Source organism: Ascaphus truei, chromosome 2 (genome assembly GCF_040206685.1).
Source record: "Ascaphus truei isolate aAscTru1 chromosome 2, aAscTru1.hap1, whole genome shotgun sequence".
In the NCBI taxonomy this organism is placed as follows: Eukaryota; Metazoa; Chordata; class Amphibia; order Anura; family Ascaphidae; genus Ascaphus; species Ascaphus truei.
Window position 1 is genome coordinate 93,273,937 of NC_134484.1, and position 132,372 is coordinate 93,406,308.

Genomic DNA, 132,372 nt, shown 5'->3' on the forward strand with positions numbered 1-132,372 from the left:
ACACACACACACACACACACACACACTGTGCCTGTGTGATATGTTACAATGTTGCGTTCCCTGCCTCTGGGCATGTAATCAGTGAGTTGCTACTGCAGCCTCTGAGATCTCTCATAGAATGGGCTATTCTAGACTGTCACGAGACTATTCCCTTTACCCAGATTCCCCTTCTCTTCCTTTTCATTCCAGACTTGGCTGAGTGAGTACCTTCCTGTCACACTCCCATGGCAAGGCCATCTCTTTCTACCTGCCCTTAACTACAAACTCACAACTACACACCATCCACAAGAGCCTGTATTTACTGCTGCTTTTCCAATAAAGTGAAGGAAATATTATAGGACTTGGAGTGATTTGGAAAGGGGGCTGAGTTAATGCTATCTGGGGCTATTCACACATCACACGTTACACTGGCTTCAGAATAGTAGAAAGAGGACCGTGTGCTTTGGGGACACACACAGAGGAGCTGCTCCTCACAGCCTTTATGCTAAAGAAACAAGCAAGCAGCTTACACAGCAAATAAACAGCAGTCGCTCACCACCACAGTACAAGCATACTGCTCCACATTACTACACAGAGCCACCAGCCTCTATATAGCAAACAACTACAGCTTTATGCAAAGACAAGCAAGCAGCTTTACATTGCTAATAAAGAGCACAGACTTTCTTCAGCAAAAGCCTTACAAACAAGCAAGCAGATTTACACTGCACACAGAGCCTGGAGCTTTATACAAGGCAGAAGCACAGCAGTCAGACAAGTGCATTATACACAGAACTTTGTTTGCCCTTGCTGTTTTTGAGTCCACCCTCTGCACAGCCTGACAGTGAGGAGCTACCATCCCACCTACCCCTGCGCACCTTCCACGGCTAGCGCAACCAAGGGCCACGCCACCGGACACCGCCAGGACACGGGTCAGAGCCACCGGACACCTGTAAGTACAGCTACCCTACGCTTATCGCTGCAGGACACCTACCGGCACTATCTGAGACAGTCATCCATCTTTGATGCAGGTAACAGACCGCACGCCACACGCACTGGCTAAAGGCCTACACACACTTGTAGCATAGCAGAACTCAGATCCCCACCAGACACCACGCAGGAGATTGACCACTCAGACACAGAGACCGCCGCACAAATGCAACAGGCGCAGGCAGACGCAAGGCCTAAACGGACAGTCACTCTTACACAAAAGGCCTGTGAAAAATATGAGGCTGACATTGAAGCACACTGCGCCAAGTTAGAAAAGGCCTGGAAAAAATCGCACTAGAGTTACGCAATGTTGCTAGCATTGGCGATAATGCACAACAGCTCGGGCAGGCAATTATTCAAATAAAGTCTAACCACTCGTGTTACCAAGGGCTGTCAGAGACATACATCACCTACTTGACCAGAGCCAACACCGACGAAAGCCTGCAAGAAAGAGACTTACAAAATAACATTGACCTTACATGTGACAGCCGCATGTGGCCGCTAACGCAGACGCGCAAAGCGTGAGAAAAGAGATCCTCCTGGAGACCGCATCGCAGCGCTCCAACACATCCAGGCATTCATCAAGGTCAGAAAGATCAGCGCAATCTCACGTGTCTAGTGCAAGCGCAAACGCCACCAAGGCGCGAGTCACCGCAGAGGCTGCACGTGCCAGGGCCGCATACGCTCAGAAAGAGGCAGCCATGAAACTAGAAAGGGCCCGCATAGAAGAGGAGGAGCAGACAGCTGCTGCTGCAGCCACTGCTACCGCTGCATGGAAAAAGACAGCGGTGGACGTTAACCTAGAGGCCCTAAATCAAGAGAGGGAAGCTGCTGCCGCCATTGCACAAACTGAAGTCTTAAAAGCAGCCGCGCAACAGGATGGCGGGGAGCAACCGTACAGACGGATAGCCTCAGAGGATCCAGCCCAACGCACTGAAGACTACGTAAGGAGCCTCTTCAGCGTAAATACCAGCGCACCATCTCAACACGACGGGAGTGACACCACAGACACCGAAGACTTGCTAGGTCCACGTGGAGAAGATGCTGTTCCTTCAAGGGCACACACTGCCTGGGATAGCTACAGCCGCAACAGTGATCCATACGCCAGCGCGCACACGGATGCACTACAACAGGCTCGCAATCCAAGTACACCCACATGGGAAAACATGGCCCCTCACACTGACCAGCAGTCATCACGCGTCCACGCCAAGGAGAGGCAACTGCAAGGACCCTCCCGGTAACTACCTCAGAACGCGACCAACACGCCGATGCCTCAGGCCTGACAGACATGGGCAAGTACATGATCCGGCGTGACATGGTGCAAACAGGACTTACCAACTTTGACGACCGTCCTGAGAACTACCGAATGTGGAAGTTCACATTCAAGGACGCAATCAAGAGCCTGGGCTTCTCAGAAAGGGAAGAGCTAAGCCTGCTATCCAAATGGCTGGGGAAAGAATCCATGGAACACGCGAAGAGACTCGGGACGGCAAACGCGAACCACCCCCAAGTAGGTCTTGACCTAGTATGGGAAAGGCTAGAAGAGTGCTACGGTAGCCCCAAAGCAGTCGATGATGCACTCTTCAAGAGAGTCGACAGCTTTCCAGGATCACAGCTAAAGACTACTCGAAGTTACGAGAGCTCGGGGACCTGCTGCAAGAGCTGGAGTTTGCAAGAAAAGACCATTCCTTAACAGGTCTCAATGTCCTAGAGTCAGCTCGCGGAGTGAGACCCATCTTGGAGAAGCTACCCTACAACCTCCAAGAAAGATGGATTTCACAAGGCTCCAAATACAAAAGGGAGAAACAAGTCACCTTCCCTCCCTTCTCATTCTTCTTGAGCTTCATCCGTGAAGCGGCGAGGACAAGAAAAGATCCCAGTTTCATCTTGGGTGCGCAGACCACACACAGTGCAAGCGACCTGAGGAATGAGAGACCAGTGGCGAGATACGGTAACACTCGAACACCCATCTCGGTCCACAGGACGGACGTGTCCCCCACGACCCAATCAATTCCCGACCAGTCGGTAGCTGGAGACGAGAAACCAAGGGACCCAAACAGGGAATGTCCCATACACAAGAAGCCACACCCACTTAACAGGTGCTTTGGGTTCAGGATGAAGTCCCTAGAGGAACGCAAGAAGTTGCTCTGAGAATTTGGAGTTTGCTTCAGGTGATGCGATTCCACAACTCACCTAGCCAGAGACTGTAAAGAAGACATCAAATGTGTAGTGTGCAAAAGTGACAAGCACGTAACATCTCTACATCCAGAGGCACTGACACTCCACCAACTCAACAACCCATCCTCCATAGCGGAGCATGGCGGGGAGGAAGGAGAAGGAGAGCCAACATCTGTCACGTCCCAGTGCACCGAGGTTTGCGGAAAAGGAAGTGACAAAATATCCTGCTCCAAAATATGACTTGTCGCAGTGCACCCCCAGGGACAACCTGAGAGGGCTATACAGATATATGCAATCCTCGACGATCAAAGTAACAGATCATTGGCGAAGACGGAATTCTTCAACTTATTCATCGCACAAGACAATGCCTCATCCTACACCCTCAGAACCTGTGCAGGGTCAACTGAGACAACAGGGAGAAGAGCAAGCGGCTACGTTATACGTTCAGTGGACAACAGAGTGAAGATAGCTCTCCCCACACTCATCGAGTGCAACTACATGGCTGCAAACAGGGATGAGATTCCCACACCAGACGTGGCACGTCATCACCCACACCTCAGAGGAGTAGCCAACTACATCCCACCGATAGAACAAGGTGCCAAGATCTTGCTGCTGCTTGCTAGGGACATCCTGAGGGTGCACAAAGTCCGTTAACAGCTCAACAGTCCCCACAACGCCCCATTCGCCCAAAGACTTGACCTAGGATGGGTGATAGTGGGCAACGTGTGCACTGACAAAGGGCACGGACAAGACTATGTTGACGCCCGCAGAACAGCGATAACAGAATATGGACACACATCCCTCAACGAAACATGTCTTGGCCATCTCCAAGTGACAGGAGGGCCGAGTGAGGAGAAGGGACAAGGTCATACCCCTGAGATCAACAAAAACATCTTCACATCAGGGGGACGTGACAATGGCCTAGGATGCTTAGTAGTCCAGAAAGGATGACAAGGCGACTGCACTGAAGGAAGATAGTAACCTCCTGAAGGTGACCGACAAAGGAATTGTCCAAAGGAAAGGAAACAATCGGTCGGTCCTGCTGCGAGCAATGTCACTGCTAAGACGTACAGCCATCCCTCTCCGCAGAATACCAAGTGGCAAAGCAGCCAACCGCCACAGCTGGCAAAGCCGCAAAAGATTGCGCCCTGCAGGTGAAACTATAGGGGCAAAAAGACTGTCCTCTCGCACGCCTAAAAAGAGACAGTCACAGAGACATTTCACAAAAGGATTTACAAGGACAAAAGAGACTGTTCTTCGTCATGTCCAGGGAGAACAACCTCTGAGGGCAGTTAACAAAGAGACACAAAGGCGTTTCACTAAAATACGTGGAGACGTTCTCGTGCAAGAGGAATGCACCGATGACACAGCGTTCCAGACAACAAGAGATGACCACGCAAGTGACCTTAGGAACTTGGATCCGGGGACCGACACGCCTCCCATACAGCGGAGTCTGGGAATAAGTGGGAATCTCAAAACAGACGCATTCACATTCCAGGTGTCCATCGAAGGAAAACCCTACACCCGACGCGAGGCCCTGTTCACGGTCAATAGTCTTCACGACCCGCTGGGATTCGTGGCTTCAGTCACCATACAAGGGAAGTCTCTTCTTAGAGAAATGTCCTTCGAGAAGCAGGACTGGGACGGAATGAGTGGGAAACGTGGAAGGATTCTTTGAAGATCATAAAGCAGCTTCAGATCCCACGCCCCTACTCACCTACATCTCTCACCTCTGTACACAGGAAAGAGCTTTGTGTATTCTCAGATGCCTCTACAAAGGCCATAGCAGCGGTGGCCTACTTAAAAACCATGGATGCGTATGGAGGCGACCATGTCAGGTTCATCCTCGGCAAGACTAAAGTGGCGCCACAACGCGACCACACTATACCCAGAATTGAGCTATGTGATGCAGTATCAGCGGTAGAACCGTCAGAACTCGTCAAAAATGAAAAGGACTGCAAACCAGATGCTGTCAGTCTCTACACAGATAACAAGGTGTTACTGGGCTGCATAAGCAACGAGAAAGGAAGATTCCACATATACATGGCCAACCGTGTAGAAAGAATCAGGAAGTCAACCCAACCAGAACAATGGTACCACGTGCCCACAGACCAAAATCCTGTAGATCATGCCGCCAGATCAGTGCCCGCAGCGCAACTCCAGAACTCGTCGTGGCTCACAGGACCAACGTTTATTACGCAGCCCGCAGAAACGCCATCAACCCCAGTAGACGACTCTGAACTCGTGGACCCCGAGGAGGACACGGAGACAAGGCCTCAAGTATCCGTGTTACTCACGAATAAACGGCCCAGAAACGCCCTCAGAAGATTCTTTGCCATCAGAGGTCCAGTCGAACAAATACGCTCCGAGTGTGGAACCAATTTTGTCGGGGTACGTGAAGGATTTCAAATAAACACAAAACAGTGCCAGAGACTTTTGCACAAAGACATTGTGGTGCAACCAGCTAACCTGGAGAGGTGCATCCACCTGGCATCCCTTGCCAAAGAACCTTGGCCAAAGGACTTTGAAGCTAGTGATACCGGCCGGTATCACCTCGTTATGTGGACATGGACTTTGAATTATTACGTTATGTTTGTTTGCATTGCACATATGTTCCATATATTCAAGTTATATAGAGGTATCTCCAGATACCAGATGGGGAGTGTCATGGAACAAGTATTCCCCCTTTTTTCGCTCTTTGTTCACCCCCCATGTTTGCAGCTTCTGACTGTCAGTTTCTTATTTTCAGCTGCATGTACAGTAGTTTGCTCCACACACACTGTGCCTGCGTTTTTTTAAAAGCTTGGAGTAAAAACTGACTTTTCAAACCGTGTTTCAGGAGAGGAGTCCACACCTGACTAGCCTGGAAGGAAAAGATGAGCTTGGCACGTGAGAGGCTGGAGAAAGCAGTTAATTGAAGACAATTAAGCCCTTAAAGGAGAACTAATGCAGTTTGGTTAATTTGACTAGTTTAGAGTTTAAAGTGGCAATACCTCTATTAGAGTCCAGGAAGTGAAAACTAATAAACAGTCTTCTGCCATGAGCCACCTTCTGGTGCAGGAAGACACCTTGCAGTCCATTTATTTGAATATGCTCTAATTTTTTCCAGCACAAAAGTTGCATTGTGGCAGAATACTGCTTAGTTAATATTGCCCACTGTCTTTATACCTTATAAGATTAGAAGTACTAACTCAAGTCACCAGTTCACTTTGTTATTTTACTTTCTCTCTTCATCAGCTTTATTTGCTGCGAAACAAAAATAAGTAGTATAGCGCTACTAATAGTGAAATACAATGTGAATACCCAAAATTAACATAAAATCATTACAGTGATGGGTGGCTGCCAAAACAGATATCTGACTACTTGTATCAGATATAAAACTGTGCAAATAATATTAAAAAAAACGTTCAGGTGCCTTTAAATAAATTCGTACGTAGGTGATACTAGTGGTGTCCAGGTTTGAAATATACCACCATAGATAGTCCACAGTGTAGCAAATGTCCTGGCCACGCAGGAATTGTATTAACAGATGTTGATCACAGCATAAGAAAAGAGAAAAATGGGGAGTACATAACATAATACTGTTTTAAACTCCAATATAAGCACTTGGACGTGCTAAACATAGATGCCTTAGAGGTTAATTGGTCAAAAATAGAAAATTGATAGATAAGTGAAAAAAATGTACATTTAATAAAAGAATGTTTAAACACAATATTAACAACAATGTAACATAATATAGTTCATTTTCAGATGATTGTCCCAGACGAAAAATTTAAATCCTACTTACGAGACGTAGGTAGGACATGCACATTGAATAATAAATCTGAGGTCGGAGGATGTCGTCTTTTCTCTGTGGCTAGAATTGCCCAAGGATCCTGTGTTGTACACCGTGTCCCAGCACAGCTGGTGCAGACAGGTGCCTCTCCACAGGAACGGGGCTGTGCAGTGCCTGTATCCAAGAACGCGCTGTACTCCTCCTGCCTCAGTGTGCTCTCACCCCAAATGCCATGAGATTTGAATGTGTAAAAGCCGGTCCCGGTATATGAGTAATCAGCTGGAGCTCACTTGGAATTGTCGGTGTTCGTGTAGAAAATAGCATAGGCTTGCAAGGGACTAGCAACTATAAACTCTATGCATTTCACGAGTGTGCTCGCTTCTTCGGGGGTGTATGAGGGAGGTAAAGCTACTCCCAAAGTTATATAGTCCCTTCAATCAATCATCAATTCAAAATACCTGTGCGTGCATCCCTGCACATGAGCACATAAAATACATAATTACCATATAACAGAAAAAAACTCTAAGCATCTAAAACCTTTAAACCTAAATCATTCCATAACAGAACAAAGCCGTATACATTTTTATCTAAACTCCATTTCCGTTGTGGGCATTGAAAGCATATTGTAGAATGTCGACAATAAAATTTGTTATTACTTGAACAGTAAACTTCCTTTGCTGACAACCACTGCTCTGTCAGCATATATTAATCAAATATTGTCAGCTGGCTTTCAATTTCAACATGATGTCCACATTGTTGATGGAGTGTCAGACTCACATTTTTCCCATCAGAAATTATAACAAAGGACAATTTGCATGGTAACAACATAAATAAATATTATCATCTCTAAGAAAAAATAATAAAAATTAAAATAATGCCAATTGCATCACAGTCAGTGTTTGAAATTGGCAAATGACAGAGTTATTCAATACACTGTTAGACAACACAATATGATAAATCAAATGTGCCGTTGCAAAATAATTTGACTCAGTGTAAATGTTGGATCATAGTTTACTGAATCTTGACATGTCCCGTATCCAATTTGTATGATTTGATACTTATATTTGTGCGAATTCAAAACCGGAGACAGTCGCTGAACAGAAACTAATTCCTTAAAAATTATTATTGAATAAAGGCACAAATATCAATCGCATATACTGCTTAATTAGAGTAACATTGTTGCATGGATTTTGATACGTTACCTACTAGAATACAAGGGAAGAGAAACTACTGGCTGACTGAGTTTCTCCATATAATATAGACACAAATCAGTCTTCCTTCAGAAATACTTTGAGATCGAATTCAATGTTCAGACCATTTGGATCTAGAGTCTTAAGCTCCTATATCCAATATGATTCTCTTTTGGCTAGCTGGTTGGTTTTGTCGCCTCCTCTCCAATGAGGTGAGGGGGCTTCAATAGCTTGAACACATGAGTCCATGTGGATTTTGTCTGTGAAAAAGTAAAAAAATGGTGTGATAAATTATGGCTGACAGGCCTCTTTTGATGTTATAAATGTGCTCATATAGCCTTCGTTTTATGGGTCTCATGGTCATACCCACGTACTGCAGACCACAGGGACATTCCAATAGGTAAATGATAAATGATCCACTTCAATTCATAAATGAAGAAATGTTATAGACTCGGAACGTGACATTAGACTTGAAGGTTGATCCACTGATACTGAATTTTCAAGCTGCACAGTGAATACAGATATGATAACCTTTGCTGGTGTAACACATGTTCCTTCCCCCCCTCCCCCCGGTCGCAGACTGGACCCCTAGGGTGTAGTGAGGGCTGGCTACGTGTACTATGGTGGTGCGTACCTGTGAGGAACAGGAGGGCCTGAGTCTCCCGCGATGGTATAGGGGATAACAGGGACAGGCTTCTGGGGTATATGCCTTCATCTTCTTAGCAGTAATGGTGCAGAGCCTCCATCTCTGGCGAGCCCTATAGGGGTAGGGTGAAATCCTCCCAGAGAAGCCCTGGTCTCAGGGCGAGAGATTTCAGTTTCACACACGTCTTTGATAAAAGCAGCAATGTCTCTTTATTCTCTCTGTAGCAGCACACAGCAGTTCATACACAGCAGCAGTTCATGTACAGTGTACAGGGTTTTGTCCTCCTCTCCTTCTCCTCCAGGCTGTACCCCTGCAGGATGGGCTGTATGGAGCTTCAATTGCCCCGACACCCACCCCAAGGGTATACCCTCTGGGTGAGGATAGATTCCCCCCCTGAGCAGGGTGAGGGGCGTTGGTCCACCGCACTATAGTGCTATCAGCTCTAAACAGGCTGGTATTTATCTTCTCCTCCTAGCACAGGTATCACTCTAATCATGATCTCTCAGGTCAGTCACTCCAACACTTCTGCTCCCAGGACAGAACTCCTTGTCTCTTACAGGAACAGGCAAGACTAAGTTTAGTCAGCCCCACCCCTCCTGATGTCAGCAGGCCCCTCCCCTGTGTTTCATGCCTTCCACACAGAGGCAGGGGGCCTACCTCCATCAATCAAGGCAGGGCTTGAAGCGGGGGAAACCCATGATAACTACTGGCGGCCTGCCCTTAAGCGGACTTACACCAGTAGGAGAAAGATATATAGCCCCCATTTCTTACCGGGGCTACACTGGTCTGAGATTTGTTTTTGTTTTGGTTGTATTGCGTTATTTGACAGCTGGGAGACAATTTGTTTTTTAAATTGGGTGCTCTGGTGAAAATAAGTTTTGGTGCTTCTAGCAATATGGAGGAAAAATCTTTGTCTTTTTTCAAGATCGGCCAATGTTAGCGGAATATTTTTCTTATTGTAGGTGCCATTTGGTTATATTGAGTAATGAAAGGTACCTCATCCCTTATATTATTGACTTTACTTTTGCATGTGAGAAGAGTAGTTCGATCCATCAATCCAACCTGTGAGATGGTGTCATTTAATTTCTATAATGGTTCTTCCCCTCTTACAGAGGTAAAAGGAAGGGTTCACAGTGTAGTGTAGGACCTGCATTAATTTGGTTATACCTTGGCGTTGGTATGCAGGCTTATGACGCTTTGGCCAAAGGGTTAACTAAATAACCAAGTATTTAATATTATTATTGAAGTATTTTACTCTATACTTTTCATTCAAACTGAATGACACTGCCAGGGAGCCCCGCTGTGTTAATCTGATGGGCCATTAGTCTGTTTGCAGAAATGTCACAGAAATGTTGCAGCATTACTGGGGTACTGCCCCAGATTTTCAAAGGCAAGTGTTCGGCTACCCATTGCTGCATCTGTATATACCCCACCTCACCACTAATACTGTGCATGTCCTGTATTCCTAAGCAATCTACACATGGATATATATCTGGGGACTTAATCTATCTACTGTGTGAATCATTAATATGAATCTAGGGGCATTTGCTAATTCTACATGTTCTAGTTTCAGCTGACGAATATCTACATTTTGCTCTGTTACCTACAGAGATAATTTAAGACTTCTTCACTGTATGCCATATGCGGGAAAGGAAAAAAGGCTGGGAGCACTTCTAGAAAATGAAAGATACCTGGAGGCAAAAATAGAAAAATAACAAAAGATTTATTAAACATTCAACCAAATATGGCCCCAAGTTATCTTTTAGAAGGGCTAAATCCTTGTCCAACAACCTTTCTCCAAGTCTGTTCAGTTCTAGACAGGATGATACAGGTAGATCTAATTCAATCAAAGGGTTTTTTTTATGTGGTAAATGCTGCATTTGTTGCTATGCTAATCCCATTAAATTCATTGATATTATCTATGCTAAGAGAAGGCATAAGATCCCAGTCTTTATTAATTGTGATTCCAATTATGTGATCTATTATCTTACCTGCGGCTGTGGACAAGGCTATACAGGCCGTACGATTAGGCCTTTAAAAAATAGAATCATGGAGCATGTTCGGTCTACCAAGAGGATGGACCTTATGCTCCCTGTTTCTAAACATTTCACGCACTGTTCTTCTGGCAGTTTGTCTAATTTTCGGTTTTCAGCTGTTGACTTTATATCTGCCCCTGTTAGAGGGGGGATCGATTGAAACTTCTCAACCAGCGTGAGATGTTTTGGATTCATTGTTTGGATACATTGTTCCCTTCAGGAATTAATACGGAATGGGATCTTAAGCATTTCCTTTGATTCTGCATTTGCCTAGGATCACTATTTGTTGCTATGGTCATTTTCTATGTATATAAATATACTAGCTGATATACCCGGCGCTGCCCGGGATTTAATGTTGTGGCTCCCCCTCTCTCTCCCTTCCACTGTCTCCCCCTCTCTTTCTCCCCCATTCACAGCAATACGCCCCCCCCTTCAAAGCTCCGTTACCCCCCCTGTTCACAGCTCTGGTCCCCCCCCCAGTTCACATCTCGGATTCCCCCCCCCCTGTTGCCAGCTGTGTATTTGTCAGCTGACCTGACCGAGGGGGGAAGTGTGTGAGTCAGGACTTTGACTGAGTGGGTGAGTTTGACTGAGTGGGTGACTTTGACTGAGTGGGTGACTTTGACCGAGTGGGTGACTTTGACTGAGTGGGTGGGTGACTGACTGGGTTACTGACTGGGTGGGTGGGAGACTTACCTTGACCGGGTGGGTGGTGGTTCCTGGCGGCAGACGGTTCCCCTCCTGGCCCTGATATCTCCATGGCATCTGCCTGGGGCAGGAGGTGGGGTTGGGAAGTTGGCAGGGGGGGTAAGAGTGGCAGGCTGGGGCAGGAGGGCCGCGCCGCGCTTCCCCTCTGTTCCTCTTTGGGAGCATGGGGGGAGGAGCCTGAAGTTGGCGGCTGGGGCAGGAGGGCCGCGCTTCCCCTCCGTCCGGGAGCCGATGCAGGGCGGCGCACGTGAGTGTGATGGGGGGGGGGGGGGAAGCCGGCGGGGAGATGAGCTGGGTGAAGAGGGGAGAGAGAGAGAGATATTATATATAATTTTGTGGACTGACATTATTATCTACATTCATGTTTATGGAGTGATTATTATGATCTTCAAAAATTCTCCATCAGGATAGTGCCTTTAATGCTACAGTTTATTTATATGTTTTGATTATACTGATGTTTTTATATATAGATACTACATCATTATTTACTATTATTTCAGCCTCGGATTTGTTAACATCTCTTTTTCCACAGGTTTTTCTACAGTTTATGTTATTGTTTTTTTGTTATTATATTTATGGTTCTTTTAAGTCTGTGTATTGTATTGATGTTTTTGGAAGATCCCTTTTTTTCTGTCTTCTCCCTTTTGGTTATCTTCCCTCCTCTCCGTCTTTTCATTTTCTCTGAGGTTTTGTTTCCCGGGGGTCTTTTACCTGGGATGCAGGTAGGCAACATTTCCTGAGGGGGGGACCTATAAAACCACTCTTTGATATAGCGCCCCTGGCGAGAAACGCTTTTGAGGTTTCTCTTTTTAAATAGGCATAATGCCTCAATAAATCTTTTGTTATTTTTCTATTTTTGCTTCCAGTTCTCTTTCATTTTCTAGCAGTGCTCCCAGCCTTTTTTCCTTTCTTGCTTATCTACAACGAAGAACGCACGCTGCATACCGGACAAGTGTTACACATCAGCTGATGGTCTTGTGAGTACGCCGGCAATTTACTGCCAATTACCACTTCTATACATCACCAAGGGATTCTTTCTGATATCGCGCGGCTCTGGGGGTTCCCCTTGGGGTTCCTCGGGATCGCTGTGAGTCAGTTTGTCCCATATCTAGGTGATTGCCATATCGGCTTGTTATATTGCGGTTGCAGTCTTTTTATGGTTTACAAGTGTGCACCATTCCGGTACTTGTGGGGTTTATTGTGGACATCTACGTGGATTTCATATCGGTCATATAGGTTTGTAGCACCTACCATTGTTTCTCCTCTATCAGGCTACTATGCCATATGTGGAATATTTTGCACATGTGTCACATGTGTATACTCTACACACGGCAGATAATATGCAAACATACCTATAAGGCTGTGTATATACTGTTTTATTCTTTTTAATCTATGGATAACTCACTGGTATTATCCATCTTCAATCCCATTTATAAACAGGAATCTGACACGGGCTGTGGTCTGATGGAGTAATAGGCTCACAGACATACCCCATCCCGCCTCTGGGAAGGGCTATTTAAACCATGGCCACTTGATCTTACCATTACGCCCCCTTGAAGAAGCGCGCTAGACACGCAAAAAAGTCATTGGGTTTTTATTGACGCCACGACTGTGACATCGGAGGTGGGGACGGAGGCTGCTGGATACAAACCTCGGAGGAACCTGTTGTATGGCAATATCTCCTTTACTCTGCAGACTAAATTAGTCAAGCCACATACACATGCATACAAACTGTTTATGTTTAGAATGTTACAAAGCAGTTTAATGTGGCATCACTAAAGGGATATTGACACTGCTGACTCTCGGGATTCACATATATAGTACCATTAGAGATGAAGCATACACGCAATATACACATTTTTCCACAATCTACCTGATACATGGTGTCTTTATTCGCTAGATAATGAGACTCAATGTGATGGTGTCTTTATATAGCTCTTTAGCGTTACCAAGTATGTGCATTTTACTCTGTGTTTATACAGTAAGAGCACTTGCTAATGGCTTACTGTTATCTATCATGCTTCCCTTTGATACAATTATGAGGACAATTGACGAAGCTAACAAGCAGAAGTGTGTGATCACTACCTATATGCCAAACGATATACAAGAGAGTTTACTTAGTAATAATCCCTGAAGAACAGGGCATTACTGGCCCTGCTATGACCTCTGCCTTTATTGATTCCGGTTCCGGGGGCAACTTTATTGACCATAATTTCACACTTAAGATTTCTATTCCTCTCATTCGTAAAGCTGTGCCCGTCGGATTGGAGGCCATCGATGGACGCCTGCTTCAACCATCTTTCATTTCCTTAGAAACCAGCACAATTACTCTCCTAACGACAGATGGCCATCGGGGGAAATTTCCCTGGATGTCATCCATACACCATCCGTTAAGGTAATTCTAGGACTGCCATGGTTACAACAACACAATCCGCAACTTGACTGGACTGATAAAGAACCCATACAGTGGAGTCCCCGTTACACCAAGACCTGTGTAACCTCTACTCAACAAATTTGTGGTCTAATTACTCCCAAGGAGGATAAGGGTGTCTTACTCGAGGTCTACGCAGAATACAAAGATGTGTTCGACAAGGTATGATCCGAAGTTCTTCCCCCTCATCGCCCTTTCAACTGTTCTATTGATCTCTTGCCTGGTTCTGTCTTACCCACAGGTACAGTACAAAGATCCCAAAGTAAAAATAATGACTGCAGGTTTACTATCAAATCAGATTAGCCTATTTAGAAGTATAGTACAAGACGGGATGTCTATTTCACCCCTTTTTGTTTAATATCACTATAGAGCCCCATATCGGAAATTTTAGGAACATGGAGGAGTTTAAATATGGTAAAATAGGCGTTAAAGAAACTAAAATAGCCCTGTTTCAGATTACCTCCTAATGCTTGTGGCAAACACAGAGGATGCATACATAAAATACACAAGACTTTTGTATGGGAAATGTTTCAGATTTAAGGCCAATGCATCCAAAACAGAAATTGTACTATTGACAAGAAAGAATATGGGTGAGTGAGGGGATAAATGCCCATTAAATTAAATTAAAATAATAACAATACCCATGCTGAAAAAGTGAAATACTGTACAATAATACCCAATAGAAATACTCTCACAAAACAAATTATTCCATGGAGAAACACACTGGGTATATACATTTGCAAGAAAATAGTTGGGAACTGCAATAATAATTATGGAAATTCCATAGTTTTTACATGATAACCGTCTTGTGTTTGACCTTTTCAGCACGGATATTGTCACTATTTGAATTTACTGTATAGACTTCCATCCAGTTTGCACTTAATACTTTTACTTGCATCATGTATCATGGGAAACATGGAGTCCCTGGAACTGAAATTAACGCGTTTCAGAACATAAGACCTTCTGCTTCCTCTAAAAGGGGTCTTTTTAAAATTGGAATGCTCCTTTAAACCTCATTCATTGTACTATTTTAATTGTGGATAAATAATGTCACTATTATATACAAAATAAGCTAATATTATGCAAACAAGGACTGCCTCTCTAAAATAATACTTAACTTTTATTTACAAATCGTTAAAATACAGAACAAGATACAATAAACAAATTAAAAGAGATATCATCTCAACGAGAGTGGACCCACTGTTTAAGCCTCAATATGCTTATTTCACTATAGAGGTTAATTTGTTGACAATAGTGTTGTCAGGTGAAAGTAAATGTAGTGATGAAAATATATCTCTAAATCAGTGAAAGTGTTTGCAAGAAAGCAAAGAAAATAGAGTAACCACAAGTGAGTAGTTTACTTGTGGTGCAGTAGTGGAGACACTGTATCTACTATAGAGTGCGCTGTTTTGTGTTGAGGATCACGAGAGCTTCCTGCAGCTAGAAATTCCGCATGTAGCAATTATATGGAACTGTATTGCAAAGCATTTATTATTCAAGCACTGCCTCTGAATAGTAGCTGGGTTGTGTTCAAGACGCCACAATACATTTGTATGCATAAGATCGTGTGCCTGCTTCCCCTCTCTGTATGCGTATGCCTCGGGATCTCTGGACCTACCTGGACCAAGCGCACTGGCAGTTAAGTACCCTTCTCATGCACCATATCACTGAGTGTGTGTAATCCTCTATATTATTGTGTTCAAGACGTCACAACATGTGGTATCAAAATTACCCAATGTGCACTTCTCTCAATCAGAGCTTATTTGGGGGTCCCAAAACGCATTTTTTTCTTAAACAATATCTCATTTGTAAATCAAAGCATTCCTGAAATATTCAAATGCAACATGTTTTAATATCATGTCACACTTTCTCCTTTTTTTTTTATTATTCTAATAATCTCTTAGCAAAAAGTAACCAGACACTAGATTGTCTGTAGTAAGTGCAGCCGGAGAAACACACACCATAATAGGGGATCCTCAACGAAAGCCAGATAAAGGGGTACCGAAGCATTTTCGAAGTTACAGCCTTGCTACACCACCATAGTAAATAAGATCTCCAACAGTGTGCCGACACCATTCAACAGGCCTTGATCCCTGAAACAGGGACTTATCCCTGTTTAAGTAAAGCTGCCTCTAAATACTCTAAGGCTGAGGCCCCGGTGTCGCCTCTGCACACGTGCCTACTAGGCTAGAGGAGTGTGCAGCTGAGTTCCCTAGTTTGCGGTGAGCTGCAGGGGGAATGTCAGGAGCAGTGTGGTGGGGGTGTGGCAGGGGGTGCAGCCATGACATAACCCCATAGGTTTGCCCTCATTGGCTGAACAACCGGGGGTCGTGGACAGCACTCTGTCGCTAGTTGTGAGCACAGATTTCTTGTCTTCAGGGAAATCTTTTCGCACAACGCGGCGGGCAAGGTAGGAAGCAGGCCCAGCCCCATTGAGGGGTGGCTCTTGTCCCAGCAGTGCAGCGGGGACCTACCCTAAGGAATCCAGAAGGGAGATGGTTAATTGCAGCCAGTCAATTAACCAGGCTCCACCTGGCTAGTCAGAGCTCTAGAAAATCCTCCTGTTGGAAACTGCTTAGAGACACTCCTTAGCACATGAGTGCTGAAACAGGATATCAGAGAGGCCTGTACAACGACTTCTTAGCACACAACTGTGCTCACAAAGGAGAGCACACAACTGTGCTCACAAAGGAGAGCAAAGACAGAGGAGAGAGTCTTGAAGCACACAACAGAGCTGTGTGCTGAAAAGAGACTTCCTGGGAGCAGCAGGACTGAAACGCCTGCATCTGGAGAAACCGGAGACACCAGACTAGAACAGTCAGATAAGACTTTCTTATATATTGCTCCCTGATAAATATATTATATGGTTTTGGACTGGGAACTGGCCTACCCAGACATTCACAGATAGTTAGGGCATGTACTGTCTATTTAGTCTCCAAAGTGGAGTAAGTGTTTGTTTATTTTGTTTTTGTATGCTGTACAGTGTATAAATGGACAGGCTCAATAAAGCCATGCATAATTCAGCATGACATGTTAGGGACATGTTACCACTCGCAGGAAACAGCTATGTGCAGGCTGATGTGCATCTGGATCGTCCTCTGGTCCTCTGTAGACAGCTCAGCAAAGGGTTGCACGTCTCCTAGAAAATCCTCCTTGTAAGGTGGTCGCCAGTCTCCGTCAGACCGCTTGGTGAGAGGTTTGTGTCTCTTTCAGGGATCTCCCTGCAGCAACCGTCAGCTCCGGCACGATATTCTCACAGGCAGTTCCGGATTGATCGCAGTGGCGTCTGACGTCATCAGACGGCGCCCGTCTATGCTCGCGTCTCTCTGCTCACAATGTCAATGGAGTGGGAGTCCCACAAGTCATAAACTCGAGTTATGCAGTGAAATAAAGCCGCAATGGGGTTCAGATTAGGATAGGGCGCGTTCCAATACCTTCCTAATCTGAACCCCATTGCGGCTTTATTTCACTGCATAACTCGAGTTTATGACTTGTGGGACTCCCACTCCATTGACATTGTGAGCAGAGAGACGCGAGCATAGACGGGCGCCGTCTGATGATGTCAGACGCCACTGCGATCAATCCGGAACTGCCTGTGAGAATATCGTGCCGGAGCTGACGGTTGCTGCAGGGAGATCCCTGAAAGAGACACAAACCTCTCACCAAGCGGTCTGACGGAGACTGGCGACCACCTTACAAGGAGGATTTCCTAGGAGACGTGCAACCCTTTGCTGAGCTGTCTACAGAGGACCAGAGGACGATCCAGATGCACATCAGCCTGCACATAGCTGTTTCCTGCGAGTGGTAACATGTCCCTAACATGTCATGCTGAATTATGCTTTTATTGATGTACGTGCAATAATCACCATTTCACTTTATAAAATTTATTTGTAATACTACACCATGAGGTTTTTTTGCGCTGTTTTCTTTTTCTTTTTTCTGTATTAGCTGGATAGCTGAGCCATCCCCTAAGAGCAGCAGCACAAAACCTCCCTATACCAAGGTTGTATTTATCTTGATCACAATATTATTTAATCCCTATTTATCACTAATGAGCGCAATACCTATTTGGTTCAATAAAGCCATGTTTTAGTTTCACCCAAATCTGTCTCCATTAATGTGTCAGGAATCGGCGTTCTCCTCGCTCCCCACACAGAGCGCTCCCTCCCCGCAGGGAGTCCCTGGACACACAAAACAATCCTGCCTTACCGGCCTCCACGGCTCCTCGCCCCTGCCGCCGTTGCGGGATCACTCCCCTTGGAGATTCCTCTGCTCAGCGCCGGGCGCGCCCACGCCCTCCTGCACGCACACCTGCACCATCCACTGGCTCGGTTCACATGCGTACACGAGTTACGGAGCACGCTCAATCTGCACACTCTTATTCCCGTCCCTTGGACCTCAGGCTCCGCCCCCGCACTCTGCACGGGCATACTCAGGTTACTAACAAGACTCACCTGGCCTGTTATGCCTGCACCAATCTGCAGTGTCTCCCTGTAGCTCTTCCTGTCCCGCCTCCGTTCCTAATTGGACCTTCCTGCTTTATCTAGCTCCTCTCTGCTCTCAGTCTTTGCTCGACATAGTCTCTGTATGGAAGTACTTCTGGATTCTCTCAGTGTTTTCACAGGTTCTGACGCAGCTCGTACGACTACCCCCTCTGGCTCTCGATCTCGGCACTCCTTGGACAACGCTCACTCTGGTAACCCCTTGAACATGGCTTGGACTACGACCTATCTCCACTCTCCACTCCCTGACTTCGGCAAGGCATCATTCACTCTATCTCTACAACCAGTACCGGCAAGTATTGTCTACCTTACTACACCTGGCCTGCCAACGCTTCATACCACACTCCGGACACGCTCCCTTTGCTGCGGGTGCGTGTATTACCACTTCCCCCTTCAGCTCAGGGGACGGGTCTGGTCTGCGGGCAGCACCGGCGTAACATAATGTACCTCTGCACACATCTCTTACCATCCCCAGGACTGGTTGGCCACAGTAACAGACACTGAGACACACCTGCGCAGCACCTATAGGGGAGTGTTTTGGTCTTATGTAATGTGGCTGCATTTAACGATCCCTCTGAGTATCATGAGGTACCTTTGTATCCTTACAAACGGCTTTATAAATATAGTGGTATTATAAACGTTGCTGTAGTTTGCCTCTATTTGGGTTTGAACTACAGCCACGAGGAGTGTGGAACGTACAGAGGCGTAACATTATGTCGAGCCCACACGACGCAGACCAGACCGAACTTCAACAGTTTCTCTCCAATCTGCTTCAGCAAAACCAGGCCATGGCGGATCAAATTGTGGCACTTACACGCCAGGTCGCAGAACTCTCAGACAGGGTGCCGACCGCGACCCCGCCAGATGTAAGCCCCCACTCCGCAAGCGCAGTTAGCAGCTCAGATGTAATGAATCCTCCCCCCAAGCCTTATGCAGGTGAACCGCAAGATTGTAGGGGTTTCCTAAACCAGTGTGAGGTGCAGTTTGAAATGGCCCCCCATCTCTACAATACTGATCGCAAGAAGGTAGCCTACATTTATAACCTCCTCACTGGCAGTGCCCTGGCTTGGGCTTCCCCGGTTTGGGAGCGACGTTCTGACCTTACCCTAGATTATCCGGTATTTAAAGCCGAGTTTCAACAAGTATTCGATTCTCCCGCTCGTCGGGAGATGGCATCTGTTTCTCTCCTCCAGATCACTCAGGGACGGCGAATGGTGACGCAGTATGCTGTGGAATTCCGGACTCTAGCAGCCGAGACTAACTGGGGACAAGAGGCTCTAATCTCTGTGTTCTGGCAAGGCCTGGCAGATCCCATCTAGGATGAACTCTCTCGCCAATCCCGGCCGGATCAATTGGAGGTCCTCATTGATTTGGCTGTCCGAGTGGATCAACGTATCCAGGTACGCCGCTCAGAGCGTCAGTGCACTCGCGTCCATAACTTTCAAGTTCTGTTCTCCAGTACTCCCAGCAACACTCCTGCTCCCCCAAGTGCTACCATACCTCTTCGTCCTGCACTGGAGTTGCCAGAGCCAATGCAATTGGGGGTACAACTCAACCGCACACCGATACGGCAGTTCCGCCACGCCGGGGGATTGTGTTTCTACTGCGATCCACGGAACATCTGGTTCGGAAGTGTCCACTGCGTCCGGGAAACGGGAACACCCAGTGAGTACAGAGGGGCTCTCTCTGGGTGTAATGTCTCCACGTCCCCTTTCTAAAGGTGAACTCCCTAAGAAACTTACATTTCCAGTCTTCCTTTCAGGCGATAAGTTCAAGACTTCTACCGCCGCTTTCATTGAGTAGGGAGCTGGAGGAAACATCGTGGATCTTGAATTCGCCAGGTTAAACCGCATACCACTCGTGAGAAAGAAGGTTCCCATCGCACTCGTCGGTATCGATGGACGTCCTCTTACCCCGGCCCACATCTCCTTAGAGACGGCTCCCTTGCTTCTGTCCTCACATATGCACAAGGAGATCTTAGTTCTCGATGCCATTCACGCTCCTGGGATACCCATCACCCTTGGTCTTCCTTGGCTACAGCTTAATAATCCTCTCATTGACTGGACTTCCTCTGCTCCCATTTCCTGGAGGCCGAGGTCAGACGAGACTCAACTGCTGGTCAATACCTCTGTTCCCGAAGTTATTCTACCTTCCGTTTACCATCAATTCGGGACGTTTTCAATAAGGTACAGTCAGACCTCTTGCCGCCACACAGGACTTACGATTGTCCGATCGATCTAGTTCCAGGTTACTCCCTACCAAAGTCCAAGACCTACCCCTTGTCGTTACCAGAATCTCACGCTATGGATGAATAAATCCAGGAGAATCTCAAGAAAGGCTTTATTCATCACTCCAATTCCCCAGCAGGGGCTGGGTTTTTCTTCGTCAAGAAAAAGGACGGGTCGTTGAGGCCTTGCATCGACTAAAGGGGTTTAAACCACATAACTATTAAAAATCGTTACCCCCTTCCCCTTATCACCGAACTGTTCGATAAATTACAGGGGGCCAAGATTTTTTCCAAGTTTGATCTACGTGGTGCCTATAACCTGGTGCGCATCAGGATGGGGGATGAATGGAAGATGACCTTCAACACGCGTAGTGGACACTACGAATATCTGGTAATGCCTTTCGGCTTATGTAATGCTCCCGCTGTCTTTCAGGATTTCATCAACGACGTCTTTCGTAAGGTACTCAATATTTTTGTTATTGTATACTTGGATGATATCCTGATTTTTTCCAAAGATCTCCAGGACCATATACGCCACACCTCCTACGTCCTTTCCCGTCTCCGTGAACACCATTTGTACGCCAAACTGGAGAAGTGCACCTTTCATCAGACCTCTACTCCGTTCCTGGGGTATATCATTTCCGACGAGGGGTTTATGATGGACTCCGGTAAACTTCAAGCAGTCACTGAATGGCCAAGACCCAACTCTCTCAAGGCCATACAACGTTTTTTAGGGTACGCTAATTACTATCGTAAGTTTATACAGAGTTTTTCCACCATTGTGGCACCCCTCACTGCGCTCACCAAAAAAGGAGCTGATCCTTCTGCTTGGTCATCCGAAGCCATCTCCGCCTTCGAGACACTCAAGGAAGCCTTTATATCCGCACCTATTCTCCGTCATCCCAACATCGAACTTCCCATCATCCTGGAGGTCGACGCTTCTGATTGTGGCGCTGGTGCCGTACTTTCCCAGAGACCCACGCCCCAAGATAAGTTACATCCCTGTGCATATTTTTCCAAGATATTCTCGTCTGCCGAGAGGATCTATGACGTGGGTAACAGGGAACTTCTGGCCGTGAAAATGGCTCTTCAAGAGTGGAGACACCTGCTAGAGGGGTCGAAAGAGCCGTTTACTATTCTCACGGACCACAAGAACCTTCTTTACATAGAGAACGCTCGACGCCTTGGTCCACGACAGGCTCGTTGGGCTCTTTTTTTTTCTCGATTCGATTTTCGCCTTTCCTATATCCCCGGGACCAAGAACGTAAAGGCAGACGCACTCTCCCGAATACATTCTTCTGAAGAGAGGCCAGAGGAATCTTTGGAGACTATCCTTCCACATGAGAGGATTCTCACCACGTCTTCTTTCAAGAATCTTGACAAGATTTTGCACTCCCAGAGATGCATTCCCAAGGACTTGGTCGTTCCCGACAACAAACTCTTTGTACCATCCAAATTTGTTCCAGAGGTCCTGTCTTGGGGTCACTCCTCTAAATCTGCAGGTCATCCAGGTTTTAAGAAGACTACTGATCTCATTCGTCGGAATTTCTGGTGGCCAAGGATGTCTCAAGATATTCTGGAGTTTACCCGCGCATGCCCCACGTGCGCTCAAAGCAAGACTCTCCGTCAAAAGCCTCAGGGTTTTCTGTTACCCCTTCCAGTTCTCGACCGCCCCATGTCCCACATTTCTATGGACTTCATCGTGGAGTTGCCCAGGTCCAGAGGAATGAACACTATCTTGGTGGTCGTGGACAGGTTCTCGAAGATGTCCCATTTCATTCCACTTAAAGGATTAACCACCTCCCCCGCCCTTGCTGATATCTTTACGGAGCAGATTTTCCGGATTCATGGGATCCCTTCGTCCATTGTTTCTGACAGAGGTTCTCAGTTCGTATCCAAATTTTGGAGAGCTTTCACGAAGAGATTGGGCATCTCTTCTTCTTTCTCTTCCGCCTATCATCCTCAGTCCAATGGACAAACGGAGAGAATCAATCAATCCCTGGAGAAGTACCTGAGATGTTTTATATCCGATTTCCAGGATGATTGGGCTCAACTCCTCTCTTGGGCAGAGTATGCCGTCAATTCTGAAAAAAATGAGTCCACCCGGGAGTCGCCCTTCTTTATATATTATGGGTTCCAACCTCCCTGTCTTCCCATCCCCAACATTCCTTCTGGAGTACCAGCAGTAGATGAATGCATTTCTTCCCTCCAAACCGCATGGTCCAGGATTCAGTCTACCCTTCTCAACTCCTCCTGCAGATCGAAACTACAGGCCGATCGTTGTCGTCGTTCGGCGCCCAGTTACAAACCAGGGGATTTGGTATGGCTATCCTCTAGGAATATCCACCTCAAGGTACCATCTCCTAAACTGGCACCTAAGTTCCTGGGTCCCTTCCCTATTTGTGAACAAATCAATCCCATGGAATTCCGGCTCCAACTACCACCCAGTATGAAGATTCCCAATGTCTTTCATGTGTCCCTCTTAAAACCATTTATCTCCAGTCACTTCTTTCCGGATCAGACTCGTAAACCGGATCCCATTACTGTACAAAATAACGAGGAATACGAAGTTCACTCTCTTTTGGATTCTCGCCTACCCAGGGGTCAGCTCCAGTTCTTGGTGCAGTGGAAGGGCTTGGGCCCTGAAGAGAGATCCTGGGTACCTTCAAAGGACATTCATGCCCCGGCCCTTCTTAAGTCCTTCAGGAAAACGTTTCCAGAGAGACCGTTCTTGGACTGTCCTGAGGCCGTTCCTGAAGAGGGGGGTACTGTCAGGAATCGGCGTTCTCCTCGCTCCCCACACAGAGCACTCCCTCCCCGCAGGGAGTCCCTGGACACACAAAACAATCCTGCCTTACCGGCCTCCACGGCTCCTCGTCCCTGCCGCCGTCGCGGGATCACTCCCCTCGGCGATTCCTCTGCTCAGCGCCGGGTGCGCCCACGCCCTCCTGCACGCACACCTGCACCATCCACTGGCTCGGTTCACACGTGTCCACGAGTTACGGAGCACGCTCAGTCTGCACACTCTTATTCCTGTCCCTCGGACATCAGGCTCCGCCCCCGCACACTGCACGGGCATACTCAGGTTACTAACAAGACTCACCTGGCCTGTTATGCCTGCACCAATCTGCAGTGTCTCCCTGTAGCTCTTCCTGTCCCGCCTCCGTTCTTAATTGGACCTTCCTGCTTTATCTAGCTCCTCTCTGCTCTCAGTCTTTGCTCGACATAGTCTCTGTATGGAAGTACTTCTGGATTCTCTCAGTGTTTTCACAGGTTCTGACACAGCTCGTACGACTACCCCCTCTGGCTCTCGATCTCGGCACTCCTTGGACAACGCTCACTCTGGTAACCCCTTGAACACGGCTTGGACTACGACCTATCTCCACTCTCCACTCCCTGACTTCGGCAAGGCATCATTCACTCTATCTCTACAACCGGTACCGGCAAGTATTGTCTACCTTACTACACCTGGCCTGGCAACGCTTCATACCACACTCCGGACACGCTCCCTTTGCTGCGGGTGCGTGTATTACCACTTCCCCCTTCTGCTCAGGGGACGGGTCTGGTCTGCGGGCAGCACCGGCGTAACATAATGTACCTCTGCACACATCTCTTACCATCCCCAGGACTGGTTGGCCACAGTAACAGACACTGAGACACACCTGCGCAGCACCTATAGGGGAGTGTTTTGGTCTTATGTAATGTGGCTGCATTTAACGATCCCTCTGAGTATCATGAGGTACCTTTGTATCCTTACAAACGGCTTTATAAATATAGTGGTATTATAAACGTTGCTGTAGTTTGCCTCTATTCGGTTTGAACTACAGCCACGAGGAGTGTGGAACGTACAGAGGACTCTGGCTCCTGCCACAGCAATAGGTGTTAGTCTTAGGTAAATTAGAGGGGTTACATATACAACTGGTGATGAATTAATTTTCATTTACCTTTAATATGTTATCATTATTTTTTCAATAGTAAAAGACATTAGGCAAACATTTTATTTTTCTGTTTATTTTAAACACAGTTTTGTAAGCAATCACATATTACATTAGTTAATATATGTACATAATACAACATTACTGATATACTGTACATGTTTATTGAAGTGCACAAAATTACATACAGTACTGTATAACATGACTAACATTTTCAGAATTGGTCTGCCCTTACACATTTATAATTTTTAATAATTCCTAGTGTAATTATGGTAAAAATATATTTAAAATAAATGTATATTTTGAATGTTTGTTTCATGTTCTGACCTCAGTACAAACATCTGGTATCTTTTTTTTATAACTTTGGTTTAATTTTGTTTTTTAAAAGTATACATAAACAGTTATAACATCTGAGTTGTTTTTACCAATACATTTAATTCCTAACAAACACATATTCATGGAGAGTGGAGGGGGGGAAAACAAACAACCAAAAAGGAAAAAGAAAAATTAGGGGGAAGACACGAAGGGAAGGACTGGGGGGGGTGAAGGGGTGTGGCACGGGTCGAGCCAAATACGATGTTCTTGGATCCTAATGTCTCCGTAACCTTGCTCTTGTCTGGTCCGTCTCTCCTAATTAGCTATTCACCGAGGGAACCATGAGTCCCAATTACCGCCTAGAGCGCCTGCATCAGCCCGCTATCAAGGGAGAACGCATCTGCACCTATCAAAGCAATATAGTATCTCTCTCCACTCCCGGGATGTCCATCTGGGCCAACCAAGGTGTCCAGGTTTTTAGGAAAATTTCGCCAGTGTCATTAACTAAACTCGTTAATTTTTCCATCTGGCACACAAACCAAATTCTGTTCCGAATCTTGGGAATTGATGGAATTTTGGGTTGTTTCCATAATGCTGCGATCTCACACAGCGTTGCTGTTGCGAAATATGCAACCAGTCTATTACTTGCTTTGTTCAGACCCAGTGTCGGACGGTTCAGGAGGAACCGCCACGGGTCCAAGGGGATTTTGAGGCCTAGAATCCCCTGAAGCCAATCTCTAATCTCTCGCCATAGCGGTCTAACCCGCGGGCAAGACCACAGCATATGTAACAGGTCAGCTGTTGCTCTGCACTGTCTGGGGCACAGTGGGGAGTACCCTGGTACAAATTTAGATAATTTCAAGGGAGTGTGATACCAGCGCATTAACACTTTATATGCGTTCTCCCTTAATGTCGTACAGATAGAACTCTTGGCAGATGCCGTTACTATCTTGGCCCATTCCTCCTCATCTAGAGTTTCCCCTAGATCTTTCTCCCATTGTTCCATGTATTTCAGTTTTTGATCAACTTTCTCCCCCGAACCGATCACTTCTCTGTACAGCTGCGATATAAGTCCACTAGTATCAGTTTCAACTAGACAGAGCTTTTCAAACATGGTTAGTGGGGGTCTCGGGGTAATATTATTATAAAATGCTCGCAGTTGGAGGTATCTGAAAATTTCTGTGAGGGGGAGGTTCTTATCAGCTCTAATTTGTTCAAATGGTTTAATGTCTTTTCTCCCCTCTAGATCTCGAAGTCTAAGTATGCCTAATTGTTTCCAAATTGTGAATTCCTTTCTGGTCAGGTCCGGAGCAAAGTCTGGGTTGCCCCACAACGGGGTCATCAATGAGCCTCTGGATGAAAGAGAACACCTAAATTTATTGGCCTCCCAGATAGCCAGTGAGTTAGTCATTGAGGCTAGCGGCTGTTTTATCAGCTTTAAGGCTGTTTTGGGTAACCAGATCAAGCTTTTCAACTCTATTGGAGAGCAAGCTTCACTCTCCAATGCTACCCATCTATTCGAATCCAGGCTTGTGTGCCATTGGGAGATTTGACATAATTGTGCCGCTTTATAATAAGATATCAAATAAGGTACCGCCAGCCCCCCCGCCAATGTTGTTTTTTTTAGACTCATACCCTTTACTCTCGGTTTTTTCCCCTCCCATATGAATTTGGATATGGCAGACAGAAGTGAGAGTATGTCCATCAGTCTAAGTGGCACCGGCAATGTCTGGAACAGATAAAGGATGCGTGGGAGGAGATTCATCTTTATGCTGTATATCCTGCCGATCCAAGATATTTTAAAAGACGCCCACTTTCTCAAATCCTCTTTTAGATCGCGGATCAGTTTGGGGTAATTTGCTTGATATATACCGTTGTAATCTTTGGGAATGACTACTCCTAAATATTTCACTCCTTGTTTAGGCCAATTAAAATTGAAATTGATCTGTATCAACTTCTCTGTCTCTTTCAGGAGGCTTATATGAAGAGCTTCAGACTTGGACTGGTTGATCCGAAAACCTGAGATGTCATGGAATTTCCCCAACAAGTTGAAGAGGTTCGGTAGGGAGGTGAGCGGCCTCGAGATCGTCAACAAAACATCATCAGCGTAGAGCGCTACCTTGTGTGTTTGTGTGCTGGTTTCGACCCCTCCCACATCGGGATTATTTCTGATTTGGGCCGCTAAGGGCTCCATGCACATTGCAAATAAAAGTGGGGATAACGGGCACCCCTGTCTAGTGCCACTTCTAATTTTGAAGAGGTGCGACAGAAATCCCTGGTGTACTACTTTGGCGGCCGGACCTCTATATAGTGACAGGATCGCTTTGATTACCCGGTCCCCTAGCCCAAACTCTCCAAGCGTAGACCTCAAATATGGGCAGTCAATCCTGTCGAAGGCTTTTTCAGCATCCAGACTCAACATCATAACTGGAATTTTACGTGTATTGGCTATATCTATCAGATCAATAATCCATCGTGTGTTATCTGTGGCTTGTCGACCCTTAATGAACCCGATTGATCTGGATGTATGAGTCTGGGCACGATGTGACTTAATCTATTGGCCAGTAGTTTGGCATAAATTTTGATATCGGTGTTAATGAGTGAAATGGGCCTGTAACTTGAACAGTCTAATGGCTTATATATTACTGAGATGGACACTTGGAGCATCTGTTTTGGGAACGCGGCACCTTCTAGCACTGCATTAAACATTCTGAGGAGATGAGGCCCCAGGAGCTTAATGTATTTTTTATAATAAAGGTTTGAGAACCCGTCAGGTCCAGGTGCCTTCGAAAGTTTGAGGTCCTGAATAACCTGGGTAAGCTCCTCTGTAGTAAAGTTAGCCCCTAAATTTTCCCTCTCCGAACCGCTCAATTTTGGTAGTTGTGAGCCCTTTTCCCCCGTTATAAAGATCCTCATAAAAGCTCCTGAATGTGTCCACTATAAGTTTTGGGTTAGCTGTTGTGGCCCCTGTTTTTAACCGTAGCTCCTGTATATTATAATTTGGGTGCCTATTTCTCAATTTGTTAGCCAGCAAGGTATCTGGTTTGTTTGATTTGTCATAGAATAGCCTCTTGGACTCAGTGTGTTGTCTGCCTGGAAGGTTAAGACTAGATTAAGCTCGATTCTAGTGTTTTGAATTTCTTTGAGAAGAGCCGGACACTGACCTCGCTTATGTTTGAGTAGCAGGTCCCTAAGCTTAGATTGCAAGGTGACAATTTTCTCGTTCCTCTCCTTTTTGCCGCCAACTTAATTAGGGTCCCTCTCAGGGTCGCTTTGTGTGCTTCCCATAAAACTGAATGGGACCGTACACTACCGGTATTAATTTGGAAGAATGGATCTATTTCCTTGCCAATTATCTGTTCGAACTCTGGGACCTTCAATAATGCCTCATTAAGTTTCCAGTTCGCTCCCGGCCTGTCCAGAAATTTTTGAGTACACCGTAGCTCTATGGGTGCATGATCCGACCATGAAATATCATGGATCCCTGAGTGGGGGATCTTCGGGACCAGTCTGCTAGAGACAAAGAAGTAATCGATTCTGCTGTAGGTGGAATGGGGGTGGGAGAAGAAAGTATAGTCCCTATCTAATGGGTGCATCTCTACCAAATGTCAAATGGCAAATGTCTACCAGTTGACTATCCGCCAGTCCCTCCTGCAAGGTTTCTATATAGCTTCTCTTGTTGGGTTTGTGGGGGCCTGACCTATCCATTTTCAGGTTGAGCGCTACATTAAAATCTCCTGCTAGAATTATATCTCCTCTAGCAACTGATCTCAGCGTATTAAAGAACTTCTTAATGAAAGAAGGGTCTTGCTCGCAAGGGGCATACACCATAGCCAATGTTATTGGCTGAGCTTGAATGGTTCCTACGATGACGAGGAACCTGCTGTCCCCATCTCTCTTGACCACCTCTTCTATAAAGGGGAGATTATTATGGAGCAGGATAGCCACCCCTCTCTTTTTTTCATTCCTTGCGGAGGAAAGATAAAACCTTTTAAAACTCTTATCCCACAATTTGGGGGCGCTTTTATTGCTGAAGTGCGTCTCCTGGAGTAGCACGTCTGCCTGCTTACGCTTGTAGTCCGCTATAGCTATTCTGCGTTTGCCCGGGCTATTTAAACCCTTAGTATTGTGGGATACCATAATCAATGACATTGAGTGTCTGTTTTTTTGCTACTACATTTTATTCCTCTACTGTAGACCTGTTGTCCTCTGGATCCTCCCGGCCTATTTATCTCGACCGGAACCATAACTCGCACCACAGGGGGAGGGGAGGGGTAGGAGAGGAAAGGAAGGGAAAGAAAAACAAAACAATTGAGGGGCCGAGGCTGACCGTGGTCAGCAGCGGTCCCTTAGCCCAAGGGCCTACCCTATGCCCTGGAAGGCCCAGGAGGGGCCTCCATAACCCCGACCACCGCCAGTGGGTGGGTGCCAGAGGGACTTATCTGTGCATGGAGGTGAAACCCCACCATGCACAGTTCGGGACGCAGGCATCCGACCCAGGCGGTCCCTAGACCGTCACCCTCCATTAAATAATGCTATGGAAATGTTACTTAATCAAACTATGTACCCAAATAAACCAGTGTGGGTATAATACATGACCTATATACAGTGAAACTAAACATGTCTTAGCCATCATCCCCGGCCATCTGTTCACCTCACCCCTTCGTGCTCGGTGAAAACTTCATTGCTGCGGCAGAGTTCCATGTGGGCAGCCCCCCCCTCCTTAAAGGCCCATCTCATTCGGGGTTTCTGCTCCTCTGGTTACGCATTACACTTTTTTGTCTGCTCTGTTAGCCTAATTCGAGCTAGGTCTCAGTCCGTTGATCCCTTCTCCCCTCCAGATGATTGCTTTGTTTATTATGTCCGCCCCCCCCCCCCATCTCCCCACCCTTTCTCCCCCCGCCACCCACTTCCAGCCTCTTTGACTCCATGGAGGGGACTCTGCTTTCTTGTGGCCTCGGATCATTGTGCGAGAAGTCCCTGGGCCCGGATCAGCAGCGGTACGCAGCGATAACCATCTCGTCAACCTCCCCTTTCAGCAGGGCAGCTTTGAATCCCCCTGTCGGTTTCCCCAAGGACCTCGACTGCAGGCAAGTGGAGAGAAATGTTATACATCCGGCTCAGCACGAATATGGAGGATCACCTCAATTCCTGCCCTCGTACTTACATTCTTTCCCTCCCAACTATAATGTAATCTTATCACCCCCTCAGCCCCATCCATCCTACAAGAGGGATGCCTCTCTCTGCCTCCCCCTGGGCGCTCTTTCATACCTTTCCCAGCCCTACCTCTTCACGGGTGTCTCTCTCACGTACTCTCTCCACATTCTTCACATTCTCTCACTCTTTCTCTCTCCACCCCCTCCCGTTCTTCCCCCTTCTTTCCCTCTCCCCCCGCTCCGTCCCTCCACCTTCCGCTCCCCTCCCCCCCACCCTCTCCCTCCCCCCCCATTCTCTCCCCCCCTCCCCATTCTCTCCCCCCTCTCTCTCCCTCACCCCCACCCCCCTATGAGTGGGCAACTTATGTGGTTATATTGATGGAGCCTTCTCTCCCCGCCGTCGTGCCTCCTGCTCCCCTCTGCACCCCCCTCTGAGGAGCGATGTAGACCTGCTGGGCCCATTGCTCCTGCCTGCCCTCCTGCCACCAGGGGGCTCCCTCAGCCAATTCGTCCTCGAATGTCCACGATGCTGCCATGCCGTCTCCTGCCCCCAGGGGTCTCCCTCAGTCCGTTTTCTTGCTGTAGCTAAGATGGCCGTGTTTCGTCTTTCCACCACCAGGGGACCTCTTCTCCTGCCTTCTTCCCCAAGTGGGGTTAAAATGGCCGCGCCGCTCCCTTCCCGCCACTAGAAGGGATCAGCTACCCACCGTCTGCATCTTATGAAGTTTTGAGCCGGAGAAGGCTCCTTTAAATCCTGGCTTGTGGATGATTGGCATCAGAGAGACAGTTAAGCACTGTGTTTGCTCCCCGACGGCTCCACACGCTGCCAAGACGCCTCCGGAGCTGGAATCTCTGCTGGACGCCACTGCTCAGGACCCAGGGAAGAGACAGGTAAGCCAATTTTTTTCAGGAACTCTGCGCCCCGTCTAGGTGTTTCAAGGTGAAAGCCACGCCATTCTTTATGACCATCAAGCCAAATGGAAATAGCCACCTATAGCAGACCCCATTGTCATGCAGGACTCTGGTAATGGCTGACAGGGCTCTCCTTTTGGTCAGGGTTTGTGGGGCCAGGTCCTGGAACACCTGTAGTTTCACTCCCTCAAACTCCAGGGACTTGGTCGCTCTAGCAATCTGGCAAATACTTTCTTTTATTTTAAAATAATGCAGCCTAATGATGATATCCCTCGGCGGGTCACCCAGTTGCGGTCGAGACCGCAGTGCACGGTGACATCTGTCAAACTGTAGCTCTGCTTCAGTTTTATCGGGCAGCATATGCTGGAGCCAGTTTGAGGTGAATTCCTCTGGGTCGGACACCGACTCCGGTACACCCCGCAGGTGTATATTATTGCGCCGGTCTCGGTTCTCGGAATCCTCCTGCCTGTCTTGCATGTCCGTGATCATTTTGTAGAGTTGGGCCGTGGATTTCTCATTTTTTTGTATTGAGCTAGCATGTGCGTCCACTTTATTTTCGAGTGTGTTTGTTCTTTCCCCTATACTGTCAATGTCTTTCCTGAGCTCCCATAGCTCTTTCTGGAAGGTCTTCATTTCTGAGCAGAACGCTTTAATGTCCTTTTTTGTGACCCAATCCTGGTCTGTGATCTCCGCTCTGCTCGCGGGTCTGCTCGTGAACCTTTCACTCTCTGAGACTGAGCCCGCCATTTGCCTGCTTTCCTCCCCTCCACTTACTTGCGTCGGCTCTCCTTTTTGGAAATAATCGTCACCACGGAGGTTCTTTTACGTGATACCGCTCTCTTTGGCATCCTTGGGAGCTCCGGTTACTGAATCTCAGCTTGTCGCCGCGATTGACTGGTTTTTGTGCTTTTTATTGATTAATAATCGTGCCGGTAGGGGCGGAGCCTCTTACTTAGGCATCCATACACCTAGCCGCCGCGCATGCGCCTCCAACATCTGGTATCTTTATTGCAATGAGGATACTGTTTTTCATTTCATATTTAATATACATAAATGTAATAAAATATTATGGCAGATAGATGTACAGTAGAATGCATGATTACCTCTGTTAACATGATATAACGTACAAAATATTGTGCATTATCTCCTTAACCCTTGTTAAATAACGTGCCAGCGTTAACACAACACCTCACATTAACGGGTGCAATAATGGCTGCTACATCTGTAGTACATATAGACAGACTCCTGTGTAACTAAACTTCCTCATTTAAAAATATTGATAAAAACAAATATACATGTATTAAATGTTTAACATAAATCCAGTATGATGAAATACTTGTAGTTGTTTGATTGGATATGTTCCTTATGCAAAAAAATACTTTACAGTATATGTTGCAAATTAATTAATAGTGGCAGATTAAACATTCAATAGACCTAAGCTTTACAGCATTTCACTATTTTTTTATTTGTTTTGAATATAAACAATTTAATTAAAGAAACAGCTCAAATGAAAACAAAACCTATTTATTGTACAATGGGATTGATTTGGTATTGCAGTAAACCAATTAATTGCAAAAAAATAATTTTTTGTAAGAACACAAAATATGCTTCTTAATAGAGATGGGTGAATTTTCACCCTAAATCTGAGGGGGAGATGGTGGGGTGTGGGGGGGAAATAGGGGGGGGGGTTGAGGGAGGAGTTCCAAGTTGGTACAGTAGTATCTCATATTGTATATAAATCCCCCCAAACCTCCTTCCAAATATATTAGGTAGAAATGCCTATGCTATAAAAGAACCACACCTGAGGTACCATGGGAGATATTCTAATGGCTATGCAAAATATATTTAACTGAGTCACATCCCACACTTTCTAAAAGGCTTTCCCATGTCCATAACAACTATGTTGAGTTCACCAGCATAAAGGCAACTGGTGACTGTGACGGTGTATTTGTGTCAGACCCAACAGGATTAGATCCCACAACTTCTCCTACAGTACTCTGGGCATCAGCTTTAGAAGATGGTTCTTCAAAATCTCCAGTTGTATCATCACCTGGTTTAACTCACACAGGAAATCATTTGCTCACACAGAAGAAAACTTTTGGCAGAAAGCCCTTAAAATACTCAGATGAACCTCCAAAAGATTAAACATTTTTTTGTTTTTCAGGAAACGGTGTATTAAACACATTCCAGTACCAAATGAATCAATGGGGGGGGGGGGGGGGGGTAACACTTTGTTTTCAATTGAGTTTTTTAATAAATCTGATACTGTATTTTGTATAAATTTGTGCTGGTTTTCAAATAGAGAACTTATAATTAACAACCTCAAATCTATTGCAATCTCTTACAGCTCTGGTGAACTGAGCAAAGTGAAATGTGTACATTTAGAAACCTACCTGCCATATCAATAAGGGAATGTTTATACAGTGTTTGTATAAACTCCACTTATATAAACCACTATAAGAAAAAGTCTGTGATTATATTTAAATGCAAATAATTATCTGTGCCATGCAGTTTTCCCCACCCTTGGAATAAGCTTTGCTGGAATATGCATTTTGCTGTATAATAATTAATCCCTGAACATTTACACTTATAGAAATTTGAATACAGAAATGAACAAATGATCATGATGATGTTACTTTTGTACTTACAAGTAAGTATAATAATAACAAAGTGGTAAAAGATCATAAGAAAGGTTAAGGAAACTCTATAAAGATTATGTATTGTCAGATTTTTCATTGATATTGAAACTAAAAGAACATTTTAAACATGCTTCTCTCAGCATCAACATTTTATGATAGCCTGCCCTCCATGGGAGGAGTAACAATAGAGTTATTGGGGTGTAGAAATTCTTAGACATCAGTTGTATTTCTTTTACCTGCAGTTAAAGTCGCTGTAAATTTTTTATTGCCATCTGTATCAAGTATACGAAACACGAACTCTAACCTTATCTCATTTGAGAAAAAAAGCAGATTGATACATGATCTTCCAGGTTCAGGATCATTTTATTACAAATGCATTTTTACACATAGTGTACATTAGAGTTTTAGAAGAGATCTCATTCAGAAGTTTTATATGTGTATAGCACCAAAATTAATTGCCCAGCACCAAAATTAATTGCCCAGCACCACAATCAGCACAGTTGGTACAGTATATAAATTGCTTTGACCACGACACTGGAAATGTATATAATGGAGACTGTTAAATGCACTAATTGCTCAATTTTCACACATACAGATACTTATTTATCAAACTGCAATAGTGCTGACACTACTCCGCTGAAGTCAATAGGGGTTTCTGTGTAATAGTGCCCCTCTCGGCACTGTCACACAGTAACATATCACATGTACTGTATGTATTACCCAATAAACCCTGTTGGACATGACTGTATCTGTGTATGACTGTGTATGAAAACACAGCATTAAATAATTTAGCTAGACAATACAACCTATATCAAAATCAAGTTATTACTATTATTGATGGGTGAACAGTTTCAAGTTACATATACATATTGCTGCGCTCTGATAATTTGATTTGAGGAACGTTTTTTTAATTAAGTGTTAACACCTTATTTTGGGGCAATATTTTTTTACTTATGCTTTTGCTGTTGATAGCTTATTTTATAAGCAAACTGTACCCTGAAATAGCTGATAAGACATATTTTCCCAATGAAGCCCAAAGTATTGTTGCTACAGTACATAATTTCCTTTAGCACCATGTCTAGCACCGTTTTCCATTTAGAGCTGGTTTAGGGATTGCTTTTGCTCAAGGTCATGCTTTATATGGGTTATTTTATTTACAGTATATATGGAAAATCAATGTATTCTGGTAGATTTTTCTTTAACTTGTAATTCACAAATGGCAATTTTTTATTTGAATTAATAGGTACATTTAACCGTATTACCTTATTTAGTTGAAGGCAGAGGGATTGATTTAGTAATATCTCTCAGCTGCACAACAGGACTGAATAAGAGCAACAAAACAGAACCAGAATTAAATGCAATTTAATTTTCCTTTGATAAATCTGTTGCTGATATTTTTTCCAATTCTGCCCCGCTTGTGCTGGCACGAGACTAATTGATAAAACCCAGAAGCTCTCAGAACTAGAAACTATTATATTAAAATGAATGGGAGGAGGAAAAATAACTTTGCATACATTCTGACATATAACATTACTTTTTTTGTAACAATAATAAGCCCGGGCCCTACACCAATTCACTTAAACCAGTATAAGTAGTTTGATGTTACTCCATGAAAGCACTGGTTGTCTGTACAGGAGCCTCCGTAGCTTGGTGGGCATGCAGAACATGGCACTCCAACTTTATATGGCGCATCCCCAATCCAGTTTCCCCTAAAAAATACAAAATACATTGTAACTATAACAAGTCATTGGTAAAATGTTGGCACGCAATTCCCTTCAGTTTTTATATTGTTTGGGATATCTTGCCTTTGAGAAATATACAATTTTTATGTTTACTGCAAAAAAAAAAACTGCAAAAAAAAGTGCCATGAGTATCATAAAAAAATTGCTTATCTGCTCCAGTATTATAAATGTTAATCAATCAGGAACAGTACACGCTGCTGTTTTTTACATTTTATTTTTTTCCCCTTAATATGTGCATCAATACAATCCACACAATGATAAATAATAAGCTAAATTGTTGATCAATCTGTTCTCCTGTGATCGATCGGTGAAGATTCGGCTTGTGGGTTCACTAAATGGCTGTCAGTGCATCAGAAGAGGACCAAAGATTCAAAGTTCTCTGGGGAAGATCATGTGACCAGGCAGTCACTCGATACAATTGGTGCACTGCTAGAGAAAGGGCTGGGCTCAAAAAGGGGTGTGCTAGAGCCTGTTTCAGAAGAGGAAGAGGATGTGACTATGTAAATGGTTGCTATAGAAACCAAAAATGCTTGTTAAATTATAATACATTAAAAATGTAATTCAGAGTTGTTTTCTAAAAATTAAAAAAGCATACAAGTATTTTCTTATAGTACAAAACTGATTTATTTAAAAAAAACAAACGTAGGATATTACTTGGCCTGCAGCTTTAATTCAGAAAAAAAATACAAATGGTGTATTGCCATCTCTGTTTGATTTATAATGTACATTCTGTGATACTCATATCTTGGACTTATTTCTTTCGTTGGTAGTTTCTATTTTAAAGAGGATACAGGTACAGTAAGTAAAATGCAGATACAGAATGACTAAAAGGAGCATACATTGAAAACCAGTTTGATTGAGGCTAACGCATAAATTAACACAAATAGTTAAATACAGCTACTAGATACGGTATCTATATATCAAAGCAAAGAAAAGATTGCATTAAACCACTGTATTTTTATTATGGTCTACTTGAGGCTGTTTCAGTACATTAAAAAGTAAACCTATTTCTATATATGATGCAATAAATAAGAAAAATATGACTGGACCAGAAAATTATCATTATCTAAATTGAAAATTGAGGCACACAGTGAATGTAAAAGTTAAATAGCTGATACGTTGATGCTAAAACATGTATGATCAAAATGTTTAGCTGAGTATCAATTTAACAACAAATGTGCCTTAATATGAATACTCCGTTGTATTTCAATGAATGACATTAGCTGACAACATTGCATTCATTTTATTAGTTTCTAGGAAATAAAGCAAAAAGAAAAAATATGTTTTCATTTTTGAGTCCAGGATTAATCAGATCCATATCCTGTTTAAATAAGACAGTAGGGACAACATACTGGAAAAATATATCAAGTTACATAATTTTCTGCTTTATGGTGTATTTTATTGGCAGGGTATTTTGTTGATAATCTGTAACTTTATTACTGCATCATCATAAGTGAAAAAACATTATTTAAATAAATATGCTGACTTTTCCAAGAACAAAAATGTTTACTTTAAATTACCACATGACTTATAAAACTCACACAGAACCAGGATTTCATAATGATTTGGATTGTCTGGCAACAGTTGCCTATCGCTGGAAGCAAGCTCATATAATTTGATAAAGTACTCTAAGTAATGCGTTACAATTCTTACTATTTATACTGTAGGTTACCTACAATCAAGTGGGGGAGTTCTGAGACGAGTCTGCTCAACCAAATGGTTTAGAAAAACAAAACCATATACTGTATCTTTTTAAATCAAAATTACTGTTTACCTGCATCACATTTACTAGGCTGTAGTTAAAAAGCACTTTTTTTGTGTTTATGACAAATACTAAAATTAGACAATAGGGCTATTAGATTATTAGTGGGAAAAACAAAGAGAGAGTGGATCTCCTTGATACTGCTACGATGTCCATAAGCAGCGGAACAAATTAGCGTTTTGGTTTGGTTATCAGACACCATTGACCTTTTGGTTTGTATTCCCTTGGATTATTTTATCACAATTTTAATTCAACATTAATATTTAGCAATTAAAATAATGTTAATATTTTTAGGACAGGGTCCTTTTCTGTTCTCGGCTCACTTGAGAATTTAATGCCGCCCATCAATAAATGTAGATGTTTTCACTTTGATGATCATAAATATGTGATTACAATTCTCCAAACAAACTTATCAAAGTGGCACGACCTTTGGTGACTTTGGTGTAACCCCTCCAAAATTCTCATCAGGGTTTTTAACATATTGCATGCCATTGCACTCAAAATATGATATGTTCTTATTTTTAGAGGAGGGTCTGTGTCAAGAACATTTACAGTAAAAATTTCCCGCAAAAAATATGGGTATTGTTGACTGATAAAGGTCACGTTCCCTACCAATGAGACCAGGGGAAGGCTGGCCAGGGGGGCAAAGGAGAAATTTCCCTCCAGACGGTTGGAATAGAATATTTCAGGCTGGTGTCAGGGACAAGGTGAAGGATACCTGTGCAGCAGCTCAATGACTCCGGCCATTAGGTGGCGCTGAAAAGCTCACTTCAAAGCTCCTCCTCTCCCTGGCTGGCTCTCTCCTCTACTGTGTGCTGACAATCGGAAAATGTATATTTTTATGGTGTGTTTGTATACATTTATGTGTATAAATGATGTGTGAGTGTAACATATATGATGTGTATGTATATATACATGTATGTGTAAATGTATATATGGTGTGTGGGCCACCTAGTTCTTGGGTCAGTTTAAATGGGCCAGTCAGCCCCTGAATGAGACCAACAATAATTCCCTCTTTGTGCTACCAAGGATGGGAACATTGCTGACAAATGTTGAATTCAAAATGATGTTGCTCTGCAAGTTCACAATACTCCAAGTCTTTATTTCTGTGCACACATGGAACTTCCTTTGACTGAGAAAACTCTTTTAATCAATAGGACACTCCTTGGGGGCACGTAAAAATGCACAGCATAACCCATTAATTGCATAATTAGATGTGTTCTAAATTACAATAGTGCAGCATACACAGAAAGAAACAGGCAAGCACTCACTTTGGAGCATAGTTGCACACCAAATAGACGGCTCTTCTCCATACTGCACCCCAAACATTCATGTTGTGGCATGTGTGGATAGCACATCCTATTCTGTTGGTTGTGGCCCAGACCATCTGGAAAGCAAAGTAATATATTTATTGTTTGCTAAACCCATCATAAAAGTGCAGCGATAAAGTTAATTTAATGACACTGTACAATTTTACTTAAAATAAAATAAGAAACAGAAAATATGGTATTCAAGTTACCTGTGTATAATGTGTACACATAGGCCCAAAACATTTCAATGGACATCTGGGATTGCAGTCTTGAGGGTAAGGAAAAGCATAGTCCTTTACTTCATCATACCATGGCTTCACCAGTTGAAGTATAGATTGATATCTGCATAACAAGAAAGAACAATATGTAATATCTGTTGATCTACTGTACATGCTTTTAAAATGAGTGTAGTGTTTGTATAACTGTATGTATAATTAAAGTATAAATTAATAAAGTGACAGGCATAGAAACACTTTTGCCTTTGTGAATCTGTTTGTCAATGTCCTATTTGTTATGGCGGAATATATGTTGTTCTATTATTAGAGGCTATAATACATTGCATTACAGTATAACAATGTTTCTTTATGATCATTTAATGTAGTAGTAGACACTTATGAAAATTGGTGTGCGATTAATGAAAGCTACTATACTGCTAGGTAACAGTAATACAATATCATGTCAAGCTATTATACTAACTTTGTTTGTATCATGTTTAACTCTATCCAATAAAGTTGATCTGGTTTGGGGCATAATGAAAAATCAAAATGATTATTTTCCATTACTCCCATTAGAGAGTAATTATATTATTCAGCAGTGTTAGAAAAGCAAACAGGAAAAAAATGTGTGATGGGTACCGGAGGAGAAAGCCAAATAATATGCTCTTTTGACTTTATAAGGTTCAGGGGCAAGACCTTAGGGGACGAAGATATGAAGTGTCCCTCATGTTAAAGTGAATAATACTTTTTTTATGCCACTGTCCTTCTCTTTGATTATCTCTCTTCTTAAATGTTTCTTTTCCCTCATACTGTCTCTCTTGCCCTTATATATGTAGCCCTTTTTCTGAACCCTCCCAAAGGAACTACTGGTCACTGTACAACACCTGCGGCTCCAAGAGATCTCAGCCTCCGCTAGCTGGGAGCCTGGGGTAACTCATACACTTACTTAGTGCAGCGCCTCCACTTACCCAGGATCCCCGTGATATGAGATTCCCCTGGGCAAGAAACATACAACACCATATGATTATAACTGGTTTTACTAATAATAATGCACGGTAGCAATAACACAACATGTACACTATACTCTAATGGTATAACCTTAACGTGTAACCTTAGTGGCTCGGCCACTCTCATCAGGAGCAACGTCTCCGTCCCCTCACCGCGTGCCCCACACACCGTGTCCATATATGTTAAAGTGATGGTATACGCTCAGTTCTTTAACCACTCGCTCAGTGTTCCTAAAGAGTTTAGCCTAAGGTGGGATCAGCGCCTGTTGACCGGTGTTGGTGCACTTGATGTTATAGTACCTTCCGGTCACGGCGGTGACCAGTACCTCTTCGCAAAGGGTCAGATGAATCACGGTCTGCCTCTTTTTCTTAATGTCCAGCCGTCTGGTCCCAGACGACTCTCCAGCAACCTGCTCCGCACGCTTGTCTCTTTGTCCCTAGCTGTCTACACAGTAAGGGTGATGCTTGCTACTACTATAGGCCGTCCCTGCAGCACAGCAACCCTTGGTGTCTTCAGGGAACACTCCTAGGGGCCTACGGGGTAGCCTGTCCTATGCAGGTGGGTCACTGACCCCCTGCACCCACACTACCTCTCCCTTCACCACCCGGGTCCCCTCTGATTAACCTCTCCCTAACCTCTGCAGCAAACGCACTGCATTCACACTGAACCTGCAGCAACCCACTGCACTCACTCGGTGCCTGCAGCAACCCACTGCACTCACACGGAACCTGCAACACCCACTGCACTCATTTGATACCTGCAGCAACCCACTGCAGCCAACCTGGTACCTGCAGCTACACTGCACTGCACACACACTGTGCCTACTTGTCAGTGCTCACAGCACTGCCAGCCGTGACACTGATAAGTAAGTGAGGAAAAAAGTGCGCAACTAATGTTATAAGTGAAGTGATGATTATGTAAGGTAAATTACGTGACCTTGGTTGATTAGAGCGTCTGCAGCTGCGGTAAAGGGAGGGCTCAGGAACCCCCTATAACTAGCAGATAAAAACACAAAAAACACAGCGCACAATGCTCATAGTGCATTAAAAATTATATTAACATAAACAATATTTATGGTGAGTATCGTGCGTACATCAAAGTAGCATTAAACAAGCATTTGCGGGATAATGTTACCCAACACCACGTGGAAGCCGGATCAGATGTCTTCACATGTGGATGGAGGCTAGTTCCTTTAACACCGGTTCCTGTTCAGGTAGGTAAGAAGTCTCTGATAGTCCTTGCTCCCATAAGCAGGTCAACACGTTAGCAGCTCTGCCAAAAATTGCTGCCTTAGTCGGAGCTCCACACCAGCTGAGATCCTCTCTCTCTCCTCCGTTTGGACACTTCCGGATTGGTGACGTCACCGCGGGGTTTCTCGCCGATACTGGCGCTGGATACACTGGGTAGGCTCGTCGTAGTGGGGCAGTACAGTTAAAAACAATACTGCTCTTGTCTCTTCCAACGCGTTTCGAAACCCGTGGGTTTCTTCATCAGAGAATATAATATAATCATATATTCCCTGATGAAGAAACCCACGGGTTTCGAAACGCGTTGGAAGAGACAAGAGCAGTATTGTTTTTAACTGTACTGCCCCACTACGATGAGCCTACCCAGTGTATCCAGCACCAGTATCGGCGAGAAACCCCGCGGTGACGTCACCAATCCAGAAGTGTCCAAACGGAGGGGAGAGAGAGGATCTCAGCTGGTGTGGAGCTCCGTCTAAGGCAGCAATTTATGGCAGAGCTGCTAACGTGTTGACCTGCTTATGGGAGCAAGGACTATCAGAGACTTCTTACCTACCTGAACAGGAACCGATGTTAAAGGAACTAGCCTCCATCCACATGTGAAGACATCTGATCCGGCTTCCACGTGGTGTTGGGTAACATTATCCCGCAAATGCTTGTTTAATACTACTTTGATGTACGCACGATACTCACCTTAAATATTGTTTATGTTAATATAATTTTTAATGCACTATGAGCGTTGTGCGCTGTGTTTTTTGTGTTTATACACTGATAAGACTGCACACTCACACCTAAGGGCAGGGTGCCTAACCTAGGGGCTGTCCCTCAGTACCTACCCACTACCCTGGTGGGGATTGGGGCCTGCCTGGGATCTGGGGAACTACCTTACCTGGTGTAGGAGCCACTTGCTCCCTACACCCTTCCTTCCCCTTCCTGCTCCCAGCTCCAACTGCCAAACGTGGTCCCTGCAACATTGTAGCCTTCCTCCACAGGAGAAGCTGCAAAACACTATTTGCTGGCTGGCTGTACGTGATGTGGGTGAAATGGCAATCCCCAGAGGCTGCTGGGAATTGTAGACCACTCAGGACCTCTTTAGCATTGGGACCGCGTGCGCTACCCTTACTGCGCCTGCGCGATCAATGCGCACGCTCGCGCAACCTGTCATGGCGGCCCCCGCTAGCCAGGTGCGCCGCCGAGGCTCCGGGGACTCGGAGCGCTCCCTCCTCCGGCCCCCACCCTTGCGCCGTGCCGGCGGGTCCGTAGCTGGCTCCGGCGGCACCCGCGATCGCTCGGCACGCTACAGAGGGGGTCTTTGGTGCTGAAATAAGACCGGAGCTACATTCTCCCCCTCGCAGAAGTCCCAACGACCTCGCTTGGGTAGCAACCATGCAACAGGGAGTTATATAATGCAAAATGCATTGCAACTGATACACCACACACAACATGCATTTGTTCACCAGTACCCGACAAACTCGCGTGGATACCCGAGGCCAGCTGAGTATCATAGTGGAGTGCCCCTAACTGATTTAGTGAGGGTTTCTCACTTTGACTCCTGTGAGTCTTTTGGAACTCAAGATCAAGTATTACAGTCTCTACCGCCAAACCATCGCCTCCCCCCGCAGAAAAAATAGTAAGGGGTTTTTGGTATGGCCCCTGGCCTGATCTTCCATTTTCATCTCGTGGGAGGTTCAGGCTCTTGCCTCGGTCCACCACATGGCGAACGAAGTGCTCCATCGTGCGCATGGAAGAGGCCACAACTACCCGAGCGGTCTCAGCCCAGTCTTTGTCCGCTCCAGCAATCTCTTTAACGGTGACATCTTCTGTGGACAGCACAATGTCTTCGTGCAGTCCCGGGTCTGGAGAAGGAAAAGCTTGGAGATTCCTCGCGCAGGAGTAAGCGTCGCTCCTGGCCGCTGTACCGGATACTTTGATGAGGTCAAATCCGCTCCCTGGTCTGCAGAGATCTTCTGGGGAAGACACCTCCACCAGGACGCGATGATGAGGTGAGTCCATCGCCCAGGTGACCCTACCTTTGGAGCCACCAGGCCCCACGATCACACCGGGGAGCTCACACCCGACACCCCTGGGGCAGCCAACTCACCACTGTCGTCGTTGGCAGGTATTGATCCCAAGCCTGGGACCGCTGGTACCATCGTAGAAGGCCGGACTAGCCACAGTAGGGCACACGGGCCCACAGCAGGCTCTGTATCCGCCGAGATAGCTGGCTTGGTGACTTGGCAAGAGTGGTCCGCCGGCAGGCGCATCACCACAAGTGGTTGGTCGCTGGAATCACCAAAAGAGGATGGGGGTATAGACACCTTACCCTGTGATTCCGGAATCTGCGGTTCTGGGCTCTGTTGTTCCTGCTCGGGAACCAGGTCTGGAACCGACATCTGGGGTTCCAACATCTGTGACTCTGCCTTCGGCGGCTCTGGCTCGGGACCTGAGTCTAGAATGTCCCTTTGGGCACACGGGCCCTCCACAACCTCCACAGCTGAGGTAGGTGGACTAGCAGTGGCTTGGGCCGGCAGGGGGAAGACATCAGGCATCTCTTTCTCCACAGGTTCCACCATCAGAGGTTCCTGCTCTAGCACTAGGATGTCCCCTTTGAGAGTGTCTGAAACATTGGTTTGGACACACGGGTCCCCTGAGGCCTCTGGAATTAGGACAGACTGATTACCAGCATAACTCACTTTAGTAGAGAGGTCAGACTCCTCCTCTTCTTCTTTCTCTGCTGGTTCCGTAGGCTGGGGTATAACAGGCTTCAAGAAACAGGCACCGCAGCAGTCACATTCGGGCTCCCACGCTAGTGCACCTCTAGAACAGTCACAAGTGGGGCTAAAACACTGTATACATGTTTCCCCGTCCACCTCGGTTGTCTTGAAGTCTATTGGAAACTGGGACGTGTCGACTCCCTTGGCACGGGCTTCCTGAACGCAGGGGCACACTAGCACGAGGGCATCTATTCCTGGCGCTTGCCAGGGCATATACACATTAGGGTGTAACCCTTGGCAGTCTATCTCATTCTCGGAGGAAGAATAATCCGTTTCTGTATCAGTGTCCTCCTCCTCCTCCTCTGACAGTTCTGTAGGCTGCGGCAGCCTGAGCTTCAGGAACTGCGCTTCAGTCGGGACACTCGAGCCCTCGGGTCAACTCACCAACGGGGCAATCACATTCGCTCAGGCAGCAGTGCAGGCATTCTTCCCTATCTACCACTGTCGTCGTGAGCACCACTGGTGACATAGGTGGCTCGTCCTTCCAGCCACCAGTCCTTATACAGTCTTCTAACGCACATGGGCATACTACCAGTTGCAATCTTGCCGTTGGAGGCTGTAGAACTCTATACAGCTGGGGGGTGAAAGTCAGAACAAAGGGTACCCCCCTTCCGTGTGTGGGGGCCAATCACATCTGTCTCTTTGGGTTCCGGCTCTAGAACCGACTCTGGAACCACGGTTAGAGTACCAGTGCCCTCCGCAACTTCTGTGAGGTATGTAGCTTGATTACCTGCATTGACTGATTCAGTCTTGAAGTCGACCGCTTTTTCCTTGGCGGGTTCCGGAGTCTCCAGCAACACTGGTTCTGGAAACTGTACTCCGCAGTAGGTACACACGGGTATCCAAATCAATTCACCACCTGGGAAGTCACAAGTAACACAAGTGTTGTGCAGACACCTTATCCCATCTATGAACACCTCCTTGTAGTCTAGTAGCAGCAGGTTGGGGTCATAGATCATACTAGCAGGCAGTCTCAATAGATTTCGTATACACGGTCACAAAAGAAAGGGTAGCTTCCTAGTCTCTGATAGCCAGGCTCCAAACCCTTGAGGGTGTGCTTGACTGCACCTTACGGTTCTATTGGTTTTATTATGAAGAACAGAATCGGCAGACTGCAGTTCTTCATACAATCTCCACTTGGGGTAAAGCGGAAATGAGGCATATTTCATTAAGGGATGGTCCGGGCTCAGCTCTATGTCACTCACAGTGTGTGGGCTGGGCTCTGGTTTTCCCGCCAGTCCCGGACGGGTTTCTGCAACATTTTCCCGTGCGGGCAGGCAATCAGCACATGGGCTCTCCCGCCTTGAGGGCGTAACAGACATGGCGGAACAAAAATAGCACAATTTAGAAAAAAAAAATTACAAGGCACCCCAGGTCTGATATCTCAGCAGTGCCTCCAAATGTAGCCCTTTTTCTGAACCCTCCCAAAGGAACTACTGGTCACTGTACAACACCTGCGGCTCCAGGAGATCTGAGCCTCCGCTAGCTGGGAGCCTGGGGTAACACTCATACACTTACTTAGCGCAGAGCCTCCACTTACCCAGGATCCCCGTGATGTGAGATTCCCCTGGGCAAGAAACATACAACACCATATGATTGTAACTGGTTTTACTAATAATAATGCACGGTAGCAATAACACAACATGTTAACTTATACTCTAACGGTATAACCTTAACGTGTAACCTTAGTGGCTCGGCCACTCTCATCAGGAGCAACGTCTCCGTCCCCTCACCGCGTACCCCACACACCGTGTCCATATATGTTAAAGTGATGGTATAGGCTCAGTTCTTTAACCACTCGCTCAGTGTTCCTAAAGAGTTTAGCCTAAGGCGGGATCAGCGCCTGTTGACCGGTGTTGGTGCACTTGATGTTATAGTACCTTCCGGTCACAGCGGTGACCGGTACCTCTTCGCAAAGGGTCAGGCGAATCACGGTCTGCCTCTTGGTCTTAATGTCCAGTCGTCTGGTCCCAGACGACTCGCCAGCAACCTGCTCCGTACGCTTGTCTCTTTGTCCCTAGCTGTCTACACAGTAAGGGTGATGCTTGCTACTACTATAGGCCGTCCCTGCAGCACAGCAACCTTTGGTGTCTTCAGGGAACACTTCTAGGGACCTACGGGGTAGCCTGTCCTATGCAGGTGGGTCACTGACCCCCTGCACCCACACTACCTCTCCCTTCACCACCCGGGTCCCCTCTGACTAACCTCTCCCTAACCTCTGCAGCAAACAAACTGCATTCACACTGAGCCTGCAGCAACCCACTGCACTCACTCGGTGCCTGCAGCAACCCACTGCACTCACACGGAACCTGCAGCACCCACTGCACTCATTCGGTACCTGCAGCAACCCACTGCAGCCAACCTGGTACCTGCAGCTACACTGCACTGCACACACACACTGTGCCTACTTGTCAGCGCTCACAGAACTACCAGCCGTGACACTGACAAGACTGCACACTCACACCTACGGGCAGGGTCCCTAACTAGGGGCCGTCCCTCAGTACCTACCCACTACCCTGGTGGGGATTGGGGCCTGCCTGGGATCTGGGGAACTACCTTACCTGGTGTAGGAGCCACTTGCTCCCTACACCCTTCCTTCCCCTTCCTGCTCTCAAACCAAACGTGGTCACCGCAACATTGTAGCCTTCCTCCACAGGAGAAGCTGCAAAACACTATTTGCTAGCTGGCTGCATGTGATGTGGGTGAAAGGGCAATCCCCAGAGGCTACTGGGAATTGTAGTCCACTCAGGACCTCTTTAGCATTGGGACCACGTGCGCTACCCTTACTGCGCCTGCGCGACCAATGCGCACGCTCGTGCAACCTGTCATGGCAGCCCCGCTAGCCGGGTGCGCCGCCGAGGCTCCGGGGTCTCAGAGCGCTCCCTCCCCTGGCCCCCACCCTCGCGCCGTGCCGGCGGGTCCGTCGCTGGCTCCGGCGGCACCCGCGATCGCTCGGCACGCTACAGAGGGGGTCTTGGGTGCTGAAATAAGACCGGAGCTACATATAATATGCCGTTAAGCTGTTTTCCTGTGCTGGAGCAGATTTAAATCTAAATAATGTCAATGGAGCTAAGAGGCTTCACTGACATGGAAGCTGGTTCATAGTATATATGTCTTTGCACTTGATCTCAGTGTTCCCAGAGACACTCAACTTACAGTGTGAAGGAATTCACTACCCATCCATTCAGTACAATCAGAGGTTTAGTGTAGGACAGGACAGTGACAGCTTGCACCTTGGAACCTGGAGTTGCGCTACAGCTGTATCTATTTACTCTCTCCAGTTTCTGACAAAACAAAGTACAGTAGATTGTGCATCAGGAACAGCTGCAAATCTGCTACAGGTATATTCTGATGGCTTTCAATAAGTGAACTTGTATCTGTCTCTGCCAGGTACCATATGGTACAATACTGTTCATGCAACTAAATATGTTTTCATTTTCTACGAGTGCAGCACTCTTTACTTAAGAGTATATTCTTATATATGTATCTCATGTCAATGTCATGTCAATATTCAAATCCAATGTTATGTCAATTTCTCAATGTTAATCTCATGTCAATATTTACTTTGATCTAAAGAACATACATGGATAAAATATATTGATATATGTTCTATATGCATACATGTATTAGGGTTGTCATCTATCATTGTCAACCAGTGTGGCCAGGTCTCCTGCTGGGCTCCCCCTTGGCCCCCTCACCCGCGTGGGTGCTGCGGATGCTGCCGGAGGTGGCAGTCAGACCACCGACAGGAGCAGGGAGGTTGCGCAGGGCGACTGAGTTGCTGGAGGCTCCTGGCGGCTCCCTTTGCAGGGCACACATCTTTAATGTGGCAGCGCATGCGCAGTACAGTTGCGCTTGCGCAGTGCAGGTTTAGGTTGCGGCAGCCATCTTAGCACACCCGCATGCACAGAGCAATCACACAGCAGTGGCCATTACAACAAGTACTCCACAGGGGAACTACAACCCCCATCAGCCTCTGGAGCTGCTAGACACATGAGATACAGTAGCCAATCGCGCGGTTGGATCCCCCTGCAACTTAATGGATACATTTGGCGTGCTGAGGAGACCACGCAAGTCGGAGCTGGGACAAGAAGAGAGTAGAGTGTGTGTGCAGGTTGTCTGTGACCCCTGCACTAGGCCAGAGACCCCCTGTTAGGTTCCAGCTAGACCCTGACTCCCACATAGTTTGTGGCTGCTATAGGGACAGGCCCCTTAGATAGGGACACTGTCCCACTTAGCATCATTAGTGTCAGGGACACAGCGGAATGCCACGCAGCAGTTGCTGCCTGTGGTCTGGGACTGGACCACCACTGCAAGTATAGAGACTCTCATTACGATGGGACACTCCAGCTGAATACCACCAACGTGGAGGCGGACGTCTTTGCTGACGATGACAGACTGGAAGGTTCTCTTCTGTCGGTGATACCTGGTGCTGGAGCACCTGGAAGGTATCCCCCATCTACAAGTGCACCAACTCTAACACTTCTTGTGGGCAGCGCTGTCGCACACACACATTGAGTGGGTTGGCTCCTGTGGACACCGGGTGGTTAGGTGCCCAACATACCTCTGTATTTTGGGGTAAACCGGGGTGTGGACACAGTGATTGGGGGCACGGCGCTTTGATGCCTGAGTGGTTCTGTTATATTATTCTTATGTGTTCAGTAAATATTGTTATACCATCTGGTGTGTGTGTTACTGGGTTTATTGTCCTGTGGCGGGGTTATCCAACACTTTTAGGATCCCGCGCAGGTGGGGCACTGGTATCAGACTGATCAGATACACCCCAGGCTCCCAGTAGTGGAGGCTTAGACCTCCTGTGAGCCACAGGTAACGCACCACACACACAGTAGCTGACATATCTCCCATAGGGTGGGGAAAGTGCGCTACACCAGTCTAATAGTAGTGTCATGTTTGTGGCCAGTGCTGATTCCTAAACTATTCATCAGTCTCTTGAGTCACCACGAAGGCAGGCAATGATTACTTTCTCTTTATTCTCTCTCAAAATAGTGCCCATGTGAATATTCAAGGGCATCGGCCCCAACCCACATTCCCCACGGTCCAGGAGCATCACAACCCACCACAGCTTACTGATGCCAGTGGTGACTTGGGAGTGGCCAGAAGACAGCATTGAGGAGGGTGGACAATAGAGAGAAAATGAGAGGAGCGGTTAAAATGGGATAAAGAGAGTGGAAAACGGCAGATTTTTTTGTTTTATGTAGTCATTATTTTACTCTGTTGATGATACATTTATTATGTATTATTCATAATTATAAATGCATCATATATATTCATTACAGTTCCTGCATATTTTTATATTCACGTTTTGGAGTTCTACAGTATGTACTTATTTATTCCCTTCACAATGTAATCTAAGACTATTAGAAAAAATTATTAGGAAAACAATATTGAAGTAAAAAAAGATATATATTGTATAATTTAACAATATCACAAATATAGTATATATAAAATATATACCTTCCAGTTCTTACAGAGAGGTTCTGACCCAGGAACCTCAATAAGTAGGATGGTCCGTGGTCCCAAATACAGGTGGCAGCCCAGGCTTCAGATGACTTTGCTAAATTGTCATCCCATACCTGTATGTAACATAATTTATAGAATTAACACCATGGCAATCACAATTCACATGCAAATAAAATAAATTATCCTCAATATTTTCCGGAAATAAGATTTTTTTTTCTGCAGATGCAACCCCCCCTCCCAGGCTGTGATGGTCCAGATTAATGAATAATACATGCATAAAAAGATGATGGTATTAAATCTTGCAGCTGTAAACGTGAGTTTGAAAAAACTTCCAAAATCACTTGTGGACTTCACTCTTACTTACTGTAAGTTGACAATGCAATTTTACTTGCCTAAATCACGTCATTTAAAAAATACAATATATACAGTACGATTGCCGATTTTGAAAATGGTTATACACTGAGTGAGTTATAAAACTTAGTGAGTGAACCATGACAATGGGGCTTATTAATAAAATACTGCACAGCCTCAACAAACTCAATATTGTGACACCTTTGCATTTTTGGGTATCTTGTGTAAATTATGGACAGTGGTTCTATGTTTTGGAACTTATGCCTTTATGCTTATTAAATTATTGACTGATATGGCTTCAAATATGGGAGCTCTATTGGTTATGCTAGAGGTGCTATAGTCATTTTCCCTGGGGATAAAGTTAGTCCTACTTTTCTGTACATTTTAGTGTCTTTTTAGTTACAAAACACAAAGGGCTTTCTAAAGTATAGTGAGAAGTGGGGTGACAAATCACATAAAGGGATATGTCCCAAAAGTGTGAATGAATGGATCAAATATGCAAAAAGCATGAGTTGGTGCACCCATGCAATTATATAAACACTAGAAGTTGAGACATGACATGAACAAGTGAAATAGGTTTGATGAAAGAACAGCCCAGTATGGAGGCACAGTACTCTACTGACTTGAAAGGAGAGGCTACGAAGTAATATAAAGGTAACCAGTCATGTTTTTTTACTGGGCCTATTGAGATTGTATGAGCATGTTCATTGAGAAATTCACTACTCTGGCATTTGTTGTGTGAAAATGGCTTTTTCCTGTTGTTTTATATTATGGTGATTTGCTACTTACACTGTAGTTGCACCAGGTCCTTAATCTTATAGAACCATAGAATGTGACAGAAGATAAGAACCGCTTGGCCCACCTTTCCTGCCCATTTTCCTATCTGCGGTAAAACCTCCGAACCGATTTGATCTTTGCTTTGCTTTTGTATTTAGGTTAGTCTTTGTCTATCTGAAATATTTTTGAATACCCTTTCTGTATTAGCCCCTATCACGTCTGTTGGGCGGTTAATCCAATAATCTACCACCCTTTCCTTGAAGTACTTCCTCACATTTCCCCTTAGCCTGACAACCTCCAGCTTCAGAGAATGACCTCTGGTTCGAGCACTCCTCTATCTTTGGAATATGCTTCCAACCTGTACTTTAATCCCTTTACACATGTAGCCCAGTGCCCCTGGCTATGTGTTTCCTGGCCGTGGAATGTAAATCCTGGCAGTGTCAGGGTTAAATCCCTTCACATGAAAAGAATATGAGTCCGTTGGCACACTAGCTATATTGATGCCATAGCCAGGTGATGGCTGGATGGCAGTTTGGAGCATCATGCCTTGGGGGAGTGTTAAGGGATCACACATGGTATATGTGACACTGGGACCTCCTCTAACACCTGCCCAGTTTGGGGCAGGGTCACTAACCCCTCCCCAGGTATATAAGAGACTCCTAACCCAAATTTAGAGGAGATGATTTCAGGATGCAGCCTGCTCCCCAGTGAGTGAAACGGTTTCTGTCTTACCCCATCAGGGGGTGAAGGGGTTGCAATTATATGTCAGCTCTACAAGTCTCAGGGATTGAAAGGGTTAATATAATCTGCTATCTTTATCCTTCTTATATGAGTTGTTCCAGTACTGAGAGAGTTAACTCACTATGCTAGTTGTAATCTTTATTTACTTTTATTGTTCTCAGTTTGTCTTTCATACAATAGCAAGAGCTGTAAAATGTCCCAAACAAGACAGCTGCATGCTCTTGATAAACATTCCCTGTATTTCTCTTTGTAATGTAGAAGTAGAAACTGCTGGCCAAACACAAGCAAGATGTAATGATTTACTAATGCTTTGTCCAAAGACACAGATACATAACTGTACTGAGGAACTACCAATATGTCCTGTTGCTATTCCTACTACCACAGCGGAGACTCAGGCTTTCTGGTCTGCAGCAGGTGAGCTAACCAGCACCAGAGTACATGTAACATGCAGACCTCCCGTAAAGGGAGGGGGGGGGTCGAAGGTGTTACATGTATTTGAAAATTTCTATCAAATTCACACTCTCCCTTCTATCCTCTAAGCTGTACATATTAAAGTTCCTGTAGTCTTTCCTGATAGATCATGCAACATCTTGGTAGACCTGTTTTGCAAAATCTCCAATTTATTTACGTTCTTCCAAAGATATGTTCTCCAGAATTGAACATAGGTGAGTTTGCACCACTGATCTAGAAAGTGGCGTCATAACTACATACTTTCTTTCTGCTGCTATTACCTCTTCCTATACAATGTAACATCCTGCTTGCTTTCCTTATTGCTTTATTACATTGCTTATTTACTTTTAAGTCTGCTAAAATAATAACTCCAGGTCCCTTTCCTCTAGGGTAGTTGCCATTATAGTGCATTCTAACTTTGGATTTTTGTGACCCAAGGGCATTATTTTGCACTTGTTGGAAATAAATTGTAGTCGCTACACTCTTGACCATTTCTCCGGTTTACCAAATAATTAGTTATTTTGTTTACCCCACCTGAAGTGTCAACCCTGTTGCAGATCTTTCTGTCATCTACAAAAAAAAGCAAACCATTTGCACTGTCTCTTTTAAAGATATTAAAGAGCACTGATCTAAGTACAGATCCCAAAGCTATTCTTCAAGGTTAATCATACTAAACAATCTAAATGCCAGAGCTGGACCTTTATGTAGATTTTATAGTCAATAAAACACTAACAAACATGCCTGATATTCTAAGATAAGCTGCTTCCAGACAGCTGTCCATGGAACTTGTCATGGAACAGAAATACCCATTTCAGCCTTCTCTGTTTCACCCCCCCCCCTTTCCTTGGCAGTTCTGCCTGCTAGCTGTATTTGGATGTTACAGTACTTTCCTTGCAGTTCCACTCCCAGTGCAGATGGAATGGATACATTATGTTGCCTTTTTTCCTTCCAGTCTGTCACACCCCTGGTTGCCCTGGCAACATCTCCAGTCCTCCAAGTTAATGGGCTTTCCCATTCCCCCTGTCTCTGCTGACAGTTAGTTTGGCCTGACCCCTATCCCTGTGTCACAAGCAGTACCCACTGTCTTTACTTCCTGACATTGCCAGAGTGAGTACATTTATGTTACACCCCTATGGCAAGGCCAATTCTTTTCACCTGCCCTTACTACAAAGCACCCACAGAGATACACCTTTCCAACACAAACATCTTATCCACAAGTGCCTGTTTTTAATGCTGCTTTCCTAAATAAAGTGAAGAAAATATACAGGACTTGTTGTGCTTTGGAAAGAGGGTTGAGTTGAAGCTAGCTGGGTTCTTCATACCCTAGACATGACCCAGGATCCAGAATAGAACTACTAGCAGAAATTGGAACTGGGCAAAATGTTGAACCTCCACCTAGTCCAGGCATAACAGTTTGATATTATACTTACATTGTAACATTTATATTAAAGACCAACAGGTTATTTTTTTTTAATTAATTTAGGTATTGGACAAAGGGACACAATTGGAGCATTTTAAAACAAACAATTGACATTGCCAGTTTGCATAGTTGAAATGGGCTATAAGTTAAGAGCTTTTGAGGATTGGAGTAGCAAGCATAGGTTTAAATGGATTTCAGAAATCTACAGTATGTTGCTGTAGACTGTAGAGGATTGTTTGTAACATGAGGTAAAATAGTTGGCTGTGATAGCCATGTATCTGCTTACTGAATGAATAAAGCTATTGTTTTTCTAAATCAGGCAAAGCTTTTAAATTTTAGTTTCATACAGTATTTTCCAGACAATGTTTTGTCTTTGATATGAAACATTCTGTTAGTAACAGGAATATAGAGTAAGGTTTATGAAATAAAGAAAGTGCACATACTGTGAAAGTTTGTTTCAACGCGTTGCTCTGTATTTTCTGCTTATGTTTGTGTCAAAAGTAAGATAGTTTGTCACAGGTGGTGGAAAATGTTGGATAGAAAATGTTGTCACTTCAGATTTGGCTGATTTTTGTTGACGCAAATACAAGATAAAAAAAAATGAGGGACAAAGACGCAGCGTATGATACATCCTATTACAACCACTGGACCATGTAACACCTCCATATACCCTCCTACTGACACTCCCCAAATCACAATCTGATGCACCTTGTGCAAAGCTTGTTACAAAGACCTTTAAACATCGACACAAAGAGACACAAGATAAAAATGATTCAATTTACATAAATGTTGCTACAAATTTGCCTTGATACATCACGCGCATTGTTTGCTTACTGGTTTTTTTAGAAGGTCGAGCAAAACTTGCAATTGTAATGTCATGCAAATATCATGTTCTGGAAAGTCTAAGCTAATATTGAACAATAAGAGACAGGGGGTGCCCAATGCTACATCCAATTGACAAAACATATGTATGATGAAAAGTATAAAGTAAAATACTTCAATAATAATAATAATATTAAATACTTGGTTATTTAGTTAACCCTTTGGCCAAAGGCGTCATAAGCCTGCATACCAACGTCAAGGTATAACCAAAATAATGCAGGTCCTACACTACACTACATTGTGAACCCTTCCTTTTACCTCTGTAAGAGGGGAAGAACTACTATAGGTCTTGTTCCTGCAGCAAGTGAAATGACCTCCCAAGTTAAAAAGGTGAAGGAGGAGGAGTGAGCTCTGGGGGGAGGTGCCACAGCCTCCAATTGACTGCTACCAGTCAGACATTGATTAACACATATTCCCACCAAGCTCAAACTCCCACACCCACCACATGATGAATATATATTTATGTCAACCAGAGAGCTACTGAGTGTGGCAATGGTATACAACAAGAGACAGGGGGTGCCCAATGCTACATCCAATTGACAAAACATATATGATGAAAAGTATAAAGTAAAATACTTCAATAATAATAATAATATTAAAGACTTGGTTCACAATGTAGTGTAGTGTAGGACCTGCATTATTTTGGTTATACCTTGACGTTGGTATGCAGGCTTATGACGCCTTTGGCCAAAGGGTTAACTAAATAACCAAGTATTTAATATTATTATTATTGAAGTATTTTACTTTATACTTTTCATCATATATGTTTTGTCAATAGTATGTAGCATTGGGCATCCTCTGTCACTTGTTGTATACCATTGCCACGCTCAGTAGCTCTCTGGTTGACATAAATATATATTCATCATGTGGTGGGTGTGGGAGTTTGAGCTTGCTGGGAATGTGTGTTAATATTGCACAATGCTTTGATAACATTAAGACTGAAAGCAGAATATAGTTTTTATTAGATAACTAATAAGATATTACACATTATTTAAAAAAAAATGTTTAATACATCTTTTTTTCCAGCATCTATTATGATTATCCCGTGAACATGTAATTTTGAAAGTTTGTCTCTTTTGCATCCAAAATTGGCATATTGCAGGGAATTACACAGCCAGAAACAAATTGCGTTTTAAAAAGCCTTTTTTTTCACTGTTTGGACATGTGATTAATGAATACAGAGAGATGCATTTCTGTTCGAACTCCAATTTTCTAATGGAAATGCCATTATTGCAATACTATAGGTAGACCCTTAACCGCGATGTGCAAGTTCATTGCTGCATTGTTACATACAGATGCAGCCACGAGTATCCGAACACTTGCCTTTGAAAATCTGAGGCAATCTCCCAGTAAGGCCACGTTTACACTGCGTACTTCGCGACATGAGTGCGCGTTCGTCACCAACCCCTGGCGGCCAATGGTAATATTCACTCTTGAAACTACCATTGGCTGCAAAGCATGGCGTCTACGCTGCTGCAGTCGTGGGAGTCTTTTGAAAGTATGATTCCAGGCTGCAGCAGCGTGACGTCAGTTTCAGCAGCCAAACAATTCATTGGCTGCTGAAAGTGAACAGAGACTCTGCAGCTCCCTGCTCCAGCCACACACACAAACACACCACGATTTTCTTTTATGTTTTATGTTTTCACAGCCACCAACACCTCCTCCCCCGCTTGTCAGCACCCCCTCTCCGGCCTCCGCTCCCCAGTCCACGCTCCCCACAGTATAATAATAATAAAAAAAGGGGGGAGGAACAGGGGCTGCCACGAAAACTTATACTCCCCCTGCCCGCTCCCGCATCATTCCGTCTGCTGGGGATGATCACACATTGCCCAGCAGACGGAGGCGCGCATGCGTGGACTCACGCACACAGTGTCGCGAAGTGCGCTGTGTGAACGGGGCCTAATGCTGCAACATTTCTGTGAGATTTCTGCAGACAGACTAATGGCCAATCGGATTAACACAGCGGGGGTCCCTGGCAGTCCCATTCAAACTGAAGGGGACTGCAAGAACCCCCGCTGTGTTAATACGAGGGGCCATTAGTCTGACTGCAGAAATCTCACAGAAATGTTGCAGCATTACTGGGAAATACGAGGAAGAAATGGTGAACCGTGGTCACAGCAACTCCAACAGCCAATGCATTGAAAAAAGTAAAAAACTTTATTGATGACTAACAGTGAACATCAGGAACAGTACACTCTGACGCGTTTTGTCCAATGATGGACTTTTTCAAAGAGTGATTACCCATGCATCCTAACGATCCTTATATAGGGGATGACGTGTCAAAATAATTATTCAATCACAGGGATGGACCTTCCCCTTCACCTGCAAACCAATTAAACCATTTGAATCTATTCCACGTCACCACATGTATACAAGGGCCGATATATGCAACAAACACCACACAATATACATATATTCTAAGAAAAGAATAAAGAAAAGAAAAAAATGGTTTAAAAACATAATGTTAAAAACAAGAAAATTGAATGCTCACATAATTATTACAAAATATAATAAATAATATAATAAATGTGGATACTTTGCACAAACATTAATTATTTAAATCGATTTAGTATGAATTAATAATAGATCATTTAAAAATAATGCAGTTGTGAATATTATTTAAGGGCACATACATGGAAAATATAGCAACTTTTTGATGCATATGAAAAGGTCATTCAAATGCTGCATACCCAATAACATTAACATAGTATATGCTGTTCCAATACTGTAATCATAGATAATATACACTCCGAACACTCCCCACACATAATGTCAACCAACCAAGAAGTGTTTAAGCTCCCACTCCTGGTTGATGCCAAATGGATGGAGAGTGTTCAAAGTGTATATCCAGTACATTTCTTGTCTATTCAATGTACCTTCTCTATCGCCACCCCTTACATGACGGGGAATATGCTCAATAGCGAAGTATGAAAAATTGTCTATACCACCTCTGGGACACCTAGCAAAGTGTCTAGGCACCGGATGTGATAAATCCTTTCTTTTTATCAGACGAACATGCTCTGCAATTCGCATTTTTAATGGTCTAATAGTTCGTCCGACATATTTCTTATCACATCCACAATGTAGGGGGTGTATCGTAAAAGTAGTATTACAATTCAAGAAGGTCTTAATACAGTATTGTGTCTTATTACTGTCAAAAGTTATACATTTAGTGGTATATACATATCTGCACATGGAACAATTTCCACATGCAAAAAAACCCTTAGGTATCCCTCGTATATTAGTATATTCTGAACGAGACTGAAAAAGGCTTGGTGACAAGTGTGAAGCAAGAGTTTTAGCCTTACGGTAAGTAAACTTTGGCCTATTTTTTACAAATTCAGAGATGTCCTTATCCAGGGACAACGTTTGCCAATGCTTATACACAATATCACATATTAATTTCGATTGACGATTATATGTAGTGATAAACAGTGGACTTATATCGCTGTATCTGGAAAGGGATTTCACATTATCTTTACAATTCTTTGGTATCCTATTTTAACTTTTCAAAAGTGTTAATCGATCCATAGATTTTGCAGATTCAAACGCTAATTGAACATCAGAATGAGTATACCCTCTGGCTAAAAATCTTTCCGACAGTTCCCTAGATTGTACAAGGAAACTATCATTATCAGAGCATAATCTTTTTAACCTGATAAATTGAGCCTTGGGGATGCTTTTAACTAGCGAACGTGGATGGCAACTCCTAGCTGAGAGTAGGGTATTCCTAGAATTAGGTTTTCTAAAAATGTCTGTTTGGATGGTCATATTATGGTCGATGTACAGGAGTAGGTCTAGGTAATAAATGCAATTAATATTTTGTTCAAATGTAAATCTAATATTAAGATCATTCGTGTTTAATACATTAATAAAAGAAATAAGTGATGCTTCATCGCCGTCCCATATCATTATGAGATCGTCCATGAATCTTTTAAAAAATATAATATTGGAACGAAACAAATTATTACTGTGATATATGTGTTGTGCTTCACATAAACCCATAAATAAATTCGTATAAGATGGTTTTTAAGTTTTTTTAAGTTTTCTTGTTTTTAACATTATGTTTTTAAACCATTTTTTTCTTTTCTTTATTCTTTTCTTAGAATATATGTGTATTGTGTGGTGTTTGTTGCATATATCGGCCCTGGTATACATGTGTGACGTGGAATAGATTCAAATGGTTTAATTGGTTTGCAGGTGAAGGGAAAGGTCCATCCCTGTGATTGATTAATTATTTTGACACGTCATCCCCTATATAAGGATCGTTAGGATGCATGGGTAATCACTCTTTGAAAAAGTCCATCATTGGACGTAAAGAGTCAGACTGTACTGTTCCTGATGTTCACTGTTAGTCATCAATAAAGTTTTTTACTTTTTTCAATGCGTTGGCTGTTGGAGTTGCTGTGACTGTGGTTCACCATTTCTTCCTCGTTTGACGTCATTTCCGGCTGGAGCACACCGACACCACGAGCAGCAAAGACAGAAGCTGCAGACATTTCAGCGTCCTGACCAGATTGAAACAGAGTCTGTGAGTACTGACCAGCTGAACGGCTTATCGCAGGACACAGGGTGGAGGTGAGGCTGACGGACACCGGATCAGTGACTTACCTTGAGGCGCCTCTCCAGGAGGTGCCTCTCTGTACTTCTATCGGATAAATTTCCTAGCCCACCACCCTGATGTGATTCCGGATGGGCTTATATAGCATTATATTTATAATTTTTTATGAGTGGTGTCTTTCTCCATGACCAATGGACAGTATTTATTATAGCCTGGGTATCAGCCTCGGTACACCTAGGGGTTAATCCCCATATCTCTCTATTACTGGTGTAGTCCCCTGTAAACAGCACAGGCTATACCTATCTTCCTTCTACTGTGGTAAGTCCTGTAAAGATCAGGCACCAGTAATCATGGGTTTTCCCCCTTCATAGCCCTATCCTGAGTGGTAGACGCAGGACTGGACTCTGCTGCAGGCGTGAGCAAGAGGGGAGGCTGGGCTGACATCACGAGGGGCGGGGCTAGCTCTATATTTAGCAGCCAACTCCGGTGAGTAGAGTTAGAGTTGATAGTGATATCGAGAGGCTGGAGTTGCCGGTTAGTTATGCCGGGAGTATGCAGTTCAGTTAGTATGCCATGAGTCAAAGAATCCTGCGGATCGGTCCGAGGAGTTGGAGGAGACTACGGTCTCCCCTGCGCAGAGTGCAGAAGAGAGAGGAGCAGAAAGATTCAGCGTCCTTTAGTAGAGCTGATAGAATTATAGACTTGGTGGACCCATGCCCTCACCCCACTGCCAGGGGTGATGGGGAGAATCCAAGACCCACCTCAAGGCTAACCTCGTGGGTGGGCCACGGGGTATTGAAGCCCTAGCCCAGACCATCCTGCCGGAGGAGCGACTTGGAGGGAAGGAGAGGAGTAATTACATGGGTGGCAGGCGAGCGGCGTAATAACCCGTCCTCGCTATTGTTGTTGCGGCTGCTGGAAGCCACTATTGTTGGGATATTGCTGCTCTGTCAATAAAAGAGACTATTCGTTATTATCAAAGACTGTGTGTGACTTGGAAAGTTCTACCCTGGGACCCAAGGGGTTCTTCTATACCGGTCCTGTCCCATATTCCTGGGAGTATAGAAGATGGAGGTGCTGCACCACTAAGAGATCATGGAGGCTACCACCCCAGAAGCCCGGTCCTGGCTCCCCCACAATATCGCGGGAAGCTCAGGCCCTCCTGTTCCTCACAGGTATGCACCACACCGCATGTAATCTGCCCTCATGCACCCTAGACACCACCGTAGAGTCTGGGGGAAGGGGGAAGCAGGGTTACACTGGGAAATAGCCACAATATTTCTCCAGGCAAGTGATAGGATACTGGTGGCTGCATCTGTATAAAGATGTGTAAAATGTGTGCTGAAGTTTATGAATCAGGCAAAATTCCCTAAAAATAATCCCAATTTCTTTTATTTAGAAAATGGCAAAAAGGAGAATTTACTGTTTAGCCATTCTAGATGAGAAATATATGTAGGAAATTTAAAATGACAAAATGTAGCCACTTTACAATTTTCCACCACTGTCTAATTTGGCAAACATTACACCCTCGTTACAAACGCTTCTGTATAAAAAAAAGTGGGTGTGACCTTTTGCTCACCCACATCAGCTGTATCACTTAACAGAAAAGGTAATTCTCAGATCCCATTTCAGGAGAAAATAAATGAACATCTTTATGGAAATTACCAACAGCAAATAACGTCACAAAAAGTCATAGAAAGTGAATGTAATTTAAAGCTAATGAAGTTCCTTGTTTTATTATGAATGTATTTTCCCCCCACCAAATGTAGTCTATTGATTTGTAAACATATGCTCTTTGAATTATTTACCAGCCCCTGTAATAAAAATATTTGTCTGGACTAATTTATCAAGGGAGTGTTTAACACTTGTACTCTGCATGCATACACTTAGATTGTAAGCTCCTCGGAGCAGAGACTCCTCTTCCGAAATGTTACTTTTATGTCTGAAGCACTTATATCCATGATCTGTTATTTATATGATTGTCATGTGTATTACTACTGTGAAGCACTATCCACACTAATGGTGCTATATAAATAAAGACATAGATGCATATTGTGATACAATCACTGTCTCTGTATAGGCTTGAGTGGTGCAGCTGGTATGATTTCCAGCATGCAAGCCCAATGACTGTTTAATATTGCTTGCATATACTAGTACATGTTTTGGGCTAATATCCATTTTAGCTGGCGGCTACCAGTTAGAGAGGGCTGGAGCTGCTGTATAGTTAGACTCCTAAACAGGAGTAGGTGTTTATTTTATGATTTGTTTGGCCTTAAAGGGACGGTGGGCCTGTTGTGTTATTTAACTCCTGTAAATAAACCCTGTTTAAATAAATACAGAGTTTCCTGCCTTAATCTGGGACACAAGGTCTTGCAACATGACGGAGGTATCACAATACATAGAAGGAAGACACGTGAAACAATTTTTAGAGTTGTAATTTTTTTGTTCACTATACAACAAGAAAAAGTACATTCTCTTTTAGGAAAAAACTATCTGATTTAAGAGATGTGATATTTTTCACAGGATTTCTTGAATCAGGCAAAATTCACTAATCATTTTGTAATAGCAGTACAATTCATTGCATTGCAAATTCATCAGAATATACATTAGTTTTTCCAAATTCTCTTAAAGAAGCAGTTCTTCCTAGTACATACATACATTTTTTTACAAGAAGGGAACCAGTGGTCCTGGGAGTCAAACATCACCATAATTAGCTCTGGGGACTCACCGTTTCCTAAGATACTTAATGGTGAAGTTATTAGGTTTAAATCTCTCTAACGGGGAAACAAAATGGCTGTCAAATCACTGGCCAATATAAATCTGCAATATAATTGGCTATGGCTTCCTATGGAATGACCATTTTAAATCCCCTTTAAAAACTGAGATGTCAGTAACTTCATCAGTAAGTATCTTGGCAACTTGGGTATCCCCAGAGGAAAAAATAGTGCAGTTCAGCTCTGAAGGACCCACCCTGGTCCAAACCCTGTAAAAAAAACAAAAATGGAGGGTAGTTAGGGTGGATTTGTCTTTTCATTTTGCTCTAATTTCTCTTAATCGATGAAATTATAAGGCCACACAGCATTTGACTTGTGGAGTCAGGATGGGAATGTTAATGCAGATATGCATACAGTAGATAGTTGTAACGGTCGTGCTCGCCACAAACCGGGACCGGACCACGGGGCTGAGGTGGGGATGTGAATACACCAACCTTAGACCACAAAGCCGGTTCTGGATTGCGCACTTCGTAGTCATCCGTAGCAAGGTCAGGGTTGGAGAATATAGAGTAATCCTTAGACAAGCCAGGATTGGAGATGTCAGGATAATCGATATCCAGGCAGAAGTTCGGCAACAAGGAATCAGGTACACCCCGCTTCAGCGTAGCTGCTGTACTGCGGTAATGCCCTCCAAGCGAGGAGCGGCCCATAATGAAGGCCTCTGCAAGGCAGGAAAGCAGCAAACCTCAGGAAACAGAAGGTCAGCGTTGGGAATCCAATGCTTCAGCACAGGAACAGGAGACGGCCTCTGAAATGGAGAAAAGCAGGCCCCAGGAACCAGCCCTCTTCAAGGAGAGAAGGCAGCAGGCCCCAGGGAACAGGCAAAACTGGTGCTGGGGATCCAATGCTTCAGCACAGGTACCAGGAAGCAGACCTCTGCTTGGGGTGAATGCAGGAGGTCTCAGGAACAGGATAAGGCAGACACTGAGAATCCAGAGCTTCAGCACAGGTACCAGGAAGCAGACCTCTGCTTGGGGTGAATGTGGGAGGTCTTGGAACAGGGTAGAGTAGCACTGGGGATCCAATGCTTCAGCACAGGAGGCAGACCTCTGCAGCAGGTATCAGGAACGTGGCAAGAGTAGCACTGGGGAGCCAGTGCTTCAGCACAGGAAGCAGACCTCTGCAGCAGGTCTCAGGAACAGGGCCAAGGCAGGAGTGTTTGTGGCAAACACAGTTACATCCAAGTGTAATTCGGATTATGCTCGGCAAAGAGTCAGAGAAAGAGGCCAGTATAAGAAGGGCAGATAGCCAATCCCAAGACAGGGGTGTGTGGGAGTTCCTCCAATGCCAGAGCAGAGAAACAGAGTTGCAGTGATTGCATGCACAGGTGCTAGTGCTCGCAATTCCAGGAGAAGGGTAGTCTGAGAGCTCACCAACACTGCAGAAATGAGCTCCAGCAAAAAGCAGGAACGGATTCCTCACAATAGTGAAAATAAAAATGTCTAGTTGTATGTGCACCAGTCCCACCCTACCAATGACGTACAACCCCCACCAGTAGCACCTACTAGAGCCCACCAATACCCATCAGTAGTTGCCCCGTTGCTAATGGCATCATTTCATACTTTAGTTCTTTTTTTAAGTATTGTAATTTTTTAGTACTGCCTTTTTTAATATTGTAGTTCTATAGTTATTAGTAGCACATACAGTACTGCACACTATTTTTATACAGTGTTTCTATATTTAGTTTTATATTCGCAAAAGGATAATCACTTTTAATCATCATTAAGCACTTGAAGTATAAATACTTTTCATAATAATAATTTCACAAGAAGTATATTCACTACAGGTATGTTTACTTATTAGTATAATATATGATCACATATATATAGCCATGCCTGGCTTGGCTACTAATCTAACCTGCCTGACATGTAAATCCTGGTATCAGTGCAGGCAGTGTTAGGACTAATCTAGGGTTTTCCCCATAAGCAGCAGCTCCCTTGAGTGACAGGGGAGGAGGTGGGCTAAGGCTTGTGTTCTGCCCAATAAAGGGCTCAGACCCCCTCGGTAGTTAAGGGGCGGCACATCCAAATTTAGAGAGTTCTGTTTCTCCCTTGAGAGAGACATCTTAGAAGAGTGTGCACAGGGCTCTGGCCACCTTCTATCCCCTCCCCTAGGGGAGTGGGACTGATACCTCTGACTCGAATAGGGAGTCAGGGAAGAGCTCAGACCGCCTTTGGGCCCCATAACTGGGGGTGTGAGTCCAGAGACCATCCAGAGGCTAGAGGCCTAGTGCATGCTGTGTATCCAGTGTACTGCTGCGGCCGAGTTTATTCGAGCATTTGCCCGTTCTCGGCCGCAGCAGTAACCTGGCGCGCGCCGGAGGGTGCCGGGCGCGCGCCGAAGCAGCGGAAGAGCGCCCTCCGATCGGGGCGCTCTCCCTCCCGCTGCCGGGTCCGCCGGAACCCCCTGCCGCCGTCCCCCACAGGGGGCGCTGGCACCCGATGACGCGTGACCGCGCGCACGCCGAGGGAGTGGGGCTAGCAAACCGGGGCATCCCCCGGCTTGCGGAACTAGCCCTGCTCGGATTAAGTGTGTCGGTAGTGTATGCTGTTATATGCTGTGAATAGAGGGAGAGAGAATAAAGGCAGTGGCTGTTATAAAATATACTCCTGCCTCGTGAGTGCAATCTATCCAGGGGGAGTATCAGCGAGTTCTCCTGCAGGGATTGCCCCACATCCCTGGAGCCTGCAGGAGATGGAGGCGTTGACACCAGAGTGAGAAAGAACCACCATCTACCCCAGGATCCTGTCCTGATGTCCCCACTACCATCGGCGGACACCTCAGTATCCTGTAAGCCAGCAGGTATCAGCACTACACACCTGGTAGCAGGGCAAATCTCCCAGAGGGTTGGGGAAACACCGCTACATATATATCACATGAGGTAGGTGTCAAATTGAACTAAAACATTTTTCTGTTAAAATACTCATGGGAGACTGTTTAGTATGAAAAATGTACATAACTGAAACAACTTATAAAATATTTACCATCCAAAATAGTTCTGGTATGACTACTGCAATACTGGAGAGATTTCCCATGTCTAAGGCTAAGTCCCCGCTGGTGCTGAGCGCGCTCATGCTTAGAGCATGAGCGCCGGGTGTCCTGCAACTTGCGAACGCGCGAGAGGGGGGGAGGAGGGGGGCCCAAATGCGGACTATCGGGCAAGCGGGAAAGTATAAAAAGTTTATTTTCAAAAGCGGCGAGCGTGTGTGCCCGCGCATTTGCACGCGTGCATCGCATGAGCGGGAACATGCATATATATATGCATGTAACTGCTTCAAGCGCCGCCCGCTCAGCGCTATCGGGGCCGCAGCCTTAGTAAGAATAAACAATTTTATGAATGTGTGTTTGCTCTAGCTGAGGAACTTGTTTGGATTAAGCTAAAAAAAAAAAAAGCTGTGTGTGCTGTGCACGCGCATAGTAAGTGAAACTTCTTTGACGTTTGTCACAGAAATTGACTTATAACGCGCGTGCTCGGCACACGTGTCAGTCAGTGTATGTGTCAGTCAGTGTGTGTATGTGTGTCAGTCAGTGAGTATGTATGTGTGTCAGTCAGAGTATGTATGTGTGTTTGTGTGAGTGTCGGTCACTGTGTGTATGTGTGTCGGTCACTGTGTGTATGTGTGTCGGTCACTGTGTGCATGTGTGTCGGTCACTGTGTGCATGTGTGTCAGTCAGTGTGTGCATGTGTGTCAGTCAGTGTGTGCATGTGTGTCAGTCAGTGTGTGCATGTGTGTCAGTCAGTGTGTGCATGTGTGTCGGTCAGTGTGTGCATGTGTGTCAGTCAGTGTGTGTGTGTCAGTGTGTGTGTGTGTGTCAGTGTGTCAGTCAGTGTGTGTGTGTGTCAGTGTGTGTTAGTCAATGTGTGTGTGTGTGTGTGTGTGTCAGTCAATGTGTGTGTGTGTGTGTGTCAGTGTATGTCTCTCTCTCTCTGTGTTGTGTGAATATCTCTCTGTGTCGGTCAGTGTGCGTATGTGTGTCAGTCAGTGTGTGTGCGTATGTGTGTCAGTCAGTGTGTATGTGTGTCAGTGTGCGTGCGTGTCAGTGTGTGTGTGTCTGTGTGTCAGTGTGTGTGTGTCTGTGTGTGTGTGTCAGTCAGTGTGTGTATGTGTGTCAGTCAGTGTGTGTATGTGTGTCAGTGTGTGTGTGTGTGTATATGTGTCAGTCAGTGTGTGTGTGTATGTGTGTCAGTCAGTGTATGTGTCAGTCAGTGTGTGTGTATGTGTGTGAGTCAGTGTGTGTGTGTGTATATGTGTGAGTCAGTGTGTGTATGTGTGTCAGTCAGAGTGTGTGTGTGTGTGTGTGTGTGTATGTGTGTCAGAGTGTGTGTGTGTGTGTGTATGTGTGTCAGTCAGTGTATGTGTCAGTCAGTGTGTGTGTATGTGTGTGAGTCAGTGTGTGTGTGTGTGTATGTGTGTCAGTCAGTGTGTGTATGTGTGTCAGTCAGAGTGTGTGTGTGTGTGTGTATGTGTGTCAGAGTGTGTGTGTGTGTGTATGTGTGTGTGTATGTGTGTCAGTCAGTGTGTGTATGTGTGTCAGTCCGTGTGTGTGTGTGTGTGTGTGTGTGTGTGTGTGTGTGTGTGTGTGTGTGTCTCTCTCTTTCTGTGTCCTGCCCCCTCTCTCCTGACTCCCCTCCACCCCAGGCGGAGCTGCGGCTCTGTCAGAGTCTCTCCCCCCCTACTCCCCTCCCCCCTCCCCCCCTCTTCTCCTCCCCTCCTCTCCTCCCCTCCCCCACGGAGAAGCGGCCGCACCGGGCCCGCCGTATATGAGGGGCTGATACCGTGATTAAGAGCCCCCCCCCCCCCTCCGGCAGTGCTGCGTGGGAAGCGGCGTGCTCAAACGCCCCGATTCCCACATTACCGGAGCAGGAGCCAGGAGCGCACGATAACGTCTGTGCGCGCATGCGCGGCACATGCCAACAGCGCAGCGGCCGTCATGATCCTGGGGCTCCTCTCCTCCTCCCGCACCGGCGGCACTCAGTCAGTGGGACTCGGGGAAGGGGAAGCAAGAGGGAGGAGAGAGGCTGAGTACCGGAAGCTCTGCGCACGTCTATGGGTAACGCCGCCGCATGTCACAGCGGGGGGTGGGTTGCGTCCGCCGTTAGGAGCGGCGCCGGCGGTTATCGCCGCCGCTGCCGCATGTCACAGCAGGCGTGGGGGGGGACGGGGGAGGGGGAGTTACATCACTTCCGTTTCATTTTCGTCTCCTTCGCTCCAGTTTTGCCCCATGAGAATAGGTGCCACCAAAGAAGTTTCACTTCAAAAATACAATTACAAATGGCATTTACATCAAACTTTTTGGCAATGTCATTTGTCATTTAATTGACTGTGTTAAATGGTTTAGTGACTACTTTTATCTCTTCTCTTTTATTAGAAGCAGAGAGGGGCTCAAGGACATTTCCATTCATCCTGGTTTTTATATTCAAAATGTTTCTGTTTTATTTTGTATTACCTCTGAACAAGTAAGTGTTGTAAGCACAAGTAATATTATTAACCATATATTCATAAAGGAATGGTAAAATATGCAAGATATATTTAAAAGACATGTAAAGGTGCCTTCTTTAAGCAATTTTCCATAATACCTCTTACTTCAGTGCCAAAGGATGAACATTCCAGCTATGAGGCTCATGGTGAGCAACCTCAGAACTTCCACCATACCTACCTTTCCACCATACCTACCTTTCCACCATACCTACCTTTCCACCATACCTACCTTTCCATCAACATACCTTTTGTTTAGCAAAAAGAGTAGAGCTGACTTTGAAACAGATACTGTAAATACTAGTACAGCTCCCTGTGACCTTGGTCATGGCACTTTATATTCCTGTACCTCAGGAAACAAAAATAGATTATAACCACTACAGGTTGGGGACTTCTGTCTTAAACTCTATTAAATCCTAAATATTTAAATATTATTAAACTTTTCTTTTTATATTGTAGGCTTATTTTTATTACTACTGCTGCGACCAGCTGTAATCTAATGCTTACCCGTCTTGTCCCGCGGCTTGGCGCCGAACTTGGCCGAGCGCCAGCCGCATCTTGCCGCATATTCCCCGCATCCTTCCCCTCCTTCCCCGACCTCTGGCTCTGCATCAGTGACACTGTATATGTTTAATTATAACTGAGATTAATAAATATTATTTCCATCAATTAAATTATTTAGAGAGTGTAGGTGCAAAAACACATCTCACTTATTCAGCACCAAAACAGCCTTGAAGGTTTTAATTGAATATTTTATTGATTTTGTCTCTAATTGTATCTGTTACGTGTACTTTGCAAGTTATTTTGAAGGAAGTATGTCTTCTTCTTTACTGATTGCATTTTTTGTGCTGGAGCGGTTTTTAAATTCTTATACAGTAATGCAATGATCACTGTTGCCAGCAGATGGAACAAATATGCAATTTTTTTTGCAGTGTGTGTAAATGGGATCATCTTCCTTTGACCTGACAGAGCCTTGGTTTGAAATATGTGTGCTTACGCTACAACATGAGAACTGAATTACAACATATACACACACAGTAAACCAAGTTATTTTCATTATGAAAATGCACTACTGTCAGATCTTAAGGTTAGCTACAGTAGGTCTTCGCATTATTTAATCAATCTGTCTTTAGATGCGTGATGTTACTTAAAAATTAAGATAGAGAATCTAGTTGCAGAGTTTCTGTGTACAGTATGCCCAAACAAAACTATTTGGAATGAATGTCTGTTCAGTTATACATATGAAAAATGCAATGCCTTGACACCAAATCAAATAAAGACAATTGTTCAAAAGTCACCATAAACCTGATCTAGGTGAATTAGATAAACATATGGAGATATTGTTAAAAAAAATTAAATAAAAAAAAAAAACCCCTTTGAAAAGTAAAAAAAAGTATCCCTTAATTTAAGTTCCATTCAAATTAAGTATACAGTCATAATGCCACTTCAATGATTTAAGAAGGTGCTTTGTCTTACCTATAAGTGCATAACCTTTTGTGGATTGGAAAATATATAAATCAGTGAAAGTGGACAACAAAATTGGTCTTCATAGTAGCAACAAAAATACACTAAAATAACTAAAAAGTTAAATTATGATAAAAATCTCAAAACATAGAAAAACTAACAAGTGTACTGCCAGTATGTGAAAAGAAGAATGGGGGGAGCAATATATAGGATAAATAGGACCCGTAATCTTCCTAACATTTCAACAGTGTATATAGATGGGGAAGAGGGTGAATAGAATAAAATATTGTACTCACATGGCCCAGTGTGGTACTACACACAAATTATGGTATCTTTTAGCTCCAGCCGGGTATGCTTTCTCAGTCAGCCATCCCTCAAAAACATGCAGTCTCCCCTCGTATCCTCCGTAACTCTCCAAGTGAGTGGGTATACGTAGAAGGGAGAGACACCACAAAGGTAGGTGTATAAAGGATTTTTTATTACATAAAAAGTGAGCAAACACTTAACTCACATGTAAGACCCCTCTGGTGCATGTTGCGGATCTCTGTGTTCAGCTGGAACTCGCACCCTACCCCACGTCCGGTGCTGAGGATTCCAGCTGAGACGCTCAGGCGCACACTACGGTTGCCGGATACTACAGAGTCACCACATGAATAACGCGTTTTGCAAGAAATTGCTTCGTCAAGTATTGGTTGGCAGCAACCTACTGTAGCTTGGGCACTGCATGGGTTGAGATCCCGGATCTCCATCCCAGGGCCGACATTGGGTTCCGGAACGGGCAGGACAACCTCCAACTTGAGAGAGTGGGAGGTCCCAACCGGCACCTCGGGGATGGTCGCACCCTCCTTGTCTGTCGAACCAGAAGAAGAATCTAGCATGACAGGTACCTCCCTCGTAGAGCAGGTCGGTGTGGATGGTACACTGGATACCTCGCAGTAATCGGTCAGGCCTCCGTGGACCTTCGACCGAGCGCAGAACGGCTCTGACGTCGCTCTGGTTGATACAACAGATGGCTCCGACCCCTGCAGGGGAGCAAGTAAGTCCTTGAAGGTCTCAATCCACACGGCAGGGCCTGAAAGGGGATGTCCTCTCCCGGTGTCTACCCCGGTGTATCTACTCACTGTGGCAGACTCCACGCAGGAACCGGGAAAGGTCATCGGTGGCTCCAGATGAAATAACTCATAGATTGAGGCCATGTAATGAGTCTGCAGATCGCACGATGATCCCAAGTCCAGCGTCGATTATTTCTGCACTAGAGTATTGAGGCTCTTCAGCTCCTCCGTGTCTAGATCGGTTGTGGGAAGCTCAGGCCCCTTCTCTTTGGGCTGGTGGTAAGCAACTTGGCATTTAGTTAGTACCCGTAACTCCTGTCCAGGGCAGTCACATAAGGGGCAGACCCCTAGTAGTATATTCTCTCTGTCTTGTGAGATCACTAGAACCTAGCCAGTTAACTGATAGATGGTTCCTAGTGTGTCGGTCACTTTAATCCGCACACGTCTACAAGCACGTGTGTTCCACGTGTGTCTGATCTTCTTGCATCCGTGCCATCCTGGCTAGCAATGCCCTATCTCCTCCCCCTGGTGGATCCAGACATCCCATCCAGGGGGAAGAAAGAGGCGCGGTCTGCATTTTGCACCAATCCTAGATGTTTGTGGCAATAAGAGCTTGCAAATCTTTAGCAAACTGACACACGGTCCCCTTTCTCAGTGGGAACCGCCATTTTGTAATGCACATAATAGTTTGCAGCTCCCCTTTCGGAAGGCCGCGTTAGCATGGCTGCAGCTCCTCAAATGGATCAGGTGCCCCTCCTCGGATACCTGCCCACACAAATTAGGATATCACGGGTGGGCCGAAGTGTCCTCGGTGAAGCCTCGAGGCACTACCCCCACTCCTCTTCTTAGGATATAGTAACATGCTGTGGACCGCAGCACCCCCCACTTGAAGCCTAGGGGGTACCGCCCACACACCTCTTCCTACTAGTGAATCACCACACATATCAGCCCCCAAGGGGAACTGCCATAGTATATCTGCAGCTCCTCAAACAGAGGTTTTGGCTGCTTGATGGTCAAGCGCCCGTCCCCAGATACCTGCCTGCATATACAGAACATAGGTCATACTGTACAATCAACTACATGGTGTAGGCTACAGGCCCTTTGGTGAAGCCGCGGGGAAACTGCCCCTGCACCTCTTCTAGGTAGTAATGATATAGTCATTTCACACACTAATTGTGCATGAACTGGGTGAGTGAAATAGGAGCGTATCTCCTTGTCCTGCTGCAAAAACTTGTCCTGATGATCTCAACAGTGCCTTCATTTGTAGAACCTTATCCCTCACCCTAAGTGAGATCATAGAGAAACCTTGTATTCTGGTGTGGTGCATAACTGTGAGGTAGAACAGAAGTCCGCGGTGGTATGGGGATATATCAGGACAGGTTCTCAATGATTATCCATCGTAGCGCAGCGCCTCCAGCCAGTGAAGATCCTGGTGCAGCCAAGAGGATCCCCACTGGCAATATCAGATGGTAGTCCAGACAAGCAGCCACATCATATAGTTCAACTGGTCTTTATTAGCAGTGTGTAGTTATCCATTACAGGCACATTCCCTGAAGCAGCACCCACAGGGCTTGAGGCCCTGTAGGCCCCTTTTCAGCTCATTTACCCCCTGATGGGATAACGAGTAAGTGCTCCCACTCCACAAGGAAGGAAGAGAGCCCTGACTTCTGGGAGAGTGTCAGCTTATGTACCCCAGGGAAGGTGCTTGTAACCCTGTCCCATAACAAGGCAGGTCCGATACTGAGTTTGTGCACCCTTGCCCTAGGGTACAGATAAATACTGTGACAGGCAATGCATTTTTTGGCAAATGCTTGTTTTCTATTGATTGGCATTTTTTCTATTTCTGTTTATTGTTTTGATTAAATTGTTTGTAATTTGGATGGCTTGTTTTTAGTACATTTGTGGATTGGCTAGTGGTTTTATTTCTTGATTTGTTTGGTTGGTTAGGTTTTTCTTTAATTGTATGCTATTATTTTGGTATAATATAATTTTTATTCTTTATCGGTTTTGATGTTGGAATAATTTTATTTTTAGGTCTATTGTTGTGGTGGTGTTTAGGTGCTTGTTTATTCTTTAATTGTTGTGCTTGATTTTTGTTTTAATAGGCTGGCCATTGACTGCTATATTATATGGGTATGATGTACTAATGTGCCAATCAATGAGTAGAGGGTGGATATTGTGACCCTTGGGTGGGTGGTTAGGCCTCCCAGGTGGGTAGTGGTGGAGGGTGGATTAACCCCTTAATTACTATAGCAGTTATTAACCGCTAAGGTGATTAAGGGGTTAGGGGCCATTAGATTGTATTTTTTCTTGTACTCTTGCTGCCAACTGAGGACATGGACCTGGAGTATGGTAACAAGGACGCCTTCATGATGGCAGGGGTACGTAGAAGGTTTTATTTACTTTATTTCTGCTGGCTGGCTAATGTTTGATTTTGAATGGGCAAATGAGCTATTATCCATATCTGGATAATAGTAATTTTGCCCATTACTGTACTGTATGTGTTGGGGGCGGGGTTGTTATTGGTGGAGTAGGTGGGTAGGTGGGTTGTTGTGTTTATTTTTGTTTATTGTGGGTAGAGGGATTAGGTGAAGGGTGTAGTAGCCCAAAGGATGGATGTTTAGGTCTACCTGGTGGTAGCTGGAGTGGTTAACCCCTTCATTACCATAGCGGTATTCGTCACTAATTAACTCCACCCACAACCCCCCCTGCAAGGCCTAAACATGCACAAGGGCCAAATACTACCTTCACCCACCACCGCTACCCACACTAAACCAGGCACCTGGTATTTAACCCCTTCATTGCCTTAGCAGCTAGCCGCTAAGGTAATGAAGCTATTTTAATAAAAAATGTAATACTTGTGTACGTGAGCAAGGGGTCTCCGTATTATAACCGCGTTGATTTGAGGTCTGGGGACCCCCTGCTTCCTTGGATACAGGCCCTGTTTATCTCCTATGTATTTAAATCCCACAGTCACGTGACGCAAGACATTTAAATGCGTAGGAGATACCGGCACCCCATAACGGTGCCTGTATCTCGGGAAGCAGGGGGTCCCCGGACCTCAAATCAACACGGTTCTGCTCCGGAGACCCCCTGCCGACGTAAACTAGTATTAACATTTTTATTAAAACTCTGCGACCACTGGTGAGATATGCGCCGGGAGAGTCGGCTCTCTCTGTGCAGCTCTCTATGCAGCTGGGCAAGATTGCTGCAGATAGCTGGGTAAGCCCTTTCGAGACAGACATCATGTCGCTGGATCCTCAACCGTTTTGGGCATTTTGCTATCACAGATATTCATGGTGTTCTGCATACTGTAATAAGAACGCTCAAAAACCTGGCTGCGTAACAGGCCCAGTGAGTTGGTTTATGAAGGCTACTAGCATGGGCCCCACTGATTTCTTCCTAATTATGCTTCCTGCTCACATGCTCTTCCTCTGGATAGAAGAAGGATAGAAGATGGGGCACACGGATTAAAAAAAAAGAAATAATTTATTAAAGCATACACAACGTTTCGACCTAATAGGTCTTTGTCAAGTGCAAAAAAAGTGGCCACTTTTTTTGCACTTGACAAAGACCTATTAGGTCGAAACGTTGAGTATGCTTTAATAATTTTTTTTTTTTTTTTTAATCCGTGTGCCCCATCTTCTATCCTTCTTGTATGCCGTGGATTGGACGCAGCCGATCGTACATTGATGGGAGCACCGGTAACTGTGTCAATTTCTTTATTACATTGTGGTGTGCAGCATTTACTCCTTGTCATATCACTTCTTCTGGATAGAACAGATGTGTTCTGCAAGGAAAGCAGCAAAACTAATGTGACTGATCAACTAATAGCTGCTGCTTATACCAAACCTGTTTGCCTTTATGAAAGTGTTATGCAATACTTCCTTTGCAGATGGATTGCATGAAAAAAATAGTATTGATTTTAAGTTGGTAAAATCAGGGAAACAAAACAAATTAAATTTTTGTATTTTAATTATCACCTCCTGTTGGACTTTAGAGATAATTACTGTATGGAAAAGCTTGTATGGACTGTATCAAGATATAAAGATGCCACAGTGACCAATTAAACGCATGCATTAGGTTTGCTGGATTGTGCTTATACCCTTTAATTAACAACCTGCTAACATAACAGTCATAGTTACTATTCCAATGAAGACATTTTGTTTTCTCTGTCCACTAGCTCAATAGCTATTTAAAAGCTCTGTCACGAGCAAAATATTGTACGGAACTTAATAAATCAAGCCCTCCATTCATTTGAGCAGAATTATTCTCCATCACAGAGAAGACATCTTCACAGCATACTGAAGAGGGCCTTAGAAACAGACAACTAACCTCCAGCCGACCATACATTTGATATATTTTTGAGGGTAATGTTGCAATGTTTTTTCAGATGGGTGTAAGAAATGTAGTGTGTATATTTGTATTTGTAACTAGTACAGATGTACATGTGTTATTGGTCATGCAATTTCTTTCTCCTACAATCCCTGTGCAATAATAAAGTTGTGTTTGCATTGCATCTTCCCAGGAAAATAAAGCCTACTTTTTCTTATTTCTTAATACCTGAAATATATATTTTTTTGTGTGTACATAGTTGAAAAAAAATCTAATTTTGGTAGCAGCTTACTGAATTAGAAAACATTGGCTATCGTAGTACAGTAAGAGTATCATCTTTGAGTATCTTAACGCCTAAAAGGTTGTTACATCCCGTAATAACAGCAAGCAGGACAGGAAAAAACAGAGAAACTCTGTCTGGCATACTAAAAGAAGTAATGCTATATAAATAGGGGATACAAATTTACTAAACACCCCTATCCCCCCCCCCCCACCCATGTCCCCCAAAAGGGAGATGTGCTGGTATATAGGGTATTATGGGGCTGTGGTGCTAACCTGTTTGATATACAGAAGTCTGAGCCTCCGCACATAGGAAGCTTGGGGTGCAAGGTGCAATGCCACCAATTGTGAGGATCCCAGCACAGACAGGATAACCCCTCACAGGAAACTATACCTCCTTGTGAATAACCACTCACACAATCATATGAACCATAGGAAACTTTACTAGCAGGGCATAAACATAATACTCACACAATAATACACAAATGAACAACAGTAATTGCAATACACAAGGGCAATCCCCTCTCCTCTTACAGGGAGAATATCAATACCTCTTCTCCCTTCTTCTAAGCATATCCCAGACACCACCGGATGCAACATGTCACCCACAATGTCCAGTGATGTGTGAAAGATAGTGCTACCTCCCTTAGTTGTGTTGGTGCACAGTTGGTTACCTTCCCTCTGACGCTGGGCAACGTTGGCTTCCTCCCTTAATGGAGACAATCGCAGCATCCCATGATGCAGGGCTTCCAACAAAACTCCCCTCACTCCTTACCACCAGCAGCTGCACACGTGGTCTGTGAAGGTGCGGGGGTCCTCACAGGCATCCGTATCGCTCCTCCTTGTCACCGGACTCTTGCTAGTGGGGAAAGGCCCTAACTAAGGGCCACTCTGAAATACACACTCTACAATGTTTGGGGCTTAGCTTGGGCCTAGGGGAAACTGCTGTCCTAGTCCTGGGATACCTAACTGGCTCCCAGGACTGTCTTTGCGCTCCGCGTGCTCATCTAGCACTGACTGTTCGTCACAGTTCAACTATATCACAAGTCTCTTAGTCTGCCTCCTCCAACATGGCCACCACAGTCCCTTCAGAGCAAGGCTGAGGAGCTTCATTAGCACCCCCAGATGTCAGGACCCTGCTACATGTACAAGCTTCCAAAAACTACGCCTGAACATGGCGTGTATGCCCCTAACCCCTGAGAGAGGGGAGGGAAACAAAAAGTGCCAGGAGATGTTGCTAACTGATTCATTATTTTTTTTTACAAAAGTCCTTATCTTGGCAAAAGCGAGACTAATTCAGGTTGGCTGGGATTGAAGGTGGAATAGATGCTAAATGGCTTGAAGAATGATGCAGAGATTAAACTCTAAAGGTTGGTTAATAGAAAGGGGATAGATAACAAAGAACCCCCTAAGGTGTAGAAATAACACATCAGTGCTGGCAGGAGCATAGCTAAAACAAGGAAAAATAATTGTGGCCAGGCTCCCCCTCTGGGCTCCCCATGTCCCCTTACCTCTGTGAGTGTTGCAGGGGCGTACGGGTGCTGGCGGTGGGGTACGCGCACCTCCAGTGAGTGTGGGGAGGCAGCAGGAGGCAGTGCCTGTATGCAGGAGGCGACCGAGTCACCGGAGGCTCCCTTTGCAGGGCGCCGCCATCTTGAATGCGGACGCGCATGTGCCGTGCAGTTGCGCATGTGCAAAGGATCAGCAGTAGCGGCCACTACAGACAAAAGGGCTCCGTAGGGACTACAATCCCTACAATGCACAGGGGTTGGGGGATCAGGTGCCACAGCTAAGCCAATAGGGCTGCAAGGATACCCTGCTCCAGATATTGATACTTTTCGCATGCTGAGGAGACCACGCCAGTCTGCAGAAGGAGAGAAGCTGAGAGGTAGTGTCCAATTAGCTTGTGGCTGCTATAGGGACAGGCCCCTTAGACAGGGACACTGCCCCATTTAGCATGATTAGTGTCAGGGACACAGCAGAATACTGCACAACAGTTGCGGCCTGTGGTCTGGACCACAAGAGACTCATCACAGTGGGACACTCCAGCTGGATACGACCCAACGTGGAGGCGGACGCCTTCAATGACGGCAAAGGCATGAGACAGACATCTCTTTGTGATACCACGTGATACCACGTTCTGGAGCACCTGGCAGGTATCCCCATCTACAAGTGCACCAACAGTAACACTTCTTGTGGGCAGCGCAGTCACACATACATTTGGTGGGTTGGCTCTTCTGGACACGGGTGGTTAGGTGCCCAGGGCACCTCAGTACTTTGGTGTAAATCCCACCGGGGTTTGGACATGGTGATTGGGGGCACTCTGTGGGTGTGCAGCCCTGTGAGGCCTGAGTGGTTCTGTTATTATTATTCTTATGTGTTCAGTAAAATTGTTAAACCATACCAGTGTGTATTTCTTACATTGTGTTCTGTGACAGGGTTATCCCACACTGATAGGATCCCTACACGGGTGGAGGCGCTGTCACCATACGATCCAGGTACACCCCAGGCTCCCAGCAGCGGAGGTTCCGGCGTCCTGTGAGCCACACACAGTAGCCGCCATATCTCCCATAGGGTGGGGGAAACTGTGCTACATAAGGTAATGCAGTAAAAATATATGTCAATTTCCAAGCCAGATTTGAGTTGTGCAAACCTCAGAAACAATCCAGGCCTGAATTTGGGGTAGAAGAATATGGCAGATAGAATAAGATTAAACTGATGTCATTGTTCTCACTTGGGAGGGGAAGCCAGACAAGCAGCTACAGTAATGGCCACAGGTTCATTCTTTACAACTTCTCTGTATCACACCACATGTATAATGTTTTTTTCTCCACGGAAACCCACATTTGGAGTTTAAAAAAAAAAAAAACAATTACTTTTCGTTTGTTTTTACTTTATTTAAAAAAAGATATTAGGGGAGAGGAGACACACTGGGGGTGAGTGCTTCATACTTAATTTACTCACCACACCATTGCATTCCCGTGCTGGATCGTTACTTCTTTCACTAAAACAGGATTATGTCTGGCCACAGGAATTCAAATACAAGCCGATAAAAAGTGCTGATGCACTCTGATCATTCTACGTTAAAAGCAGGCTTTTATTGAACTAAATGGAATTAAAAGTTGTTTGAAGAAGTACAGTTAATACAGAAAAAGTAAGTGAAACAATCGAGGATCCGATGGAAGAGCCCTCTAGTAGGACAGGCCAAAGTCAAAAGGCACCTCCCAAAGGAGCACCGGGTAATGTGCCCAGGACTCAGACGCCTTCTCCGGTGGCTCCAATGAGCCCTACTCTGGACCCCAGAAGTCCTTGTTTTATACCTCACAGAGACATTTCAGAGACTGTAGTACCCCAAATGAGAGAGACTGAGCCTCAAGCATTCGATTACTACTCCCCAGAGGGAGTTGAAGAAGTGCTTCACCGAAGCCAATGTGTAAGGTACCTGCCACCTGGATAGCCTATGATTCGTTAGGGGCACCAACTACGGATCACAGCAGTGGTCTTGGGGGCAAAAAAAATCTGTAATTGTGATGTTTACCGAGATGTATAACCTGATGTAGTCATGACAATGTGTTAAGTTGTATATACCGCAATGCATTTTCATTATATAACTATGTTGTGGTTATGTGTTACATGTATCCAAGCGGGGTCTTTGGTCTTTTCACCAGGGGGAGAATGTGGCCAGACCCCCTGGTTCCCTTCGTCCTTCCTTTTCGCTGCGGTCAGATCAGTGTCAGGGTTGCCAGAGCAGGGCCCAGTTTTAGTCTGTGTCGTGGACTTCCTTAGCAGTTTGTGAATCAGTGTCCCTGCATCTTGTTTCAGCTGCACCACATGAGTCTGCTATATCCAGCACCTCTACTGATGCTTTTTCTGCTCTAGCTGGGGCACAGAAAGCATTAATAGGGAGAGGGGCTTAGGAAGAGTACCAAAGGCAGGAGAAGTGGGTATGGTTAGGGCTGCTGCAGGGTGGGACAAGCAGCACTGCTGCCCCATGCTCAAGGTGTTTAGGAGGCCCGTCCCCTTGCCCACACATTAATTCTCTGCGGGGGGATTCAGATGCAGCAGGAAGCACAGAGGGGAAATTCCTTCTCTGAAAACCCCCCATAGGTGGGTGGGACATACTGTAGGTCAGGGGCCAGGGACCCAAGAAGGGCAGCGGGGCTTGGGCTAGAGCTGCAGCCAAAGAGAAAATAAAGTACAAAAGAGACATATATAAGAGATAAAACAGCTACGTGATGGGGAGAAGAGAGACACGAGGGAGAAACGAGAGAGAGACACGAGGGGGAGAAGAGAGAATGATGAGGGGAAAGAGGGAGAAAGAGGAAGGAAAAGAGAAAAAGATGCTGGTAAAAGAAAGATCAGATTGTTAGAGAGCGGAAGGTATTTTGGCCATGGTGGGTCTTTACGGGAGGGTAGCATGGTGAGTTAACCCCTTCATTACCTTAGAGGTTACTAACACTAAGGTAATGCAGGGGTTAACCCCTCCCACTACCCATCCAGTAGGCATAAATACCCACCACAGGCCAAATACCATTTTAACCCACCCCTGCTACCCCCAATAAACATTAAAACGAATACTAGCCATTACACCTATTGATTGCCGGTGTGGTGTCATGCCTGTATGCCCGCAGACCTGGCTAGACCCCAGTACTGAGGTGGGAACGGTATGATACCACACACCCACAGCAGTGGGAGCAAGCCCAGAGTGTGGTATAGCGTTGCTGGGCCTGTAGGAAGAGTTGTTAGTTTATACTTGCAATGCTTGGGGATGTCCGTAAGAATAGTCGTGTCCGTGTGCCAATGTTCAGGAGTCTAGAGGTTAGAATCGTCAGAGTATAAGCCAGGTCCTAGGAAGCCAGAGGTAATCGAAGTAGTATGCGTAGCAGGGTTCAAAGGGATACCAGAGAGCAGAGTATTCCAGGACAAGCAGGGGTCAAAGCCAGGGAAATCCAAGATAACACAGGAGCAGGAAACAACAGGAACACAGAGGGAGCACAGCATAGGTCAGGTACACACAGGGAAACAGGAACTATGCAGAGCGAGGAAGAAGTGGACAGACAGGGTTATAAAGGAGGGCATACCAATAGGAGAGAGGGGAGGAGTAGAGAGAGAAGTGGGAGACGACATGGATAGGACAGGGAGAGAAGAGGAGGAGACAGAAGGGGCAGTCAGGGGAATGGCCTGGAGGGCTTGGGAGGCGGAGACATGGGGAACAGGATAAGAAGAGCATGTGCGTGCGCCCTCTGTAAGATGGGGATGCGCACGCACAGGTTGCAACACAGAGAGGGACCGCACGGAGCAAGGGAAGGACGCAGGAGGAGCACGAAGCCCAGAGAAGGGGAACGCGCGCGTGACCTGCGACCGCGAGACGGCACGCAGAGGCAGGGAGGAGGGAGCATGTGGATCAGGGAGACCAGCGGAGGAGTGTGTGTGCGTGCCCATCGTGGGCTGAGGGAGCGCACGCACCGGTCGCGTCACCAGGTGCGCGGAACGCCGCGCCGCGGGCCCCACGGAGGGAGGCGGCAACGGGACGGATGCCACCACGGGGGAAGATAATGCGGGCACCGCGGGAGAGAGGGAGTGGGGAGGATCATAGGAGGGACTAAGGGACCGCGTGGGTATGCGAGACCTGCGGGGAACACGCTGCAGCAAGGGGGGAGAGGTGGAAGGCAAAGGAGAGGAGTGGGAAGGAATAGAAGGGGCAACAGGAGATGGGAGAGAGGGACAAGGAGGGGAGGGAATCTCCTGAGTCGTCACAGTATCCCCCCCTTGAGGATCAATCTCCGAGTGATCCAACCACGGCTTGATGGGAAATTTCTGATGAAGTAGAGAAAGTAGCCTTGGGGCGTGGATGTGCAGGTACCCAGGAAAGTTCCTCAGTACCGTAGCCCTTCCAGTGTACCAAAAACTGCAGTCTATTTTTAGACAGACGATAGTCGATGAGACTGTATTTCGTACTCCTGTTGGCCCAGGGTGGACACTGGATTGGGTCTCCAAGAGGGGTTCGGGAAATGGGGACTGGGAATTAATATTTAAGGAGGGAAACATGGAACCTTCATGTGGGAGGAAGATCGAGACGATAGGCTACAGGATTCACCTTCTCTAGGATTTTTAATGGTCCCAAGAATCTAGGGGACAGTTTGGGTGAAGGAGTTTTGAGCCTAATGTTTTTGGAAGAAAGCCACACCAGATCAACAGGTTTGAAGGAAGGACCCCTTTAACGGTGGCGATCTGCCTTGGTTTTTTGTTTGGCAACCGCAGATTTTAAAGACTTGAGGATTTTTTTCCAGGATTCTTGTAAGTTGGTGATATGAGGTCGGCTGCAGGAACACCAGAAGGAGAAGGTGAGAGAGGGAGACTACTGGGGTGGAAGCCACAGTTGATAAAGAAAGGAGACTCCTGAGTAGACTCATTCCTCAAGGAATTTATGGCAAATTCAGCCCATGGTAAAAGATCCACCCAGTTATCTTGTGAGTCCGAAATGAAGCATCTTAGATACTGTTCAAGAGTTTGGTTCATCCTTTCAGTTTCACCGTTGGTTTGTGGATGGTATCTAGAGGAAAACAAGAGAGAGATACCCAATCTTTGGGAGAAGGCCCGCCAGAATTTTGAGATGAACTGAGACCCCCGATCCGAGACAATAGAAATGAGGACGCCATGCAACCTGAAGATCTCTTTGGAGAAGACGTCTGCCAAGGTGGCAGAGTTGAGAAGACCCTTGAGGGGAACAAAGTGTGCCTGCTTCGAAAACCTGTCAACCACGACCAAAATAGTTTCATCCCTTTGGAAACAGGCAGCTCAACAATAAAGTCCATCGAAATGTGTTTCCAGGGTTGTTCAGGGATGGGAAGTGGTAGAAGAAGTCCAGAAGGTTTATGATGGAGGGTTTTACTCTGGGCACATACAGGACAGGAGGAGGTAAATTCGAGAATGTCTTGATTCGTCTTAGGCCACCAAAAAGTCCGTTTAATGAGATCTGCCGTCCTTTTGAAGCCTGGATGACCAACTGCTCTAGAGGAATGACCCCAAAGTAACACTTTATGATGAAAACGTGGAGCAGCGTAGAGACGTCCTTCTGGTACCCTGAACCTGCTGGGAATATGCGCTTGTGCCTTGTTGATCTCATCCAACACATCGAAGTTGTTAGCAGAAATTATGCACTTGGCCGGGAGAATAGGTTCCGAGATTTCTTTAGCTTCAGTCTCAGAGGCAAACTGACGAGAAAGGGCATCCGCTTTAACATTTTTGGTCCCAGGAATATACGAGATGGTGTAGTTGAAGCGGGAAAAGAAGAGTGACTAGCGAGCTTGGCGGGAGCCTAGGTGACGAGTCCCCTCAATATATAACAAATTTTTGTGGTCAGTGAGAATAGCGATTGGTTCCTTGGAACCCTCCAAAAGGTGTCTCCATTCTTGGAGATCCAACTTGATGGCCAAAAGTTCGCGATTACCGACATCATAATTATTTTCTGCTGCTGAGAATTTCCGTGAAAAAAAACCACAAGGATGGAGTTTCTTTCGGGGAGAAGTCCTCTGGGAAAGAACTGCGCCAGCTCCTACGTCTGAGGCGTCAACCTCCAAAGTAAAGGGGAGGGAGGTATCCGGATGACGAAGAATGGGAGCAGACACGAATGCCTTCTTGAGAATCTCAAAGGCTGAAATGGCCTCAGGTGACCAGGATGAGACATCGGCGCCCTTTTTGGTCAAGGCGGTGATTGGAAGAGCAATAGAAGAAATTTTTTTGATAAACTTCCTGTAATAATTGGCAAAGCCAAGAAAACGTGGCACAGCCTTGAGTGAATTAGGGAGTGGCCAGTCGAGAACTGCCTTCAGCTTCTCAGGGTCCATGGAAAAACCTTGGCTGGAGATGATATAGCCTAGGAAGGCCGTGGAAGCCTGGTGAAACAGACACTTCTCCATCTTGGCGTAAAGACGATTAGAACGAAGCCTGGAGAGCACCAGTTTGGTATGTTGAATGTGTTCCTCCAGATTTGTAGAAAAAATAAGAATGTCGTCTAGATAGACAATGACAAAAGTTCCCAATACATCACGGACGATGTCGTTCATAAATTCCTGAAACATGGCCAGGGCATTACACAGCCCAAAGGGCATAACAAGATATTCATAATGTCCAGAACGTGTCTTAAACGCTGTTTTCCACTCGTCTCCTTCCCTTATACGAATGAGATTATATACACCCCTTAAGTCGAGTTTTGAGAAGATAGAGGCCCCTTGGAGACGGTTGAACAGTTCAGAAATGAGCGGAAGAGGATACCGTTTTTTTACCGTGACCTTATTGAGTCTGCGGAAGTCGATGCATGGCCTCAGTGATCCATCTTTCATCTTCACAAAGAAGAAGTCAGCCCCGGCAGGAGAGGTAGAGTTGCAGATGAATCCCTTTTCCAGATTTTCCTGAATATAAGTAGTCATGGCCTCGGTCTCCGGGATGGAGAGTGGATAAGACTTAGACTTTGGCAGGACAGTCCCAGGGATAAGGTCGACAGGGCAATCGTATGGATGGTGAGGAGGAAGAACCTCTGCTTGTGCCTTGTTGAACACGTCCAAGTACTCATGGTACACAGCAGGCAGGGACGACTGATCGGCAGGTACGGAGTCCAGACCGGCAAGCACAACCACGGGAGGATCCACTGGCACAGCATCTATGGACGAGGGCCACTGGATAGGCAGAGTACCGGACCAATCAATGCGCGGATTGTGGAGTTGAAGCCAAGGCAATCCTAAAATAATTTGTACGGAAGGGGATTGAAAAACGTCAAAGAAAATTACCTCCTTATGACCATCGGCCAGGGTCAAGGTAAGAGGAATAGACTCCCAAATGATTAAGGCCGGCTGGAGCGGTCGTCCGTCGATGGCCTCAAGGCCAATAGGGCTCTTCCTTCTGACCATGGGAATTTGATTCTCCAATGCGAACTGCTGGTCCAGGAAATTACCGCCCAATCCGGAATCGATGAATGCTTCCACCTTTACGACAAGGTTGGGACCCTCCAACGTGGCCGGTAGCATAAACTTCTTTGGGAGAGCTTCGGAAGGAGAGGGGTTAGGAGAGACTGTACCCAGTAGAAGCCCCTCTACCTTTACTGGGTGTGCCCGTTTCCCGGCTTCAAGGGACAATTCTGGAGACGATGTTCCGAGGAAGCACAATAGAAACACAGCCTGTTCTGATGACGCCGTGCCCTCTCAGTTGCCTGGAGTTGCTGACTGCCGACCTGCATAGGTTCCGGTGCCTCCAGGACAGGAGAGGAGTAGTGGGCGACCTGTGAGAAACAACAGAGGGAGAAGAACGGGAACAGTGTCTCTCGTGACGTCGCTCCTGCGTACGCTGATCCATGCGTACGCTCAGGGTGATGAGTTCCTCCAGGGACGTAGGCCAGGCGTTAGTAGCCAGATCGTCCTTCAACGTATCTGAGAGTCCGTGCCAGTACGCAGCGGTGAGGGCCTCATCATTCCATTGTACTTCGGCGGCCAGCATACGAATCAAGATGGCGTATTTGGCAGCTGATCTTCGGCCCTGAGAAATATGAAAGAGGGAGAAGGCGGCTGTCTCGCACCGTGCGGGGGTATCAAACACAAGTTGAAATTCACGTCTGAATACAGGATAATCTTGCGTTATTTCGCATTTACGCTCCCATAGGGGAGAGGCCCAGGCAAGAGCGTCTCCGGTGAGCAGAGGGTATATATAAACAATTTTAGCACGGCCAGTAGGAAACAGGAAGGGAGACATTTCAAACTGCACCTCACATTGGTTTAAGAAACCGCGACAGGTGCGGGGGTCCCCATCGTAGCAATTTGGAGAGGGGATCCGTGGACCAGGGATTGCGTAGGTAATAGCCATTGATGGCGCAGAAGCCGTGGAACCCTCCTGACGGGAGAAGGTGGCCAATTGCTGGGAGACAGTGGACAGCTGATCGCTAACAAAGTGTAAGGCCTCTATGGTAATACTTGTACCCACCTCAGGGGGGGGCTGCGTTTGTTGGGCTCTGCATAATGTCATGCCTGTATGCCCGCAGACCTGGCTAGACCCCAGTACTGAGGTGGGAACGGTCTGATACCACACACCCACAGCAGTGGGAGCAAGCCCGGAGTGTGGTATAGCGTTGCTGGGCCTGTAGGAAGAGTTGTTAGTTTATACTTGCAACGCTTGGGGATGTCCGTAAGAATAGTCGTGTCCGTGTGCCAATGTTCAGGAGTCCAGAGGTTAGAATCATCAGAGTATAAGCCAGGTCCTAGGAAGCCAGAGGTAAGCGAAGTAGTATGCGTAGCAGGGTTCAAAGGGATACCAGAGAGCAGAGTAGTCCAGGAATGGTGGGGGTCAAAGCCAGGGAAATCCAAGATAACACAGGAGCAGGAAACAACAGGAACACAGAGGGAGCACAGCATAGGTCAGGTACACACAGGGAAACAGGAACTATGCAGAGCGAGGAAGAAGTGGACAGACAGGGGTTATAAAGGAGGGCATACCAATAGGAGAGAGGGGAGGAGTAGAGAGAGAAGTGGGAGACGACAGGGATAGGACAGGGAGAGAAGAGGAGGAGACAGAAGGGGCAGTCAGGGGAATGGCCTGGAGGGCTTGGGAGGCGGAGACATGGGGAACAGGATAAGAAGAGCATGTGCGTGCGCACTCTGTAAGCTGGGGATGCACGCGCACAGGTTGCAACACAGAGAGGGACCGCACGGAGCAAGGGAAGGACGCAGGAGGAGCACGAAGCCCAGAGAAGGGGAACGCGCGCGTGACCTGCGACTGCGAGACGGCACGCAGAGGCAGGGAAGAGGGAGCAGGTGGATCAGGGAGACCAGCAGAGGAGCGTTTGCGCGTGCCCATTGTGGGCTGAGGGAGCGCACACACCGGTCGCGTCACCGGGCGCACGGAACGCTTCACCGCGGGCACCACGGAGGGAGGAGGCAACGGGATGGATGCCACCACGGGGGAAGGTAATGCGGGCACCGTGGGAGACAGGGAGCGGGGAAAATCATAGGAGGGACTGAGGGACCGCGTGGGTATGCGAGACCTGCGGGGATTGCGCTGCAGCAAGGGGAGAGAGGTGGAAGGCAAAGGAGAGGAGTGGGAAGGAATAGAAGGGGCAACAGGAGATGGGAGAGAGTTACAAGGAGGGGAAGGAATCTCCTGAGTCATCACATGTGGTTACCTATGCCCTCAGTGGGAGAAAAGATAATCCCAATGGCAATGAATGGTCACTCCATCCACCCCAACAACTCCCCGCCCCCTCCCCCCCAATACATACAGTACAGTAATGGGCAAAATAACTATTATCCAGAGCTAGATAATAGCTCATTTGCCCATTAAAAATAAATGTTGCTCCATTCATCTGTTGCTCCACTGCTAAAACACTGACACAGGCCCTCATTCTCTCCTGCCTCATTACTGTAACCTCCTGCTGTCCGGCCTTCCTGCCTCTCATCTACATCTATCCTAAACGCTGCTGCCAGAATCACTCTACTCTTTCCTAAATCTGTCTCAGCGCCTCCCCTACTGAAATCCCTCTCCTGGCTTCCTATCAAATCCCGCATCTCACACTCAATTCTGCTCCTCGCCTTTAAAGCTTTACACTCTTCTGCCCATCCTTACTCCCCTCATTTTTCAAAATTGGTTTCTTATGAGTATTTTTGATTTTCGTCAACCAGAAAACATTCAAATGTGACAATGCACAAAGGGAAATGGTTTGGAGTAGATATTGGCGAATCTGCCTGTGACAAGGACATATCCCTGTTTAAATAAAGCAGCCTCAGCGCTCTGAGAATCCAGCAGAGAGATAGTTAATTGCAGCCACTCAATTAACTACTGCACCGACACACTTTATTCGAGCAAATACCCAGTATGTACCTGGCAGATACCTGGAATGCGCCGCTCCTCACCTCTGACAAGCCTCGTTGTGTTTGCCTTCCCAGCCTGGGTTCATGCCTGGCTGATGGGCGGCTGATCTGTTAAATGATAATGATTACGATTTAATAGGCTGCAATGCTTCGCGTGTCTACCAGATGGCATAAATTCATGAATTGTAATGCAGTATATATATATATACTGTGCAGTATTGCAGCCAGGGGGAATAAAATGCTTTAATCCCTGCCTGGAAAATACCTCAATGCACTCGGGCAGAAAACAGTCACAAACCTCAATACACCCGGGTATACCCGAATTCGTGGGACTAGCCGAGCTCGAATAAAGTGTGTCGCCAGTGTAGTCTCCACCTGGACTAATGAGAGCTCTGTAAAAAGCCTCATGTGAGACACAGGAGAGGGCTTTCCTTAGCTCACATTTGGGCTGACAGAAGGCGAACAGAGAAGTCTGCACACAGACATTGTCTTGAGCACAAAGGCTGTGCTGAGATCAAGACACCCAGAGACCTATATTTCCTGGATACGGAGGACCCAGGAACCTGCCAGAGACTGACATGGAAGGCCACCTGCTTAAGGTACTTCCTGAGACTTTGGGGGTGATAGGCTGGTAATGGGAATATCCCTCCAGTCCTGCAGATAGGGTCTGGGGAAGTAAGTTAGCCCTTATAAAGGGATAGGGGTTTGTTATTTTGTTGTTTTTGTATGTTTTGCCTGGATAAAGGAACAGGCTCAATAAAGCCAAGATATAATTTCACCCAAATCGGTCTCCATTATATGTGCCTCTGCACACATCTCTTACACCGCCCCAAAATCCGTTTCACGGTGTAAAATCCGCAAACAGATTTGGGTGGTTTCAATCCGCATTATTTCATCAAAATCCACCATTGGATACAACCCATGGATGGATTTGTAGAATCTAATCTGCGGATTCAGCAATCTGCGGATTGGATTCTAAAAATCCGGCTATGGTTTGCAGAATTAACAGATGTATTGGTGGTAGTAATAATAATAATAATAATAATAAAATCCACTGAAACGCGTGGACAAAGGGAACTAGCCAATCCACTGCGGATCCAAATGCAACCAAAAAAATTGCCCATCTCTAGTCTGGAGTCATATTGGTGCCATGTGTTTGTATGAAGAGCAATAAGCAATATTACTGTGCTCTATAAGACACATTATGTCACTGGAAGACAGACTAAACCGAATTTAAGTCAATGGATTGTAAAGTGTCATCTGGCATTGGAAGGTGACTTATGGCATAGTATCGCTGAGTAAATATGACCTAAAGTCCCATTCAACCAAAAATCAGTAACAAATGTTGTATTAGAAGAACATAAATTATGTAAATTACTTTTGTGTAAAATAGTTTTTCGGTCTCTCTAAATTCCAAACTTTAATTTATTGTCTAAGAGATTAAACTGTACAACCACATATTTGTCTCTAAGGAATGACACAGTGGAAAGACTATACCTATTAGAGCATAAATCAATTAAATAACTCCTGACATCAATGTAATTGGATTCTATCCAGACCCAAAGGTACATTCTTTAACTTTCTTCTTCAGAACTAAATACATGGCCATATAGTATAGTGTTGTAATTGAATCAGAAAATGTTAAATGTCTGTTTTATTATAATTTTACAAAGAAAAGTATTTTTTTTGTCAAAACAAATACAGCATGCATGATTACATTAGACTGTTTAAGAAATACTTGAAATAACACTGATATTATGACCAGATAGACCTCTGTTTCACGCTTTCTTGAAAAATAAGAATAATAGCAAATAAATCATACATTACTTACATTGCTTATGGGCAACTATTTTAAAATGAAATACAAATATGTTAATTTGTTAAGTTGAAAACTTACATTGGTACATCTTCTTACACAAATGCTGCGGCATATCAATATAAAGTTCAGGTTTAATTTTAGGACCACATTAGCAGATGTCCAAGTTTATTTGTTCAGAAACAAAAGTACAGTACCTACTCCTTAATGCTTATACTAATGAGGAAAGGCTTCAAGTTGGTATTTTGACCTCCTTATTTGTATGTATCTGACCTTTGCCATGCAGAAAACATGAAAGCTCTCTGAGCTTGGAGAATGTAGGAAAGACAGAGGCGAGTCATAATAGTTACTTTTCAATGAAGAGTAGCTACCATCTGCATTGTACTATATATGACCTGTTGGTGGTCTGCTGTTTCTGTAACCTGTTACCCAGCTGGTGTCACTAAGGATGCCACTGCTATTTAAAACATAGTAAAGATGTCAAAAGAAGCTTTAAATCATTTCTAGACAGGTAAGAATGTGGCTCATCTCAGAAGTGCATGTTTTTAAGATGTACATTCTATCTAACTGCACACAACTGTTAATTGAGTTCAGGATACAGAAATAAGTCCCTTTCATGCACAATGTAGCCAACAAACAATGTACAGTACAGTATGACACAGTACACAACACAGGCTGAGTAACTGACTTTTAGCAAGACACAGGAAAAAAAATACTTCTGATACTATTTTATCACAAACACATTGAAACCTGAAACCAATCACCAATGAATGCCAATAATTGAGTTACAATCAATAGTAGAAGTATGATGGTATGGGAGGAACGCAGTATATACTAATAACTATTAATTAGAAACCTATACTTACAGTAAAGTGCATTAAGGTTTTAAAAACATGTAGCCAGGTTGGTTTCCTTGGCTACTATGTCTGCCCTCCCTGGCAGTAAGTCCTGGTAAGAGCAGGCCTGCCAGGAGTCATGATGGGTTTTCCCCACTCACAGTAGCTTCTTCAGTGACAGGGGAGGTGGTGGGACTAGGCCTGTGTGTGTCCAATCACTGGATTCAGACATGGTACCTACTTCCCTTGTACTTAAGGAGCTGCACTGCTAAATTTTGTCAGTGCATTTACCTCCTTGAGAGAGGCTGGTCTGCCCATAACAATTGTGCAGGGCTCCACCAGGGAGTAAGGGAAGAGCATGGACTGCTTCAGGTGCCCTTGGCCTGGAGTGGAGGTCCAGGGTACATCCTGAGGGTGAAGCCCCACGAAGTGAAGTATGCTGCATACAGTATGCTGTTCCATATGGCAGTGTACTAAATAAAGTGATCCTATTCAAAGATATCTTCCTGCCTGAGACTACAATCTATCAGGGGGAGTGGAAGTGAGTTTTTCTGCAGGGATTGTCCCCACATACCTGGAGCCTGCAAGGAATGGAGGCGCTGACACAGAGAGAAAGAATCAGATCTTACCCCAGAAGCCTGTACTGTGTACTCCACAACACAGCAGGAGACTCAGATCTACTGTAAGTCAGCAGGTATGCACCACACCATGTAGTAGTGAAATCTCCCATAGGGTGGGGGAAACACTGTTACATAGAGTAGATACCATCTCTTTATGTTTTCCTCTTATATAAATATAGCATTGACCTTTAACAACTGTGTTGGATTAACTTTGTCACTCTATTTAAAGTGCTAACTCTTTCTATTCACATAGTAAATGGAGCAAATCTTTTCTTTTCTTTTTATCAATGTCAAGTAATTGTGCTGCTATTTTTAGTAAAGTCCCTGTTTTTAAGCACTGCATTGCATTATGGAGATATCAGTTGCAGATAATTTGCCTCTAAGAGAAATTAAAAAGTACAGTCATTCATACATAATAATGCCACCCAGAGCCTCTGGTGCTGAAGCTATTTCCAGTGTTGGGGGTTCACGTGAAACTGGTACAGATAAGAGCTTTACATTTTACCACTGGTAAACCATATGGCCCCCAAATATTGCAGAATTAGCAAGTCAATAAGAAGCCATAAAGTCAGCGGCTGTGTCTTCCTACTGGTCAACACCATTGGCTTTGTTGTATAATTCATGAGGAACACCAACACCTTCACAGGTAATTATCCTGGGATTTGGTGGGCTCCCAGTGTTGAGAGTGTTCTGCACTGAGGCACCCTAGTTCCAATTTTGTAAAATAATCTATTTAGTATTTTTAGCGGGATTGCCAGTGTAAGGCAACAGAGGCTGCCGTGGTAATAGCTGGGATAATACAGAGATATAAACATGGCGAAAAATAAGGATAACAAAAAAAATGAGGTTTCAGAAACAGCACAACATCAGCTATCAGCGAATGATGTGAGTTAACAATCATTTTTATGGAGCATTGCTGTTTTAAAGAGTTTGTGAAGTGATCCTACGAGGCACAGTATCACAGCAAGTGCAATAACTAAAGCACACACTACCAAACATATTCATAGTAAAATTGATGACATTAAAGTTTTACTTGTAACTAGTAGAATTAATTGAAGAATGTATCTATAATGTTAATTTAATTATTTAACCCCCTCCCTTGCAAAAATGTTTTAATGTTCCATCAACAGCCAAGTATTGAGTCAGTATCAACTGACTCAATATTTCTTCCAGCCACAAAAAAGATGATATGCAGCATTTTCTTAAGTAATCTAGTTGACTAAAATGATACAGCAAAATTTCAAGGTTACAAAACGTAGATTTAGTTATACGTCGACCATATACAAAATATGATTTTTATTAATAAGTAACTCACCATGTACTCCATATTTGCGGCAGGTGGAAAGACTTTGCTTCTGACTTGATTATGGTATTCAAGAATAGCAATTATGTCATTCTGTGAAATATAGCGCTTCCTTCTGGCCTTGGGGATATTTGCAGGATCCAGCTGAGCACTTAAATCTGGCTTTGTGATGGTGTAATTGCTGGCTGATGATGCTAAGTCTGTGGTATTAGGTAACACTAGACCACATGTTTCACAGAGAAGCGAAAATAGGAGAGGAGGAATGATAGAAAAGATTTCTTTCATGTTTGAAAGGCAACAGGCAGTCTTTAGATTGTACTACTTTAAATGAAAAGGTTGCCTGGAATCTGCAAAAGAAAGACATGCCAGACTTAAATTCACACACACACACAGCTCTTTAGGAGAAATGGATTCACTTAATTAAGCATTTAATTTCACTATGCAATAAAAATACAATAATGTTATTTTTCTGAATGTACATCTATATAGTTTGTTATGTAAACTCACAATTAGACATTATTATAGTTTACAGTACATACAATTTAACCTGCAAAAACTCTCTCAAAAAACAATTGGATAGAAAATACTCCAAACATCTATCTTGATGAGTGTGACAGCTAATGACAGATAATGTATTTTTGCCTTTGCCTGAACAGCATCACTAAATGTTCCTTCCCTGCATCCAGCTCACATACCATGTGGAGTGTTCAGTGTATGACCTTAAAAATACATTAAAAAAAAAAAAAAAAAACTTTCCTAAAATATTTAATATAATCTGGTCATAAGCATGCTTTATTATAATGCACATTCAGAAATATAAACATTCAGAAACAGTTAGCTAATTGTCTTACCTTTCAACAATGGTAAAGAAGGGTCAGTCTTGAAATAGTTAAATTTGTATGCTGTGTTAGGAAGTGTGTAGCCTTGTAAAGGGATGATGTATCCTATCATAAATTCTGTGAAAGCAAAACTCTGCTAGTTAGAAACTTCTGGCTGCAGGATTTGCTAAGTGATAACAGCTTTTATATGTAACAGCTTGGATTTTCAAGAAAGGGCAGTCTTTCTAAGAGTCTATTGCAAGCAAAAATAACAGAGGAGGAGTTAATCACCAAGTACAGGGATTGGGTGGCAACATTTCAGACTAGGTGGTGATAGAAATGACGTACAGTATACACATTATCCCACAACAAATAATTTTTTAGTGGTACAGTATTTTATTTCCTTAGTGCAATATTTCCCAGGGTCTCTGAAAATGTATATTGTTAACAACAAACTTTACAAAAAAGATTAAAAAGATTAAATTTGAGGTGCACCCCAACCCATCAAAGATATGTGATATGAAAAAGGTAGAAACAAAAACATGCAGATAATCATAACCCGTAATATCATAGTCATATTTTCATGCAACACATCACACAAATCGCTAGTGCAACATTTCGATGACATTAATGGAAGTGGAGTAGCACACACAAGCAAAACCGTTTGTAAATATGCAATCAACTATACTTCCCCAAAAAGGTTCCCATTTGAAAATGCTTCTCTCTACATTCCTGTAAGCTCCTGTACTTCCTTGAGCCTTTCTTAGATCACTTTTCAATTTGGCAGGTAACCCGAAGTTCACAATGTATAAATGTCCATTAGATCAAATGGAAGTTGATTAATTGTAACCACATTATATTAAAGAGTGTCTTTAGTGTAAGAATGTCCCAAAGGAAATTGATGCTGCCTGGCATAGCAGCAGGATGGCAGAATAGAATTAGATGAAGTTTAAATTCCAATCTGATTACGTCACTATTGTCTCTTGGGAGGGAAAAACAACAAACAGTAAGGATGAGACAGGAATGTTAGTTACCCTGAGAGACTGAAAAGCAACCATGCAGTCTTGATACAATGCCTGTCCTTCAAATTAAAATCATTTGTGTCAGTAGATTTATTTATTTATTTTTTTAACACCATTTGAAATTAGTACGTATAATTCATAACTATTTCACATGATATGTAAGTCTGACGTGATTAGTGGGGAAATGGATAGAAACATTGCAGAAAGATTGAATTGTTGACTATCTAAAGTCCAGCAATTTACGAGATCCCAGGCAGCATAGGTTTACTGATGGGAGATCATGTCAGACAAGTCTAATAGATTTTGACTTGGTGATTACTAGCCTACATATGCAGGTGACATGCTTATTTCTTAACTCAAAGCAAAAAAAAAAAATCTACATTGAGAATAGAGTTTGTTCAAAAAGAGAGAATCTGTCAGCAGGTTTATACAGATTAAGGAAAGACCAAAAACAGGCAATGGGAACTACACTTCTTTGAGCTCAGGACAGCATTCATGACAATAAAGTCAGTTCTCTTAAGTGGTTGCATACTATATTGTAGCATCACCTGCAGAGGATCTTATAAAACCAAGCATGACAATTTTGTTCTAATCTTCAGTAAACTAATGGACAATGTCTAAAAAAAGGTACATTGTATACTCTATATCATAAACATATTCAAGAAAGACTAAAAGACATGTACAGTTTATAAGACATACTTCAATGGTTTCAACAAGGAGTCAAGAAAAAGAAGTGTTAGAACATGAGGTAATTTCTTTAAACGGGAGGGTGGAAAGCTCGGGGGAAATATGAAAAATCCCCACAGAATACCACACCACCGAGAAAGGGTGGGCAATTCCTGGAATTGTCTCCAAACAGTGTGCTAGAAGCTAATAAATGAGAATTCAAAACTGTTTCGGACAGGTATACAGTTATGAAATATGAAAGAAAGAAAGCTAAGGATCTAAAATAGTCTGTGGTTTCACAACAGATAGAAAAATGGGGAGACATGTGGATGGACCAGGTGGTTCTTTCCTGTTGTAAACTTCTAATTTGTATGTATGTGTAGCACCCTTAGGATATGCTAGATCAGAGGTGTGCAACATATTTTTCAATGTAGTCACAGGTGTGGCGAATGAGAAGGGAAAATCGCCACACCATGCTTTTCGTTTACTCGCTTCATTAAAAAAATTTTGCTCCCATAAAAAATAACAGTTCAAGGTCAGGTCTAGACTCCAACAGAAGGCAGAGGGGAGTATTGGATGGCTATGTTATGTCAAGGACTCATTCAGAAAGTGGAAACCAGCACACGCCATCAGGAAAAAGTTTATTTTACTGTGGGAGCTAGCAAACTATAATTCGCCATACTTCCATGGTCAATTCACCACTTGTGGCTATTGGCGACAGTGTTGCCCACCTCGGTACTAGAGTTTTCTTAGCGAGTCTTGGTCCATACAGAGAGTTAAGGGGTTACTTCCTTTACAGGCCCTAGTATGTAACTAACCTTAAGTAACCAATTTCGTGTGGCTTATTGTATGTTGGAAATCACTTAGCACAGTGATTGGCTAGTTATTCCCTTCTAGGAGGTACTAGCAAACATCAACCCTTTAGGGGATGATTTAGTTAAAGTAAACCTTATCTTATCCATCCCAGCAACAGGGGTGGGGACAAAGGTTATAAATGTTTGGGACCTGGATATTTTCCTCAGATCCCAGGAGGAACAAGAGGAAGGGGTCTCCGGTGCTCTCCTTGCCTTGTAAAAGGGTGAGCAATGTTTCCTGTTTTCTAAGTTAGGGTAAGTCTCCCAGTATCAGGGGACCATAGAGACATAGCACTAGAAATAAATCCTGCTACAGTAGGGAGTAGGTTCCTCACTGCAGGGCTTATGAAGGAGACCTGGGAGGGACTGCTAGAAGGTAGAAGGTTCCAGTTCTGTCCTAGACAGTAGAAAAAAGCTTGAAGGGAAGCTGATCTACTACAAACCTCATGGTTTAGGAAACCTCAGTGCAAGTGTCTAGTAACTCTTGAAAACCTGTCCTGTTGTTGACCGGAAGTTGCCTGTTAATAAAGTTAAGAAAAAGTTCCTGGTGCCCTTTTTCTGAATTTCTGCTCACCACCCCAGCCCTGCACGAAGGTCCAGCACCCTGGGATTTAAGGTAAAACCGCTGAGCCTCACACACACAGTTTGGGACTGTTTTGGTGTGGCCCCTCTGCATCGGCCAGGGGTAGAGGTGTTATATATGTGTAGCCAGGTCCCCCAGTTCACCCTTATCTCTGCACTGCTGGGAGAATAGGGAATGTTGCAGCGCGTGCAGGGAGTGCTCCGGAGCACCGGAGGCTCTGCGGTGACCCGAGTGTTCAGGGCGCCGCCATGTTGGATATTCACGCATGCGTGGTGCGGCCGTAGAGGGGGTGATGGAGGAAAGGTCGCGCATGAGCGGTAGGGGTTGTGGAAGCCCGCAAAACAGGAACCAATCCTGTAGGGCGTAGCGCACGGGACTACAAGTCCCAGGAGCCTCAGCGAGACCAGGTGACGCCAGGGAGCCTATAGGGCGGCTGAATTTCGCGGGAGGAAGAGTTAGGAGGTTGCGCAGGGGAGCACGTAGGGAGGGAGGACCCGGAGGAGGAAGGAGAAGGAGCTCTGTGTGTAGGGAGGCAAGTAGCCCCTACACTAGGCCCTATACCCCTGGCCCAGTTAGACCCTGAGTCACAGTCAGTGAAGTTGATGCAGGGACAGTCCTTAGGATAGGAACCTGCCCCATTAGAGCAAGCAAGAGGAGTGTTATTCCCCGAGACTGTCGCGGTACTATAACAGAGGTTTGGGCTCAGACCTCTGCAAGCGCAGCAGCCGACCGAGTGGGATCGCCCTGGAAGGTATCCCTGGAGTATCTTCATCGTCGGATCCTTTGTGAAGCCCGTTTGCAGGTCCGAGCGCTGGAGCGCTCGGCAGGTAACATCCACAAGTGCACCAACTATAAAACCAGAACATAGTGGCTGCGCAGTCACACACACACATACCGCACTTTGGGGGTGGGATTGTGGTGTGGGGAAACTGGACACGGTGTGGGTACACGGTGAAGGGGTCGCGTCCTGCGAGACGCGTTAGTTATAGTGTCTCTTATACAGAGGGACACTCACTGTATGACATGCAAGGTTATGGTTATCATTAGTAAAGTCAATGTTTCTTTTATATGCTGTGTGCGTAGTGTTACATTATTGTCCTGTGAGGAACCACTCCCGCTTTGCTGGGAGCCGTCACAGGTGGAGGCGCTGCACTTGGTAAGAGGTTATCTGTATTCATATGTGTTGCCCCAGGCTCTCCGCGGCGGATGCTTAGGCCCTGCGAGCCAACAGGTTAAACAGCATTGGTAGCGCACTGTATTCAGCAGGAAACAGGGCTACATATGTATATAAAAATAGCGCCAACAATGTACACAGTGCTTTGCCAGATTACAATACAAGCCCTTGAATTAGAAGTAATGGAGATAAGTGCAACAGGGGAATGACCACATAAGGCAAAGAGAGACCATTTCCATAGAGCTTACAATCAAAGTGGTATGTTGGAAGACTTCATGACACAGTAGGAGTAAAAGTGCATTATTAAAAGTGCAGTCAAAGGCATCTGGAAGTCATGGTAGAGGTGTAAATATTGTAATGAGATGCTTCTTTTAAGACATGAATTTTAAGTGGATAAGGGAAACTCCCTTAATTGGGTGCTCCATATACCCACAGTGCTGCTATATATAGGCAATTGATAATATCATTTAGAGCAGGGTTAACATCCTCTTTAGCAGTAACATCAGCAACTTGAATATCCCAAATCAGAGAGAAACAATGAAAAAGCCAAAGTCCATTCAATGAAGGGAGGCAGCCTTCTAACCTATCCGGTGAGTTTTTTTAACTCCATCCGGTGGTCCCACTGCGTGTGGGCCGGTATTAGCCTCTCATAACTTCAGAAGAAATGTAAGAGTATATACTCACACTTTGAGTTCGTTCTTTACTTCGTTTCTCTCTGCTCGGGTAAGCTGGATTATCCCCTGCTCCGTCGCGTGCATCAGTTCCAATGGTAAGGCAATAGTGGGTAAAGAAATAGAATGAGCACTGCTGCTTGAATAGGCTGGAGGCAAGGTGCTTAATAAAAAAACTTTATTCCGGCATACAAGCCAAGGTTAAAAGCCACATGAGGAGAATCCTCCTCATGTGGCTTTTAAGACATGAATTTTAACCTGGATTTTAAATGTGGAAAGTGAACGAGCAGAAAAGCATTTTATCAGTAGGAAGAGATTAGAAAAAAAGGTTTAAGATCTGTAAATATGTAGGTAAAAGGTGCAAAGATGAGACAATCTTTGGTTGAGCGTAAAAGTGAGTGAGTGTAATGAGATATCAGAATTGAGATATATGGACATGTAGAGGAATGTTGAACCTTGATAGACCAGAGAAAACCTAGCACGGTAGATAAGGAATACTCCCGCAGATGACGAGGGCGCTCAAGGATATACACAAAATCTAAAAAACTATTTATATAAATATGGTTCAATACACAAAAATTCAAAATTATTCAAATAAAGAACATCCCCTACAACAGGCCTGCCCAACTCGTAATGTAAGAAGGGCCAAACTGCTCCAAGGAAAAAAAATTTGGGCCGCACGGGTAAAATCATCATCATCATCATCATCATCATCATCATCTCTCCTCCAGCACCTCTGATCATCATCATCATCCTCATATCTCCCCCAGAACCCCTCACTATCAACCTTTACGATACTCCCCATCTATCTCTCATACCTCCATCTCTCCCCCTCATCCACACAAAACCCCCTTCCACATCAAACACACAATACCCCCCTCCACATCAAACACACAATACCCCCTCTACATACCCACAGCAGATTCCATGTCAGCAGCCCCCCCCCCAAGTCAGCATCCCCCCAAGTCAGCATCCCATGTCAGCAGCCCCCCGCCAAGTCAGCATCCCCCCCAAGTCAGAATCCCATGTCAGCACCCCCCCCCAAGTCAGCATCCCATGTCAGCAGCCCCCCCATGTCTCTCTTCCCTCAATATGACACTCTCTCCCCCTCCCCTCAATATGACACACTCTCCCCTTCCCCTCAATATGACACTCTCTCCCTCTCCCCTCAATATGACACTCTCTCCCCCTCCCCTCAATATGACACACTCTCCCCCTCCCCTCAATGACACTCTGTCCCCCTCCCCTCAATATGACACACTCTCCCCCTCCCCTCAATATGACACTCTCTCCCCCCCCCTGCAACTCACACCATTCCCCCCCCCCCTGCTACTCACACCACTCTCCCCCCTCACAAGGAAAACAGAGTCGGGCCCCACAGGCCATTTCAGCAGCCCCGCACAGCCCATATTAGCAGCCCCCCACAGCCCATATCAGCAGCCCCCCACAGCCCATATCAGCAGCCCCCTCAGCCCATATCAGCAGCCCCCCAGTTCATTTCAGCAGCCCCCCACAGTAGCCCCCCACAGCCCATATCAGCAGCCACCCAGCCCATTTCAGCAGCCCCCCAGCCCATTCCATTTCAGCAGGCCCCCCCATATGTCAGCAGTCCCCCACTTCCCTCCCATGTCAGCAGCCCCCCACCCATGTCTGCAGCCCCCTCCCATGTCTGCTGCCCCCTTTCATGTCTGCAGCCCCCCTCCCATGTCAGCAGCCCCCCACCCCCCTCCCATGTCAGCAGCCCCCCACCCATGTCTGCAGCCCCCCTCTCATGTCTGCAGCCCCCCACCCCCTCCCATGTCTTCAGTCCTCCACCCATGTCAGCAGCCCCCCACCCATGTCAGCAGCCCCCCACCCATGTCAGTAGCCCTCCACCCATTGAGCAGCTGCCCACCCATGTCAGCAGCCCCCCTCCCATGTCAGCAGCCCCCCACCCCCATACATACCTGGTGATGGCAGGGAAGCGCGAGGGATGCACGCTCTAGCAGCAGATCCGGAAGTTCCGGGTCGCGCTACACTGCTAGAGCGCGTCCCCGGGCTGGAGAAGGGAGGTTAGGGGAGAGCAGGGGAGAGCGCGCACAGACACGGCTGGAGCACACTCCTACTGGAGCGCGTCGAGGGGGGTGAAGAAAGGGGGGATGAAGGGGATCCGTCGCGGGCCACACGGGGTGCCCCGGCGGGCTGCATGTGGTCCGCAGGCCGTATGTTGTGCAGCCCTGCCCTACAAGAACACCCAAAAATAAAACAAATCATTACAAAATTAACAAAATACCTAATCATGAGGGACCATACAGTATGTCTTGAGGGGAAGACACACAGACCCCCTCAAGAAATACAGATGTAGCGGAATCCAAGTTCCCCTTGCGCGTCACTTGTAGGAGTGGACCGCAGTCCAAGTGCAGCTGGGATTGCGGACAACCAAAAACCTGGTCCAGCGCAGGGGGAATTTCCCATAAAGATTAACACAGCAGAGACTGCAGGGAACAATTGGAACAGGAGATAGAAGATGACGCTGAGCTTCAGAGGTCTCTATTTGCAGCTTACTCTGAGTCCAGAACTTTGGAGAAGACAGATCGTCTCTTACGGAATGATTTGGAGTACCTGAGGACTGATATGGAGATGGCAAATACTTTAATTGGTGCTATGGTTGAGAAACAGAGCCATTCCGGTGAAATTATTGCTGACCTGTAAGCAGAAGTTTGAGGAGGCTAAGGTCAGAACTGATTATTAATATGTATGGAACATCAGGGATTATTTACCAATCTGCTTCCTTACACTTTTAGATTTGGAAACGAAATACTCTGCTGATCAATATTTTTTTATTTAGCTTAAATCCAATCTTATTTGCATTAAGTTTAAAAAACAAAATATGCGTACCGAACTGTTAAGGTAAAAAAAATATATATATATTGTGAATGTATATTTTTTGACAGCGCCTACACGTGTACCAGCCTCACAGCAATATATCCCAGTGGCAAACAGATCGTTCAAATTGCTAACACAGATGACCTGTATATTAAATATAATTTGTTATATATTGTAATGAACAAAATATATATTTGAAACTCAGGTGATAATATTAATAAGTGAGTGTGAAAAAATAACTATAGAAAAATACAAAATGATGTAAAAAACAAAAAAACATATAATTGAAAAAACACAAATCTAAATATATGAATAATAAAAATTTATAAAAAAAACTATATTGTTAAAAAATATATAATTAATCTGTGAAAAAAAATTATATTGAATAAAAAACAATAAAAAATGATAAAAAAAATGATTGTGTTCCTTCACGTTATAGATGAATCTCTTTGTAAGAATTTCAAAACGGCCGGGCTGCTTCTTCTTTGGGGTCTGCAACCTCCCAGCAGATCTAGTAGAGAAAAAAGAGAAAAAGCGCCCGATCCATGTGTAAAATCCAAATACAAAGTTTTTAATAAGGAATGACAATACAAATGCACACGCACAATTTGTTAATGCATTAAAAGCATTGTATGGGTAAACTTATGCCAACATGTATCTGCTCGCCGCCTGCTTGTTTCATGACGTCAGTCTTCACTGCTACCGGTGCACCACGAAGAATCGTCCCTCCGGCAATTCAGACCGACAGTCTATGGTTCCAATCACGTAAGTAGATTAGTCCGTGCGGCTTAGGAAAAGACTTACTCTTGCTGGCAGAAGGCGTATGAGCTTAGTCCGCCACCGTAGTTTCAGAAAACCACGTGCCCTACGCGTTTCTTCCGTTAACGGATTTCATCAGGGGATGACGTGTATTCTCATTGGGCTGCTATTTAAGAATATCTTTGACCAATGGCCGTCTGTGAATGAAATTGCGCCCCATTATCATAAAAATGAGATAATCTGTGTCAGCAATAATATGTGCAATACTGACTAATTGCTAAATAACAGATTTAAAGCTATACATTGTACAATATTACAAAAAGAAAGATAACATTAAAACAGAGTATGTTAATACCTATATAAAACTATACAAAAACATGTTAGGACTATTAGTATATATATATATATATATACAACTGCAGTTTGATCAATTGTATCCCATTGTATTTCAATGACTATATTGATCTTCAATTGGCAACTTTATTATAAGTATAAATTAATAGCCATTTGCAGCTGTATAAATATGTATTTGTAAAGTAAAATTATTGGATTATGTTATCTTAATTTTATATGATTGCAGAGACATCAATAAACTATCAATCATATGTTAATAATTGAATGGTGTATACTTGATTCTGAATAAATGTATTCATATGGTTGGTAATATTATTAGTTATTAAAATATAATTCCTTATATCATTATAAGATAGGCTTTTTGGGATAGTATAGATGTGACAATTAGATATTCAAATGTTATTAGTCATAAATAATTCTAAACAAATATCATATTTAATTTTAGATTACCATTTTCATAATGAATTTTCAAATCACATTTTACAATTATGAATATACAATTGCCAATAAAATTATAAATAAAAATGAAAATACAAATAATAATGATAAAACAAAAGAAGAAACAAAAAATTAAACATAAATTACCAAGGTGTTCAATTGAATACAAACAAACAACATGTATCTGTATTTGTAATTAATCAATTCAACTTCAATGAAGCAACAATTGCAATTTGAAAAATAAACAATAAAAGAATTTCCATTATTCTTTAACAAATATAGGGGCTTATGCAGAGAGGATAGAGAAGGGAAATAGCGCCATCTTTTGGCGAAAATACGCACCAGAGAAGCTTGTCCTGCAGAGAACATGGCGAGATTCACAAAATCCGCCACAGCAGGTTTGTTTACTTTAAAATTAGCCAAACACGTGGCGAGAACGGTAAATTCGCCATGTTCAGATAGGGTGGTATGCCAGTAGCATCGAAGCGCTGGAACGCGCCATTCTGCCCTATAATATGGCGTGTTCCAGGTCGCCAGAAATACTTGGCAAATTTCTGCATACGCCCATAAGTTACGCCAATTCTGTGGCTATTTTCCTGCCGTTTTCACATTAAATAACGTTCCTCTCTGATTAAGCCTAATAATGTGTAATTTAAGGAACACTGGTGGGATCAATCGAGCAATTCTAATATTATTAGTTGACACAATAAAGACAAAATCTACCAAATTAATATTCATTGATTGATATCAAAGCACTCCAATAATGAACCTAATTTGATGTAAAAAATAAAAATAAAAAAATAAAAAAAATATATATAATGATAAATGATAAATAAATAAACATCAAATGGACTATGCCACAAAGCCCCGTCAATGACTGAGACTATACTGTTCTGTATAAATCGTTAGTTAGCTGTAATTCAATACTCTAGGATAACATAATTCTCCAATGAATACCCTGTTGTAATAAATCCACGATACATACCAAACAGAGACATACAAAAAACTCCAATAAATGGATCGTATAATATAGAAAATTCTATTATAATCAAATTTCTCTTTTTGAAATTATTAGAGGGATCGCCAAAGAAAGAAGGAAAGAGGATAAGCCACATCAGTCAATCCAGACAATAATCTATACCAAATATAGTGAAAAATTATATATATGTGATTTAAATTCCATATTATACATTTTTTTGCAAATAAAGATATTTTTTCTATTATGTGTATTGTGCTAATTTATGTGATGTACTTATATTGTGAATATCATGAATTAAATTTATTTAACCATAAAGTAATAATTAAACTTATATAATGTATAAAAAATCTTATTTTATCTATTTAATGAACCTATATGTGATGAATATCTATTTAATGATAATGTGATTATACTAATATAGTTGTGATTTAATTTACTAAATGATAAATCCAGCCAAACGCCTCCCATAGTCACTCCTAGACAAAAAACAGAGGGAACATGCTAAACATGTTCATGTTCATCTCATTTGTTGGAGATATGAGCAAGGAGACCTCTCTACACTATAGTGCTTGTATTGATGCAATCATTGAGGCCCTTTGGACTCAATGTGTCGAGCACATAAATCCAATAGGTCTCTCGAGTGTTTAATCTTTTGTATCTGTCACCACTTAGCAGTTTAGGTGGCATAAGCTCCAATCCTGATACAGATAATGAAGAAGGGTCTTTGTTATGTTTCTCAAGATAATGTCTTGACAAACTATAATTGAGCATGCCATGGATAATGTTTCGCCTATGTTCCAATATGCATGTCATGTAGAAAATAAATTTGAGGCATTACAGCAGGCCTGCACAACTCGTAAAGTGCGAAGGGCCGAACTGCTCCAAGGAAAAATAAATTGGGCCGCACGGGTAAAATCATCATCATCATCATCATCATCATCATCATCATCATCATCATCATCTCTCCTCCAGCACCTATAATCATCATTTTCATATCTCCCCCAGAACCCAACACTATCAACCATTGCGATACTCCCCATCTATCTCTCATACCCCCATCTCTCCCCCTCACCCACACACAATACACCCCTCCACATCAAACACACAATACCCCCCTCCACATCAAACACACAATACCCCCCTACACACCACACACATCCCACCCCCCCGTGCAGCTCACATCCCACCCCCCCTGCAGCTCACATCCCTCTCCCCTGCAGCTCACATCCCTCTGCCCCCTTGCACCTCACATCCCTCTGCCCCCTTGCACCTCACATCCCTCTCCCCCCTTGCACCTCACATCCCTCTCCCCCTTGCACCTCACATCCCTCTCCCCCCTTGCACCTCACATCCCTCTCCCCCTTGCACCTCACATCCCTCTCCCCCCTTGCACCTCACATCCCTCTCCCCCCTTGCACCTCACATCCCTCTCCCCCTTGCACCTCACATCCCTCTCCCCCCTTGCACCTCACATCCCTCTCCCCCCTTGCACCTCACATCCCTCTCCCCCCTTGCACCTCACATCCCTCTCCCCCCTTGCACCTCACATCCCTCTCCCCCCTTGCACCTCACATCCCTCTCCCCCCTTGCACCTCACATCCCTCTCCCCCCTTGCACCTTACATCCCTCTCCCCCCTGAACCTCACATCCCTCTCCCCCCTTGCACCTCACATCCCTCTCCCCCCTTGCACCTCACATCCCTCTCCCCCCTTGAACCTCACATCCCTCTCCCCCCCTGAACCTCACATCCCTCTCCCCCCCTTGCACCTCACATCCCTCTCCCCCCCTTGTACCTCACATCCCTCTCCCCCCCTTGCACCTCACATCCCTCTCCCCCCCCTTGCACCTCACATCCCTCTCCCCCCCTTGCACCTCACATCACTCTCCCCCCTTGGGTGGGTGACAGTGACTGGGTGACAGTGACTGGGTGACAGTGACTGGGTGGGACACAGTGACTGGGTGGGACACAGTGACTGGGTGGGACACAGTGACTGGGTGGGTGGGTGACAGTGACTGGGTGGGTGGGTGACAGTGACTGGGTGGGTGGGTGACAGTGACTGGGTGGGTGGGTGACAGTGACTGGGTGGGTGACAGTGACTGGGTGGATGGGTGGGTGACAGTGACTGGGTGGGTGGGTGACAGTGACTGGGTGGATGGGTGGGTGACAGTGACTGGGTGGGTGACAGTGACTGGGTGGGTGACAGTGACCGTGGGTGGGTGACCTTTGACAGTGACTGGGTGGGTGGGTGACAGTGACGGGGTGGGACACAGTGACTGGGTGGGACACAGTGACTGGGTGGGACACAGTGACTGGGTGGGACACAGTGACTGGGTGGGTGACTGGGTGGGTGGGTGACAGTGACACTGACAGTGACTTGACAGTGACTGGGTGGGTGACAGTGACTGGGTGGGTGACAGTGACTGGGTGGGTGACAGTGACTGGGTGGGTGGGTGACAGTGACTGGGTGGGTGGGTGACAGTGACTGGGTGGGTGACAGTGACTGGGTGGGTGACAGTGACTGGGTGGGTGGGTGACAGTGACTGGGTGGGTGGGTGACAGTGACTGGGTGGGTGGGTGACAGTGACTGGGTGGGTGGGTGACAGTGACTGGGTGGGTGACAGTGACTGGGTGGGTGACAGTGACTGGGTGGGTGGGTGACAGTGACTGGTGGGTGACAGTGACTGGGTGGGTGGGTGACAGTGACTGGGTGGGTGACAGTGACTGGGTGGGTGACAGTGACTGGGTGGGTGACAGTGACTGGGTGGGTGGGTGACAGTGACTGGGTGGGTGGGTGACAGTGACTTGACAGTGACTTGATGGGTGGGTGACAGTGACTGGGTGGGTGGGTGACAGTGACTGGGTGACAGTGACTGGGTGACAGTGACTTGACAGTGACTGGGTGGGTGACAGTGACACTTGACAGTGACTGGGTGGGTGGGTGACAGTGACTGGGTGGGTGGGTGACAGTGACTTGGGTGACAGTGACTTGGGTGACAGTGACTAACAGTAACAGTGACTTACCTTGACCCGGGTGGGTGCAGGTTGCCGCCGGACGCTTGCTCCTCCTGCCCCCGATATCCCTGCGGCAGCTGCCTGGGACGGGAGGTGGGCTTGGGGGCGTGGGAGGGGGGGGAGGAGGGCACGGGAGGTGAGCTCGTGGGGGACGCGAGAAGCTGGCCGCGGAGGGAAGCGGTGAGAAGCAGGCCGCAGGAGGAGCTGAATTATTTAATTATTACTTCCCCCTCCGCCCCACGTTGGGAGCAGGGGGGGGGGAGCGGGCCCGCAGAGGAGCTGCGTGTTGCTTCCCCCTCCGCCCCACGTTGAGAGCAGGGGGGGGGAGCAGGGGGGGAGCAGGGGGGGAGCAGGGGGGGGGAGCAGGGGGGGAGCAGGGGGGGGGAGCAGGGGGGGAGCAGGGGGGGGGAGCAGGGGGGGAGCAGGGGGGGAGCAGGGGGGGGGAGCAGGGGGGGAGCAGGGGGGGGGAGCAGGGGGGGAGCAGGGGGGGGAGCAGGGGGGGAGCAGGGGGGGGGAGCGGGCCCGCAGAGGAGCTGTGTGTTGCTTCTCCTTCCGCCCCACGTTGGGAGCAGGGGGGGGGAGCGGGCCCGCAGAGGAGCTGTGTGTTGCTTCTCCTTCCGCCCCACGTTGGGAGCAGGGGGGGGGAGCAGGCCCGCAGAGGAGCTGTGTGTTGCTTCTCCTTCCGCCCCACGTTGGGAGCAGGGGGGGGAGCGGGCCCGCAGAGGAGCTGCGTGTTGCTTCCCCTTCTGCCCCACATTGGGAGCAGGGAAGGGGGGGGGGCGGAGCGGGCCTAGCGCATGCGTGCCGGGACCGCAGGGAATCGGCGCCATTTTTTTTTTCAAAGTTTTTTTTTTTTTTTTTAAATCTCAACGAGGGCCACACAGAGAGGCCAGGCGGGCCGCGTGTTGTGCAGCCCTGCATTACAGGATGAGAAAACAATACAAAATCAAGATCAAACAGTGGAAGACAAAAAAGAACAGGCTAAAGATAAGGGAGCCATACCAAAAGTTCCAACAAGAGATAACTCTAAATCTACTGTAATTCTGAATCTGTAGTAACTAAACAATCACATACTGCTTCTTTTTTAGAATTGGTAACACAACAAGAAACCCGGGAGAAAGGGAAAACCTATCCACTGTGGGATCGCCAACCATCATATCAAGCGTTCACACCACAGCGAAAGAAGAGAGACAGCGAGGAATCCGAGGAGGGAGGCGCCAACAAAGAAAGAAAGAGATCAGCAATCCAGAAAGTCATGGTATTTTTAATTTATCATCATTTATATTGTCTACTAATCAAATATCACTTCTAGCCAAGGGCCTCTCGTTCGCACCCAGCAGTCTCCCAAACAAATTTGATCAATATAAATCACTGCCCTGAGGAAGGTCTCCCTGTGAGACCGAAACGTTGGCTTTCGTGTAACTGTTTGCTTCAATACAGTTTATTTTGGATTACTCCTTGCTGGTTGCTGTCTCTTTACTGGTCTTTGGGCTGGTTCATATGCTATGTGGATTCCTATGGGACTAGCAACTGCCTTTTGCCCTACATTACAGTGCTGACTGCTTGTTTTGTATATATATATATATATATATGTATGTAACGGTTTTTGTGAACCGGTCTGACCCCCCCAATCTCATATTGGCCCCTGTGGTCTAACCAGTCCCATTACGGTGTAGTTTCTGGTGGTGCACCTGTTGGCAACAGGACTCCTGAGTCTCCCGCATGATGGTGTGTGGGGATTTGCCAACCCAGAGAGGCAGCTGAGGTAGTGTGATGAGTCCTACCTAGATCCAGTGCAGCGCCTCCACCTCATCAGGGTCCCTTCGGTCACTCGGGGATGGTCCTGGCGAGGAACTCCTCTGTGGTGCCCCTCTCCGTGCAATAACTCCACACTTGCACACGAGAGTGTTGTTAATCAGGAACATGCTTTATTTGTACGGTGGGCCAGCTGCCCTCCACAATGGGGTGTATTCAGCCCTCCATTGTTCACCGCACTTCCCTTTGAAAGGTGTGTCCTCCTAATGTAGGGATTCCCTATCCCCGCAGGGATACTTCACCTGTGCCAGGTCCCTGGTCACAGTCTCATAGTCCTTATAATACCCTAACTCTGATCTTCCTCTGATAACTTCTAGACTAGACAGAACTAACTTTTGCTCAGTGCTGTGCCTTATGTATCCTCTGGGGGCTGACACAACTCTGACATCACCAACCAGGGAGTCAGAGCCTGTGACCACTCCCATCCATACATAGGGCACCTCACCAGGATGTGAGGGCAAACCTCCATAATTACTGCTGGCATGCCCATAACTTACCAGGCCTTACTGTCAGCAGGAGAGATGACTGCAGCCATTTTACAGCATGGTTACATTCTCCCCCTGGTGAATCCCACCGACCCCGGATGGGACCTAAATTTGGTCTGCCGTGAAGTTTGGCTCAAGGGCTTACAACAATTTGGCCAAAATGTTAAACTAAAAGACCATTTTATTTATTAGTTATTTATACATGTATATTTAGGCACTGTACCGTATATAAGTTTTTCTGGATGTGCATTGAGCTTTGTCTGTGTTTTATGTTATGTCTCTGGTTTTAAATATATATTGCCATGCTCAGTAGCACTCCTCTGTGAAACTTATATGCTTATATATATGTTGTGGGTATTTTGGGGGTTCAATTTGAGCTTGTAGGTGTTCTGTATGTTTTATAATTCTTGTGCAGCTAGTCTTGGCTGTTTTGGAGGTGGCAACCTCCTATCCAATTGAAGCTCACTCCCTCCCACATTTAAATGGTTAAAAGCTCACTCCATGGCATCTCCAACTATCAGGGGAACTTGCCTGCATGCAGTGTGATTGTGACAAATCTATTACAGAGTGCTTTTCCTGGTAATGTACAGGTTAATAAAAGCTTCAATCAGACTTAGAACTTTTGCAACTTATATTGACAGATTTATTATAAATCATTCTTCCTGGCAATGCACAGGTTATTAAGAATTTATATTAGTGTAGGGACCCTTGAAACGTGGTCTGCCGTGAAGTTTGGCTCAAGGGCTTACAACAATTTGGCCAAAATGTTAAACTAAAAGACCATTTTATTTATTAGTTATTTATACATGTATATTTAGGCACTGTACCGTATATAAGTTTTTCTGGATGTGCATTGAGCTTTGTCTGTGTTTTATGTTATGTCTCTGGTTTTAAATAACTTCTAGACTAGACAGAACTAACTTTTGCTCAGTGCTGTGCCTTATGTATCCTCTGGGGGCTGACACAACTCTGACATCACCAACCAGGGAGTCAGAGCCTGTGACCACTCCCATCCATACATAGGGCACCTCGCCAGGATGTGAGGGCAAACCTCCATAATTACTGCTGGCATGCCCATAACTTACCAGGCCTTACTGTCAGCAGGAGAGATGACTGCAGCCATTTTACAGCATGGTTACATTCTCCCCCTGGTGAATCCCACCGACCCCGGCTGGGACCTAAATTTGAACACCTTTCGTCAGGAAGCACTGTAAAATGGAACATCATTATTAGAACATCACACAGGTTCATAATAACACAAGGAAACAGTACACATCACGCCAAGCACGCCCCGACCAGCAGCCATGAGCCCGTGTAATGCCACTAGTACCTCCTAATAATAGTGTCTTGGGTCCGGTTTCTTTACCTCTCGACCCCCCATGTCTTGGACAGTCACATGGTAGCTACACTGCGACCCCCTCTCAGGCCTGTATTCTACCCTATGCTTGTACACGCTCCTCCCAATGCTCCAAACCCTTATAAGGTGCTCTATCCTCTCTTCTGCCTTGTTACCCGCAATGGCACCCCCTTTGTTAACCATGTACTCCTCAATGGTCTCCCTTAGCCACTTGTCCCTGTTCTCCTCGATCTCCTCCATGAGGGGTTCAGGAACGTATGGGTACTCCAACCCATGAGAGTACTTGTACTTTGCAATGATCGCCCTTTCCGCCCTACTACTCCTACTTAGGTTGGCGTTCCCTGCTTTCCCTGGTAACACCCATGATAGGGGCTCGTCCGGATCTACGGGGTCGGTTAATATACCGGGGCCCATGGGTTCGATTTCGTTTCGGTCTATCATGAGCCACCGATATTTCATTTCTTTCTTTCGTTCTGCGGGCGTGAACTCTCCCCTAGCCCACCAGTAATCTACCACATCATCTTTGCGTAGCAAAAACCGCGTGCGGTCCATCCAACCCACATACCCCTCGAATAAGGGTGCCCACCAACGGGTCTCCTTAGGTTTCTCATTCCACTCCTGAGAGTCCCCCTCGTCGGAACCTCCCCAGGAGCACACCCCAGAAGTCTCTGCAGAACGAGGCCTGAACCACCTCTCATGTTTCGGGGCCTCAACAGAGAGTATATCCTCCTCCTCCGGCACCCACCGGGACTTAGATACCCGTCCCAATTGTCCTCCTCCCCGGGATCCCTCCCCGGAATCGAAATTACTCGTTCTATCCCCAGTCCGGTTCTCTCCAACCCCCAAAGACCCGTCCGACACCCCCAAGCTAGAGGATGATCCCCGTGAACAGGTGACTGGGACAGGGGCCTTAGCTAGGGCATGGGGTCGGGCATAGGGGTAGGCAGTCGGAAGCCGCGGGGTTCCGACCCGCTCGCCTTCCTGAGATTGTCCCGTACCACTGGACAGTGGTATCGCCGGTGGCGTCTCACCCCTCTCCGGCCTCCGCGTACTCTGGTTTTTCTTATTCGATCGGGAACCACCACCCGATCGCTGAGCTGCGTGTTCTCTGCTCCCACTGGTTCCGCTGCCTCTACCGGAAACGCCGTCGTCACTGGAACCGGAAGCGTCGCCATCTTGGGATGGACCCCCATGCGGGATCTCTTCTACCACGATCAGGTCCGGAAGTTCCTCCGTGTCCACGTGCGCCGTCCGGGCCTGGCACGGCCTCTCTTCCTCGGGCGATGGCATCGGAGCCTGGCAAGGACAAGGGCTATCCTTACCAGTCCGCAGTTGGGCGTGGATCGTCCATGGCCACTGGACCCGCCGGTCCCGACGACAGCGGGTCTCCGCATCTCCGGTTTCGGCTCCACCGGGGACACCCAACTCCGCCCACTGTCGCTGCCGGTAAGTGGCCGTTGGGTCCCGTTTCCCCCACCGGGCACTGCCACCGGCCAGACCAGGGTACTCACTGGCTCTTTGCGTCCCTCATCCGAGGGGTCCGCACTTAGCGTACTTGGGGTCACCGAGCGCGGTGACCGCCTTCTCTTCTCACGGTCGGTTGCCAAACCGACCACGTCACACTCCTCAGGGTCTGTACTTTTAGTCCATAGCGCACCGGGAAACTCGCCGGACAGCATAGCAGTATTCCCCCCAGGATCATTGTTCTGTATGGGCACGAAGGTAGGCATGGGCCACAGATATTGTGTGGCACACTGGGGACAGCGCGCGGCCGTGCCCATGGCGCCGCCGGGCAGCCGGCATTGTAGGCAGAGGCCTACTACTGTCTCCACGCCCCCCACACGTATCACTAACACCCCGCCGGGTATCGCGTAGGGTTGGGTCGAAACCATCCGGTTTGCATCCGGGGAGCAGGCCATATTCTTGGTAGGAGCTACTCGCAATAGTGGTCTGTCCTGGAAGCTGGTTCCGCACGAGTGACCAAATGAGGTTGAATGGTCAGCCACTCCTTGGTTTAGCTCCTCCCTCCTCTGACACAGTTGGAATCCGCCCCCAGTGGTAGCAATTATGGGCGGGTCCCACAAGGGAATAGGATGTCCTTTAATTAAGGCCGCGCCTCTCTCAGTCCTAGAGGGCGCGACCACAGCTTTCGCTCGTTTTTCCCCAACAGGGTGGGACTCTGCTGTTGCCGCCAATTCCAACCGCTTCCTCGCAGCTGCCTTGCGTGCAAAGTATCCTTCTTTGTTGCACCCAATTTCCGCTGCCGGAACTTCTTTTGGTAGTGGTACCGGCAGCGCACCAGCTCCTGGGCCCACGGGGCATAGCTGGAAACCACTCCCCCTGGTGGATATTAGAGGAGGGTCCCAAAGGCTAAGTGGTTGGCTCAGCACTGGGGCTGAGCGATTCTCTGTCCGTGAAGGCGCGGCCGCAGCTTTCGTGCCATACCCCCCACGCGGGTGGGGCTCTCCAGTTGGCGCCACTTCGGGCCAATTCTTAGTAATTTGTGCATCCGCAGAATAGTCTGCCATCGGCCCACGCGGTCTCCCAGAGAAGCGGGAGCCACCATTTTGTAAGTCCTTTCCATCCCACACAATTTCAATGTCCTCTCCACAGTCCTCCAGGGCAGCCCCCGTTGTCCTAGGCAGGACCAGAACGGTGCGGCCACAGCTTTCGCTCCACTCCAGAGCAGACTTGAAAAAGACAGTTCAGCAACAGCTTGCTCTTCAGTGGGGTGCATGCCACGTGTGCTTTCCCCATTAACCTCCGGTCGCCATTTTGGACTATCCGCACCGCGCGGATCCTCCATTCTTGCGTAACAGTTATCGTACATGGGGGCTCCTCTCTGCGGGGCAGCCACCACACCGGAACAATAAAGATGTCTCTGATGCACCACCACATGTGTACCTAATGTAGGCTGGACTCATGTTGCACTACCTCAGGCTAGGCTCACTCTCTCAGTGTCTGCTGTATCTCCTTCCTCCCAGTCTGTGCTCCCTACGGTAAGAGGTCTGGAATGAGCTAGAGTACTCTGGGGCTCCCATGCAGTACTTGGGCGTCTACCTGTCTTGGTTAGCCTAGCGCAGACCCTCTCCAGGATTCCTGACCACGTTAACAGGCTATCCCTTCTGGCATCCTACCAACTAGCACTACCTCAAGGTGACTAGGACAGCTATAGCCCGGCTCCAAACCCCCAACTCCTTTCAGGCCCCTAGGTTGTCCCTGCGAACTGACACACACCATCAGCCCACTTGACCGCCCCTAGGTCCATCCCAACGCAGCACAAAGTAGCAGCAGACACTTCTCCCTGTTTCCCAGTGTGCCTAGCGAAAGCCTGTCCTGTTGACAGGTCTGGTATCTCAGCAGCTCGCCTCCAAATGTAACGGTTTTTGTGAACTGGTCTGACCCCCCCAATCTCATATTGGCCCCTGTGGTCTAAACAGTCCCCATTACGGTGTAGTGTCTGGTGGTGCACCTGTTGGCAACAGGACTCCTGAGTCTCCCGCATGATGGTGTGTGGGGATTTGCCAACCCAGACAGGCAGCTGAGGTACTGTGATGAGTCCTACCTAGATCCAGTGCAGCGCCTCCACCTCACCAGGGTCCCTTCGGTCACTCGGGGATGGCCCTGGCGAGGAACTCCTCTGTGGTGCCCCTCTCCGTGCAATAACTCCACACTTGCACACGAGAGTGTTGTTAATCAAAAACATGCTTTATTTGTACGGTGGGCCAGCTGCCCTCCACAATGGGGTGTATTCAGCCCTCCATTGTTCACCGCACTTCCCTTTGAAAGGTGTGTCCTCCTAATGTAGGGATTCCCTATCCCCGCAGGGATACTTCACCTGTGCCAGGTCCCTGGTCACAGTCTCATAGTCCTTATAATACCCTAACTCTGATCTTCCTCTGATAACTTCTAGACTAGACAGAACTAACTTTTGCTCAGTGCTGTGCCTTATGTATCCTCTGGGGGCTGACACAACTCTGACATCACTAATTATGTGGACTGGCCTGACCCCCCCAATCTCATATTGGCCCCTGTGGTCTAACCAGTCCCCATTACGGTGTAGTGTCTGGTGGTGCACCTGTTGGCTACAGGACTCCTGAGTCTCCCGCATGATGGTGTATGGGGAGGACCCGTCCAGACAGGCAGCTGAGGTAGTGGGCTTGAGTCCTACCTAGATCCAGTGCAGCGCCTCCACCTCATCAGGATCCCTGCGTCCGCATGGGGATGGTTCTGATGAGGAACTCCTCTGTGGTGCCTCCCTCTGCAGAGTAATCCCAGACTCACACATGAGGGTGTCTTTGATCAGATGCATCTTTATTGCTTGAGGTGGGCTAGCTGCCCCTCGCAGTAGTCTCTTTAGCCACAAATAATCATTAGTGCTTCCCTTTGAAAGGTATGTCCTTGTCTTAATTGGTGGGTTCCCTATCTCCCCTTCAGGGAGATATCCCTGTGCCAGGTCCCTGGTCACAGTCTTATAAGCTGTCTCCTCCCAAGCCTGCACTCAGACTTGCTCCTTGTCTCATAGTTCTTACATCAGCCACCAACAGCTTTTCTCTGTCTGCTTTGTCTGCTTTGTCTGCTTCCAGACTCACAGCTCTGCATCAGACTACCGCAACAATGTTGCAGACCTCCATGTGCCTCTTACTGACAGAGGCAGCACAGCAACAGGAACTCACTCTAACAACTCAGCAACAACTAACTTTTGGCTCAGTGCTGTGCCTTATGTATGCTCTGGAGGCTGACACACCTCTGACATCACCAACCATGGAGTCAGAGCCTGTGACCACTCCCATCCATACATAGGGCACCTCACCAGGGTGTGAGGGCAAATCTCCATAATTACTGCTGGCATGCCCATAACTTACCAGGCCTTACTGTCAGCAGGAGAGATGACTGCAGCCATTTTACAGCATGGTTACATTTATATATATATATACAGTGTTCGACAAATCACCCAAAAATCTACTCGCCCAACCAAAAAATTTACTCGCCACCTAGTACCACCCCCAACCCCGCCCTAGTCCCGCCCCCAGGTCCACTTTAAAAAAAAAATGAATAAATTCATAGTAAGAACAACATTCGTTTTTGACATTAATTTATTTATTGTATTACATTATACTACAATTAGTCCTTGTTACGTGTGTGTGTGTGTGTGTGTGTGTGTGTGTGTGTGTGTGTGTGTGTGTGTGTGTGTGTGTGTGTGTGTGTGTGTGTGTGTGTGTGTGTGTGTGTGTGTGTGTGTGTAAATGTTCCTGAACCCCATAACCAGTGCCTGGATGCCCCCGCGTCACAAAATCTAAAGCAGCAATCCCGCCTGGGATCTTACCTGATCCGCAGTCCCTCAATGTCCAGGTACCTCATTCCCGCAATGTTAGGTGTTCCCTACCTGTCTTCTCGGTTAGGGGGGATTCCGATGTCTTCCGTGTGAAGCTTGAGTCAGATCTAGAAGAAAGCAGTATAGGTTATTTCGGTGTAGTATAGGACAGTTAAGATATACTGCACCGACACACTTTATTCGAGCAAATGCCCGATTTGTACCTGGCAGATACTTTGAATCCGCCGCTGCTCACCTCTTGCATGCTGCGTTGCGTTTGCCTTCCCAGCCACGGTTCATGCCTGGCTGACGGGGGATCTGATCTGTTAAATGATAACAGAAGAATTTACTAGGCGGCAATGTTTCGTTTGTCCACCAGATGGCATAAACTCATGATAACCAGAAGAATTTACTAGGCGGCAATGTTTCATTTGTCCACCAGATGGCATAAACTCATGACTTAAGTAATGTGTGGACTTTGCAAGTTGTTTCGTTTACTATACCAAAAAAGATACTTTATCCCAGTACAGTATGCTACAGTATTGTAACTTGTCCTTGAGACTGAAGGAAGAGTTGCAAAAAATGTATCAATTTAGGCTTTACATACAGTACTGTATTAAATAAAGACAAAGATCATTTTCGCTTACACTATTCTACAGAGACATGAGTGTTCAAGTGGAGCCCGCTTTCCAAAAACCTGACAGAAGTTATGCTTATTTGATATGGGCCGCTATTAATGCAACAGAGGATAAGATGGCAACAGTTGTTCAAATTTATCAGTATTTTATCGAAAATTATGACTTTTACAGATTTTCGCCAACTCCTCATTTGTGGAAGCGCGCAATAAGGAAAAGGTTATGTAGTGACCCCTGTTTTCACCGTATTGAGCCCCAATTTGTTGGAGGGTATTGGTGTGTGGCACCGGGTTTTTCCTGTATCTATGATAATGGAGGCGGCAAAAGGCGAAGGGTCGTGTTAAAACGAAATAAGAAGCGACAGTCCCTGCCAAGCAATGCGCCAGAACCAGAACCAGAACCAGCAGCAGCACCAGCTTATCATGATGCCATCTCCATCGGTGACAACTCTGAGATGGATTTCGCAGCCAGTTTTGATGAAGCTTGCATGTACCTAAGTGATTTCCCGCTGACTACAGGTGGGCTAGTCCCTCTGCAAACTATCGACGTGGGTGATGATGAAAGCTGGGCTGGAAGTGGGCCGACGCCGGCGCAAGCTGAATGGGAAATTCAGTAATACAGTATGGTGAGTACTATTATTTTGGTGGGGCTGGCTGGGTACTTCTTTAGGGGGCTGACCATTACTGTACATTAAAACTTTTCATTTTGTTTTTCCTCAGAAAAGAAAAGAAAACGGCTAATGGGGGGATTTCGATGGATACAGTAATATTGTGCTGTACAGTATGCTGATGTTTTCCAGCCGAACAGTATACTGTGTAATAAACCCGAATAAATAAAACTATGCACTTATTCTACAGTACATGTTCAGTAAATTACTGCACATACTGTACTGGGGGCGAGATGTGTTTGCAGCAGAGAGAGATTTAATAATATTGTACAGTGAGCAGGGGGCTCCCTGAGCCAGAAATTAATGCTCAGGGAGCCCCCCCCCCCCCCCACTGCTCCTGATCAATATTATTAAAAAAATACACACAGCAGCCGCCAAAAAATAAATAAATAAATGACAATAAATACATTTGAAATACATTTTTATTGATAGTGTAGATGTGCAGGGGGTCTGCGGAGCTGAACCGCGTTGGTTTTAGGTCTGGGGACCCCGTGCCCCCCGAGATACAGGCCCCTTTAGGGGGTGCCGGTATCCCTCTGCGTTTAAAAATCCCGATCACGTGACCGCGGCCTGTAAACCAAGCAGAGCAGAGGGATACCGGCACCCCCTAAAGGGGCCTGTATCTCGGGGGGCACGGGGTCCCCAGACCTGAAACCTGTGCGCTTCTGCTCTGGAGACCCTCTGCACATGTACACTATCAATAAAACACATACAATATACAGTATAAATAAACACTCGTTCTTTACCTTAGCGTCTATGCGCTATGGTAAAGAAGCATTATTTTAATAATATTGTAAAGTGAGCAGGGGGTTCCCTGAGCCAGAATTTAATGCTCAGGGAACCCCCCCCCCCCTGCTCCTGATCAATATTATTAAAAATACGGAAAATGCTGCGTCATTACCATAGCGGATAGCCGCTAAGGCAATGAAGGGGTTAACCCACCGTGCCCGCTTTATTGTGTGTAGTGGGGATTGGTGAGGGGGGTATTTGGCCCTTGGTGTGAGTTTAGGACTTGCGGGAGGGGGGGGGGGGGTAGCGGGTGCACTTAACCCCTTCACGACCGTAGCAGTTAATACCGCTACGGTCATGAAGGGGTTAAGCCCTCCTGCTACCCCCCCACCCCCCGCAAGCCCTCCCCAACCATCGTTGGGGCGAATACCCCATTCACCCACCCTCCCGCAACCCACAACAATAAAATACACACAGCAGCCGCCAAAAAATAAATAAATAAATGACAATAAATACATTTGAAATACATTTTTATTGATAGTGTAGATGTGCAGGGGGTCTGCGGAGCTGAACCGCGTTGGTTTTAGGTCTGGGGACCCCGTGCCCCCCGAGATACAGGCCCCTTTAGGGGGTGCCGGTATCCCTCTGCGTTTAAAGATCCCGATCACGTGACCGCGGCCTGTAAACCAAGCAGAGCAGAGGGATACCGGCACCCCCTAAAGGGGCCTGTATCTCGGGGGGCACGGGGTCCCCAGACCTGAAACCTGTGCGCTTCTGCTCTGGAGACCCTCTGCACATGTACACTATCAATAAAACACATACAATATACAGTATAAATAAACACTCGTTCTTTACCTTAGTGTCTATGCGCTATGGTAAAGAAGCATTATTTTAATAATATTGTAAAGTGAGCAGGGGGTTCCCTGAGCCAGAAATTAATGCTCAGGGAACCCCCCCCCCCCCCTGCTCCTGATCAATATTATTAAAAATACGGAAAATGCTGCGTCATTACCATAGCGGATAGCCGCTAAGGCAATGAAGGGGTTAAGGCATAATAAACAATTAATACATTCAATACATATTTTTCACGTCTGTGTTAAAACTCCCTGCCTTCTCTCTAATCTATGTAAAACCCCCTCCCCCTATTCTCGCTTTTAAAACGCCCTGCCTTCTCTCTAATCTATGTAAAAACCCCTCCCCCTATCCCCCTCTTGTGTGTGTGCGTTAAGCTTCCCTGCAAGCTATGTAAAAAAACCTCCCCCTATTGTGTGTGTGTGTTAAATCTGCCTGGCCTGTGTTTCTGATTGCTGAGTGCTCTGCGTTTAAAGGTCCCGATCACGTGATCGCGGCCTGTAAACCAAGCAGAGCAGAGGGATACCCGCACCCCCTAAAGGGGCCTGTATCTCGGGGGGCACGGGGTCCCCAGACCTGAAACCTGTGCGCTTCTGCTCTGGAGACCCCCTGCACATGTACACTATCAATAAAAATGTATTTCAAATGTATTTATTGTCATTTATTTATTTATTTAGATTTATTTATTAATTGTGCTGCTGCTGCTGCTGCAAGTCGTAAACTCACACCAAGGGCCAAACACCCCCCTCACCCCCAATAAAAAAAAATTCACGCACAGCAGCCCCACAATTAATAAATAAATCTAAATAAATAAATAAATAAAGACATGAAGAGAAATAAATATATACTGTACAGTATATACTTTGTATATATACTGTACAGTATATACACTGTATATATATATATATACAGTATACTGTACATATATACACTGTGTATATATATATATATATATATATATATATATATATATATATATATATATATATATATATATATATATACAGTATATATATATATATATATATATATATATATATATATCATACAGCTATATTTGTATATATATATATATATATATATATATATACAGTATATACAGTATATATATATATATATATATATATATATATATATACATACATACTGTATGTGAGTGAAAAGAGAAAAAAGTAACCCGTATGGGAGCACTCAGGTATGCAATTGATATATTTGTTTATTTATTTGACACAGTGCAAAAAGGGATGAATAAACAGTACATGATTTAAAAACACTTAAAAAAGAGGCATGGACCCTTAAACACTAATGAACAGCACTAGGGAACGACACACACTGTCGACCCTAAACATGAAAAGGATAGTGACTCAAAAAACACTAGGGAGAATCAAAGTGAATCACAATAGGTTACTGGGTTCAAAGGCACCTACAGTATACAACGCTAAGGATAATGCACACTACACACCAAAAGGTAGACTTGTCAAAGTATAAATGACAGTCTCAAAGCATCACACATCTGCATTAGCAGACAGTGATATAACCAATGCCTACAGCACAAATCATGTGTAGGAAAGGTGGTAAGGTGGAATGAAATCCCTAGATGTGTAGAGCAATGAAGTTAATGAATAGCATACAGTATAAAACATAACATTACAATCCACACAGTACATTGCATTTAAAGTACATTGTATACTGTAAATGATGCATAGCATTAAATCTATGCACCATATACAGTACTGTACATTCTGCAAATGAATGTTAACAATATAATTGCAAGCTACTCTACCAGTAAATACTGTACAAACACTTCCAAACAAGTCAACTACAGTATTTTAACCAATCAAGTAAACCAAAATCAATATATACTGTAAGTACCAACCAGAAAAGACAATTTAAAACCAAACTAACCCTTACAATACCAAGGATTACATCTATCTAATTGTAAAAAACCTTATACATTATACATTATACACAGCATTGTTTAAAGCCCCCTCCCCCCTAATGTTTCTGTTAAGCAGATTACACTGAAGGGAGAGAGATATAAAGGCCTAAAGCCCCTTCCCCCCTAATGTTTCTGTTAAGCAGATTACAATGAAGGGAGGGAGATATAAAGGCCTAAAGCCCCTTCCCCCCTAATGTTTCTGTTAAGCAGATTACAATGAAGGGAGAGAGATATAAAGGCCTAAAGCCCCTTCCCCCCTAATGTTTCTGTTAAGCAGATTACAATGAAGGGAGAGAGATATAAAGGCCTAAAGCCCCTTCCCCCCTAATGTTTCTGTTAAGCAGATTACACTGAAGGGAGAGAGATATAAAGGCCTAAAGCCTTACCTGCATTGGTAAACCCTCCCTGCATTGGTAAACCCTCCCTGCATTGGTAAACCCTCCCTGCATTGGTAAACCCTCCCTGCATTGATGTCGTGCAGTGTACAGTATGTAAATATGGGGAGGGGGGGGGCCCAATGTGCATAATGTAGTGTGAGGTCTAACCACCCTCACCCCCTACCCACATACTGTACCGTTACCCCCCCCCCCCCCCATCCTGGCCATGGCCCCTCACGCACAGCAGCTCCACAATTAATAAATAAATCTAAATAAATACATGAAGAGAAATAAATATATACTTTATATATAAATGTGAGTTTATAAATAAAATAAAGAATATTATTTCTAGGGGCCCTAGAACAGAAGTTCCCACGCCAATTTCGCGCTCATTGCTCTTTTTTTGCTCTTTTTTTACAATGTTGCTGGTCTTGCGGCTTTGCAGTCTGCAAGCAAAAAGCGCAAAGTGTACAGTATGAAGTCTGGGTGAGCGCTTTCCACATTTGATGCCTACGGCACCTTCCCATTTCTACACACTTCAATACCTGCACAGTTGGTAGCGCTTTCCATCCCAGCTACCATTCTGGATATTCACCTCTCACAGGCCATTCTTGCCCGAGTCTGTCCTATCAGACAGGGGCATTAACCTGTATCCACACCACCTGGACAATTTCTCTCTGTCAGAGACTTGTGCTATTTATTTTATATATTTTTGTGTAATTATTCATGCAAATTTATGCTCATTTCATACTGTATGTGGTTTTCAACATAAAGTGGCTGCTGGGCCTGATCCTAACTCATACAGTATAGCGCTTCCCTGTTTGTTTGTTTATTGCAAGCAAAAAGCAGTTTGTAGTACTGAGTGTGAGATAAATTACTGTATTTATCAGTGTTGATCAAAGAGAGTTGATCAGAAGGATTCCCCTTATATACAGTACGTAGAATTAATAAAATTGTATTATTTTCCGATATCCGCAGTGATTCTGGTCAACCTGACAGATTTTTAGTAATACAGTATACTGTACTGCAAGACCATGTGTTGTCTACCTTTTACTACAGTATACTGTACTGTATGAATGACAATAGAGTGCTGTATACTTTATAAGGGGAATCCTTCTGATCAACTCTCTTTGATCAATACTGATAAATACAGTATCATATTTATACCCCTTTAGCACCTGTCGTTCCATCCTATGCACCCATTTACTGTACAATGGTGATTGCGGTCGTATTCACGTACTTTATGTGAGATAAATTAACCAGTTCTTTTATTGCTAAAGTCGCCACAAAATACTTTTATTTACAAATACAGTACAATACAATGGTGAAACTTTTCAAGTTAACAGCAATTCAAAACATCAACACACAATAATACATACTTTACAGTACTGTACAGTATACTGTACTAGTATATTTGGGCCTTGTCTTTGGGGGTTTATTCATGCAATTATTAGGGTGACCTGGCGTTGGAAATACTGACACAGTACAATCCTACAGCTACACCACCCACCCCCTCCCTTAGAGTTTTTAATCCCTCCCTGGCCAAGCATCAATCGTCTGGCTAATCCAATCCAAGCCATTGTTTTGTTAATCTGGCCCTGGGCTGTTCAGAACAGCCACTGCTTCTAAATTACTGAAAATATACAGGATAAATATACAGTGATGTGAAATAATCCTTTCTGTGTGTCTGAGAGGGTTGAAAGTCACCAGGTCCTCATCTAGTAGAGTACATTCTCGAATACCTTTAGAATAAAAATACAGTATATATAAATATACAGTATAAATATTGCACAGTATACTGTAATGTTAAATAACCCATCCTGTTCTTTTTCCCTTCATACTGTAACAGTATCCTCATTGTGTCTGCGGTACAGTAGTTCATTGAGAGAGGAGAGGTTTTGTGTACATCATTACTGCTGTTTATATACTGTACATTTGACTGCACAAGCAGATTTGACGAACACAAGGCCCCCCCTCCCCCCTGGTGCACCCTTTTTCCTGGAACGACAAGAAAACAAAAACTTTGTTCAGTTACTGTACTGTACTGTATGTGCGTACTGTATTATGGTAGAACTACTGTACAGAAGGTGGCTGGTGCAGCTTTCTCTGGAAAGAAAAAAATGGAGCAGTTAGTAGGCACTTACTGTAGTATGTCAAACTAGTCTACTGTACTGTATACTGGAACTACTGTATACTCTGACTATTGGGAAAGCTAAAATCTGTGCCATACTTACCTGTATCATACTGTACCTACTTTACAATACTACAGCACTGTACTACTTTCCTGATGCTTGTCCATTGCGCGCGATGACAATGTGCAACACAGTGGCAATATGGTCTATATATTTATTGCATCGTTCCTCGGTGAGTACATCGTTCCAAAAACTCATTATGGCTTTATACAACTCGTCCTTCTTGGAGGGTTTCGCCACTTTACGGATGTGGTCCTTCAGCTGATGCCAGACCATTTCGATCGGATTGAAGTCTGGCGATCTGTGTTTGGAAAGAAAGGACAATTAGTTTAAGAGATACAGTACACAGTACAAACAGTGGGGAACATAAATGGGACACGGTCTACTGCACTTACTCCGCTGGCGTCTTCACCCAGTTGATGCCGCGCTCAAGGATATGCGCCGTCGACGCGGTGTGCTTGGGATCATTGTCCTGGTAAAAGCGATGACCATTGGGAAAGTCGTGTGTGATGTATCGCACTATCACGGGCACAATGTTGTCTTGGAAGAAATCTTTATTCATGATTCCTATAGCAAGAAAAGAAAAGTGCTCAATAGTACAGTACAGTGCATACGGTAAGGCAACACTAGTCAAGTACAGTGCATTAGGCGGCATTATATTTGAGAAATTGTACCTTCAAAGACGACATTGCATCCCGGTCCACGCCTAGAGATGGCACCCCACACATGCAGCTTCACAGGGTGTTTTGGCCGCGGCTTCAAAGTTATGCGGCCTTTTTTGTGGAACGCAAATCTTGCAAATCTCTCCAGCGACACAGTAGACTCATCAGTGAAGATGCAATCCTGGAAAGTCTCACCGCTGTCGATCCATGCCTGGGCCTGGAGCACTCTTTTGATTTTGTTTGCGTCCCGTATCATGGGGTATGCTCTGTAATGACAATGAATAAAAAATGTTAGCGTCACAGCGCAGTACAGTTTGCAAAACAACACTTTTACTTTACAGTACAGTACCTCCTGTACTGTCCACTACTAACCTCACACGTCCATATTTCCATCCAATTCTGCGTCTCATCTTCTTTATGCTGCTCTCGGATACAGTCAGATTGTGGTTTTCCTGAAGAGTGTTTTTAACCCTTAATGCGCTCCTCTCATCATTCTCCTCACTTATTCTGTCCACCAGAAGAGTAGTCTCCCTACAATGCAAAGAAATTATATTGTGTTATTAATATGCAGCAATATAAAATGTATACTGTATACTGTACATGTAATGTTGTAATATACAGTAAATATAAATATACAAAAAATGTATACTGCTGTACTATAAATATAAATAGACAAAATATACAGTATACAGTACTGTTGTAATATAAATATACTATATAAATATACTGTTATTATATCATAATAAATACACATCATACTGTATACTGTATATTCCGTTGTCAGATGAATTGCAATATACCAAAAGTGTATACTGCTGCACAAAAAATATAAATTGACCACACATACAGTACACTACAGTATATACTGTTGTAATATAATAAATATACTATATAAAAACGGTATACTGTTGTTATATCATAATAAATACACATCATATACTGTATATTCGTTGTCAGATGAATTGCAATATACCAAAAGTGTATACTGCTGCACAAAAAATATAAATTGACCACACATACAGTACACTACAGTATATACTGTTGTAATATAATAAATATACTATATAAAAACAGTATACTGTTGTTATATCATAATAAATACACATCATATACTGTATATTCGTTGTCAGATGAATTGCAATATACCAAAAGTGTATACTGCTGCACAAAAAATATAAATTGACCACACATACAGTACACTACAGTATATACTGTTGTAATATAATAAATATACTATATAAAAACGGTATACTGTTGTTATATCATAATAAATACACATCATATACTGTATATTCGTTGTCAGATGAATTGCAATATACCAAAAGTGTATACTGCTGCACAAAAAATATAAATTGACCACACATACAGTACACTACAGTATATACTGTTGTAATATAATAAATATACTATATAAATACGGTATACTGTAGATGTACACTACAGTTTTCTATATTTTTTTTGGTTAAGTTTTATAAATACAGTATACTTACGCATTTGTTATCTTTGGTGCCTTTTTGCGGTCTCTGTTTTTTCCTTGTGCATGATAGCACACGGTGCTTGATGGCACAACGAGGCCAGAAGCAGTTAACCAGCGCTGGATATCTGCAATTCGTTTTCCGCTCGTGTACATCTCCTTCATTCTCATGCTGAGATCCTTTGAAATCTTCTTAACAGGCATTGCTGCGAGTACTGTAGAAAGAAATACAAACACAAGAATGTATATTCGATGTTTAGTCGATGTGTATTCAATGTGCAGTGAATCCACAAAATGGATGGTGTGTTTATATGTTAATGACTCACATAACAGACCACCCACTTTCAACACCTGTACCTGGCAGCCATGCATAAAAGGTTGTACACGTTGCATAGCCCACCACTTGCTGATCTTTATCTGAGCCATTGTCCAGATACTGCATTGTGTCTCCCGCTTACATGGAGCAGCCCCGGTTCTATGGACGAAAGAATCATCTCACCTCTGCTGTGCCTGCCACACTGAAAAAGAGAAAGGCAGTTACCGTTTCCAAGCCAAAGGCAAAGCGACAGGCTAAGGCCAACAAAGAAAACCTTCTGCAGACCCCAAAGGCTAAGGCTTTTAAAACACGTCAGCCTTATTATGTGAAGAAGAAATACGGTACTGTGCTCGGTACGCAAGACGCATGGCAGCCAACTCACCGAATCCGCAGACCACTTCCCATAAGCTTCGACGACTCTGCTGTAGCTGTCCCGGAAATCTTCAGCCCGGCTTCTCCACCCCCATCTTCTCCGGTTCCATCTGAAGATGCTGCTGCCTCTGAAATCAACGGGTCACTGTCTCCTTTGCTCTTGGACGACTCTGCTTCTCGCCCGGAAATCCAGCGGTCACCTTCTCCATCCCTCTTCCACCACGCTGCAGCTTCTCCTGTACCGGGCATCCCCAGGTCACCTCTTCCACTCTCCATCGATGCCGCTTCTCTCCAGGGAACCCCCATCTCATCCTCCGTTGCACCCATCCCCCCAGATCTCCAGATGCCATGCACAAGCAGCTCGTTGGACCGGATCCTGAATGGGCTAAGTGTGGATCTCCCCGGGAATTCTAGTGTGCTGGCAAAGCTAGATCTGCTTCTGGAGTCGGTGCTACATATGGAGCAAGGGATGCTACAATTGGAGCAGCGGCTGGATCAACGGATGCTACATATGGAGCAACGTATGGATCAACGGATGGACAAGATAGAGGCAGACATAGCGGGCATACATTATTTGCTCGGTGTTAATGCCCCTGTTTCCCCGACGCTGGAGCAGGGGGGTGACATGGATGTGATGCATGGTACCTTCGACCCCCTTCCATCACCAAGCACACCCCCTCCACCACAAGATACAGTGTACTATGCTATTGAGGAGGACATGACAACCCCGTCAAGACCACGCCAGGAGACAACCCGGCGACCACTACCGGAGGAAAGCTTCCTCCCAGACACCCTACCATTGCCCATCGCCTCAAGTACACCCGCTCCCAAAAGACTTCCTACACCCGCTCGCATACAAACAGTGCCCGACATCTCCCTGTGCGATCTGCCACCGGCGCTGAGGGAGAAGTATAGGGTGAGGAGTGCTGGTATACCACACAAGTATGCCTTGATCATATTTAAACACCATGTTCCCTACACATTGTACTGCGAGTGGGTGTTCAAAGTGAACTATGATGGGAATCGCCAAAAAAATGCCCTTCCTGCCAATTTAAGGAAAAAGATTGTGGAAGAAATGCAGCGCTATTACCCTGTTACAGATCCTGTAATGAGAGGCGTTAGAGACTGCATTAATGGCGTTTTGCGCCATGCAAGGCATCGGCCATGGCTGGAAAATGGGGAGAACTTTCAGTGAAACCATACTGTAATATTGTGCTGTACTGTACAGTACATGTTTTACCCTATAGTACCTGCTGTACTTAAACAAAGGATACTGAATGTTGTTGTGTGTTGCACGGTTTTTGTACTGTATTTGTAAATAAAAGTTTTTGGTGGCGACTTCAGCAATAAAAGAACTGGTTACTTTATCTCACACTCAGTACTACAAACTGCTTTTTGCTGCCAGACTGCAAACCCGCAAGACCAGCAACATTGTAACAAAAGAGCAATGAGCGCGCAATTGGCGTGGGAACTTCTGTTCTAAGGCCCCTATAAATAATATTCTTTATTTTATTTATAAACTCACATTTATAAACCCCGTCACCCACCCCCGCTAAACACAATAAAAAATAATCACACACAGCATCCCCGCAATAAATAAATAAATAAATAAATACAAATAAATACATTTGAAATACATTTTTATTTATAGTGTAGATGTGCAGGGGGTCTCTGGAGCTGAACCGCACTGGTTTCAGGTCTGGGGACCCCGTGCCCCCCGAGATACAGGCCTCTTCAGGGGGTGCCGGTATCCAGCTCTGCATTAAAAGCCCCGATCACGTGACCGCGGCCTGTAAACCAAGCAGAGCAGAGGGATACCGGCACTCCCTAAAGGGGCCTGTATCTCGGGGGGCACGGGGTCCCCAGACCTGAAACCTGTGCGCTTCAGCTCCGGAGACCCCCTGCACATGTACACTGTGAATAAAACACACACATCATTAAAGAATCATTCTTTAGCTTAGCGGCTATGCGCTATGGTAAAGAAGCAGCATTTCTGTCTTTTTAATAATATTGTAGAGTGAGCAGGGGGTTCCCTGAGACAGAAATCTAATCTCAGGGGACCCCCTGCTCCTGCACAATATTATTAAAAGTTCAGAAACGAGGCTTCATTAGCATAGCGTATAGCCGCTAAGGTAATGAAGGGGTTAAGGCATAATAACCAATAAATACATTCAATACACTACCCACTACCCATGGCAACCTCCGCTGCTGTACAGTAAAACAGAGAAAAAAAATAACACTTTCAAAGTAATGTCCCCCAACCCCTTAATCACCATAGCGGTTATTAACCGCTACAGTCATGAAGGGGTTAACCCGCCCTCACCCACCACTCGGGACGCCTACTGTACATACCCTCCCACTCTAACCCCCCACCCCGTGAGGCCTAACCACCCTCAACCCTCACCCACTAACTACCCACAAGGGAGGCCTACCCACATACCGTTGGGGAACATTCCCCCCCCACCCCCCACCCCCAGTCCCCGCAATCAAAACAATGCACAGCCCCACAATAAACAGCATTCTATTTATTAAATACATTACCCACCCCCTGTGCCCCCCCCCATAAATACAAGATTTATTCTTTTACATTCAGGGTCCATAACGCAGCCCCACGCTAGTCCCCGGTGGGCTGGCAGGGCACCTGGACAGACCTACAGTTTACCAGCAGCATTCCACAGGTTCTGGAGGCCTGCTGGTGGATCCTGCCAGCACCATGGCGCCCAGGTGGTCTCCTTGGGTCACCGTGAGCCACAATTGGGTCCACACGGTAGGCCCAAGGATGTCTGGGAGCCCCGGGTCAAACCCACAGGTGTCTGCGGGGCCTCGGGTGGTTCCCATGGGGGTCTGGGGAACTCACGGGTGCTCACTACGGGTCCGCGGTGCCCCCACAGAAGTGGGACCACACATCATCATCCCCGCATGTGTCACCCGTGGAACCACCAGCCTGCTACCCTTTAGGATACCCGAGGATTCCCCGCGGGTGGTCTCCAGAGGTCCCACGCAAAACCACGGAAGTAACCCTGAATGTAAAAAAAATAAACCTGGCCTATACATTCAATACATACACCCTCCCCCCCAACACCTACAGTACAATAATGTGCAAAATAACTATTATCCAGATATGGATAATAGATTAATTGCCCATTATTAAAAACATTAACTAGCATATACAAATAAATAAAGTACTACTGACCTCATCAATACGAAGTGTCCGATGCCAGCGCCTTCCTTCTCTTGCCCACACAAAACATAGCCAAAACCAAGCCAATACATTGCAATTACATTCAGATATCAATTAACCCCTTAAACACCTTATCGGATAATAACCGCAAAGGTAATTAAGGGGTTAAGCCACACAGGCACGATACCCACCCTTCACCCATGAATTTGTACTGTGGCTTCATCATGCAACTATATATATATACTGTATATATATACATACAGAGAGACAGAGAGAAAGAGAGAGAGAGAGAGAGATATATACAGTATATATATATACACACGTTATATACATACCCATGATAAACCAAATATACAGTACAAATAAATGTAGAAGGGTTATCAAAACCATACTGTTCTACAACCAAACACTTCTCCATACAGACACTACATTAAAATCAATTTCCTTTAAAAATCCTAACTGATCTCACAATCTACTGTACTGTATATGATCACAAACCAATGAAAAAAGTCACATTCCAAAATGCATAAAATCTATGCACCATACTGTATACATTCTGCAAATTAATCAACGTAAACAAAAATCAATTAGCAATCATTATTTAGATCCCTAAACATTTCACACTCAATAATGAACAATGAAACCATTAACAGATTCACGCCTAGAGCAGAACAATTAAGCCTTTGAAAAAATATAAGTACCGACAAAAATACAACCTATACAGTACAACCAAGGCTATCTATCCCTGACCTTCCTCAAACACACAATACAATACCAAGGAATAATACATCTATCTAATTTTAAAATACTTTAAACTCACAAAATAATTAAAAACACATCCAATCCAGCTTTTAAATCATCATCATTTCTTACCCTGAATGTATACTGTACAGTATATCTCTCTAGACATATATATTGTACATACATACATACAGTGGCAAGAAATGATATACCACAAAAAAAAAAAAATACACATGTTAAAAAACCTTTTGAAATAATTAACAAGTTAAATAAAATACATTTCTTTACTGTAGTTCACTTACCATTACTTGCCCCCACCGACTCCCGTTGCCCAGCTTACTCACGAACCAATCCACGATCAGGAACCCATAAAATAATAAACCATTCAAAATAATAAACATTAAACTAAAAATCCAAACCAATCCACGGGTCTTCTACTTGTAATACATCTTCATCTGTATTCTTCTTTCTTCTATCTCCTTCCGGGCGGGGCAGGGCGTGGTCTTCTTTCCATCATCGGCCACGCCCTTGTCTTTTTTCTTCTCCGGAGGTCCTTCCTCCGCGGCGTCTGGCTGCAAAATGAGACGACATAGGCTTTTAAAGGCCTATGACGTCACATTTTGCGTCATGGTTCCCACGGTCCTGATTGGACCGTGAAAACCATGTGTTTTGGCCGATAATAAAAAAATGATGACGTCACTTAAAGGGAATGAAAGCACAGCCAATCAGAATGGCTTTGCTTCAATTGCCTTTAAGTTGACGTCATTAAAAGACACATGGCCGTGCACACATGGTACTAGAGCCAATCAGAGCGTGGGAACTTTATCCCTACTCTGATTGGCTCTGGTATACCATGTGTCAGGGGCTTGGGGGAGAAAGGATGTGACGTCAATGAAAACCTGTCACGTGGTACGGTAGCCAATCAGAGCGTGGGAACTTTATCCTTATTGACGTCACATCCTTTCTCCCCCAAGCCCCTGACACATGGTATACCAGAGCCAATCAGAGTAGGGATAAAGTTCCCACGCTCTGATTGGCTCTAGTACCATGTGTGCACGGCCATGTGTCTTTTAATGACGTCACCTTAAAGGCATTTGAAGCAAAGCCATTCTGATTGGCTGTGCTTTCATTCCCTTTAAGTGACGTCATCATTTTTTTTTTATCGGCCAAAACACATGGTTTTCACGGCCCAATCAGGACCGTGGGAACCATGACAAAAAATGTGACGTCATAGGCCTTTAAAAGCCTATGTCGTCTCATTTTGCAACCAGACGCCGCGGAGGAAGGACCTCCGGAGAAGAAAAAAGACAAGGGCGTGGCCGATGATGGAAAGAAGACCACGCCCCGCCCCGCCCGGAAGGAGATAGAAGAATACAGATGAAGATGTATTACAAGTAGAAGACCCGTGGATTGGTTTGGATTTTTAGTTTAATGTTTATTATTTTGAATGGTTTATTATTTTATGGGTTCCTGATCGTGGATTGGTTCGTGAGTAAGCTGGGCAACGGGAGTCGGTGGGGGCAAGTAATGGTAAGTGAACTACAGTAAAGAATTGTATTTTATTTAACTTGTTAATTATGTCAAAAGGTTTTTTAACATGTGTATTTTTTTTTTTTTGTGGTATATCATTTCTTGCCACTGTATGTATGTATGTACAATATATATGTCTAGAGAGATATACTGTACAGTATACATTCAGGGTAAGAAATGATGATGTTTTAAAAGCTGGATTAGATGTGTTTTTAATTATTTTGTGAGTTTAAAGTATTTTAAAATTAGATAGATGTACTGTACAGTATTCCTTGGTATTGTATTGTGTGTTTGAGGAAGGTCAGGGATAGGTAGGCTTGGTTTGTAAAGGTTGTATTTTTGTCGGTACATATATTTTTTCAAAGGCTTAATTGTTCTGCTCTAGGCGTGAATTTGTTAATGATTTTATTGTTCAGGATCTAGTGTGAATTGTTTAGGGATGTAAATAATGATTGCTAATTGAGTTTTGTTTACTTGGTTGATTACAGTAATTTGCAGAATGTATATGCTGCATACAGTAGATATTTAGGCATCATTTATATTGGAATGTAAGTTGTTTAAATGGCTTTTCAGAGGTTTAGTGATGATTTACAGTAGATTGAGAGATCAGTTATGAATATTAAAGGAAATTAATTTTAATTTAGTGTGTATGTATGGAGAAGAGTTTGGTTGTAGGACAGTGCTTTTGATAACCCTTCTACATTTATTTGTACTGTACAGTATATTGGTTTATCATGGGTGTGTATATAACGTGTGTATATATATATACTGTATATATCTCTCTCTCTCTCTCTCTTTCTCTCTGTCTCTCTGTATGTATATATATACAGTATATATATATAGTTGCATGATGAAGCCACAGTACAAATTCATGGGTGAAGGGTGGGTATCGTGCCTGTGTGGCTTAACCCCTTAATTACCTTTGCGGTTATTATCCGATAAGGTGTTTAAGGGGTTAATTGATATCTGAATGTAATTGCAATGTATTGGCTTGGTTTTGGCTATGTTTTGTTTTGCAAGAGAAGGAAGGCGCTGGCATCGGACACTTCGTATTGATGAGGTCAGTAGTACTTTATTTATTTGTATATGCTAGTTAATGTTTTTAATAATGGGCAATTAATCTATTATCCATATCTGGATAATAGTTATTTTGCACATTATTGTACTGTAGGTGTTGGGGGGGAGGGTGTATGTATTGAATGTATAGGCCAGGTTTATTTTTTTTACATTCAGGGTTACTTCCGTGGTTTTGCGTGGGACCTCTTGAGACCACCCGCGGGGAATCCTCGGGTATCCTAAAGGGTAGCAGGCTGGTGGTTCCACGGGTGACACATGCGGGGATGATGATGTGTGGTCCCACTTCTGTGGGGGCACCGCGGACCCGTAGTCTGCGGGCATGACGATGTGTGGTCCCACTTCTGTGGGGGCACCTCCGAGCCGTAGGTGCGGGGATGATGATGTGTGGTCCCACTTCTGTGGGGGCACCGCGGACCCGTAGTGAGCACCCGTGAGTTCCCCAGACCCCCATGGGAACCACCCGAGGCCCCGCAGACACCTGTGGGTTTGACCCGGGGCTCCCAGACATCCTTGGGCCTACCGTGGGGACCCAATTGTGGCTCACAGTGACCCAAGGAGACCACCTGGGCGCCATGGTGCTGGCAGGATCCACCAGCAGGCCTCCAGAACCTGTGGAATGCTGCTGGTAAACTGTAGGTCTGTCCAGGTGCCCTGCCAGCCCACCGGGGACTAGCGTGGGGCTGCGTTATGGACCCTGAATGTAAAAGAATAAATCTTGTATTTATGGGGGGGGGCACAGGGGGTGGGTAATGTATTTAATAAATAGAATGCTGTTTATTGTGGGTCATTGTACTGTTTTTATTGTGGGTACTGGGGTGGGGGTGGGGTGTTTCCCCAACGGTATGTGGGTAGGCCTCCCTTGTGGGTACTGACTGGGTGGTTAGGCCTCACGGGTGGGGGGGGTTAGTGTGGGAGGGTATGTAGGCATCCCGAGTGGTGGGTGGGTGAGGGTGGGTTAACCCCTTCATGACTGTAGCGGTTAATAACCGCTATGGTGATTAAGGGGTTAGGGGACATTACTTTGAAAGTGTTATTTTTTTTCTCTGTTTTACTGTACAGCAGCGGAGGTTGCCATGGGTAGTGGGTAGTGTATTGAATGTATTTATTGGTTATTATGCCTTAACCCCTTCATTACCTTAGCGGCTATACGCTATGCTAATGAAGCCTCGTTTCTGAACTTTTAATAATATTGTGCAGGAGCAGGGGGTCCCCTGAGATTAGATTTCTGTCTCAGGGAACCCCCTGCTCACTGTACTGTACAATATTATTAAAAAGACAGAAATGCTGCTTCTTTACCATAGCGCATAGCCGCTAAGCTAAAGAATGATTCTTTAATGATGTGTGTGTTTTATTCACAGTGTACATGTGCAGGGGGTCTCCGGAGCTGAAGCGCACAGGTTTCAGGTCTGGGGACCCCGTGCCCCCCGAGATACAGGCCCCTTTAGGGGGTGCGGGTATCCCTCTGCTCTGCTTGGTTTACAGGCCGCGATCACGTGATCGGGACCTTTAAACGCAGAGCACTCAGCAATCAGAAACACAGACCAGGCAGATTTAACACACACACACAATAGGGGGAGGTTTTTTTACATAGCTTGCAGGGAAGCTTAACGCACACACACAATAGGGGGATAGGGGGAGGGTTTTTTACATAGATTAGAGAGAAGGCAGGGCGTTTTAAAAGCGAGAATAGGGGGAGGGGTTTTTACATAGATTAGAGAGAAGGCAGGGAGTTTTAACACAGACGTGAAAAATATGTATTGAATGTATTAATTGTTTATTATGCCTTAACCCCTTCATTGCTTTAGCGGCTATCCGCTATGGTAATGACGCAGCATTTTCCGTATTTTTAATAATATTGATCAGGAGCAGGGGGGGGGGGGGTTCCCTGAGCATTAATTTCTGGCTCAGGGAACCCCCTGCTCACTTTACAATATTATTAAAATAATGCTTCTTTACCATAGCGCATAGACGCTAAGGTAAAGAACGAGTGTTTATTTATACTGTATATTGTATGTGTTTTATTGATAGTGTACATGTGCAGAGGGTCTCCAGAGCAGAAGCGCACAGGTTTCAGGTCTGGGGACCCCGTGCCCCCCGAGATACAGGCCCCTTTAGGGGGTGCCGGTATCCCTCTGCTCTGCTTGGTTTACAGGCCGCGGTCACGTGATCGGGATCTTTAAACGCAGAGGGATACCGGCACCCCCTAAAGGGGCCTGTATCTCGGGGGGCACGGGGTCCCCAGACCTAAAACCAACGCGGTTCAGCTCCGCAGACCCCCTGCACATCTACACTATCAATAAAAATGTATTTCAAATGTATTTA

At 45.3% G+C, this 132,372-nt stretch overlaps 1 protein-coding gene across 1 annotated transcript; it reads right to left on the minus strand.

Annotated features, from left to right (window-relative positions):
• Positions 1-33,967: 33,967 nt before the first annotated feature.
• On the minus strand, positions 33,968-104,611 carry PI15 (peptidase inhibitor 15). Its single transcript, XM_075589021.1, has 7 exons — positions 104,345-104,611; positions 90,991-91,095; positions 90,152-90,486; positions 49,147-49,265; positions 38,640-38,772; positions 38,392-38,507; positions 33,968-35,325 (listed from the first exon to the last, which is right to left on the minus strand). The coding sequence occupies exons 3-7, from the start codon at positions 90,422-90,424 to the stop codon at positions 35,190-35,192; spliced, it is 777 nt and encodes a 258-aa protein (XP_075445136.1). The 5' UTR covers positions 90,425-90,486; positions 90,991-91,095; positions 104,345-104,611; the 3' UTR covers positions 33,968-35,189.
• Positions 104,612-132,372: the final 27,761 nt, after the last annotated feature.

Excerpts from the sequence above, each read along its gene's own strand:
- PI15 (XM_075589021.1), bottom strand. The coding sequence starts at position 90,424 with ATGAAAGAAATCTTTTCTATCATTCCTCCTCTCCTATTTTCGCTTCTC. Across the intron at positions 38,773-49,146 it reads CTCTCTGTAAGAACTGGAAG|ATATCAATCTATACTTCAAC; the intron begins GTATATATTTTA and ends CTTGTTATGCAG. Across the intron at positions 35,326-38,391 it reads GTGTGCAACTATGCTCCAAA|GGGAAACTGGATTGGGGATG; the intron begins GTGAGTGCTTGC and ends TGTATTTTTTAG.